Source organism: Lepidochelys kempii, chromosome 1, assembly GCF_965140265.1.
Source record: "Lepidochelys kempii isolate rLepKem1 chromosome 1, rLepKem1.hap2, whole genome shotgun sequence".
Classification (NCBI taxonomy): domain Eukaryota; kingdom Metazoa; phylum Chordata; order Testudines; family Cheloniidae; genus Lepidochelys; species Lepidochelys kempii.
The window spans coordinates 98,882,988-98,998,781 of NC_133256.1; the positions used below are offsets into that span (position 1 = coordinate 98,882,988).

Here is a 115,794-nt window from a genome sequence, read left to right on the forward strand (position 1 = left end):
TCCTGCTGGTGATAGCCCATCCAAAGTGACAACTCTTTACACAATGTGCATGACAATCAAGTTGGGCTATTTCCTGCACAAATCCAGGTTTTCTCACATCCCCCCCACCCCCATACACACACAAATTCACTCTCCTGCTGGTAATAGCTCATCCAAACTGACCACTCTTCAAGTTTAAATCCAAGTTAAACCAGAACATCTGGGGGCGGGGGTAGGAAAAAACAAGAGGAAACAGGCTACCTTGCATAATGACTTAGCCACTCCCAGTCTCTATTTAAGCCTAAATTAATAGTATCCAATTTGCAAATGAATTCCAATTCAGCAGTTTCTCGCTGGAGTCTGGATTTGAAGTTTTTTTGTTTTAAGATAGCGACCTTCATGTCTGTGATTGCGTGACCAGAGAGATTGAAGTGTTCTCCGACTGGTTTATGAATGTTATAATTCTTGACATCTGATTTGTGTCCATTTATTCTTTTACGTAGAGACTGTCCAGTTTGACCAATGTATATGGCAGAGGGGCATTGCTGGCACATGATGGCATATATCACATTGGTGGATGTGCAGGTGAACGAGCCTCTGATAGTGTGGCTGATGTTATTAGGCCCTGTGATGGTGTCCCCTGAATAGATATGTGGGCACAATTGGCAACGGGCTTTGTTGCAAGGATAAGTTCCTGGGTTAGTGGTTCTGTTGTGTGGTATGTGGTTGTTGGTGAGTATTTGCTTCAGGTTGCGGGGCTGTCTGTAGGCAAGGACTGGCCTGTCTCCCAAGATTTGTGAGAGTGTTGGGTCATCCTTTAGGATAGGTTGTAGATCCTTAATAATGCGTTGGAGGGGTTTTAGTTGGGGGCTGAAGGTGACGGCTAGCGGCGTTCTGTTATTTTCTTTGTTAGGCCTGTCCTGTAGTAGGTAACTTCTGGGAACTCTTCTGGCTCTATCAATCTGTTTCTTTACTTCTGCAGGTGGGTATTGTAGTTGTAAGAAAGCTTGACAGAGATCTTGTAGGTGTTTGTCTCTGTCTGAGGGGTTGGAGCAAATGCGGTTGTATCGCAGAGCTTGGCTGTAGACGATGGATCGTGTGGTGTGGTCAGGGTGAAAGCTGGAGGCATGCAGGTAGGAATAGCGGTCAGTAGGTTTCCGGTATAGGGTGGTGTTTATGTGACCATTGTTTATTAGCACTGTAGTGTCCAGGAAGTGGATCTCTTGTGTGGACTGGACCAGGCTGAGGTTGGTGGTGGGATGGAAATTGTTGAAATCATGGTGAAATTCCTCAAGGGCTTTTTTTCCATGGGTCCAGATGATGAAGATGTCATCAATATAGCGCAAGTAGAGTAGGGGCTTTAGGGGACGAGAGCTGAGGAAGCGTTGTTCTAAATCAGCCATAAAAATGTTGGCATACTGTGGGGCCATGCGGGTACCCATATTACCAGCAGGAGAGTGAATTTGTGTGTGTATGGGGGTGGGGGGGATGTGAGAGAACCTGGATTTGTGCAGGAAATAACTCAACTTGATTGTCATGCACATTGTGTAAAGAGTTGTCACTTTGGATGGGCTATCACCAGCAGGAGAGTGAATTTGTGTGGGGGGGTGGAGAGTGAGAAAACCTGGATTTGTGCTGGAAATGGCCCACCTGATGATCACTTTAGATAAGCTATTACCAGCAGGACAGTGGGGTGGGAGTAGGTATTGTTTCATATTCTCTGTGTATATATAAAGCCTGCTGCAGTTTCCACGATATGCATCTGAGGAAGTGAGCTGTAGCTCACGAAAGCTTATGCTCTAATAAATTGGTTAGTCTCTAAGGTGCCACAAGTACTCCTTTTCTTTTTGCGAATACAGACTAACACGGCTGTTACTCTGAAACCAGTATTAAGAGCCTGATTCTAATCTCACACAATATCAACTCAGGACCAGCGGTTTAGAATCTATCCGAGCTCAGGGGAGGGTGGGAGGAGAGAAAGCTGCCCTCTTTCCCCTTCGACTCCAAACCCCCCAGCTGCTGATCCAGTCCTCATGAGCAACTTTGTTAGGCTAAGAGTTGTACAAGTTTATGAGCTACAATGTTCCCAAGGACAACTCCTACAGCTAGGATAGCTGGAGCTCAAGGATGCTCTGTCTGTGGGACAGCTAGGAGGGGTAACACAGGAGCTGCTAGTCTTATACCACCCAGGGATTCCCCTATGGATGCTACGGCTGCCTTATGCCAATACCTTAATGGAGCCCATTGACTTCTGCAGAGTTACTACTGATTTACACTGGTATGAGATCAGGGTAATGAATCTGACACCTGAATATTATTTTTCAGAGCTGTTTAAAATGGGAATAAGTTTGCACTAAAATAAAGCATCAAGACTGCAAAACAAACACTTGTAATGATGCCTTTGATATTTTACCACTGAGTTTTCAAGTGTCTATGGACCAATCCTCCTGGCTTCTTTTAAAATAAGGACTCATTCCTGAAGTCCTTATTCATGTGAGTCATACAAATAGCTCCTCTGACTTCAGTAGGAGGGATTTCCAAGAACAGGCCCTAAATTAACTCTATAAGTTTCAAGGTCCCCCCCCCCCACAGTTATTTTTTTAATTACATCATTTTTTAATGTAAAAATTGTTAAGTGGCACGCTAGCTGGTTCAGATGCCATACATCACTAACAAATCCCTTTCAGATCTGAGAAGCAGCACATTCTAAGGAATTGAGCTCAGATCTAGAGCCAGATATGCCCAAATCCTGGCTTTCTCACTGTTTGCTGTGTGGCCTTAGGCAAGTATAAACAAAGACACTAATGCCTGCTGGCCTATGGGGAGTTGTGAAGTTTTGTTAATGTGTGTAAAGAGCTATCCTGTATTACTTGTATTTATTAAGTAACTGGTTTAAACATGGCCCAGACTGTTGGTGTCTGAGGTTGTGTCCACACTACAGGTGCTATAGTGGTTTAGCTACGGTGTTGTCATTATGCTGCTGTAAACTGACAGCATAGTTGTAGCCTACAGTGCTGAAAGGGTTTTTTTTACCTCAAGTGACGATAGCTAGGTCAACAGAAGCATTCCACACCAGAGGTTAGGTCAACATAGCTACAGTACTCGGGAATGTCACACACACTGCTGAGCACCATAGCTATGTCGACCTACGTTTTAAGTGTAGACCAGACTTGAGGTTAGGTCTACACTATGGAGCTGATGCTGTAGCTATTCTAGCATAACCCCATGGTGTAGATGCCACCTACACTGACAGAAGGGGTTTTCCCGTCGGTGTAGGCATATCATCTACCCAAACAACACAAGTTAAGTCTGCGAGAACATTATTCCATCAACATAGCTATGCCAACCTAACCCCCAGCATAGACACATCTATGTCGGACCGGGATATGGATTTTTCACACCCCGACCAACAAAGAGGGGCCTGAAAGTCACTATTATTTACTGGCAGTGTGGCACTCTCTGAGAAATGAGTTTGGAGTCTAGGGCTTGGTCTACACTTAAAAATTTAGGTCAACATAGCTACAGCAGTCAGGGTGTGAAAAATCCACTACTGTAGCTATGCCGACCTAACTCTAAGTGTAGACGTAGTTTCCATCAAACTAGCTGCTGCCACTTAGGGAGGTGGTATTTCTACACCAACAGAAAAACCACTTCTACCACTGTGTTCTGTATTTATGCTATGGTGTTATGCCAGCATAGCTATGATGCTGTAACTATGACCTTATAATCCCCGTAGTGTAGACATGGCCTATTTCTTTGAGTTTGTCCATAAGGTGCAAAATGGTAGCTTTAATTGACAATGCAGATGAGAAACCTAGTTGAATGCCCATGGAAATCAACCCAAGCTCCTCTTTCAGCTCCTCTTGCATATGTGCATATCTACACTTGGAGCTGGGAATCTCCCAGCTCCAGGAGACAGATTGAGCTAGCTCTCATCTTGCTAGTGTGCTAAAAATAAAGTTAGCCATGAGAACACAAGTGGTGGGATGGGTTAGCCGCTCTGAGTACCTAACCATCCAAGACCCCAGGCATGTACTTGGGGTGGCTAGCCTCTCATGCTGCTGTGGCTACACTCTACTTTTAGTATTCAGAATTGTCAGTCCATCACCTTTCATCAGCAGTAATTATACTTCACAGTTTTTTTAAATACCAGAAAAAAATGGAGCAAAAATACAAGAATGATTTTCACCTACAAAGTTACACCCGGAACAGGCTGTCTAGCCTGAGAAATGTTGCTAACTTGCAAAAATTCTGGAACAGAAAGCCTTCAATTTGTTCTTTCCTTATCTCATTGTACTGTATGACATTTCTTTTCATGTGACAGTAAAACTGGCAAATACGGTTTTCTCTTTCTGGTCTGTTCAGGGTAACTTTTACAGATCTAAACCTTATATGAGAGAGTTTTTAAACCACAAGATTATCCTTTAACACATCTTGAGATTTGCCTGGCTAGTAGGATACAAACAAATTAAAGGATCATGTGAGATACTTTTAAACTACAGCCTCTATTTTCTGCTTCTTCTACCCATCATCATGCATTATATGTAAGCAGAAGCCCCAGATTTACTTTGTTTTTCAAAATCAGAGTTATCTCCATTATAAGAGCCATTATCATGTTGCAATATCCCCTCACCACAACGTTCCCAAAGGTTTTCCATAGGGTTTGCAGCATTTTGTGGTGCGTGCCTCCCTTCCCTGTCTTATTTAAATACCCCACACTCATTCCCCCTCACCCAATTACCCTCCCCCCAACCAATTCTCTCCAAACGGTCAAATTCTGTTTGTTTATAACCTGCACAATCTGATTTTGTGGGGTTACACCTGGTGTAAATCAGCACACAATTTAGTCCTATATATTAAAAGCCTGCAAAGGTTTCCAAGATCACTTTAGTTTGCAATGAATTTCTTTAGTTAAAATGAATAATAATTGCTTTAGTTTTCTAATTACTATTTTATATAAAATCATGACATTCAAATTCTATGGGCTGTTTGGATTAAGAATGAGATCAATCCTACCACATTAATGTTTGGGACAAATTGGCACAAGATTTCTCAAGCCTGTAAAGTAATGGCTGGAACAATGTCTCAGACCAGGTCTTACACACAAAAACCCAAAAATCTGCTTCTGGTGTATTTCTGCCTCCAATTGTCTAACTGGTGCTAATACAGTACTTTGGTGGGGTCAATGTTCACACCCAGCAAAGAGGTTTAGTGGTTTGCAAGAGGGCACACTAACCTGATCTAAACCATTTTCAATAGCATTGTTGGAACAGAATAACCATCAACTGTAAAAGCCAGAGAGTACATCCATTTTAAGAGTACAGTACCTCTTTAATTTAACAATTTGTTTTGTTGCTTAGAGATCTAACTTGTAGATTATTAATACTATCATTAAAGACAGAGAGATCCTCATTATTGATACAGTTTTCTGTTATTCTGCTTGGTTTCCTCACTTGTTTGGGTGAACAAAGAACTTAGTGCAAAGTTTTTCAAACCTTTTCCTTAGTGTAGGCCTGTGATGTTGTATGATTAAAATATGACCACGTAGATTATTGTTGCTACCACTGTTATATAATCACAACAAATCTTATACAAACTGTGCCATGTAAGGTGTCAATGGAAAAGTTATGATTGCTTAATGTGATTCTATTTGTATGCATGTGTCATTTTATATCTAAAATTATGAATATTGACTGTATATCTTTATTTCAACAGTGTTCACTCCTGTGGTCACACCCACAAGGCAGCTTACTTCTCGTCTGGCCAGCACATTGTGAAGGGACTATTCAAGTTCATTGGCCCATCAAAGAACACTTAACTGACAGTGGATCATAGAAGAGGTGCATCCCTACCTGATGGACCTTCTTGTGGACATTCTAGCTAGAATATGGGTTATGGCCTCTGCTGTGACTCATCGAAGCATGCAAAGGCATGTGACTAGATCATGTGACCCAAAACTCCATGTTGTACCTGTACTTTTCCACAAACTGGGCTAAGAACTTTCTTTGGAACAATGAGTTTCCCTCCACATGGTAGAAGCTATAAAAGGACCTGGAAGCATCTCCATTTTGCCTCTTTCCTGCTCTAATCTCTGGACCAATGTTCCCTCTAATTTTTGACAGGCCGTGTGTGCAAAAAATTTCTTCTGTGCAAATTTTTGAAGCAAAGTTCAAATTTGTGCACCATCAGGCAAATGTGCCCAAGCAAGTAAAATGCTTATAAATTTAAAAATTTTAAATTTGCAATTAGTGTCAATTTATATGGGTTTTCAGATAGAGACATCATAAGTAAAAAAAGAAAAACAAGAGTTTGTGTTTTAAATTTAAAATTTTCCGAAAAAATATCAATAAATGATTATCAGACAAGAATAAGGTATGTAATTACAAATGCATTTTAATTTCCATATTGGTCGAAATGTCAAAGGCTGCTAAACTAACCTTACTGTTTTTCCCTGCAATCTTTTTAATTTGCCCATTCAATATAAACTCTGTCCAGATCTGTCAGTCCTCCATCCAGCTGGTAACTCTTAATACACATGAGCATGACCAAATGATCTACTTGTAAACAATTCCGTAGTTTATTTTTTAGAGTGTTCATTAAGCTAAAGCCACGCTCACAGTCTGCACTTGATGCTAGGAATGTTCCTCCAATATCCATCAACTTTGCAAGAGCCTGAAACTGTTTGTTCTGGTGAGCAAATGTCACCATATCCGGGAAACTTAAAACAAATTGGCTTTTGATTCTTTCAGCTACTGCAAACTTGAAGTCATTGTACTGACTGACTATAACAATCTCTTCAGCAAGAAAGTCTTTGTATTTTGAACATAGGGATGAGACCTAATGAATTCCAAAATTGAAGTCACACTTAACTATTGCTGCACAATCAAAAGCTGACCACTCCTGGACTTCATCCTCTGGAAACCTTCCTGCCAAATGTGCACACAAGATGTTTATGAAAGTTATTATGGAACTGGTATCAATTTCATTATTTTCTTGAGAGCTCATACCTAAGAGAGCCTTAACTTTGTCACTCCATAAGACTGAATCTCCAAGGTACTGTCTTCTGATCTTGCTCAGTTTACCTCGGGCAAGGTGAAATGCTTCAAGAGGTGTAAGGCTCTGTTTCCGGAGCAGCGTGGCTACTGAAGCCAGCTCCCACAAAACATCATTCAAAACTTCTAATGTTATTTGGTATTCCATGGTATTCAGCTTTTTGTGGCAGTATTTAGAAACTGGATCAGTATCTTTGTCTTGCTCAAAATATTCCAGAAGACGATTATAGTTGCGAATAATTGCTCGAAGTGCAAAGTGCCTAGATAACCAGCGCACTTCATTGAGTGGCCTGAAAGCCACTGACTCACATTCAGAAGCATCCACTATTTCCTGAAATTTGCATTTTCTCCTGGATGACTGACAGAACACTGTGTAGACAGTTCTCATTAAGGTTTCGATGTCTCTTATCAGCTTGACCTCTTTCCATGCATCGGAAATTTTCAAGTCTTCCTGGTGTGCAATGCAATGTTGCTGGACTAAGTGTGGAATATCACGTTTCAGCTGAGCTGCCACGCCATTGAGTTTGCCCCACAGAGGCATCATCAGATGTGAACATCACCATTTTCATTAGATCAAGTTGGTCTTTTTTATAAAACTCTTTGATTGCAGACACTATTGAAACAGCATCACATTCTTGCAATCATAATAGTCCACCAAAAGAAGTTTTATAGTTTGCAGAATTTATGGATCTATATTTAAAGTAGAGTATCCAGTAACTGTTAATAGATATATCAGTGCTTTCATCATCAGCTAGAGTATGAAACATTGCCAATGCTATTTCATGCATGAGGTCATTTTGAACAATGCAGTTGATAATTTCAAGAAATTCAAAAGCATAATTTTTACTTCTCCAGCTCGCTGGAGTATGCGCACATACTTTTCCATATGGTCTTTACTATCCTGAACAGAAAGCACTGAGCTGTTCATTTTAATAGCCAATAACACACTGTCAATAAGTGCCTTAATTTCTTCTGGGTTTGAGCGCTTGCGTTCAAGATTAATTTGCCTCCTCTTCTTTTCAGCTGGACTTTCAAGAATCATGCTAAGCAATCCGCTCCGTAACGTAAGATTTTTGTTTCTAAGTCTTGTTACACCATCTATATGAGACTTTCTTGAAAGATGACGCTTTAAGAAATCCAACTTCCATACATCGTTCTACATTCTTCCTGTTGAAAATTCTTTCCCGAAATTCTGGCATCTCAACAATATACACAAACCACTCCGTTGTCCTCATCATATGTGAATATTTCACGAAGTTTAACAAGCATTACACTATGTGACTTTGGTGTAACCGTCTCTATAGTCTCATCCAGCCTTCCAGATTTAAATGAAGTCACTTGGGGGGAGGAACAGAGCCACACAGCTCCCCTGCCTTATACCCCCTGAACCCACTATACCCAGAGCCCCCCCAACCCTCCCCCCACATTTTCACCACAAATGCACAGTGCTGTGCACACCACCACCCCTGTCCAGTGCCCCCTGCCCACAGCCCCACCACAGCTGCCCAGCACCCCACACAGAACCCCCCGACTTGCTAGTTTCCCAATACACACAGATTTCTCCTCCCTCCCTCCCTCCCTCCTTCCCAGTGCCCTTCCCCACAGCCCCACCACCACAACTACACAATGCCCCACACAGACCCCCACTGCCCAGTACCCTGACCCACACAGATCTGCCCCACTGACCAGCACCCCAAAACACACAAACCTCTCCCACTGCCCGGCGCCCTCCACACCCTCACAGCCCAGCATCCCACCACAGACTTCCCAGACACTCACTCCATCTCGCCCTGCCCCCTTCCCTGGCCGCACTCACCAGCCCTGCTGGGAGGTCTCTGGCTTCTAGGGTCAGAGCGGCGAGGGTGGGGGTGTGTGTCTCCAGACTCTCCATGTGCTGCGCCCGCCACAAGTGAGAGCTCTGTGGTTCCCATTGGCAGGGAAAAGCGCCAATGAGACCCTAAGAGCCAGCAGGTTCCTCTGTCTCCTAGGGTCAGGTTGGGTTGAGCGGGGGAGGGGGGGCTGAGAGCTCTCTGCCTGCCGCTGGTGCCTGCAAGCCCCTCCCCTGCAGCTCTGATTGGGCAGGAGGGAGCCGGTGCAGCACACTGAGACCCGCTCCGTCTCTGTGCCTAGCGGCCACCCGCACTATAAGCTTCTGCCAGCAGGCGGGCGGGTGCACCGCCGGGAGCTGCCCCAGGAAGCGCCACCATGCCGGCCTTGGGACTTTGGCGGTGATGGTGAGCGGTCCCTGATATCAGGCAAAGGGCGTCCCGACTGATGCGCAGTCAGGACGCAGGACAAATGTGCGAGCGGTGTTTCGCTGTGTGCGTGGGGTTTAGGATCTGTGTGCGCACACACACGTGCACAGCTTAGAGGGAACAGTGCTCTGGACTATGGATTTATACTATTGGGAGCATTCTAACCAAGGGACTGAGGACCTTCCAATCATTGGGAGAAACCAGAGACTTAACTTAAGCCAGCAGTTTATGCCATCACTGCTTTAAACCTGATCCAAGAACTCTTCAATTATTGTATGTATTTGACCCGTTTAACCAATTTTGACTCTCACCCCTTTCTTACTTTTTATAAATAAATCTTTAGATATTAGATACTAAAAGACTGGCAACAGTGTGATTATTGGCTAAGATCTGAGTTATATGGGTATGTGGCTGATCCTTTGTGATCAGAAAAATCCTTTGTTTGACTAAATTGGTTTTAAATAACCACTCATCATTGAGTTTAGTGTCTGTGTGTTGGATCTAGGACTGGAATACCTAAGGAGGCTGCATTTCTGACTTCTTGTTCGCCAGTGTGGTGAGACAGAAGTTTATTTTTGTTGCTGGTTTGGTATATCTTATGGAAGAATAACCACCAGTTTTGGGATGTGTCTTCCCTATTTCTCAGCAGCTAGTCCTGAATTTGGTATTCTCAGTTGTGACCCACTGAGGCCACATCCACATTTAATTGTCTTGCTTCCTTCCCAAACTCCCATTCACAGTCACACAATTGTTATTGTTTCACATAAACATTAGGCAAATATTGCTATATTTATTGTTAACTATGATAAGTGTTTTGCCCTTTTGGGGAAAAAAATCACACTATCTCCTTTTTGCTCTTCGTTTCATCTTCCCTTGCCCATATGTTCTGTTTCTCTCTCCTCATCTGTCCCTTCCACATGCTTGTCTGTTTCCTGGTCTCTTTCTCCACATTATTCCTGCCCATAATTCCCTACCACGTTCCTCTGGTTTTCTCCCCATGCACACGTTGTTCAGCCCCTCAGCTGCCTAGTTCCCTACTACCCACTTCCCTTGACATTGCTCTCTCACTGGTGGCTTTGGTTTCATTGTCAACTCCTACTTCCTCTGGTGTAGATGGCTCCTGATAGTAGCAGGCAGCTCTAGTCTCACTTCTAGTCCTATAGGGTATGTCTTCATTGCAGAGTGTACTTGGGTCTGGGTGCCCAGACATTGGCACCCAGGCTTTCCAGGCCCATCTGTAGAGCCACACATGACTCATTACTCCATAGTGGTGTCCACACTGGTGCTGCAGTTACCTAGGTTTGGTGCTAGGATTTCTGGAGGCATATCCTAGAGTTCTTAACATCACTTACCTGAGCCGTCCTAAGAATTATTTCATAGTGTGTTGTGGAAGAACTTGTCTGTCCTTCCAAGTACCCGTGCAGGAGCGTTCCTAGTTCACAAACATATTCAACTGAGATGCTTCCAGCTCTGCATGTTCCTCACTTCTGTCAATTCCAGCCAGTGTCAAGGCATTGATCCAGCACAGGTTGGTGAGCTGTTCCTCCTTTGGGCTGCACTGTTATCATGGCTAACTTGGAAGATAATTTCCTGACATTCTGAGTGCATGTATCTGCACATGGCAAACTCACCATTTTCCTTGAGGACCTGATTAACCTCTTGAGCTTTTGGTGGTCAGGACTGTGACCCAGATAATAATAGATGTTTAAGACTCACTACCTAGCAAATAAAATCCTCAGCACACAACACATAAGAGTCCTACCAACTTACCCATTTTTGTCAGGTAAGAGCTTTAAGATACTATTTCAAATGTTTAAAAGAAGAATAGCATTTATCTGTTAGATTTTGCTAAACAGAAATCTTCTATACCCAGTTCCTTTAGTGGCTCAAGCCCTAACTTCAGTACAGGCAGTTTTCTCTTAATGTATAAAATTTCAGACAGACCCCAGAGACAGTTAATATACTGAAGCAATAATTCTTTACAAACATTATGAATGGAATTCTCAAAAGTGTTCAGCTTGACCTAACTCTCCCATTTAATTCAATTTACCATTGACATGGCATACATTGAATTCAATGGAAGCAGAGTTAGGCCAACACTGAGTGTGTTTGAAAATTCCACCCTATATCACTCTGATTTCAGGAAGACAAATTTGGTCTTACAATTTGCATTGTACTTAGTAATGCACTGCACGACGATCAATATATGAAAATACCTATAAGATAGTGATGGGCTAAATCCAGTTATTAAAGCCAGTTATTTATCCATTCTGTTCCTCTAACTTTGAAATTTTGAAGGTTTAGATAAAATGGAACCCACATTTAAACCATCCTTGTTGTTGATTTTGATAACTAAAAGTAAACCAATCAAATTTTGCAAAATGAACACCACCCCAATTTTGATTATCTCTGTTCCTTCAGTAGGGACACATAGGTGTAACTTGCCCTTCAGCTGGCATCCAATAGACAATTACTTAAGTAATTGGAGTCAAATATGCAGATGTATCTAATTTGGGGGGTTTTCATTTCTGGATGCCAAACTCTGGGTGACTATCACTGAAGTCAATGGGAACTGTGGATCCTTGACATCTCGGAAAATCACACACATTTTCACAAGTTTGGCACCAAAAAACTGAGGACTTCAAAATTAGTGAATGCTTCTGAAAATGTTGGCTGTAGAAAAATAGTAAAAAGGAATTTCTTATCTGGTAATTCCATCAGAGGCAAAGACATTGTTGTCCCTACTTGGCCGAAAGTGGAGGAAACTGTACTCCCTCTTCTAATTATGATCATGTCTTCATATCTTAATTTTAACATAAAATGCATTTTGGTAGTCCACTGAAACTTAATTCTAGGTGTACAATTCCACCAACGAAAGGGAGATATATGTTTTGGATTAGACATATAACAGGTACTGTATGGGCACTGGATGAGCAACCTTACTGTTTACTGTCCTAACAATGTGCCTCAACAGTAATTTTGTGGCCAACCCCTAGAGTTTATAGGTCAGTTTCCAGGTCACTTTAAAGTGGTGTATTGAAATCTGTATTAAAATTATAAACTATCACTTTAAATGCTCAGGCAGTTTTCCTGGTCTTGCTTGCAGGCTAGGGCACTCTGTAGTGAAACATTTAATCTGGGCATAGCAGAGTGAGTCTGCAGACAGGCAGTTTAGAGCAAGGTGGGGTGAGTTGTGTGTTTTAGGGCGTAGCCTGCTTTATCTGTCTCTGTTTTGGGATTCTTATGCATTATCATTCTGAACTCTAAGAAACAAAGTAGTATTACATTACAACCTTCCAGAAAGAGTATTTTATGAGGTTTTTTTAAATCTAACTTCCCTGTTTGTATGCCATGAAACATAACAATTAGCCTCTTAGATAACAAAAGTGTCCACAAATGCTAATTATGAAAGTGGGTTTTTGGACACTTGTACACTGGGAAATGAACTGAGACTATTACATTCATTTCACATAGACTACTAAAGAGTTAACAAATGGCAATTAATTTTGGATTGTTTTAGTGCCTGGACAAAACAAAGCTTTCCCCTTGTCTCAGCCAAAAAAATACTCCACTTTCCCCTGTAAAAAATGGTTTTTTTATTTCAGTCTCATACTGCTGCTATTAATGCTAATTAAAATATAATTATAATATAATTGACATGCCCTGAGGTAAACTATCTCCAGGGTATGGGAAGAGTCAAGCAGAACAAGCAACATTACAGCCATCTTCCCTCCTTCTTGTTCTATGGTGGCAATGGCAGGTTTAAAATCCCCCCGAGACTCCACAGAAACCCTTCAAGTAGAAGCTGCTTAGATGATGCATTAATTCAGCCCTGGGGTGAATTTAGCCCTAAATATACAGCAATGGCAGTGTAATCTATTTATCACCTTTTTCATCTTCTTGGATGTAATTTAGCATCAGACTTCACCCAACACAGCAGCACCTAGTTTGATTTGTCGGTTTTATTTAGATAGTCATTTCTCTTTTCTTCTCTTCTACATTTGGCATGTCAGATGGTCAGATGTATTACAGAATTCCAGAGGTGCATGAAGTAATATAACATAGGAAATATCCCTCGGCTTTTGTCTACTCGCATCCAAAACTAAATATAAGTAACGAGGTTAAATATTCATTTGAAGTCAGTCATAAACTTACAGAGATTCTGAATCATCCAACTGAACAAGGATTCATAAACCAATGGTGAATGCCATAAAACTACGCTAAGAAAAGTGACATTACCAGTTTGGTATATGTATGCTGCCTGACTCATCCAACTGGGCACAACTAATATTTACCTATTGAGTGAATGCAAAGTGCTTCTATTCAAAAGGACATGCTTCCCCTAAGTGGGTTTGAATACTATAGCAATGACAACAGTACACTTAAAAGCAAAAAAAGACATTTAGCCTTTCAGCTGCCACGATTTTATTTTGTAATATTGCTTTCCACTGCTTGGGGATTCTCTTTTGAGCCTTTGAAACCTTATCCTGTGAGGGTGCTGTGCAACCTCAACTCCAAATGAAATTCTCATAGACTACATGGGAAACTGGAGTTTCATGTTTGTGGAATGTATGAATTGTTGCTCTAATTTTCAATGTTAAAATTTTCCTGCAAAATAAATGCAACATATTTTTGCACTCTGACAGTGTTAAATTCCAGTCCTCCATTAAGGTATAATATTGTATCAGAGACTGATGCCTGGCATCAGTTAGAGCAATATGTAAGGAGAAGGAATACTTACCCTCCATCAAAACCAGCAGAGAGGATGTGGAGTTGCAAAGTGGAGGCTGCAATAGCCTAACACTTGTCCCTTTGATTGTTATCTGTGTGGGTCAAGGACAATAGAATCTGTGTAGCAGCAGATTCTCTGGCACTGCTGCTATCTGCCCTTTGCGTGCTGATATGCAGAAAGCCACCACACTGCTGAGCTCTCCACAAGTTCTATATGCAGCAGAACTACATCAGTTCCACTGCCAAGAGAACTTCAGTGAAACTGGGAAAAGATGTCTCTAAGTGCCTGATTTTGATCAACATTAATGTGCCCTCATTGTGCCATCATTAATGTACCTTTACAGAAAGGCCAGTGGGTCCAGTGAATGGGATGATTTGTAATTAGAATACATCCAGTTTACTTCTGCTGTTTGCCAACAGTATTGTATTTCCAGAAATTTTCACCACAAGCCACCTAATTCTATAGTTACCAAATGCCACCATGCAATAAGCTGTGAGGGTTTGATTCCACAGCCTATTGGCAACTATCCTCATGGACTCTTCTGAGCAGCTGTTGGACATGCCATGAGGAGTGTGTGCCCATAACATCATTTTCTGACCTCAGGCATTCAACTGCCATAATCTGAACTGATCAATGTTCAGGGGTCTCAATCTGATTTTTGTCATGAGTTCATTTCTCATTTAACTGCAAAACTCCTGAATAGACCCAGGAGTAATTTGTCTACACTGAAAAATTACATTATATTAGAATACAGACTTGAGCAGTCATAGTAACTAACATGAAATTAAACACTCAGGGTAGACAGGGACTGTCATGTTTAACATCATGTCACCAGGTCATGTGGTTGACCCTAGAGCTCATGACTGAGAACTACATTCTCTCTAACATTGTGTCAGTTACCACTACTCCTCAAGATTGCATGCTAACATGATATAATTTTCCAATGTAGACAAACCCTATGTGCGAGGAGAGCCTGGCTTTGTATTCCTTTCTCTACCAAACTTGTACAGTATTGTCAGCTCTTGTGATTTTATCAAGAGCCTTGCAATATTTGTTGTTTTTCTGTAAGTCCCAGATCTTGGAATCATAAGTATCTCAGCTTCCATTTAAAAGAAAGTTTCTGGCCCTCCTGGTTGCAGAGAAAAGCTGAAAACCATGAACCATGGGTATTCTGAAGGCTCAAAAACAAGAAGGCAAATAAAAAGAACCCAATATTTATTGTTTTTAAAATATCATAGGTATGGAACCAATCTGATGATTTTCTGAGGTTTTGACTCATAACGATTTTGGAATGCTTGGGGCTGGTAGTACTGTTTACTTTTCAAAGGTTACAAGTTCACATTAATTGAATCTCTTATATTCTTCTGCTCTCCTCATTTTCTTTCTGTTGGAGTTTAGGGATTATCATTCTCTTTCCATCCTGTGTATGGTATAGTCATATATAGATATGTGGTACCTTTGCAGTATTTGCTGAGAATAAGAGGGATGGTTGGAGTACTCTCTGCCAAAGTTAAATCAGCTGGGAGCGGTTTTATTTTATGCCAACTGTTAAGACACTTTTCTACCATCATGCACTACCTCTAATTACTCCATTTTCATTCCCACCACTTACACGCTACCTGTTATATGGGCGTATCCCGCTCTTATCCCAGTTATGTCAGTTCTGACTCCTGTTTTTATACCTTGGCCCCTCCTACATGAACATATGCCAGAAGGTGCACTCAACTGCACTAGCTCTCAATGTGGCCCTATGTTTGTATGATAAGAAGTTCCAGGGACTTTACACCTAACCTAATCTTACCACCACCTAATTAAGAGCCTGTTCCAAAGCCTAGTGAAGTCAATAGGAGTCTTGCTGTTGACTTCATGGGCTTTGGATATATCCCTAAATCAAGTATATATGTTAGTGTACATATTCCTGCAGGTGCAAACTGATGAAGCCCTAAAATCCATCTAACCTGACAACTCAAAATACAACCAGACAACTGTAGATTTTTACACAGATGTTTGACTCCTGAAATAATAACCAAAGGGGATAAACCTGTTATGGGCCCTTCTGAAACAGCTGCGATGAAGGGGTATTTAGAAGATGACCTAATGCATAAAATTGGGTAATCCCCATCTGTGGTAGATAGGGATTCTCAACTATTTAAAGGAAAAACAAGAACTGAATATGAAGATAAACCCAATGCTCTGTCTAGAAGATCTCAAAAACCTCTCAAGCTTGCAAGATACTGTAGCCAGATACTCTGCAGTATGTTAAGTCAGTTGTTCAATGAGCTGCTAATGGAACAGAAGGTTTGGCTGTGCTCCTTTTTTAGGGAATGGTGAATTTGCTTGATAGAATACATAAGTTTGGCAGGAATTCTCTTCTAAAACCATCAGGACAGTCAAAGATTTCAAGCTATTATGCAGCAAAATGGTAGCACAGCCCATGAACTAAATGGAAGACATGAGGAAACGTTATAGTTTGTGTAAGCAGTGTCAGGATGAGCTCCACCCTGACACCTGGTGGTGAGGTGTGGCAAGTTGTGGAAAAGAACTTCAGGGGCCGATCTCATTTGCATAGGCACACCCACCACGCCTAGAATGAGACCATAGCGGCCCAAATGGTCACTTTGGCTGCTGTGGGATCCCCAATGTCTCTGTTATTGGGGCAGGAAGAATAAATTGTTATTACCCTGATTATGGGAACTGTGCTTGGAACTGTACGTGGCCTTTTGTTATGATGGAGGGATTCACCATCAACTAAGTAGCACTCGCTAGGCAAGGGTCATGGGTTCCAAAACTGTGTGAATGGAGAGAGGCTGGGGACAAGTAGTAATACTTGGTGGCATGGGCCCCTTGGTGAGGGCCTTACATGCTAATTGCACTTTCTTCTCTCTCCACTGTGGAATATCAGAGCTAATTTTGATTTCATTAGAAGTCTAGTTATAGGCTGCTGAGCTCACTTTGGGCTGACAGTGCACCAGCACTGGGGCTCCCCTACTACAAGCTGAATTCACCTAAGAGCTGAAATCACTGAGTGTTGTGTTAAGTAGTGGGGGAGCCTGAAGATATATTGTGGAGCAGTTCGACGCGGAGCAGTGTGTGGATGGCAGGAGCTGCTTGTGGGCCATGGAGCTGAGCGAAGAAGTTCGTGGGGCGGCTGGCGGAGCGGAGTGCAGCTGAGCGAAGGAGTTTGTGGGGCGGCTGGCGGAGCGGAGCGCTGCTATGGAGCTATGGGGCGGTCAGCTTCAGATCATGTAAGGTGCCTCTTACCCCCGTCCCATTTCCACCCAGGTTGAGAGGTAAAGCTCTGCAGATAAACTTTCGAACTCTGGGGCTGCCCTGACCAGGGACAGAGACTTTGGGGGCATTGGACTTTTGGGACTTTGGGTGATTTGGGGTTGCTGGACTCAAGAACCAAAGGGAAAAGGGCATGCCCCAATTTGCCTGGGGTGGGTTTGTTTTTTTTTGCTCATGGGTTGTGTTATGAATCCTGTTGGTGGTGTTTCCCCAACATAATGCCACATTGTTTCTCTCTGTTATTAAAAGGCTTTTGCTACACTCAGACTATGTGCTTGCGAGAGGGGAAGTATTGCCTCTTGGAGGCGCCCAGCGGGGGTGGTATATATTTGTCCCAGGTCACTGGGTGGGGGCTCGAGCCGGTTTGCATTGTGTTATTGCAATGGAACCCCTAGATACTGAACCCGGCCCTTGTTGCTGCCAACTCTGACGGGCAGAAGGGTTACATTTGTAAAAGTACTTTGACTCTGAGCTTTATTTTGCATTGTTTTCTTTATTGTTCTCCATATACTTATATAAACTTCATTCTTAGAGACTGAACCTGTAGTGTTTGTACTGCAGCTAGACAGCTGACATCTTTTGTAAGCAGCAAATAAAATCAGTAGGTCATAAAAAAAAAATCTTATGACTTGCCCATTACTAATGGGGTACAACTTCTAATATTGTTGAGGTTTTTTAGTTCTTTATATGTCCTTTATTGCCATATTAACTAGATTAAAATTTGTTTCCCCATGGAGAGACTGGAGATAAGCCCAGTGATTCCCAAGGTAGGTATAAACCAATAAATCAGGAGGTAATTGAAATGGCTTACAAAAAAGGAATAGTAAAAGTCAATCAGAAGAGTTTATAATAATAAAAAGGTAAATATTAAAACATTTTCAATTAGCTGAATTCTTCAGGTTTTTTTGGCCACTGTATGTTCTTGTTTTATGTATTTTATTACAAGGTTCTCTCATGAATAAATCTCAGGTCGTTCTTTTGCATTAGTTTCTGCTGATTTCTTCCATTTTGGAACAGTAACATTTTCTGTGTTTTTATTTCATGTTGTTTTGTATAACCTTAAAGTCTCTCCTGATAAAGCCTGTGAGGCTTGTTCTGTTTGTTCTATAAAAACTCCTACAGACTTAGGACTACATCATAACCTCTGCTGTGAAACCCACAACTGGGGACTCTGAGGGAAAAATCATCAAGAGGATTCTCTGTGCAGTTCCTCACTAATTGTTCCATGCAGGAAGACCGGTTTGACCCTTAACAGAACAAGCTGTAGACAGAGCCACCCAGGCAACCTGCGGATTCTGAAGACCATGGTCATCTATTGGAGTTGCAATATTAGGGATTCCCATGGTGTGGCTTCCCAGGGGAGAGTGGCTGTATTGAAAAATATAATATAACCCATGAATTCTGCCTCAATTTCACAGAACCAGAGGAGGTGAGTTATGATGTTCAGCATAACGTTCATGGAAAACATGACACCTTTTTACTGGGTCTCCAAATCCTGACCCTTCTTTCACAGCAGAAATTTACAGGTTCTTCTTGGGTCAGGGCCTTTTGTGGTTGTAGAGGAAGGGGTAGGATTTGGCCCTACTTAAATCACAAAACACACCACAGTAGCCATTAATAGGCACACCTGTTGGCAGTGTCAGTGGAGAGGCCAAGGACTAAATGGGCATAGAGTTTGAAATATCCTTTCATACAGAGAAATAGCAAGATTCATTAGTGGGATAATGTGTGGAGGCTTCCATGGCTGTTGTTGGTAAATTTATTTGATTGGAAAAAGAAGTCTTTAATCACCAGGGTTGTCAAGCCAGTTCCTTTCAAAAGCACTAAATTCACATAAAGAAAGCTTCTGTGAAAATATCATACAAGTATGATTTTTCCTGTACATTTTTCTTGGAATATTTTTCTGTAGGTGCTCATAAGACTTATGTATGACACTGTGTCATAGCATCTCAGGCTTTAGGATCTTCTGTAGTGGCACAAAGTTATCCTTCTGTTTACATCACATTGCAGCCATTTCACCAAGATAACAGGCTGATTAGCTTTATGAAGTAGGAGAAAGAGCTCAAGGAAGGGAACAGAAGAGGTTCTGAGCGTAAACCAGCCAGAAAAAAAATTTGGGCAATGGCCTGCGTTGCCCCGTTTGTACATATGGTTCTCCCTTAGAGTGGTTACTTTTTTTATTTCTAAAGCTACAAAATATAAGGAAAGCCCAGAAAATAGATGAGTTTTCAATAAGAATCTTTCTGGATGTACTGTGTGGGAACCACACCCATTCAGAAAGCCACATTATATTGAACAGGAAGTCAATAAAATCCTCTCTCCTCCTTTACAGCTTCCTGTTAAGTGATCTTTATCAAAATACTGCAATCATTTTGTGAAATTGTAAACTTTATTCCTCGCAGTAATATCCTTGGGATTCCAGGTCTTTGACCAGATAATGTATAATACAGAAACTATTCTTTTACGATAAAGTAATAGACAGCAACTAGAAATGAGTCGTCCTGGTTGCTCTGAATATGAAGTATTAAATAGACATCCACTGCTAGACTGGGTATTTAACTACCTAGCCTACTATTGGCTTAGTTTAATTTGTGACCATCATAAATGGCTCTTGACTGGTATTCAGTTTCTAAACAACCCTAACTGTTGTCCTTAGCAAAAACCTTAGAGGGGAGAAATCAGAGAGAGAGAATAATTATTAAGCAGAGGCAGCCTTGTCTGGTTAGAAGTCAGGAAACCTGGATTCTACTCCCAACTCGGCAACTAGTTTGCCATGTGACCTTCAGCAGATGCTGTACATCTGTCTTCGAAAGGCAAAGCAGCTGAAGCATATAGGTGAATTTTGAATGTAAAGAGCTCCATTCACTACAAGTGTACCTTCTTGTGGTGAGGTCTGGGAATTAACTTTCATCCCATATGGTACCCCCTCTTGTTGGTTGCTCATGCTGTGGTCCCTCTCTCTCTTGATGACTCAGCTGTCCAGCCAGGTCACTGATACTCGGGATGAGGGAACTGTATAAAGTTCCACCAGAGAAGCTGTCCAGATGCCACCTCAGACAATCTTGCAGTCTGCCTCTAGCGCTTGTGCCACTTCCCAGTGGCTGGTAGGGAAACCCAGGCCCACTCACAATTCTGGGTTCCAGCCCAGGGGCCCTATGACTAGCAATCTAGCTCAGCTCATTCTCTGTTGTTGTTTCCCTGGACTCCTTCCTACCCAACCTCTCTACCTCTCCATTTAGCCCTGGAGCTTCCTTTGCTCCCCATGCCTATTTTAGCCCCTCTCAGTCTCTTGCCAGACTCCTTAATATAGGGCCAGATCCCAGGGCTTACTCTTCCCCTGAACTTCCTCCTTGTCCCTCACCACCTCCCTTTCTCTCTAGAGAGTGATTGCAGACCCCTTCTCTGTAGCTTCCTCTTTTTTCTTTTTTTCGCACAACAGCCTCATCATACGAGGCTACGACCAGCACTTTCTTCATTCATTTTAGCCAAGATGATGATTTATTATTATTATTATTTTTTTAATATCCTTTCACTTTGTCTAGTATCCTGAAGGAAATTAGCAAGGATCTTTTTGCACTATTCCATTTCCTGACATTCTCACAAGTCCTTTTAGGGAAAAATCTTTGATTCCAAGCCAACTCAATTTTTCAAAAATAAACTTTCTTTTCCATAGCATATTGCCCACAACGCCATGGAACATGATCAATTCTTTGTTGGAGGACAAATGGAGGAGTTAAGAAGACTGCTAGCTCAGCAGCAGCACAGCTCTGCTGAAACCTAGAGGGTACTAGCAGAAAGGCAACAAGAGGCTCAGCTGACTTCCCAACAACAGCAGGAGGTTCTTCCGCTGCAGCAGCAACAGCTCCAGAAACACCCACCTCAGGCCTGGCAGGGAGCCCAGCAACCACTACAGCACCCAACTAAACATGACCGTCATAGACATCAAAAGGGAAGGGTGGGACGGTCCCGCCAAGGGGTTGCAGCTTGCTGGTGAGGCTGGAACTGCAACTGTGGCTTGCCAGGCTAGAGGAACAGCAGCAGTGCCTGTTACAGATCCTGCAGGAAAGAAGCAGCAGCAATGATTACAGGTAATGAATAGATAAGTGAGTTTCAGTGGGCTGAAGGACTGAGGCCCAGCCAAAGAGATGTTATGATTGTGGACAGATGGGACACTTAAGTAGGGCTTGCCTCCTGGGTGAACCAGGGGGAAAAAAGAGAGTTGCTGGGGCAAACTACAGGAAGAGCCGCAGAAACTCCTCCAGGGCCGAAGAGGTAGGAGGCCCAGTTGATGATATGCTATGCTTGTGGGCAATTTGGACATATTAGAAGGACCTGTCCTTATGTAAACCATGATAAGAGTGACACATGGCACGAGAGGTATTACATAGGCCCTGAGGGATACTCTCCCTATTGTCAAAGCAACAGCAGCACTGTTGTTTTTTTCTTGTGGCGTGACAGGGCATTTAAAACAATATTGCCCACTTAGAGAAATCAGTGGCAACAAGAGGGAGACCACAGGATCAGGCAAACCTAGGATAGACAAAGGAGGGACAGTGGAGATGTGCAGGGCCAAAGAGCATGACTGCATGTTGGGATGGTCAAGGGCCTGCTTTTGCCCATAGTTCTGGGGAGAGACTGAGTGAGTTTCTCAGCCCTCATGCAGGAGGGACTAGGACAGCAGCCCAGGACCAATTGGGAAGGATGTAAGGATGCCAGAGTAAGGATGGAAAAGGGGGACCAAGAGGGAGAATATGATTTTCCCCAAGGCTTGAGGGACCAGCTTAGGAAATGCCAACAGGAGTTGGACAATGTAAGAACCTCACTGCGGAAAATCATCAGCCAACTTGTCTAGGTGGAACAAGAATTGGCCAAGGTCCAGAGAGGGAAAACTCAGCAGGGACCCAGACAGAACCCCAGGCTACTGTGGGAACCCAAGTTGGACTAGCCATTGAACAAGCTAGCAGACAAGACCTCTCCAATAGAGAGAGGCCCAAGAAGGGGGCTGAGGCAGGCAACAGGACCCCAGGATGGGGAAAGAGGTAGTGCAGGCTTATTTTTATGGCCCCCCTCCTAGGGGTTGACGAGCAGACAGAGTCACTGGAGTTAGCAGAAAGTGAATTGAAGTTACAGAAAGGATAGTTGGCCACAGATTTCTAGTTCACTGAGCAGGAAAAACAATGCTTACTCCTCATAGTTCATGAACTAGAGACTGAAGTAGAGGCTCTGTATGCAGGGGCGGACAAACCTAGGCATGCAGAGACCTCAAAGTCCAGGAGACTGAGATGAGGTGAAGAGATTGTTAAAAGCTCTCCAGGCAAGAGAGGCCTGAGCGAGAAGACCCTGGTCAAACCAGGACAGAAACTCGAAAAGGTCTCCAGGCAAGAGGGGCCTAGGAGAGAGACCTTGACTAACCAGGATAGAGTCTGAATAGCTCACCAGGCAGAGGGGCCTGGGAGAGAAGACCCTAACTAAGAAGGGCAAAAGACTTGATAAAAGGAGATATAATCCTCAACAGAACCCTGTAGTGTGGCATTAGCCCTGCTCCTGAAAAAGGTAGGCTGATTGGCAAAGTGGGTATGGTTGCAGCTGTGGCCAATCAGGCCACAGGGGGCCCTGGTAAAAGGGCTGCGGGTGGAGCTGGGTCAAGCCTCTCTCTATCCTTGGAGGAAGGAGGACTTGGCTGCCTGGGAGCTCAGGGTACAGGGAACAGAGTAGTGCTGGGGAAAGGCAAGAGGAGCTGGGGAGCTCCAGCCTGGTAAACCCCCAGGCTGCAGGACTTGAGAGAGGCCAAAGCAGGTACTGGGGTTGCAGAGGTGCAGCCTGGGGTGAGGCAGAGGCAGCTGGTCCAAACCCCCCTTGCCAATGATGAGTAGCCATTACATTGCAGTCCCCCCCAGGGGAATGGGGGGGCTAGATGACTGGCAGTAGCCACTGAGGCAAGGTGGGTGTAGAGGGTTGGGGGTTCCCTTGGAGGGGAAACCCAGAGAAAAGGGATACTGCTGGGGGCAGAACCCTGAGGTAAAGGGGCACCGGGGTCTGGGAGGGACATGGGGCCTTAGGCAGGCGAGACACTGGCCAGCAGAGGGTGCTCTGAGGCTGGAAAAGGGCTAAGTCCCAGATGACCATCAGGAGGTGCTGCACCAGTGAGTTGCGCTTCGCTGCAAACCCCCACCCCCAATCCTTTCTGCAATTTAGTTGGGGGGTGTTTGAGTGACCACAGCATCTGCTTCTTTACTGCTTGTCACTAGCATGGCATTGTAAGACACAGCTCAGGGAGGAGTGTTAAAGGGGCACAGGAGTCCCACAGTTCCATGCTGTACCCCAGGGATCCATCACAATCACCTGGATTCTAATGGCTGTAGCAAGAGATACCACTGCATAATGTGTGGGCTAAGATCCTTCATTGAGTTCAGCCAGGAGAGAGGTGCATGGTCAGTTATTAGGCAGAAGAGCTGCCCACACAAGTAATATTTTAGGTTAGAATCATAGAATATCAGGGTTGGAAGGGATCTCAGGAGGTCATCTAGTCCAACCCCCCGCTCAAAGCAGGACCAATCCCCAACTAAATCATCCCAGACAGGGCTTTGTCAAGCCTGACCTTAAAAATTCCTGAGGAAGGAGATTCCACCACCTCCCTAGGTAACGCATTCCAGTGTTTCACCACCCTCTTAGTGAAGAAGTTTTTCCTAATATCCAACCTAAACCTCCCCCACTGCAACTTGAGACCATTACTCCTTGTTCTGTCATCAGCTATCACTGAGAACAGTCTAGATCCATCCTCTTTGGAACCGCCTTTCAGGTAGTTGAAAGCAGCTATCAAATCCCCCCTCATTCTTCTCTTCGGCAGACTAAACAATCCCAGTTCCCTCAGCCTCTCCTCATAAGTCATGTGTTCCAGTCCCCTAATTATTTTTGTTGCCCTCCGCCGGACTCTTTTCCACATCCTTCTTGTAGTGTGGGGCCCAAAACTGTACACAGTACTCCAGATGAGGCCTCACCAATGTCCAATAGAGGGGAACGATCACGTCCCCCGATCTGCTGGCAATGCCCCTATGTATACATCCCAAAATGCCATTGGCCTTCTTGGCAACAAGGGCACACTGTTGACTCATCCAGCTTCTCGTCCACTGTAACCTCTAGGTCCTTTTCTGCAGAACTGCTGCCGAGCCATTCGGTCCCTAGTCTGTAGCGGTGCATGGGATTCTTCCGTCCTAAGTGCAGGACAGCCCATTTTACTGCCAGGGCCTCCTTCTCAATGACCAAGTAGGCTACCTCCTGTGGGAACAACTTCCTGCTAAGATGGAGAGCAGCATATTCTTCACTGAATTCCTGAGATAACACTGCCCTGAGTCTGACATCAGAGGCATCTGTTTGGAGAATAAAGGACTTCAAGAAGTCCGGCTAGGATAGAACTGGTTCCTGGGTCAACTGGTCTTGAAGTGTCCTAAATGCCTCATCACAGCTATTGGTCCACCAGACACTTTTGGGGCCATCAAAGGGGCAGTGATGGTGGTAAAGTTTGGGATGAATAACCGATAGTACCCCACTAATTCTCAAAACTGCCAGTCTTGCCTCTTGGTGGAAGGGATGGGGCAGCCCACCAGGGCATGGACTTTGTCCACCAAAGGTTATAGCTGTCCCCATCCCCGAGCATGCCCTACACAGATGATGTGATGTTATCTGGTTAAAATATGACCATATAGATCATTGTTGCAACCACTATTATATATTTGCAGCAAATCTTGTACAAAGGTTGTCAAGTGAGGGGTCTATGAAAAGGTTATGATTTGCTGGTTATGGTTATTCTATGTGTAAGTAGAGTCAGAATGAGCTCTACCCTGACAGCTGGTGGTGAGCTGGGAACCTACTTCAGGGCTGATCTCGTTTGCATGGGCACACCTACCCTGCCTAACATGATGAACTGCCTGTCCAAATGGTCACTTTGGCTGCTGTGGAATTCCCAATCTCTTTGTTATTGGGACAGGAGTAATAAAGGGTTGTTATGTGAATCAAGGACAGTAGAACTGTACTTTAGCATTTTATGATGGAGGGACTCTCCCTCAACTAAGCAGCACTCGCTAGGCAAGGGACATGGGTTCCAAATCCCAGTGACTTGAGAGAGGCTGGGGACAGGTAGGAGGGGTGTGTGTGCGTGTGCGCACGCACGCACACCTAGTAGTGTGGACCTGCTTTTGAGGGCCCTAAACACTACTTTGACCTCTTCACTGTGTAATAGAGCTAATTTTGGCTCTATTAGGAGTCTTGTTACATGCTGCAGAGCTGAAATCACTGATACCTTGGTCTAAGCATTAGTACCTACCAGCACTGAGGCTCCCCTACTACCAGCTTAAAATCATTGAGAGCTGTGTTAAGGGGGGCCATGAAGACAAGTTGGTGAGAGGACAGCAGGGCAGCTGGCGGGGTGGAGCAGAAAGCACGGTGGCTGGCAGAGAGGTGCAGCTGATAGTGAAGACTGCAGCAGAACCTGGAGAGGCGTGGCACTTGGACATTGACCCAAGCAGCAGAGCATATAAGATGCCTCCCTCACATACCTCCCTCCGCTTCCACCCAGGCTGGGAGGTAAACTCTGCAAATGAACTTCTGAACTCTGGGGGGCTGCACTGACCAAGGACAGAAATTGGGGTGGGGGGGTGACTTTTGGGTTGCTGGACTTAAGACCTTGAGGGGAAAAGGACACTGCCAAACTTACTTGGGGGTGGGTCTTTTGCTCATGCTTGGTGTTATGAATCCTGTTTCTGGTGTTTCCCCAACATAATTCCGCATTGTTTCCCTCCTTTATTAAAAGACTTTTGCTACACTCAGACTCTGCTCTTGCAAGAGGGGAAATATTGCCTCTTAGAGGTGCCCAGGAGGATGGTTTGTAATTGTCCCAGGTCACTGGGTGGGGACTTGAGCCGGTTTTGCATTGCGTTATGGAAACGGAACCCCTAGATACTGAACCCAGCCCTTGTTGCTGCCAACTCTGACGGGCAGAAGGGTTACATATGCATGTATCATTTTTATATTTGAAGTTATAAGTATTGGCTCTATAACTGGATTTCAAATGTTTGCTTCTGGGGTAATGCCCACAAGGTAGCTAGCCAGTACATCTTGGAGGGACTATTCAAATTGAGTGGCCCATCGAAAGAACATTTAAGTGACAATGGACCATGGGAGATGTCTATCTACACTTAATAGAATTTCCTGCTGTGACTAGGCAAAATGCATGGACATGGGACTTGCCAATGTGACTCCAAACTCCACTGTGTTTCTGTAATTTTCCACAGTAAGAACAATGGGAAGCCCTCCACATGGCAAAAGCTATAAAAGGCCCTGGAAACACCTCCATTTTGTCTTCAATCCTGCTTCTTACCTCTGGAGGAACTTTGCTACAAACTGAAGTTCTGAATAAAGGACTGAATGACCCATCCAAGTTGTGGAAATATTCCAAAGACTTGACTTAAGACAGCAGTTTATTCTATCATTGCTACAAGCCTGAACCAAGAACTTTGCAATTACTGTATATAATTCTTTTAACTAATTTTAACTGACTTTTCTCTTTATAAATAAACATTTTAGATACTAAAGAATTGGCATCAGCATGATTTTTGGGTAAGATCAAAGTTATATATTGACCTGGGTTTGTGGCTGGTCCTTTGGGATTGGAAGAACCTATTTGATCAGACTGGTTCTAAACAACCACTCATCTCTAAATCCAGTGTTTTTTGGTGGTGACATAAGAACTGGAATGCCAAAGGAAACTGCTTTTATGACTTGTTAGCCAGTGTGGTGAAACAGGAGTTCACTTGTGTTGCTGAGAGCCATCGTCTATGGGGGATTAGCCACCAGTCTTGGGGTGTGTCTGCCCTATTTCTCAGCAGTTTGTCCTGAATTTGGCATCCTGAGTTGTGACCCACTGAGGCACGGTTACAGATGACTTCTTGGGTGGCCAGTCAACACTTGCTTGAGTTGTCCATCAAACCTGCCTCTCTGAAAACCTGCAACATTGCAGCCATGTGCTTCATATATTTTTTGGTCCAGCTCTTGCTGTAGATGATATCATTGTAGGTGGCTGTGTATATGCCATGTGGCCACAGCACTCAGTCCATCTGATGCTGGAAAGTGGTGGAAGCTCCATAAAGTCTAAAGGGCATGGTTTCAAACTGGTATAACCCCCACAGTGGGGGGAAGGCAGTTTTTTCTTTAGATTTAGGTGTCAAGGGGATTTGCCGGTATCTCCATCAAATCGAGGGTGGATATATACTTAGCAGCCCACAGTTTTTTCCAGTAGTTGGTCAAATGGCATTCATTTTCCAGAAGTCAATATAGAACAGTATTAATGCATCTGTGGATGTGCAGAATTCATTTGCTTCTCTTATGAACAACCCATGTATTCTCTCTCAATGCCTCCGGAGTATATTATATCCTGGTATATTGAACACAGTTTACTTATCCCACACCTCTTGCACACACTACATCAGGCTTTATCTCCATTTCAAAGATGGCTTTCTTAAATTTCTTGTCCATGCATTATTAAACTTATATGCATTCCAGTAAAGGATCATTAAGACCATGTTATTTAAGATGTATTATAGCTTTCATTTAAAATGGTGTGAATGTGGTCTATCTTCAGATATATTTCTGCTGCTTTTGCTACAATTTTAATCATTTCATTTTTCCCCATCTGTAAGGTGCAGTTACTTTTGTAATGACCACTATGAGTTTCTCTTCAAGTAACACAGCATTTCCCATTCTACTCAGTCTCCTTCGTGACCAGAAATGTTTTCTGCTGGCCAGAACATCATTTCTCTTATTGCGTATTTTTTTCTTCTATTTTCTGCAGTGGATATCTTACGGTAGCCTCCACATAGGATACCTTTTTGAATGCTATTTTTTTAAATTTCTGTAGCTTCTGCTATTGCACATTCTTTATAAGCTGCACTGTGCTTTCCCCCCGCAATTGCTACATTTAGGTTCTGTTCCTTCTCTGCACAGTTCTCATAAAAATGATTTATTTTCCCCCCCTCCACAGTTACTGCCCCCACTGTTCCCTTACAAATGACTGCTGCATGTCCAAACCTTTGACAATTATAGCACTTCACAGGAGGAGAATATATGGTTTCTACCAGAAAGACTAGTACCTCATTTGGACCCTATCCAGCAGTGTCCCACCTTTAAGTATTATCATACAGCCATAGATGTCTGGTTTTCTCCTCTCTCCTACTAAGTAGAGGGTTTAACAAACAATACTTTATCTTCCCTTGTATTCTTTTTTGATCTCCTCCTCAGACAATCCTAGTAGCACTCCCTACATAGCCCTTCTTGCTTCTGTCTGGAATTTAGGCAGTTGACAAGCAAGTTTCTTTTTCCCGAAAAGATACAAAAAGTTAAAAGAATGCAGGATGAAGATCTAGTGATTGAATGTACACATAAGGAGCAAGCTGGAAAAAAACTTGATAAAATTGTATGTCCCCAACACTGCTTTAATCCGGTCTGTCATTTTCAGGGGGTTAACATCTCCTATTTTCACATCTTTTGTCACTGATTTGACAACTTATAAAATGTTGACTTATCTTTTTTTATTATTTTCAATGTATTCCCTCAAATCATCACATATCAAGTCTTCCCCTTCCCCCCCATCCAATCTGAGATCATGCCTCAGTCCCTGCTTCTTCTCTTTCATTGTCCAAGGCAACTTTCTCTTTCCCCCCACTATGTCAACTGGCAGTTTGCATTCAGTCTTGTTTCAACTGGGGGCAGTTGCAGCCAGCCCAGCCGCCAACAGCTACGTCTCTGACCAGCCACCCCACTGGCTTCCAGCTCAGTCAGGTCAATTCAGCCTCCGCTCCAACTCAGCTGGTCCTCTCAGCCCAAACAACCCAAGTGCCAGTCAGTATTCTTTTCAGCCAGCCTCAGACCAGTTTAGCTCCTACTGCTCTCACTTCCTAGTTTTTATAATCTGTGTCAAGCTGTCTAGAGTGGCTCAGGAGTATGAGTACCAACCTCAGGACAGACTGTTTAAAAAATCATGGCACACCTCAAATTGATTGTGCATTCTATACTTAGATTTTACCAACCAAGAATCAAGTGTGAATTCTTCAGGCACTACAACAGCCTTAACATGAAGTCAGACAGTCCCTGTGGGTAAGCTTGCCTTTGTGATAGATGGTCCCTTATCCCAAAAATCACAATATTCAAGTCACTCCCCCTACCAAAGGACCAGTCATTTACTCAATCAGTTGCACCTTAGATCTAACACCAAAGATGATGCTTGTAGCCAATTGGATAATAAATTAGTTAAGAAATTACCTGCTATAACCTAGTAAATAGCTTAACATACACACACAAATGAGTTACAGCCTTAGGTTTCAAAAGGTGATAGTAGCTCCTGGGCCCTGCAAGCTGTGTGGGTCCTTTAGGGCTAGCATAGGTTACACAGCTGGGGCTCCTTTGCTTATACTTAGAAATCTTTACCACTCAGACTCCAAGCAACATAAAGAGATACAGTTCCTTCTTGTCAAGGATTTTTATTCCCTTTCCTCAGAGGTCAAGCTGATGGCATCAACCTGTACATCTCCCCTTCCTGGGCATAGGGGAAGCAATCAAGAAAATCTTTTGTCCTCTGATGCACCACAATGTCTTGTGGTGTCTATGGGCCTCCTTTTGTTGGGCAGATGACACCATATGGAAAACCATATTTCACTCTTGGTAATGCTTCTCTCCTGGCTGTAGAGCTTTACAGTTTCAGAGAAAACACTTATATCTCTATTCCCATGGGAAGAAGTAGTATTTAAGTGAGATTAATGCATGCAGCAATTTACAAGCATTTCATAAAGTCTAAATGCATTTTTTATAAATCCAGTACCTATTTTAACAATACTAACACAAAGGTGAACCAGACTGGTTTCCAGCTATACCTTTGTCACTATTCAGTGAGCTGGCCTGAGCTGGTACCTAATCTGCCAGTGTCACAATTCTATCCTAGCTCCTGGGATTCTTCTAATATTGGGCATCATCAATTCCTGGCTCCTCTCCAGGTGCAGCATGTAAGGTTAGTTGCCCCTTTTGCACCCCGTAACACTATGGCAATATGTTAGGTAGTGTCCTGCAAAATCTTTGGAAGATCTGATTTATGTATGATTGTAGGCCAGGGATTGTGTGTAATTCCTACAGGGAGAGTGCCCACAGCTCCTCCAGGAAGTAAGAAGTGGGGAGCGATCAGGCAAATTCTTTCGGGCTGTAACACCTTCAGAGAGGTACCACCACTTGCAGAAACTCTGCTTCAAACTAGATTCCCCAGAGACCCACAAAGAAAGGACTTTTAGATTAAAAAAAAAACACCCTGACTTTAAACTGACTCAGGGTCTTCTTTCTAATCCAGCAAATGCACAGGACCTTTTGCCCATGGGGGCAATCCTTATGGAAGGCTTAGAAGGACTGACCCCTGGCAGAGCTCAAGGTTGGAGCTGGGGTGATCTCAGACAAAATTACTCTTCAGAAGACAACAGGTTTCCTGATTTGAAATCCCAAACGGGCCTGGGATGACGAATATTAAAACGGGCTCCGTGGAAGTGCCCCCCCTTTATTTATGCTAAACTGGCTTTAGGGACCGGCTGCCCCATGACATCCCAGTATTAGGGGCTTTCTTATGTATGCAACTGTACCCCTGCAACCGTACCCCTGCCCCTGAAAAGCGTCCGGGTCGGTCACGCTTGCTTTCTGGTCACCCCCTCTTGTTAACTGGCACTGGGCGTGACGCAGAGACCGGGAACGACAAACAGTTCAGTTCCCTCCTCCTTCTCCCCCCCACCCCGGGGAGACACCGGCACGCCCAGGCAGCCGCTCCGCTCCCGCGCGTCATAACGGACAAGCCGAGCAGGGTGACAAGCGAGCACCAGTAAACGTCAGCGGCCGCCCGGCTGCCCCGCCCCCCCAGGGTGTGAGCGGCGCGCGGGATGAGCCTGTTACTATAGTAACTGGCCGGGGACTGGGTGTGACCCGGAAGTAGTCTCTCAGCCCCCTCCCCCTCCGAGGGAGGGGCGGGGAGGTCAGCGCAGGGTGACGTGTCTGAGCCGGAAAACCGGAAGTCGCGGCTGCTGCGGGAACTGAGCCGTGATGCCGCTGCGAGGCCCACTACAGGCCGCCCGGCGCCCCCGCCCCGCCCGGCCACCGCCGCTGCGTGTCCCCGGGGCCATGGGTCTCCCGCGGCGGCGGCTGCTGCTGCTGCCTGTGGCGCTGCTGGCGGTGTGCGCGCCCCGCGGCGGAGCCTTCTACCTGCCGGGCCTGGCGCCCGTCAACTTCTGCGAGGAGGGCAAGGCGACTGCCGAGTGCAAGGTGAGCGGCGGGGCCGGTGGGAAGCCCGGGCCGGCCTCGTCTGCGCCCCGCGGTAGGGCTGAACGTGGTTCGCCGGCTGTGGGGCTGGGGCTGGCGCTGGGGATCGGGGATCGCTTCCCTGGCCTTGCCTCCTGCTAAGCGGGGCGAGGCGAGGCTCCCGCAGGAAACCTGCCTGGCCCCCGCCAGTGTTTGGGGTGGGGCTAGGGTTGCCAATCCTCCAGGATTGTCCAGGAGCCTCCAGGATTAAAGATTAATCTTTAATTAAAGATTGTCATGTGATGAAACCTCCAGGAATATGGACAACCAGAATTGGTAACCCTAGGTCTGGCTGAGGTGGCCCCTTGCTAGGTACTACTTCTCCTTAAGAAGAAAAGGAGGACTTGTGGCACCTTAGAGACTAACCAATTTGTTTGAGCATGAGCTTTCGTGAGCTACATCTCACTTCATCAATGAAGTGAGCTGTAGCTCACGAAAGCTCATGCTCAGATATATTGGTTAGTCTCTAAGGTGCCACAAGTACTCCTTTTCTTTTTGTGAATACAGACTAACACGGCTGGTACTCTGAAACTTCTCCTTGAGGAGGGTCTTAATGAAGTGTCAGGCTGGTGACCGCCTATGTGCTGGGGGGCTCCTGCCAGGGCCCTTGGGTGCCTCTGTGTCAGCCACATATAGGGTGGCATCTAATTTAGAGCTAGACTCCTTGATAATTGCCCCTTCTTGGTAAGGGTTAATTATTACTTGCAGTTAAACTAAACAGTACAGCCTTTGAGATCTCCCCTCATTTCACTGCAGTGCCAGTGGAATTGGTGGTGCACTGTGAGCTCTCTGGATGATTGATCCTGGCGACCTAATGCTTCCTGCTGTCACAGCTCTGCTGGGGTGTGAGATTTTCCCCCCAGAAGTTCCTGTGATCCATGTCTTTTGTAGATTTTTTTTCTCTCCTTAACATGCTGTCTCTACTTCATTAGTATTTCTTCAACAGTAATGTTGTGCTAGGTGTGCTGCAAGACTGCTTTTAGGGTTGCCAATCCTCCAGGATTGTCCTGGAGGTTGCAGGACTACATCCAACCAAAACAGGCAACCCTACTACCTAACCAGCTTACAATCAGGTGTAATGGGAGACAGCATTTTTACTGGCATAGATTAATGTTTGGGCTTTGCAGTATTTGTGAAATAATAAGCAGACATACAATGCAGAAGATGTGGCTGTCCCTTGATCACTTTGATTGCATGGAATGAGCTGCAGAATTTTTTTTTTTTAATGAAGCCATTTTATAGCTGCTAGGAGTTCAGGCAAGGATGATTATGATGGGGGGAATATGTGAACAGCTTATTTTTCCTGTTTAGCTGTATGAATGTCAATGTTGTATTTAATATGTATATACACACACACACACACACACACACATATATATATGAAAGATTTTTATCTGTCAAATATCAACACCACAGTGGGGCTGTGATGGAAATGGTGGTACTATGATAAGAGTGAACAGATGGACTACTACTTCAGTGTATTATTCAGGAATATATTTTCAGTTCTGCCTGGTAGTTACTAATTTATAAGGGAATTGTGAAACTTTCTTTTTTTTTTTAACCATTTTGTTTTTCTTGATTTGTTTTCTCCAGCTGTCCTACAGACTTGCAACAAAAATTAATAGCATTCTGTATTATCCATTGAATTCTTTTATGCATTCCCTTCTAAACTAAATCTTAACAGAAGTTAATAAGTTAGTGACTTTTTTTTTAAACTGGAACTTTCTAAAATACATATACCTGCTTTGTCTCTTGAGTTCTAACTTCAAACTAACTTCTATTATCAGTGATCCTCTTTTTGTAAAATTTTTGTTTAACCTGTGTCCAATTGTAGGGAAAAGATTTATCTTTATTACAAGTTTATGGTGATATCATGAGTTGAAATTACACTGGTCTGTGTTTTGAGACTAGAATAAGCAGACTGAGGAACCAGTATAGGCCTAACATAGTTTTAAGGTCTTGTGTCTTACAAAGTCTCAGGGTTGGAAACTATTGTTACTTACTTGCTCGGGTCTCTGCTTTCTTATAGTATAAAGCACTAGACCATGGCCCTGTAAGGAAGCAGGCCTGTTATTTACAACTGCAATTCTGATTAGCATCTTTTACATCAAAAAAATGTACATTTATTTGATCCAGTAGCTGCTGAGTCAGTGGATCAGGGAACAAACACATCCCTAGTTGAAGTAACTTTGACGTACCAAAATAGAATATAAAATTAAATTCATATGGACTGAGTAATTATCACAGAGGTGTAGTAATTTTATATTGTTGATATGCTGTAAAATACAAGCCATTAATAACCAGTTCATAAGGTCTAACAGGTACTTCAGTATTTATCTTTTGTAGCATATCTTAGTTGTCAAAATATGGTAGGTCCTCTAAATATGTTGCAAAGCAGGACTGTGCCTTGAAGAGTTTACCATCTAAGACCCCAAGCTTCTAAATAACTCTCTAGGCAGACCCCTTTATCATAATGTGGACATACCCAGACACCCCTGCCGAGCCTCACCCAGTACATCCTGAACCCCCTTAGCCCTCCTTACCTGAACCCCTACCCCACTGAACCTCAGCCCTGCCTCTGGACCCACCCTGCACCCAGGCGCCCTGCCTCCGGACCCCCATCCCTGCACCCAGACCACCCCCCGTTGAGCTCCCTGCACTCAAACCACCACCCGTTGCCCCATCCTGAGCTTGTACACCCAGACCCCCACGCCACTGCCCCCAGCTAGCTGCTTCCAGATCTCCACCCCACCAAGCTCCACACCCAGACCCCTCCGCTGAGCCCCAGCTACTTTCACCTGGAAGCCCCTGCTGATCCCAGTGCCCCTGCACCTGGAACCCCACAATGAGCCTCTGTGCATCCGGATCCCTCCACACCAAGCCCCCAACTGAGCTGCCTGCACTTGGATTGTCCCACACAGAATCTTCTCACCCCACATCTGGATCCCCCTACACTTGGATCCTGCCTACCCCACACCTGGTGTGCCTGGCGCAGAGGGGCAGGGCCCCAGGGTGTTTCTGGGGCAGGCCCAGGCCTTGTGCTATGTCAAAGTCAGGTGCATCCTCGCAGCTGAGTCGGTGTCCGGGGGTGGAGGGGCTGCAGGGTGATCTCCCACCTTCATGCAGCCAGTGGCCTGTGCTAACCACTGCCATGCTGGAGCCTCTGCATTTATTTATTGACAAATAAAACTTTCAGAATTTTAAAATATTCGCAGAATTTTTAATTTTTTGGCGCAGAATGCCTTCAAAGTAATTCTCCAGATATGGTGCATTTGCAACACTATACTTGAAATTGCTAATAATTGTACCCTACAGTAACATTATAATATTCTTTCATTTAGTTTTATATCTGTTTACCACACACTGCCCATTTGTTTATTCCTTTCATTCCATATTACATAAAAAAAACCCTACCCTGAAAGCATGTTAAGGTTGCAAAGTCAGGTACTCAGCAACTAGCAAGTGCCAGAATTAAGGCTGTTTCCAACTTCCATTCAGCTCCCTCTATGTTTGCTTTCTGATGCAGTCTATAGTTACAGAATTGTTGCTATTTTTCCCCCCACAGGATTCCTGCTTCATTTAGTGAATGGGCAGCTATTCAATATTTCTTTAGTCTCCTCATTCAGTGCATGGTTCTAAGCCTAGTTTAATGCAAACCCTGTACTGAATACAGAACTATGAATTTCCTCTAGGATGTTTCTCAGGTGCTGTTACCCACTGTGCTTCACAAACATTAGTACGTTTATCTTTCCTGTGAGATTCGATTGGCGTATTCCCGTTTTACAGGTGGGTACTGAGGCTCAGCGAAATTAAGGTCAATATTGTCAAAAGTGTCTACTAATTTTGGGTGCCCCCGGTGAGACACCTTGGGGCATGGTTTTTCAGAGTACTTAACATTTTTATTGCACTGCGTGTGTTTAGGCATAGCTACGATTGACTTCAGTTGCAGTTATGAGTGCTCAGCACTTGTGGGTATCTAATGCTTGGGTATATCAAGGTGGGTATGCAGAAAATGAAGACCATGGAGTTAGTGGCCAGCTGTGAACATTTTGGTTTGTGAGTGTCCCAACATCACATAGGAACTCTGCTTGTTGCAGGAATAGAATCCAGTTCCCCAAAGTGGCATTCAGCTTCCTTAACCAGGAGGCCATCCTTTCACTTACTGTATTCCCCTGTCTCATTCACTACACATCTTCCACCTTCTGCAACAAATGGGGCTGATGTCCTACAAACAGCCTAATTCACTATCCAGCTATTCATTTCCAGAGTGTCATCTAATCTGTACGCTGAATGAGGCAGGGATACAGGCCGGATGGGTATGTGGTTATGTAATAAGACTGTATCATTCATACAAGGGAGTGGAATTAAGGGTGCACAGGCAACCTTAATTTTGGCACTTCCTACCTTTTTTGAGTTCTTGACTTTGCAACCTCAACGTTCTTTTAACATAGTCTGTCTACGTTGCCCCTCAGTTCAGACTACAGGGTGTGAATAGCAGTGTGCACCTAAGTGCTGCGCTATAACTCTCCCATGCGGACACTGCGAGTGCAAACGTAAGGTGCCTTGTTCACGCTAATGTAGTTGTGTTTGAAGAGGCGAAGTTCACATGAGGGGTTTACATCTCAGCACTTCGGTATGTGCCCTGTAATCTGAACTGCAGAACAGTGTAGACATACCCATCGTTTCTTGTTTTTGTGAATTTCTGAATTCAAAACAAAACTGAAAAACAGAAATTCTGTCTTGTGAATACCCAGCTTGGGTCATCAGCAGGTTTCAGGTGTTCAGATCCACAGCATAGATCCCTAACTGGTACCATTAGTAGGCTGCTATCATCTATGTGGATGAGCACTAGAGAGGAGATGTGACACACTTTGCCTGTGAACGTCACAGCTATTTGCTGACCGCAAAGAAATATTGAGACTCTCTCCTGGGTTCAATTCCAGATTCTGTATGGGGGAGTGTGCTCTAGTAGCCACCCACCTTTCTGCTTCTACCCTGTCTCCCCTCTTAACTATTTATCTCTCCAGCTTCTGCCCATGCTTTCCCTCTATCTTGCTTCCCAGGCTTAAATTCTTGCCGCTTTGCATTCCAGTGTGGTTGCTTTCTCCTCATCTTCAATGCCTGGGTGCCAGCTGGGAGAGCATTCAGAATATAGGGCAGAGCAGGGGCGGGCAAACTATGGCCTGTGGGCCGGATGCAGCCCACCAGCCATTTTATTCTGGCCCTCGAGTGCCTGCTGGGGAGTGGGGTCTGGGGCTTACCCCACTCCGATTCTTGGGTTGGGGGCTGCTCAGCATGTGATGTAGGGGCAGCCAGGGGTCTCTGTTCCGCATGCTGCCCCGCCCCAAGTGCCGCCCCTGCATCTCCCATTGACTGGGAACCGCAGCCAATGGGAGCTGCAGGGATGCCTGTGGATGGGGCGGCTTGCAGGCAGAGCTGCCTGGCTGCATCTTCACGTAGGACCCGAAGGGGGGACATATCGCTGCTTCCAGGAGCCAATTGAGGTAAGCGCTGCCTGGAGCCCTGCCCCACCCCCAACCCTCTGCCCCAGCCTGATTCCCCTCCGACCCCCTTGGTCCCAGCCTGGAATGCCCTCCTTCACCCCAAACCCCTCATCCTCAGCTGGAGCCCTCACGTGCTCTCCCCTCCCCCTACCCCTCCCCCCGCTGCAGCCTGGAGCCCCCTCTTGCACCCTGAACTCCTCATTTCTGGACCCATCCCAGAGCCCATACCCCCAGCCAGAGCCCTCACCCCCTCCCGCACCCCAACCCCAATTTTGTGAACATTCATGGCCTGCCATGTAATTTCTATACCCAGATGTGGCCATCAAGCCAAAAAATTTGCCCAACCCTGGGGTAGAGTCTCTTTGGCACATGTGAAGTCTGCTTAGTGTGTAGGAGCTGTGAGGGGATGGAGCATGGTCAGTACAGATGGAATCTTCAGAGAATTTAGCTGCCATGTTCTAACAAACCTTTACTGTGTGTGAGATCTGTGATTCTCACACCCCATCCTCCAGGGGCGTCTAGCTTGGCCAAACTTGGGGGAGTGTTCATGGGAATGGCAAAAAGTGCAACCCTCCTAATAAATTTGATATTCCTGCTGCAAAGCAGCTTTTCAGTGAAACTTTTGTAAGAATTTCTTTAACGTGGGCAAAACAATGTACTTTTTCTGTGCCACATTCTTTGAAATGTCTGGTGCTAAATTGAAACTTTAAACAAGCAGGAAAAACAAAGCCCCAGTCTCTGCCTCTTGCAGGCTCCTGGAATGGAAAATTTTAGCTCAAGTAGTTAGTTTGGCAAAGTTTTATACAGTAACTCCTCACTTAACATTGTAGTTATGTTCCGGAAAAATGCAGCTTTAAGCGAAACAATGTTAAGCGAATCTAATTTCCCATAAGAATGAATGTAAATGGAGGGGGGGGGGGGTTAGGTTTCAGGGAAAATTTTTTTTGCCATACAGTACTATAGTTGGGAGATGCCCCCCGCCTTACCCCACACAGGCACAGCCCACTGGCACTGGAGGACAGTGAGGCAGGCAAGGAGGCTGAAGGTGCTGTAAGCTAGGAGAACCATGTTGCGCAGCAGCAGCTTCCCCTACTCTGCAAGCACCAGGGGTGGAGGGCTTAACCCTCGGCCTACCACTCCACCCTTTCCCCCAAGCCCGCACCCTTAACCCGCCACCTCTTCTTCCCCTTCTTTACTTTGCATGCTGCTTCCTCGCTCCTGCCCCCTCCTTCCCCCTGCCAGCTGGCTTGTGGCGTTCAGGGGGCAGGAGGAAGGGAGGGAGGAGCGAGGACTTGGCACGCAGCCTCCCCCTTCCCTCCCCAGTCTCTTGCCCGCGGCAGTCAGCTGGTTTGTGGGGTTCAAGAGGGAGGGGGAGCCTGCGTGCTGAGTCCTCGTTCCTCCCCCTCCCTCCTGAACGCCGCAAGCCAGCTGATTGCCAGAGGAGGGGGGTAAGGTGCTAATCCTCGGGGTCTGCCGGCGGGCGGGAGGCGCTGTGTGGGGGGGCTTAGGGGAGTTGATGTGGGGGCTGTCAGCTGTGGACAAAGCAGGCAGCCAGATGACATTATAGGAAAACATTGCACAACTTGAAATGGAGCATGTTCTGTAATTGAGCAGGGACATAAGATCGAAACAACGTTAAGCGAGAGGACGTTAAATGTGGAGTTACTGTAAGTACCTGAAAACAGGGTCTTATAATGGAAAGTATTGGGCAGCCTTAGCTATGGGCAGTGCTTCCAGGTCAGTCTGTAATCATGCATGTTCTTTTAAGGCTTTATTCAGCAAAAGTTGTCTTTATGTTTGCAAATTTTGCTTCTTCCTGTATTTTGAATGTAATTTGTTAGTGAGATAGTAATAGTTTAACTAAGCAGTTAAATCAACATGTATTTGTCATTCTAATTCAGAAATACCACTCCTGAGCATGATTTTCTGCTCCCTTGAACTTTGGGTAGTCACAGCTGTGCAGAGTGGATATGAAATGCTATCTTTCTGTGATATTGGAGAGCTTTACATTCACTTTGGGCAGGTGTAATTAAATACAAAGTGCAAGGCAGCTTTTTTTTGTAACTTTGATAGTGGTCATTAAACTTAACCCCAAGTCATACCTAGTGATATAATTTTAGTGTAATTTTGCTAATTGTGTCTTAACTTTTTCAGTCTGTGATAGAGCTGTTTGTGAACAGACTTGACTCTGTGGAATCTGTTCTTCCCTATGAATATACTGCGTAAGTGTACTAAACTTTGTTTTATGTGTAACTTCATTTGCCAACTCTTGCAAAAGGCAGTCTCTGAATGGTTTTCTTAAAACATTGTGAACAGAGATCCAATTTCTAGCATTTCTCCAGTGCATAGAAACCATTTATTCTGTTGAACAGGTTCCATTTGTGAGTATTTTGTAACCTAAACTATATTTGTGAATACCGTTAGTTAGAAAAGAATTTTTTACTTTCTAGTGCTAGTAGTAGTCATTCTGTAGGTCAAAGCACTGCTGCTGTCTTGATTAGCCTGCAGCCAGATGAATTAAAATTGTAATAACAAATGATATGGGATGGGGGATAGCAACAATTATTTTAACGAAGTATTAACTTTAAACATTTCCGTGCTATGTATCTTAGTAGTACAGGATGGAAAATGTGTGCAAACTGTGTTAATGCCATCACTTCAAAGAATGCTGCAGTGATTATTATCGAAGGGGGTTAAGTGTTAGTTAGTTTTTGCATTTTAATGGGTGCAAGTATGGTGCATTGTGTTTCAGCCATGGCAATTCTGGGAATTTCCCAGTTAAATCCAGGGGTCAATAAAAGCATAATAACCTTGATTTTAATTGGTTCCCATGTGCCAAAGGGGTCCTCCGTATATATATTTTCAAGTAGCAGTCCAGTGTTGTCCTTTTCTTAAAGCAGTTATAGATTTCTAAATGTGTAGATTTAATAAATTCCTGGCTAAAATCCTAATGTGTACACTGATCTTCCAATGCATTTAAGTAAGTGTATTATTAAAGTATCTGTGTTTAATTTAAACTGAATTCTGAAATATTTGAAAGAGGCATTTTTAAAATAGCAGGTGTTGATTTTACACCTAGAGTCGCTCAGATTTTGGTAAGAAATCACTGAACTCTGACCAAAACCAAAAAAAAACAACTGCAGGTGTTTGTCTTAGATTTGGCTGGATGGGAAGATTAGGCTTTGTTTGTACTATGTTTACATTTCAATCCTTGCTACAGCTTGCATATTCTCTAATTTAGGTTCGATTTTTGCCAAGCAGCAGATGAGAAACGTCCATCTGAAAATCTTGGTCAAGTATTGTTTGGAGAGAGAATAGAACCATCACCATATAAGGTTTGTGCTCGGCTAAAGGGTTTTCTGCAATAGAAAACAGAAAATTTGAAAGTCAATAAATTAAACAATTGTTCCTGATTTTAAGATACGTAATAGAAATTTGTAAACATAATATAGAATTAAAATACATGCTTCTCTTTCTGAATGTTTTTTTAAATAACATCATGTGACAGAAGGTATAATGTGTCTAACGGTATAGATAAAATTGAATATGCGGGGATCTCTGTTACACAATTCTGTAGCTGTGGTATTCATTTCTTGTGTTCCTGAATCTATATAATTAATTTTTTCTAGCCCTTATGGTTGTAGAGAGAATCTTGAAAACTTGAATCAAGTGTCAACTGAAGCGATGTTGTCTTCCTATATTTTCAGAGAGCCTGAAACAATAGCTTTGATGGATGTGAACAGTTCTGTTAATCTCTGGCAGGGTCTTGTGGATGCCACTTTTGTTGAGCTGCAGAATTTGGCAAATTCCTGAGACCCCGAGTGCAGGCTTTTTTTTTTTTTAATTTGTCATTTTGTTGAAATGTCTCCTTTTCCTGCTGGGTCCTGCCTGTATCTTACTCTTGCTCTCCAGCTTTCCTCAAAAAGCAGGAGTCCTGCTTGAAGCTGTAGAGTGGAGAAACTATCAGTGTAGGTTCTGACCTACCTGCTCAACATTGCCACTGCTCAGATCCATGGAACATTTAAATAAAAAGTCTAAAATCATTGATGAAAACAGTCAATTAATCTTACATCAATTTATATATTTCAGTATTGAGGGTGTGTGTCTGTGTCTGCGAGGAAGGTAGAAATAAAATATATTATTACAAGGAAGTCCAGGGATTCTTGCTGTAGAGTACACAGAACCTGATTATATTATATTTTTAAAATAATACGGGATAATAAACATAGACATATAAAATACCAGGGTGTTAGGGTTGTCTGCTTGTGGGTTAACCACATAATTATAATTTAAGTTTTTATGGGATATATTTTGTTTAGTTTAATTTTAGTATAGAACAATACAGATTCTGTTGAAAGACTATTCAACTCAAATCCTGTCTCATTTTCTTAGTTTACATTTAAGAAGGAAGAGAAATGTAAATCTGTTTGCACAAAAGTGTATGACACAAAAAAATCAGAGGACAAGCAAAAATTGGACTTTCTGAAAAAAAGCATGTTGTTGAACTATCAGCATCATTGGTAAGTTAACTTTTTTTAAGATTTAAGAGCAAATTGGTTTATTTAGTATATTTGTATTAACTATTGTAAAATGGTGGTGCAAATTCAGCACTTCATGTTAACTGATGGAAATGGGAATTCTTCTGGTCTGTTCTCGTGCAGGGTTGGGGTGAGGAATTAATGTCATGTTACTTCTACATGGTACTTCCTCTGCTTTTATTGAAACATGCCACTCATAAATAGAATAGCTTAGCTGTAAAGCTTATGGTTCTCACATTACTTACTGTCTGAAGTCTTCATGCTAAAACAGCATGATTGTTAGATATGATTGTTGGTTTAAACCTGCAGCACTGTATGCTACTCTATGTAGAGGTCATGTTCCCTTTTTCTTGAGGGAAAACCTTGATTAAAGGACCTCCACGCTCTTTCTATGGCTCCCCTTTTGTCCTGGTTGGGAATACTTGCGCTGGAATCCATGTGTTCTGGAAGGAGTGGGTTTTGTTGAGGGGATGAACAGGCGGAAAATGTAATTTGTAAACTTTAATGCAGAGGTTCTCAAACCAGTGGTCCGTGAGCTCCATTCAGGTGGTCCGCGGATAGTTCCCTCTAAGGTGAGCTCCTGGGCTGCTGCACACAAGACAATGAAGGGCCACCACCTAATTAGTGGAGGCGTGCACATGTAAAGTGAGGTGGTGGCCTCGGGGGGGGGGAATAGGGGGCAAGTGGGAGGGGGGTAGTGGGGTGAGAAGAGGGGGAGGGGGGAATTTGGGGTACACAGGGCTGTGGCGGCCAGAGAAAGAGGTGACTTTCCCCAGCTCCAGAGTTGCGGCTGCTGGGGACGGCCCTCCTTCCCAGCCTCAGCTCTGTGGCTGCTGTTGTGGGGGAGAGACCCTCTTTCCCAGCCCCAGCTCTGGGGCTGCTGCGGTGGTGGAGAGAGGCCACAGCCATCGCATTAGAAAGGTAAGACTACTGATATTAAAATACGAGTTTTGTGCTTTTATTTGTAGAACAAAAAATGTTTATTAATCGTTTCTTTTATATAGCACTTTCCATCCAAAGCGCTTTACAGTAGTTAACTAATGGTACAAACAACATTTGGAAAGATCATTAAGTGGTCTGCTGAGACCCTCAGCAATTTTCGAGTGGTCCATGGAAGAGAAGTTTGAGAACCACTGCTTTAATAACAGGAAACGTACAGCCAGTAAAAGTTAAGTGACAGATGGTCAATGAAAATTACAGATTTATCTTTATATTCTATAGTTTGGAGGAAGAAGGAGGATCTCTGACTTGGGACAATCACATAGTCTATGTAGCCAGTTGTTTCACCCTTCAATTCCCTCTGTTTATCTATTTTTCTCATTGTGTGTATTTCCACAGGATCTTAAATGATAGGCCCATGACCTGAATGAAGGCCTCTTGGTGCAACTGTAATAATAATAAAAAACCCTATGCATTGCAGCTATCAAAACACTTTTAAAAATTTATTTATTTTTACAGTGAATAGGAAAGAGTATGCTATAAAAGTAGTGCATGAACCTAATAATTAAGGCTACGATTTAGTTACAGAGGTTGCGGAAGTCACAGAATCCATGACTTCCAGTGACCTCTGTGACTTCAATGGTTGGGAGGTGCAGGGTCCCCTGCAGGGGCAGGAGCTGTGGCTGCCGAGTTGTGGGGGCTGCCAGAGGTGGTGGGGGAACCCCTGCGCAGCTGCCCCACTTCAGGCGGTGTGGGGATCTGCAGATCCCCATTTTGTCCCAAATATTTTTAGTAAAAATCACAGACAGGTCACAAGCAAAAAAGAAAAATTCACAAAAACCATGACCTTTCTTTTTTGCCTGTGACCTATTTTACTAAAAATATCCGACACAAAATCTTAGCCTTGCTAATGATTACATATTGCTTACCTGGGTTCAACAGTGCCTGCCAGACTCAGAGGTCCTTGTCTTGAGGAACTTACATGGACATATTAACAAAAGGGCAGATAGTGTTAAGAGTAAATGTTACAGGTGTGATAGTAAGCATGTTTCTTGTTCCTTTACTATTGTATTTTTTAATTATTATTTTTAGAAGGCTGAATCCAACTCTTAATGAAGTGAACAAGAGTTTTTCAGCTGTGTTCGTGGGAACTGGGTAGGGCCAGTGGGGTGGAATAGGACTTACAGAAGTTAGCTTTTAGGCAATATTTGAAAAAAGGAGTAGGTCAGAACATGGTGGACCAAGTCAAGGATGGGGTGCCACATGCTAGTGCAAATGAACTAGGAAGCATACATAAACTGTGAAAGACAAATTAATTTTATGAAGACTGAAGTTTTACATTTGTAAAGTAAGAGTACCAAGTAAAATTTGAGAGGGGGTTTAATGTGACTTGGTCCTTCTAAATCTGAGTGTAAACTAAGTTACTAATTTGGTGTATGTTTAATAATATTTGCAGTCTGGATCTTGCTTTCAAAACTTTGTAGGACTGAATTATGTTGGTCTGGCACAATCAAAGATGCAGCCTGAAAAAGTGTGCGTCTTCTGTGTCTAAATGAAAGAATTAATTTTCTGGGGCTGTCATTCTAGCACTTTCTAAAACATTAAATTCACTTGTTGCTAAAACATTTTCAAGTGTTGTCATTTGAGCCATAAGAATGATGAGCTACTAAGTGTAATTGCAGACTTTCCTTTTTGCAACTTCAGAGTTAGTTAGTATAATTAACTACTCATTGTTCATGGAATCTGAAGTAGGATTGTTTAATAAACTATTTTTCCAATTTGAATGCAATGGAGTGCTTCCCCCCTCAAATTAAATATTTGAGTAAATTAACCTGTATTTTTCAACTGTAGTGCTGATATCACCAGTACGTTTGATGGTACAAATAATTTGATAGAATTTTTTTAGCCCAAACAAGATGCAGCTCCACGGTTCAGTAAAATTTTTTGTTTATAACACTATCCTCTCTCTCTTTTTTTTTAAATTGTCAGGTTAGTCTATTTATTGCCTGTTACTAGTTAGTCTGCGGGCCTAGTTCAGCCCTCTGTCACTGTCTTAGAATTGCAGGGAAATTCACCTGGATATCTCTCATGGTAGTGCAAGGTGCCCACAACTACAACTCCACAAAAATGGCTAGTGCAGCTTCAAATGGTGGTGGCACCAGCAATGAACAAGGCATGACCAGGGCATACAACTGATGTGGAAGCTGCACAGGAAATAAACTGGATTAGCATCAGCACTGTTACCTTTATCAAACAAACCTGTAATCTCGTCAGAGAGAGACATTTAAGTTAGTTTGATAGGATCTATTTTCCAGGTTGATTTGCATGAATATTAATAGAGTCCCATTTCAGCCAGGCCATTTTTTTTGCACAGGACTGTTGTCAGGCTGACAGGACTATAATTATCTGGGTCACTATGTTTACCTTTTAAAAATATTGGCACAACATTAGCTGTCTTCTGGAACTTCTCCTGTGTTCCAAGAGTTATTGAAAATCAGTGTTAACAGTCCAGCAAGCACCTCAGCTAGCTCTTCTAAAAACTCTTAGATGCAAGTTATTTGGACCTTCTAATTTAAGTATCTAAGTTTAGTAACTGCTGTTTAACACTCTCCTGAGCTACTGTTGGAATGAAAAAGGATATCATATTATATGACTACATCATCTGTCTTTTCCAAATACAGAGCAGAAATATTTATTGAACCCTTTTTTGCTTTTCCTGCATTACCAACAATTTGGATATCCATTTAATAATGGACCAGTAGCACTGTTGAGTCGTCTTGTTTTTCATACACTTAAGCAACCTGCTTATTGTCATTACCTCTCCTGGTCATAGGTTTCTCCTTGTGTCCTTATGTTTCCCTTATCAATTCTCTACTTAAGCTCCTTCTGAACTCTTGGATGTATACCGTCTGGGCCTACTGGTGTAGTGTTTTTTTTGTTTGCTTGTTTTTTGTTTTTTGAAATAAATTTGTTTCAGTATTGCTACTTCTGATGCATCAATCTTTGATGGTACTTCATCTTTATTACCAGAAGAAAGTTAGACTACATCATCTGCAGGAAAAACTGTTGTTTCACTTATCTTAGCCCTGTCAAGTGAGGGGAAGAACAAACTAAAGCATAATCTGATTTCTAGCATTGAGGGTTGTGAAGATAACCTAACCTGCCAAATGTGAACAAAGTGTAGGAAGATGCAATGTTGTCTTCTGAGGTCTGTAAATAGATCACTTTTAATCATTTGCCACGGATATCTGCCCAGCAGCAACAACATGGTGAAATGAATAGGATTCTGGTCAGTTTCACAGCTGCTCTTCAGAGCCCTGTGGGAATCTGGAAACTGTAAACAATCCTGACAAGTACATGTTGTTGCTGTAGACATTAAAAGTTTACTTGCGGGGAAATAGGACCACCCTAAAAGCACTCCTCTTCCCAGTATCTGGGGCAGAAGAGGGGAAAGCACCTTGTTGCTCTACAACATTGGTGGGTATCCCACCCTTCTTCTGGCCAGAAACTGATAGGAGGAGATAAGGTTTTTCTGGTTTTGGTTTTCCCCGGTCCTGGCTTCCTACCTACTTACTGTTGGAGGTTATTCTCCAAGCTGCTAATGGTCTTTGGGGGGGAGAGAGATGCTGGCTAGTAAGAGTCCTCTTTTGCTTCTGCTCTGTGTCAACATCAACATGGAGCTGCGGGCTAGAGACTTTCCTTTGTACCTGAGATCAGAGAGAGCAGGCTGGGAAGAAGAACCTGCTTGGTCTGCTCTTAGGAATGGAGGACTGTGTAGCAGTGAAGAGGAACCTTCTAAGTGATAGAGGGAGAGAATTAAATTGATTTATTGAGGTGTGGTTTTGGGGAGGGCATGGTGATGCAGGAAATTTTCTCTAGGACTTTTAGATTTAGTCCTTGGGTGAGTAGGTGTTGGTGACCCTTTCTTTTTTTCCTCCCTCATACCCTGATTACCTGACTTCTCAGGTTGGAGCAGCCAGTTTCTGGTGCCTTGGGAGCAGCAAATTGAATCTCTTGATAGCAGTCCATGGGTGAATTAAACCTTAAGTACTTTTTTTTTACCCAAAATGGTTTAATGTCAGTGTAATGCAAAGAAAATATATGGAAGATACTAAAGCAAATACCTATCGTATTGGCTTTACCAGGGCTTCCTGGAGAATTGGTCCATGAAATCTCTCTTCCATAACTTTTGTTTTACTGGGTATCTTGGGACACTGTGTTTGTTAGCATTTCTGGCCCACTAACAATAAGACACTTAATGGTAAAGGTGATTCAATAACTCAGTGCATTTGTACCAATATGTAGCATTAAGACACAACAGGACGTTTTATTTGTCCAGTGATGCAAATAAAGTGACTGCAGTCTTGTGTCTTCAGCCACTTAAGACATATTAATGGACCAGTAAAACGTACCCTGGAGTGTTTTAATGGTGTTCTAATTACAGCTATTGAATTTTTTAAAATTCTTTTAAATGATTTCTTTTTGGACTTATCCTTCCACAATGGAAAAAACTTCATAGTGGAAAGAGGGGTGGTGGTAGACAACTTCTTTTTTTTTAAAATGTATATTTTTGTTGTTGACATTTTTCGTTTCCATTTATGTTAGCTCTCCTGCCATATCCTGCTGTCTTGTCTTCTCCTCCTGCAGCTCCTCACAGGGGGCTGGGCTGCTTTCAAGATTTATCTATTAAGCCTAAATTGGAAACTTACTGTGCTCTTGATTTTTAGCCTTTTTAACAATAAAACAATCTTGTGAAGAGCTGCTGGAGGGAGGTGTGAAAGCAGCTGCTTTTCACCTAACTATAGTAGCTCTCAACTTTTTACCCCATGTAAACTCACTAGTTAAAATAGTTCATACCATCAGGGAAGCACAGTTGAGCATGGTGGTCAGGAATGCACTTCAGTAAGGAAAAACACTGCCTACTCTGAGCTGCCATACTTTTTTCCATTTAACTTTACTAGGACTTCCTCATTTGTGGCAGTTTTTTACTAGAAAAGCTGATGCTGAAGTGGGAATTCATCTGAAACACTCAATTCAGCTTTCTTTAGAAAGTAAAAGTTGAAATGTGCCAAGGAAGCCCTATTGTGGACAGTGAGGAGGGGGAAAAGATCCATGGGGAACAGAGTGACGGTTGTGCATCGTGTACTGTGGTAGTGATAATGGCAAGGTTTGTGTCTGAGGGTATGTCTACACTACGGAATAAGGTCGAATTTATAGAAGTCGTTTTTTTAGAAATCGGTTTTATATATTCGAGTGTGTGTGTCCCCACAGAAAATGCTCCAAGTGCATTAACTCGGCGGAGTGCTTCCACAGTACCGAGGCTAGAATCGACTTCCGGAGCATTGCACTGTGGATAGCTATCCCACAGTTCCCGCAGTCTCCGCTGCCCATTGGAATTCTGGGTTGAGATCCCAATGCCTGATGGGGCTAAAACATTGTCGTGGGTGGTTCTGGATACATATCGTCAGGCCCCCGTTCCCTCCCTCCCTCCCTCCCTCCGTGAAAGCAAGGGCAGACAATCGTTTTGCGCCTTTTTTCCTGAGTTAGCTGTGCAGACGCCATACCACGGCAAGCATGGAGCCCGCTCAGGTAACCGTCACCCTATGTCTCCTGGGTGCTGGCAGACGTGGTATGGCATTGCTACACAGTAGCAGCAACCCGTTGCCTTCTGGCAGCAGACGGTGCAGTACGACTGGTAACCGTTCTCGTCGTGTCCGAGGTGCTCCTGGCCACGTCGGCTCGGAGCGCCTGGACAGACATGGGCACAGGGACTAAATTTGGAGTGACTTGACCAGGTCATTCTCTTTAGTCCTGCAGTCAGTCCTATTGAACCGTCTTATGGTGAGCAGGCAGGCAATACGGATTGCTAGCAGTCGTACTGTACCATCTTCTGCCAGGCAGGCAAGAGATGAGGATGGCTAGCAGTCGTACTGTACCATCTTCTGCCAGGCAGGCAAGAGATGAGGATGGCTAGCAGTCGTACTGTGCCATCTTCTGCCGAGCAGCCATGAGATGTGGATGGCATGCAGTCCTTCTGCACCGTCTGCTGCCAGCTAAAGATGTAAAAGATAGATGGAGTGGATTAAAACAAGAAATAGACCAGATATGTTTTGTATTCATTTGCTTGCCCCCTCCCCCGTCTAGGGGACTCATTCCTCTAGGTCACACTGCAGTCACTCACAAGAGAAGGTGCAGCGAGGTAAATCTAGCCATGTATTAGAGGCCAGGCTAACCTCCTTGTTCCAATAAGAACAATAACTTAGGTGCACCATTTCTTATTGGAACCCTCCGTGAAGTCCTGCCTGAAATACTCCTTGATGTAAAGCCACCCCCTTTGTTGATTTTAGCTCCCTGAAGCCAACCCTGTAAGCCGTGTCCTCAGTCGCCCCTCCCTGCGTCAGAGCAATGGCAAACAATCGTGCATCTGAGTTGAGAGCGCTGTCCAGAGCGGTCACAATGGAGCACTCTGGGATAGCTCCCGGAGGCCAATACCGTCGAATTGTGTCCACAGCACCCCAAATTCGAGCCGGCAAGGCCGATTTAAGCGCTAATCCACTTGTCAGGGGTGGAGTAAGGAAATCGATTTTAAGAGCCCTTTAAGTCGAAATAAAGGGCTTCATCGTGTGGATGGGTGCAGGTTTACATTGATTTAATGCTGCTAAATTCGACCTAAAGTCCTAGTGTAGACCAGGGCTGAGTGGAGAAGAAGGTATGTAGTGTAAGGTGACTTCATTCTTCTTGTGTGTGGGGGGGTGGGTTGTCAGGTGTGTAACTGCTTGACTGCAAAGTTCTTTCGTGTACTACCTTCCGAGTGTGTGTTAATGAGTAAGCACAATTGAGGAGGTCTGGCAAGGTAGAAGTGAAGCTGCTGCTGCTACTTTTGCCCGTAGAAGCCTTCTTTGTGAGATGAAATCTGACCGAAAAATACAGACTTCATTGGAGGAGGTTTTTATCAGATGGAGATGACTTATGTGCATGCAGGAGGCTTCAGGCTTAACTGATATGTTATACACCAACTGTTACGATGAATACTAGCTAAAACTAACACAATTATTTTCCCAGAAACTTACATATTGCACCCGGTCTACTCAGGATACACCTGTCTACCACATTTTGTGAAGAAAGGCAATTAATGTCCTTGGCAATATAGCCTAATTTCATGAAAGTCCAATTTCAAGTGACACATTAATTTTTACAAAGAGAAATAAACTAAATTACACAGAAAAACTAATGCTGTGTGAAATTTCACAGCAGTAGGCTTTCAACTTCTAGAGAAACTGAAAGTTCCCTCTTTTTAGGATCTGCTTTACCTATACAGCTGTCACCAGGCACCTCCATTATCTGGAAATTGAGTTAACTGTCCTTGGTGCAATCCCAGCAGTTAAAGTCTTAAAGGAATGTTATTGCTACTTTCACACTTGTATAATTGCCAGGAGGAACACACAATAGTCATGTTGTTCTTTTTTGTAAAGAATACAAATCCTTCAGAATTCTAGGAATTTAAAGTAGTGTTGAAGATGCAATCTGTGTTCAGTGACTCCCCCTCCCACCCCCCCAAAATGCAAATAATTACTGCAGGTTAAATAGATCTAGGACTTTTATTTTTATGTTACTATGAGCTCTGTCTCTAATTCTATTAGTGTTTTGTTTATAGGATTGTGGACAACATGCCTGTAACTTGGTGCTATGATGTTGACAACAACCAGAAGTTTTGCAATCCTGGATTTCCTATTGGCTGTTTTACTACAGAAAAAGGTCATCCAAAGGATGCCTGTGTCATTAATGTAAGTTTAAAGTATTTTTTACTAATGTGTCAATTTCTGTATTGAGTGATTATCTATATGCACGTTCCATTAATGGTGAATGTGCATCCCACATGCTCGTTTTCTGAATCCTTTGGTCAACAGGGTCCATATGGTATGTATCCACCCTCAGAGTCCTTGTGCTCTGTACAGAGGACATAAAAGGACAGAGCAGCTCAACTGCTGCTCAGTTTTTATCACTGCCTCTTGGCTTTGAGAGAGAGAGAGGCTTGCTGTCTGTGCTTTCACTGCTAGCAATCTCTTGTTCTTACCACTTCTTTTAACTAGTTGACATTTCCTTTAAATTTTCAAACTGTTCTGATTTGCCCAAATTAGACTTCAGGCTCCAGGGTGGCCTCTACTTTTGTCCTCCAGATTTAAATATTGACCCTTGTGTGAGGAAGCTGTGCCTGTGAATGGTCACTTCGAATGACAAGACTGCCTGGGGGAGTCTCACATTTTGGAAAAATGTGACCTCTGCAAGTCTCTCACTTCCAGAACCCAAAAAGACAGTGACTGCAGTTATTCCTCATGAACCAGTCCATGAAATCAGCATCTGACCCAGCTTCTCTGGGTCCCCCTGAACATGGCCCCAAAAGGTGCAAGCACTGGTTCAGTGACTCATAGAGCCTCCTCTTGAATCCTGGCACTGAGATGGACCAAACCCATCAAGAGACCATCATCTGAGAAGGTACAGGGAGTGAGGAATTGCAGTGGTAGATCATCTACCACTAAAAATCTCACCTCCAGCACCACTTTTCCTCTGAGATTTCACAGCCCTATGTAGTTCCTGCCACAGCTCACTACCTCACTTCTGTGCCTCCTCAGTCAGGAACTCGACACCTTCAACTTCCTGCTCTGCAGCCTCTGGTATCACAGGCCGTGGCACTGTCCTCCAGTCTGGTGCTTGAATTGTCACCATTGCTTACTGAGGTTTTGGCACTGTTTTTGCTATCCATTTCACAACGCCAGCTGGGACCGATGACATTCAGGGCACTGATCGACTTAATGGTTTTGCAGGAGCTGGTATCGCCTTTGATAGTCACCTCCATTTCCCTAGCTATAGTGGAACTTTCCTTTAGCATGCATCATATACTTCTGTAACCTTGCTGGTTCCACCGACATCTAATACACCACCTAATGCAAAGTCTAATGCTCCTTTAATTCAGCCTCATCATTAGCATGAAATAGTAGCGGGGATTCAGAGCACCAACATACATACTCCCCAGAACATTTGCACCACCTGCTTCAACCTCATAAGGAGACTGAGCCTCATTCTAAAACAGTTATTGGGATGTTTGCCAGACAGGACACACGCTTCGCTGACTTTATGGCCCTCGGGACCATATTTATCCATACAGATGTGGCCATAATGTGGACCATGGTCCACTCAAAGTAGAGTCAACTACCAGGATAAATCTCACCATCTTAAAGTGCCTTTCCTGATGGCCTCAGCTACCCAGGCTGTCCCCAAACCTCCACAATAGCACAAGGATAAACCAGAAGATGTTTCACCTCTGTGGAGACTTTCTTGGGCCTGTGGCACTCTCATCATCCTCACCTGAGGAGGTAGTTATCCTACTGTCCCCTAGGTGGACAACTTTAGAGGTTTCCAAGAGCTCCTCAAAGAATTGTACAGGCCCTGCAGGTTCGAATGGAAGCGGTCCAGGTGTAGACCCACCAATTTGTGGATCTCTTACAATTCACCTCACCAACTACCAGGCCTTAATGGCCAGTTATGACTTTCAGATCGACAAAAACTCATCTTTCACCAACAGTCTTCCACCTTTTATCTCCAAGGACTGATTAATGGCCTAAACTGGCCTCCAGCCTGCACTGGATGTGGCAGACTGTTTATATTTTGATGGTCACAAGGCGATCTCTGTGGCTACAGAGGTCAGGCTTCCTTCAAAATACATTTGATGGTAGAGGGCGTGCCCTTTGAGGGGTGGTAATTATAGTTCAAAAATGGATGAGACCCATTGCACACTGACGGACTCCAGAGCAACTGTCCAATACCTTGGGATCTACATGATAAATCCTAAAAGGAAATGTATCAGTAGTCATATGACCTACATAGGTCAGATCCATCGCTGTTTCTTTGTGAAAGCCCTGCTGAGCTTCAGGGAAAAAAGAGGCAACACTTCCACAGATGGACACAGTCCACTGCTGTTGCTCACTCTTCTCAATTTTCATCAGTCTAGTAGCACTCTTCTAATGGGACCCTGAGGCAGTTCAGACCGTCTCCTGTGACGCCATACCTAACAATCTGTTCCATTTGGGAACTGACGAGCCTCCATCACCATGGGTCAGTTGGTCATAAACATAATAACTTCAGGATATTGCATCCAGTTTCACACAGTGCCTGCAACCAACTGCCTTTTCCCCTCCTCTTCTGGGATCCTTCTCATGAGAATCAACTATGGCAAGCGATCCTTGTTTCTTTTTCTCCAAGCAATAGAGAGTCCCTCCTCTGTATCATAGTAACAGGTTTTAAAGCAAGTACAGTAGAACTCCATTTGTCTGACTTTCCCTTAACCAGCTCTCCACATTTACCGAACAGCTGGGACTCCAGGGCCAGAAGCAGACGATCTTTCCTGTGGCTGCTAGATAGCGCTGCAGCATCGCATTTTCCCATTCTCCAGTTTATATGGAGGTTTGATTATCTGATCTGGCCCTGGCCCTGGTCCTGATCCTAATTAGACTGGAAAATGGGGCTTTACTGTACTTCCATATTCCTAAAAAGAAATGAGGCTGGTGATCCATCCTGAAACTGAGGAAACGTTCATATGCCGTTGAAGTTCAGGATGGTGTGACAAAGTTCCTGCTCTACCTTTGGTGGGTCTTGTGCTTATTGATGGATTTGCTCGCCTTGGAGCTTCACGGCAGCCATCAGCTTGGCCATTTTTCTGAACCCACAGTCCAGGTTGACTCCTCCTGTGTCTGACCAGGAGTTGGGAGGATTTGGGGGGAACCCGGGCCCCCCTCTACTCCAGGTTCCAGCCCAGGGCCCTGTGGAATGCAGCTGTCTAGAGTGCCTCCTGGAACAGCTGTGTGACAGCTACAACTCCCTGGGCTATTTCCCCATGGCCTCCTCCCAACACCTTCTTTATCCTCACCATAGGACCTTCCTCCTGGTGTCTGATAATGCTTCTACACCTCAGTTCTCCAACAGTCCGCGTTCTCACTCTCAGCTCCTAGTGCCTCTTGCTCCCAGCTCCTCGCATGCACACCACAAACTGAAGTGAGCTCCTTTTTAAAACCCAGGTGCCCTGATTAGCCTACCTTAATTGATTCTAGCACCTTCTTGATTGGCTGCAGGTGTTCTAATCAGCCTATCTTAATTGTCTTCAGAAGGTTCCTGATTGTTCTGGAACCTTCCCTGTTACCTTACCCAGGGAAAAGGGACCTACTTAGCCTGGGGCTAATATATCTGCCTTCTATTACTCTCCTATAAGCCCTCTGGCCCGACCCTGTCACAGTGGTCACCCTCACCTTAATTCCCTTTCTAAATTCAAGGTACTGGATTGCATCTCTCGCCCTGAAGATGCATACTTCAACATATATTGATGATCCCATCCTGCAGGAAGTACCTTAGGCTCATGGTAGGCCTGACCATTACCCTGAAGAGTAGAGCCCAATACACTACTGAGGATATTCATTAACATGCATGTAGTAGTGGTAGAACTCTTAAGGAAATCTTGGTGTGTACCCTGGCATGGAAAGTTAACTGGTACAGAGGAAATATTGTCCGCTCTCAAAATCTGTTCATCACATGCTTGATCTGCTCCCTAAGCCTGAAAGTCACTAGGCAGAAATCCAACTTGACTTCTGTCCATAGACTCAAATTGATTGGAATGGTTCTGCACTCCACCAAGTCTGTGGCTTATCTTCTCTAGGATAGTTTTGAGAGTTCTATAGCTCTTATTATGCAGTTGGAGTCAAGTCTAAGCATCACGGTAAGGACTTTTCTTGCTCTGCAAGGATGTGAGGCTTCATGCACCTTTATCATGCCTTGTGCCAGACTACACCTTCAGTGCATACAAGACTGGCTAAGGCTGGTGTACACCCTGATTTAAGCATCATGTGGACGTGCCCTTCTGGATGCCTCCATTAGTACTGTTACCTCTGAAATGGTGGAAGGACTCTTCAGACATCTAAAGCGATGTGCAAAAGGAACTCCTGCTGTCTAAAACTGTAGTGACAGATGTGTTGTTCTTGGGGTGGGGAGCTCACATGCAAGATCTTCAGGTGAAAAGCCTTTAGACAACATGAGAAGTATGGATGCATATCAATCTCCCAGAATGCAGAGCTGTGTGCAAAGCTTACGAGTCCTTACTGCATTGCCTCAAGGAACAGATGATCCAAATCAGCAATACAATTGCCATGTTCTATATCAACAAACAACGTGGGGTAGAAGTCTTCTCCCTTATGCCAGAGGAGGCATGAGCCTAGGTCTCTCTCAGATAACGTTTTAATCTTGTGGACAAAGGCCTGGTGCATGCCTATGCTGTGGTTCCATTGCTGCCCAGGGTGCTCTCCAAGATCAGGAAGGACTTGGACAAGATGATTTTGGTTGAAATTTAGAGGCAAATCTTAATTTTTTTTTTCCCCTCTCCAGAGGAGAAAATGCTAGTAATCTTTCTCTTCACCATTCTTTCTTCCTTCTGAATCTGTGTTAGGGAACCACTTGCAGTCTCCCATAAAAGAAACACGTTTGTAATTTCACTTAAATTTCACACCGTCAACTTAAATTGCACTTGTCTAAGCGTTGTTTAGGGCAATCTAAAGAGAACTCTTAAGACTACTGTAATTGAATTATAGAAAAGAGCTCTCAATTTGTTTGTATTTTATTTTATAGTGCATTCTACTGTTTTCTCAGTATAGTTAGCCCCTTTTTTGGTATATGGGGGTCTTTTTTAAAAAAGGGGGGGAGAGACATTAGATTTGGAAAATGTGACTGCAAAAATTAGTACCTGGTATGACTTCTAACTCTCTGTAACTGACTAATTTTCAAGTTGATGTGTGTCCCTTCAGCAGTAATAGTCACTGGGGTTACATTCAATATTTTTTTGAGTGCTGGCTGCGATGCATCCTTTGGCATCAGTGGATTTGCATATCTGAGCATGTTCCTGTCAACAGATGACAGTTAACTACATCCTCTATTTTGGAAAAATGTTTTGGGGCTTCTAGTGTTTATTCCACCACATTTGTGCTCTCACAAACTGACCATTTTGGGGTGCAGTTTTTCAGACTGTTGAGAGATTGTCACTGCCTGCCCTGTAACACTGGGTGCTTTAAATGCTCTGCTGCTGTTGCTGACAGCCCAGACACCAACAGCCAGCAGACAAGCATGTGGTTTCCCGAGCGTGTCTGTGCTATTCAGCCCTTGCTCTGCACTCTGACCCCAACAGCCTACCTACAACACAGTAACCCCACGCTAGTCTACTCCAGACTTGGTTACTATTTACAGGGTGACCCAACTCTCTTAGTTCTGAATTTTCCCAAAACCGTCTGCTCTGAAGTGTCCAGGCCTCTCCTGGAACACTCAGATGTAATAAGTTTCATTAGAGTACATTGGGATGTTCAGACCAGCTGAAACTCACAGCTACGTATCAGGGTGTTCCTTGCCATTGGGCACTGGAGTACTCGTAGGGTCTCTTACACTTCCATGGAACTGTAAAGACTCTCTGCTGCCTCCCATCCATCAGTTTAGTGATGTCATACTTAACTAAATATTGAGAGACTTTCAATGTCTGATAAATGACTCCTCTCTATAGCTGGGTATCAGCAAGTCCAAAAGAGAATTTTAAAGACCATCAGTTTCAGCTTTTGCTTCAGTATAATCAATTTATTACATTTTTATTTCACTTCAGTATTAAAGAAATTGTTATGAATAAGGCTTTCTACTTCATAGCCAGCCCACTTCTTGAATGAAATAAAAATATTATTCTTTAAAGCTGCCATAGTGCCTGGATTTTAAAATTCTGCAGTGTAGACCTCTCCTAAGCCCCGGTAACTGGTCTCTGAATGAGTCTGGCCTGACACTGTCTCTCAAAGGGTGAAAAATCTCTGAAAGCTAGGGGAGTCCCAGTCTCTTGCCTGGAGAGTGGAGATCCAAGAGTAGGAATCCAGTCAGAGAAGCAGAACTACAGGAGGATATAAGTATCCCTTTCTGACTTGCGTTCTTTTCCAATAGCACACAAATAGCTATGATATCACCACAGTGGTATTATTGGGTCAGTCAAACAGGAGAAATGGGATGCCTGGATAATAGAGTTAAAACACAAATGTTTTCAAAATATGAGTACTACAGAGAAAATAGAGCTGTTTAAATTTGTATGTATTAACACACCACTTCTTGATGATCTTTGAAATTGACAACTATGAACAGCAGTAAAACCTGATATTAACTAAATAAGTTTTTGATCCTGTTGAAACACCACTAGCAGTTGGAGGCAGCTGTATACTGTCATATGAGCTCTGAGAGCAAACAGCTCTTTGAAAGAGACATTTTGAAACCAACTGAAAATGGTCCATTCAAGGTTTCTCTCTAACAGTTGAACCAGGCATGGCATTCAGTTCTGTCATAATCTGTGGGAGGGATGCGCAATTGATGTTGATTTGAGGTGGTGTTTGTGAAGCATTTGTTTAAAAATATTTTGGTTGTGGGTTCTCAATTGCTGTCACAGGAGTTTATTTAGTTTCTTTGTTCCTGTATATAACCTCTTTGTAAAATTGGTCCACTTGGAAGTCCCCAATAGTCCAATATTTTTCTTCAGTTAAGATTCATTTGGGAATGGTGATCTGGATACTTCGTGTAAAGCTCACGTACTCTTGAAGTGCTCTGTGCAGTTCTTTAAGCTTTACTTCAGTACCTCCATTAAAAAGATAACACAGGAAAAAGTGCTTGCTTATGTATTCCCACAACCCTCAATATATCTTGTAAGAGAATTTGGGGACTTTTAACTTTGGCAGTATATCCCTTTAAAAAATAGTGAATACAATTCTGTATGAAATTCAGTTTTGAGCTTCTGTTTTTTAAATTGTAGAATAGTCATATATCTTTTGTTTCTTGTATTTTGGTCCACAGGCAGAGTTTCGTGAAGAAGATACCTTTTACATATTTAACCATGTAGATATTAAGATATTCTACCATGTTGTAGAAAAGGAGGGGGTAGGAGCAAGACTAGTAGCTGCTAAACTTGAACCGAAAAGGTGAGTGCATTTAAAATGGATTTTAAAAATTACTTGTTAAACAAATGATTTAGGGCTTATAACAAGAACTAAGTCAGTGCTCTAGTCCAGTTTGTGTTTAAAACTGGGCTTGTTAAACTTTGAAATCCATAGCAAATCCTGAGTATCAACCACAGGAAACTTATTCCACATCGTGGACCTGTTATAGGTGCAGGACGTGTGTGTGTGTGTGTGTGTGTATATAATATATATATATATATATATATATATATATATCGTTCAAATTGGCTTTCCTGGTAACCAAGGTGACCTGACCTAATGTGTTTTAACTGATTTAGTGTCATTCTACTGACAAGGAACCTTAATCTGCTATTTCTGTCTCCAGTGTATTGAAGATATCTGATGGTAGTGGTATACTCCCAGTGTGGGATTCTCCATCTGCCAGTTGGGAGGGTGGGGGGAGGAACAAGGTTGCATTTTATTGTATGATTGAACACATTACCCCTGCCCTGGATGCTGGTGAATCAGTATAGTTCAACTTTTGACGTCATAAGTGTTAGATATTCTAATATAGTGGTGCCTCCTCTAAACTAGTTTAAATTTCCTGTTTTCTATGAACAGCAGTATGAAGAAGCATGTATTTCAATTCTGTGACCCTCTGACAACTTAGTGTTCTCTTCTCCTTCTTCCCGTGGTGTATTTTTGTTGCTTTCCTTTTCCCTGTTAATATAATGGAGCTTGCTGCCTTGTAGGTCAAATCCTAAAAATTTTTTTTTTTGTTTTTGTTTTTTGTTCTGGGCCACCTAGCTGTTTTGACAGCAAAGTTAGGAAGTCCTATCTTGTACAACATAACTAAGTGACCTTTCCTTTCTATTTTCTATTCAGAAAAATAAAATGTTTTGTAAACCTTACTCTTTCACAGAGTGTAGGTTAAAGAAATGATAGCTTGTAGTCTTAAAACTTTTGAATCAATTTAACAAAACAGTTTTTAGGTAGTAAAAAGTACCACACTTGTGTATGTATGTACTTGCTCCTTGCATCTTCTGTAACTTACTTTTTTTTAATTTGGTTTAAAATCTGATTCAAAAGAAGAATCCTAAATGAGGTTGATAATTGAATGTCTTTAAAAATACAAAATATGTAACGTTAAATGAATGTTCTTGTAAGACTGTTGCTAATTAGATTAAATTTATAAGAAGTATAAATATCTGTGTATATTTTTCTTCCCACAGCTTCAAACATACACATATAGATAACCCTGACTGCTCAGGACCACCTATGGGTATAAGTAACAAGGCTAATGGGGAGATCAAAATTGCTTACACATACTCAGTTAGCTTTCAGGTGAGTGTTTGTTTTCTGTTTTGGAGACCTCACTCAGATTGCTTACAATGATATTTTAGGAGCTCTAAAAGATGAGTGTCTAAAATTACTGCAAAATATTATCAGGCTCTTTTTAATAGCATGGTTCAAAAATAAAACTCCTTTCAGATTAGGATCTTGTGATCTTTCATTGAGATTTTCGTAGCTGACATGGGGATTTAGCTACCCAACTCCCATTAATTTAAATGGGGATTGAGAACTAAAAGTGTGGCAGATATGTCAGGGCTGATGGTTCTCTTCTCCAGCTAGCTCTTAGGGCAGGTCTATACTACGGGGTTAAGTCGACCTAAGTTACGCAACTCCAGTGACATGAATAATGTAGCTGAAGTCGACGTAGCTTCGGTCAACTTACTGCAGTGTCTATGCTGCGCTGGGTTGACGGGAGAGCGATCGGCGGTCGATTTTTAGCAGTTCTTCACTAGACCCGCTGAATTGACCCCCGGTGGATCGATCGCCGCAGCGTTGATTCACGGTAAGTGTAGACAAGCCCTTAGTTTTCTTTCCTCCCATGCCTTTTCTCACGTGTATAACTACAAAGAATCGGGCAACTATTTTGTGTTACCTCTGCTCTCCTTTTGAGAGCGCAAGTCCAGCCACAGGAATGTCCTTAATGGGGGCAGGGTGATGGCACAAGACATGGCTTTTGATGTAACCTATTGAAGGAAGATTCCTCAAAGTATTGGAATGTAAAGGATTTCTAAGGTCCCTCTCACTGTGGTGTGTAAGAGCTAATAAAATAGAGAGGGGTTGCTGGGAAGACTGGAGATCATCCTTATCTTCACATATTAATCACCTTAAGTAGACACTTGTCAAGTTTCATTTTTCTAGCCTTAAATTCCTCTGTTTGGACTCTTCCCAAATGCATACACCTTTATGTATTCAAATGAGCAACTATCACTGTCATGCTGTGGATATCTATTTTAGAATCTTGGAAAAAATAAGAGGAAAATTTTAATTTTTGTATTTTCCGCTATTAATTTTTTAAAAACTAGCTATACCAAATTTATTCTAAGAGCAGCATAATACCTTGGTATATTACACCATTGCCTGATTGAACAAATGTGCTTGAATAAATTCCTTTAAAATTTACACAGCTTGTTGCAGGGTTTAGTTCCAATATAGTAAAATGAAGCTGTATATGAAAGTGAGTCCTTATTCTTTAAAATTTAGTTAAAACATGTGTTCTGTACCCATTACACACACCATTTTCCACGAACTTCATGGAGATACATATATAATTAATATATATTAATAGTCTAATAATAATGTAGAAATACATGCTCTGTTAAATGGCCACGTTGGAAATAAAACCCACAAGAACTCTGAAGATGAGGATGAACACTTGGCTTGTAAGAGTACAATATAAACAAAAGTATTGGATCACTCTCACCATATATGTAAACATTCTGATGTTCAGTTGGTACAGACTGTAAATGGACATTCAGACTGAACTTGAAGTAAATTTTATGCTTATTGAAAAAAGCTGAAAAACATATTTTTTCCTCTGTTCCTAAGGGTTTTAAACATTTGGCCAGGAATGCTTGATCAGAGCTAAAATTTAACATATAAAATTGTCAATGAGGCATTCTCAGACTTTTGCTGTTAGTATGGCTTCCCTTTTTTTTGTGTGGTTTTTTTTTAAACAAAGGGGTTTTTGTAGTGTCAAGAGGCACATGTTTTGAACTCATTACAAATGGATAGTTTTAAGTTTTGTAGGATTAGTCCATAATACTGTTTCTAAAATGTTCAGTTCATTGTTGAAAAGCTAACTGAGATGCTAATTACTTTTGAAATTTGTAAGTGAGACAGGTAGATGTATCTGGTGTATTTTTAAATACATACCATGGATTAAATAAGATTGGTCCCAAGACCGATCCCTGAGGAACACCACTACTAACCCGCTTCCAGCCTGACAGTTCACCTTTCAGTATGACCAGTTACAGTATAACCAGTTCCTTATCCACTTTTCAGTTCTCCTATTAATCCCCATCTTATCCAGTTAAACTAAAATTTCCCATGTGGAACTGTATCAGATGCCTTACTGAAATCCAGGTAGATTAGATCTACTGCATTTCCTTTGTCTAAAAAAAAAAAAAATGTTATCTTCTCATAGTAGGAGATCAGGTTGGTCTGGCATGATCTATCTTTTGTAAAACCATGTTGTACTTTATTCCAGTTACCATTCATTTCTGTGTCCTGTGATAGGGTCAGGCCAGATGGCTACAGAAGGCAGATACATTAGTCCCAGATTAAGTAGATCCCTGTTCCCAGGATAAGGTAACAGGGGCAGTTCCAGAACAAGGAGGAACTTGCTGGAACCAGTGAAGGCAGGCAGGCTAATTAGGACATCTGGAGCTAATTAAGAAGAAGCTGCTAGAATTGATTAGGACCGGCTGGCTAATCAGGGCACCTGGGTTTAAAAAGGACCTCCCTTCAGTTAGGGAGAGGCGCGTAAGGAGCTGGGAGTCAGAGGATGTGCTGCTGGAGGGCTGAGGAGTACAAGCGTTATCAGACACCAGGAGGAAGGTCCTGTGGTGAGGATAAAAAAGGTGTTGGGAGGAGGAAGGGAAGTAGCTTAGGGAGTTAAAGCTGTTACGTAACTGTTACAAGAGGCACTCTAGACAGCTACAATCCACAGGGCCCTAGGCTGGAACCGGGAATACAGGGCAGGCCCAGGTTCCCCCCAAACCTCCCAGACACAAGAGGAGTTGACCTGGACTTTGGGTTCCACCAGAGGGGAAGGTCTCTGGGCTGTTCCCTGACCCACATGGTGGATCAGCAGAGACTGTGGGGGTTGTTCGTCTCCTTTTCCCCATGCTGGCCAGTGATGAGGTTGTCTGAGCGAACGGCAGATTTAGCCACAAAAGCAGCCAAACTGAGGGCTGCTGTGAATCTCTGAGGCGAGCAAATTCACCAGTAAGCACAGGACCCACCAAGATAGAGGAGGAACTTTGTCACAATCCTTAACAACTTTTTCTTTCAAAATTTGTTCGAAGACTTTGCATGCAATTGAGGTCAAACTAACTGCCCTGTAGTTTCCTGGGTCACTTTTTTCCCTTTCTTAAAAATAGGAACTATATTAGCAATTCTCCATTCATAGGGTATGACCCCCAAGTGTATAGATTCATTAAAAGTCCTTCCTAGGGTTTGCAATTTCATGTGCCAGTTCCTTTAATATTATTAATGGAGATTATCCAAGCCCCCTGAGTTAGTCCCATTAAGATGTTTGAGCTTGACTTCCACCTCAGATGTGATGATTTCTATATCCATATCCTCATTCCCATTAGCCACTCTGTCACTACCTTCAAGATCTTAATTAATCTTACTGAAAACTGAGGCAAAGTATTTGTTTACGTGTTAGGCCATGCCCAGATTATCTTTAATCTCTACCCTGTCTTCAGTGGTTAGCAGTTCCACTTCTTGTTTTCTTTTTATTTATATGCTATGGAACCTTTTACTATTGGTTTTAATTGCCTTTGCAAGGTCCAACTCTGCTTGGCGTTTGATCATCATAATCTTGCCTTCATTCTTCCTCTCTAGGAACAGGCAGAATCCCACTGAAATCACTTGAGCCTCCATTTCCTTAAGTGTTTTCCACAGCTTCCCTTGATACGTTCCAGAGAGAATTTAGCTGTATCATTTGTTCCCACAATGAAGGATAATCAGTGGATTCTTTCCTGCTCCCATTAGGATCCTCTTCAGCCTCAGGTCCACATCCTGTATCTTAGCCCTGGTCTACACTAGGACTTTAGGTCGAATTTAGCAGCCTTAAATCGATGTAAACCTGCACCTGTCCACACAATGAAGCCCTTTATTTAGACTTAAAGGGCTCTTAAAATCGATTTCCTTACTCCACCCCTCACAAGTGGATTAGCGCTTAAATCGACGTTGCCGGCTCGAATTTGGGGTACTGTGGACAAAATTCGATGGTATTGGCCTCCAGGAGCTATCCCAGAGTGCTCCATTGTGACCGCTCTGGACAGCACTCTCAACTCAGATGCACTGGCCAGGTAGACAGGAAAAGAACCACGAACTTTTGAATCTCATTTCCTGTTTGGCCAGCGTGGCAAGCTGCAGGTGACCATGCAGAGCTCATCAGCACAGGTGACCATGATGGAGTCCCAGAATTGCAAAAGAGCTCCAGCATGGACCGAACGGGAGGTACAGGATCTGATCGCTGTTTGGGGAGAGGAATCCGTGCTATCAGAACTCCGTTCCAGTTTTCGAAATGCCAAAACCTTTGTGAAAATCTCCCAGGGCATGAAGGACAGAGGCCATAACAGGGACCCAAAGCAGTGCCGCGTGAAACTGAAGGAGCTGAGGCAAGCCTACCAGAAAACCAGAGAGGCGAACAGCCGCTCTGGGTCAGAGCCCCAAACATGCCGCTTCTATGATGAGCTGCATGCCATTTTAGGGGGTTCAGCCACCACTACCCCAGCCGTGTTGTTTGACTCCTTCAATGGAGATGGAGGCAATACGGAAGCAGGTTTTGGGGACGAAGAAGAGGAGGAGGAGGAGGTTGTAGACAGCTCACAGCAAGCAAGCGGAGAAACCGGTTTTCCCGACAGCCAGGAACTGTTTCTCACCCTAGACCTGGAGCCAGTACCCCCCGAACCCACCCAAGGCTGCCTCCTGGACCCAGCAGGCGGAGAAGGGACCTCTGGTGAGTGTACCTTTTAAAATACTATACATGGTTTAAAAGCAAGCATGTGAAAGGATTACTTTGCCCTGGCATTTGCGGTTCTCCTAGATGTAGTCCTAAAGCCTTTGCAAAAGGTTTCTGGGGAGGGCAGCCTTATTGGTTGAAATAGAGTGCTTTTCTTCAGGGGACACTCAGAGGAGCCCATTCCTGCTGGGCTGTTTGCCTGTGGCTAAACAGAAATGTTCCCTGCTGTTAGCCACAGGGAGGGGGGAAGGTTGAGGGGGTAGTCACGCGGTGGGAGGAGGCAAAATGCGACCTTGTAACGAAAGCACATGTGCTATGTATGTAATGTTAACAGCAAGGTTTACCCTGAAAGAGTGTAGCGACTGTTGTATAAAATGTGTCTTTTTAAATACCGCTGTCCCTTTTTTTTCTCCACCAGCTGCATGTGTTTCAATGATCACAGGATCTTCTCCTTCCCAGAGGCTAGTGAAGCTTAGAAAGAAAAAAAAACGCACTCGCGATGAAATGTTCTCCGAGCTCATGCTGTCCTCCCACACTGACAGAGCACAGACGAATGCGTGGAGGCAAATAATGTCAGAGTGCAGGAAAGCACAAAATGACTGGGAGGAGAGGTGGCGGGCTGAAGAGAGTAAGTGGCGGGCTGAAGACAGGGCTGAAGCTCAAATGTGGCGGCAGCGTGATGAGAGGAGGCAGGATTCAATGCTGAGGCTGCTGCAGGACCAAACCGGTATGCTCCAGTGTATGGTTGAGCTGCAGCAAAGGCAGCTGGAGCACAGACTGCCACTGCTGCCCCTCTGTAACCAACCGCCCTCCTCCCCAAGTTCCATAGCCTCCACACCCAGATGCCCAAGAACGCGGTGGGTGGGGGCCTTTTTTGGGATTGCCCAAAAAAAAGAAGGCTGTCATTAAATAAATTTTAAAGTTGTAAACTTTTAAAGTGCTGTGTGGCATTTTCCTTCCCTCCTCCACCACCCCTCCTGGGCTACCTTGGTAGTCATCCCCCTATTTGTGTGATGAATGAATAAAGAATGCATGAATGTGAAGCAACAATGACTTTATTGCCTCTGCAAGTGGTGATTGAAGGGAGGAGGGGCGGGTGGTTAGCTTACAGGGAAGTAGAGTGAACCAAGGGGCGGGGGGTTTCATCAAGGAGAAACAAACAGAACTTTCGCACCGTAGCCTGGCCAGTCATGAAACTGGTTTTCAAAGCTTCTCTGATGCGTACCACGCCCTCCTGTGCTGTTCTAACCGCCCTGGTGTCTGGCTGCGCGTAACCAGCAGCCAGGCGATTTGCCTCAACCTCCCACCCCGCCATAAACGTCTCCCCCTTACTCTCACAGATATTGTGGAGCACACAGCAAGCAGTAATAACAGTGGGAATATTGGTTTCACTGAGGTCTAAGCGAGTCAGTAAACTGCGCCAGCGCGCCTTTAAACGTCCAAATGCACATTCTACCACCATTCTGCACTTGCTCAGCCTGTAGTTGAACAGTTCCTGACTACTGTCCAGGCTGCCTGTGTACGGCTTCATGAGCCATGGCATTAAGGGGTAGGCTGGGTCCCCAAGGATACATATAGGCATTTCAACATCCCCAACAGTTATTTTCTGGTCTGGGAATAAAGTCCCTTCCTGCAGCTTTTGAAACAGACCAGAGTTCCTGAAGATGCGAGCATCATGCACCTTTCCCAGCCATCCCACGTTGATGTTGGTGAAACGTCCCTTGTGATCCACCAGAGCTTGCAGCACTTTTGAAAAGTACCCCTTGCGGTTTATGTACTCGGCGGCTTGGTGCTCCGGTGCCAAGATAGAGATATGGGTTCCGTCTATAGCCCCACCACAGTTAGGGAATCCCATTGCAGCAAAGCCATCCACTATGACCTGCACATTTCCCAGGGTCACTACCCTTGATATCAGCAGATCTTTGATTGCGTGGGCTACTTGCATCACAGCAGCCCCCACAGTAGATTTGCCCACTCCAAATTGATTCCCAGCTGACGGGTAGCTGTCTGGCGTTGCAAGCTTCCACAGGGCTATCGCCACTCGCTTCTCAACTGTGAGGGCTGCTCTCATCTTGGTATTCATGCGCTTCAGGGCAGGGGAAAGCAAGTCACAAAGTTCCATGAAAGTGCCCTTACGCATGCGAAAGTTTCGCAGCCACTGGGAATCGTCCCAGACCTGCAACAGTATGCGGTCCCACCAGTCTGTGCTTGTTTCCCGAGCCCAGAATCGGCGTTCCACAGCATGAACCTGCCCCATTAGCACCACGATGCATGCATTGGCAGGGCCCATGCTTTCAGAGAAATCTGTGTCCATGTCCTGATCACTCACGTGACCGCGCTGACGTCGCCTCCTCGCCCAGTATCGCTTTGCCAGGTTCTGGTGCTGCATATACTGCTGGATAATGCGTGTTGTGTTTAATGTGCTCCTAATTGCCAAAGTGAGCTGAGCGGCCTCCATGCTTGCCTTGGTATGGCGTCCGCACAGAAAAAAGGCGCGGAACGATTGTCTGCTGTTGCTCTGACGGAGGGAGGGGCGACTGACGACACGGCTTACAGGGTTGGCTTCAGGGAGCTAAAATCAACAAAGGGGGTGCCTGTACATCAAGGAGTATTTCAGGCAGGACTTCACGGAGGGTTCCAATAAGAAATGGTGCACCTAAGTTATTGTCCTTATTGGAACAAGAAGGTTAGCCTGGCCTCTGATTGATACATGGCTAGATTTACCTCGCTGCACCTTCTCTGTGAGTGACTGCAGTGTGATCTAGAAGAATGAGTCCCCTAGACGGGGGGGGGGGAAGCAAATGAGTACAAAACAAATCTGGTCTATTTCTTCTTTTGATCCACTTCATCTATCTTTTACATCTTTGGCTGGCAGCAGATGGTGCAGAAGGACTGCATGCCATCCACATCTCATGGCTGCTCGGCAGAAGATGGTACAGTACGACTGCTAGCAGTCCGTATCGCCTGTCCGCTCACCATAAGACGGTTCAATAGGACTGACTGCAGGACTAAAGAGAATGACCTGGTCAAGTCGCTCCAAATTTAGTCCCTGCGCCCATGTCTGCCCAGGCGCTCCTGATCGACCTCTCAGAGGCGACCAGGAGCACCTCGGACATGACGATGACGGCTACCAGTCGTACTGTACCGTCTGCTGCCACAAGGCAAGGGGTTGCTGCTACTGTGTAGCAATGCCGTACCGCGTCTGCCAGCACCCAGGAGACATAGGGTGACGGTTACCTGAGCGGGCTCCATGCTTGCAGTGGTATGGCGTCTGCACAGGTAACTCAGGGAAAAAAGGCGCGAAATGATTGTCTGCCCTTGCTTTCACGGAGGGAGGGAGGGAATGGGGGCCTGACGATATGTACCCAGAACCACCCGTGACAATGTTTTAGCCCCATCAGGCATTGGGATCTCAACCCAGAATTCCAATGGGCAGGGGAGACTGCGGGAACTGTGGGATAGCTACCCACAGTGCAACGCTCCGGAAGTCGACTCTAGCCTCGGTACTGTGGAAGCGCTCTGCCGAGTTAATGTACTTAATGCACTTAGAGCATTTTCTGTGGGGACACACACACTCGAATATATAAAACCGATTTCTAAAAAACCGACTTCTATAAATTCGACCTTATTCCGTAGTGTAGACATACCCTTAGCTCCTAGCAGATAGCACACCCTTCTGTTCTCCGGATCAGCTCTGGTGACAGGCCTGTCTGTTCTTAGGGAGTCTGCAATCACGTAGACCTGCCTTTTCCTGGTGATGGTGTGATTCTCCGGCCTTCCTCCTGTTCTTTCTGGCTGCAAGTTCTCTTGTCTTTTATTCTTCCCTTGCAATCTTCTGCGAGTCTTCCTGTATCATGCTAGGGCCCTGAACTCTGGGTATCTCCATTGGCTCTTCTTATAGAAATAGCTACTTGTGACGGTTTCCACCCAGCTCCAGGGTGCCACCTGGGGCTGCGGTACCATTGAGCTCGCTTGACCCACCAGCCTGGGCTCCTTTTCACCCTGTAATGCTGTGGCAAGCTGCAGACACGCTCCTGGTCTCGCCTTTCACCAGCATACAGGTAGGGAGACACCCAGCTGCAGAAACACAGAGACTGAAATCAGCTCTACATGGGAAGGCTCAGCTAAGGATTTGCCTAGTACTCAAGTGCACACACCCCTCTAGAGAATAAACCCAAAATTATACCGTCTTGCACTGCACAGAGAACTTTACAGTGCAAGCTCATGAAATTCACCACCTCCCAAAGCGTGGAGGGGAATATACACAGCTTTCTGCCCTAAGTTAGAATTTCCACACCCTAGTTTAACACCAAACAAAAGCAAGTTTATTAACGACAAAAGAGAGATTTTTAAGTGATTATAAGGGATAGCAAACCACTCAAAGATTACACAGCAAATAAAACAAAACAATCTAAAATTAATATACTAAAGAAATTGGTAACAAGTAGCAAATTCACACCCTAAATGATGTTTTAGGCAGATTGCAGAGACTTGCTTGCAGCTTAAAACTCCAGATATTCCTTTCACAGACCAGACACCTTCTAGCCTGGGCTCAGCTCTTTCCCCTCCCACCCCCAGCTCAATCTCTTTGTTCCTCAGATGTTTCCAGAAACCTTGTCTCTTGGGGAGGGAGGTAGTGATGAATGAACCACGATGATGTCACTCCCCTGCCTTAAATAGTTCTTCCATATAGCAGGTATCCTTTGTTTCCCAGTTTGATCCTCACCATTGGTCAGTGGAAAAATACTAGTATTATCATGGAGTCCAGGACCAGGTGACTTGGTCACATGACCCTGCATCCATAAGTCAGAGACTGTTTATAGCATCCCCAGGAAGACTTCTCAGTGGGTGATTAGTATCTTCAAAGGCCTATTGTTTTCACGAATGGCTCTTCCTAGTGAGACATCTAGACTGATTGCGTTCTGCCTAGTGGGCTTTCCCCAGTTGTAAACAAATTTGCAATAGATGCCTAGACAATATTACTAACTTCGGATACCAAAATGATATGTGCATACAAATAGGATAATCATATTCAGTAAATCATAACCTTTCCAGTGATATATCAGATGCCTTATTTAGTATAAAATACATCATAATTATGCCATAATCATAACAATATCTTTATACAAATATGGGGACATAATACCACATCACTTCTCTTCTTTGTCCTCCCACCTTCTGTTACTGCCTGCTGTGCCCCTTCTTCATTCTCCAACTCAGTAAACCTGTTCCTGAGCTCTGTTTCTCCTTCACTTTGCTTGGTTCTCATAGTTACATGCTTTCACTAGCAACTTTCCTTACCCAGCAGTCTCCCCTCAGAGTTCTTCAGTCCAGCTTGCATCTGCAAGTCTTGACTTTTTTTTTTCTCTTCAGCCTTCTCCCTCACCTGCTCGAATCCCCTTCAAAACTCAATCACCGGCATCTCTAAAACTCAGGTCTTCTCTTCCATCAGCTCTGTCAGGTGGCACTTCATACAAACAAAGCTTTTTTCAGGTACCTGCTCCAGGATCATGTTCATCCCGCAGCTTCCACGTCTGGTCATCTTCATTTTCTCTTCCATTGCTTGGGTCACTACCACTGCTGCCTCTGTGTCTGTCCTAGCCTTCCCACTTAATGCCCTCTCAAGGGGGAAACAAAGGAAAAAAACCAAACAAAACCCAAGCAACAAAACCTTGAATAGAAAAACAGGTGACTTTGTACTCGGAGCTATAAATTGAAGGTTGTATTGGTTATGGCTTGTTAGATAATTTATATAGCAACCTATGTTTTATATAGTTCTTTTCAAAAAGTGAAACTCTTTGATCCCCTGCGGACCTTATGGTGCTAAACATTCAATCAAAATGTTCAGATGAAGTTTATTAGGAAACACATTTGTTTTCTGTGTACAAACTTACATAATGTTTCATTTTCAGGAAGAAGAAAAGATAAAATGGGCATCCAGATGGGATTACATTTTGGAATCTATGCCACACACCCATATTCAATGGTTTAGGTGAGTAGAAAGTTTTAGCCTTCAAATGCTATATACTGGACCGTTTTTTAGGAGCACTAGATGTTGGGTTTTGACAGAGGATTTTTTTTTCTTTTATGTAGCATCATGAATTCCCTGGTGATTGTCCTTTTCCTATCTGGGATGGTAGCTATGATCATGTTAAGGACACTGCATAAAGACATTGCAAGATATAATCAAATGGATTCCACTGTAAGTCTGGCCTTTCTAAAAATCACTATTCTATGGTGGGGGTAGGATGTAAATTTTTAGAGCTTGACTTTCTTCTATTGAGTGTGTAACTGCTGTGTTAATACCTGTCATTCTTGAATTCATGTGTTAGCTAGTGTTCTTCTAGGATTCTTATGTGTGTATAAGACTTTAAATAACATAGGCTCAGTCTTGAGGAATCATTTGCTGTTATAGCATTTGAGATTGGGGTTGGAACTTCCACTGCTCCAAGATACAATCTTGTAGATGAGAGTTAGGCCCTTCTCTGAGAGACTGCAGCTTGTTTGAGTCATGTTGCCTTCCTTGTAAATCTTATTTCTTCTTCTAGTGCTATTCCCTATGTATATTTCACACATGGGTATGCCTGCATGACGTGCTGAGTCTGGAAGTTTTTCCAAGTAGTATCTGTTGACCCACACATGCACAGTATCTTTCCTCATGTTTCCAACCGAAAGTATAAGGGACCATGGTGACACCAATCCAGTTACTTCTTACTGCCATGTGACCTGAGTTGGAACCCTGTCCTCATTCACTCTTCTTATCTGTATCCCCTATACAGTGGTGTCAGCAGTGCACCTTTAAGTATGAGCCATGGAGCAGAGCCATCAGCACTGAAGCCCTAGGACTCGGGTTACAGGGCACCCCATGAGAGCAAGGGAGACCCTTGTAGGCATAAGGGCAGATCCCTACAGTGCCAGATTGGGTGAGATGTCGCATATGGATTCCACAGAACTGGTGTCAAAGGTCCCCCGGCTGGAGAGTAAGGCAAAGGAGAAAAGGGATCTCATGATACCAGGGCACAAACAGGTTAATTCCATCCACTAACATGGGCCTGGATGTACCATCAGTACTACCTCAAATATATGGAGACTGGTCAGCTTCAATGGTCACACCGTGTCCCTCCAGTGTCTTGATGGGAACCCTGCAGACTGTGGCCATATGGAGACTTTTCTGGCATCAGAAGAGGTCTTCCTCCCTTTCCCGCAGTCTCCGCTTCTGTAGGGCCCAGTGGTTCTCAGGAAGGTTCCTACCCTGAAAGATGAACCACTGTTGCAGGAGAGGCCCCTTGCCTATCCATCGGGCACGGGCCTCTTGGTACTGACAGTACCACTGTTTCCAAAGACATAATCATCATACTCAGAGGAGTCAGAGGAAATAGCCCCACTGATGTCTACGGTACAGTACAGGGTTGCTGCAGCTGTCTGTCTGGGCTCCCATCTGCCTGGCTGTGACACCACCCCCTCCCCCGTAGTGATGCCTGGTATTGCTTCCTGTGGGGACCACTGTATCCAATGGATCCCTCTTTTGGACATACTGGGCCCCTGGGACCATTATAGCAGGTGCCTGGCATCATTGCAAGAGTCCTACTGCGCTTCCTCTTCTTGCCAGCCAGTTCCATTGGTGTACGAGGAGGAAGCTGTTGAGCTGGTAATGCTGGTTCCAGCTGGAGCTGCCTCATCACTGGATAATGCTGTCATTCTCTTGCCATCCCGCCAGCCAAACGAGCACTGGCGCTATCAAGATCTACTCCAGTGGGTGGCTGGTTACCTGCAAATTTCATTGGAGAAGGTACGGGACCCTCAACACCATCTCCAGGACATCTTACAGCCACAGGGATCATACAGGGTGGCCCTTCCCATAAATGAGGCCATACTGGAACTGACCAGAGCAGTTTGGCACACACCCGCATTGTATGTCCCAACCCTGAAGCAAGACGAGGGACTCTATATTTTGTGCTGGCCAAAGGGTCCAGTTTCATCTTCACTCACCCTGTCCCTAATACACTGGTGGTGCAAGCAGCTGTAGAGAGGGCTCAGCAATACCCACAGAAGTTCCAACCAGATAAAGGGTTGGAGAGGCTGGATCTCCTGGACAGGAAGGTCTTCTCCTCCACAGGCCTTTATATAGCAAACTACCAGGTATTTAACTTTAATACCTACACCTGGCTGGTGGAGTTTCAGACAAACTTCCTGGGGAAGATCAGGTCCAGTTCCAGTCCCAGTCCTTGGTGGACGAGAGGAGGCTGGTGGCAAAGGTGGCTCTCCAGGTTGCAGTGGATACTGCGGTGATACTGTATCCCAGTCGTTGGCCACAAAGCTAGTCCTGCTCAGAGATTCTTGGTTCCTCTCTTGGGAAACCCAATGACTGGTCCAAACTACTATTCAGGATCTCTCTTTCAACAAGGCCAATCTGGTCAGTGACCGAATGGATCAGTCTCTGAATTCCCTAAGGACTCGAGATCCACCCTGTGGTTCTTGGGGATCTACACTCCAGCCCAGGGCCGTCCTCAGGATTTATGAGGCCCTATGCAGTATTAAACTGGTATCCCTATGCCCGATGGCAGCCCAGCCTCGCATGTGTGTGTTAGATAAGGGTGGTCTTTTGAAGGATTTATTTAAAAAAATCCTTGCACAGATTTTTAGATGCACAATCTGAGTATTGATCTTTAGCCTTAAATGCTTGGATCTTCAGACAGTTTTTTAGAGATGTACTTTTATAATCTTCAGTAACCTACTAATGACATATTTTTAAAGCAAATTTTAAACTAAGGTCCTGTAGACTAGCATGTTCTGAGTAAATATTACAATAATGCACAACTATTTTTGTCAGTAAAGTCAGAAACTGACAGTATATACTTGGGGGTTAGCAAATGACTGTTAAATGGTTTCATTACCACTTGAATGGCTCTTCAACAGTTTGTGTTGTGCTAATAGGTCTGGTAGGCTGGAAGGCTTTTTCACTTTTAAGTTCTAAATCCCCTCAGAGGAAGGCTCACCAGACTGCAGCAGACAGCTGTGGTGGGAGCCTGCAGGAAGGGTCAGAACAGGGATAGGAAGAGGCAAGAGGGTGGACACTAAGACCCAAGGGTGCCCCAAATTTTTGGGTGCCCTACACAGTCGTGTATGCGTAAGGATGGCCCTGCTCTGGCCCCCCCAGAGAAAACAACATAAAAAACCAGCTGTTCAGACCGTGGTCATCTTCCTCCTTATCCCTCCTACTACCAAAGTCCACTGGAACCTCCTTGCAGGTGACCAGGATCCCAGAGAGCCTGTTTCCCAGCTCCAACCGCAACCATATCTTCCATGCACTCACAGCCACTGGCCGAAAGCCACTTTTCACATATAGTCAGAGACCCAGGCACCATCACCAATGCCATCTACTTTGCCACACATTATCTTTGGCGACCGCTTCACCACCTTTGCTCACAGTTGGAGCAGGATCACCATGGACAGTTGGATTCTGGAGATTATCTATCACAGATGCTCCATAGAGTTCCTTTCCTCCTCACAATCCTTCCTCCCTTCCCCAGGAACCCTTCCAACCCATTGATTCTTCAACAGAAGCAGACTCCCTACTCCTCGGAGGTGTGATAGACTCCTGCCTCAATAACAGGGAGGAGGGTTCTACTCCCCATATTTCCTCATCTTAGGGGAGAGGCCTATCTTGGACCTTTGACAGCTCAATATTTTCATCAGGAAGCTGAAATTCAGGATAATTTACAGTGGCATCCATATTCCCCTTCCTTCAGAAGGGAGTGTGGTATGCATCTTTCATGTCTAGAACTGCAAATTTTCCATGTAGACATTCAGCCATCACGAGGAAGTTCCTATGGTTCAGAATTGGACAGCAGCACTACCAGTTTCGTGTCCTCCCCTTTGGTATTGCAACAGCACTAAGGACTGTCATAAATCTGTTTGTGGTAATAGTGACCCAGATGCGATGTAAGGGACATACAGTGTTCCCATACTGGATGACTGGCTTCTGGTAGGACAATCCCAACAAGAAGTTGTCTTCACAATAGTCTCTTCAGTGCCTCCTTTGGCTACTCAGGTGTTTGCATAAATGAAGAAAAGTCCATTTTGTTGTCCATACAGACAACTACATTTCATGGGAGTAAGGCTTGACTCTGTGGACAGATTTTATACTATGGGCATCCTGATCGCTTTCATTACCTGTAAGCCCCGCACTGTGGTGTGTCAATTCCTTTCCCTCTGGGGCCATATGGCCGCATGCACCTATGTGTCACCTTTCTCCAAGCTTCAGCTGCGATGCCTACAGTTCAGGCTCCATTTGACTTACGGGCCAACCAGTGACTTCGATTCCAGAATCACCATTCTCTTAAGAATTCTCACTTCTCTTGCTTGGTAGTCCAACTTGACCCAGGTCATGGTGAGGACCCCATTCAGCCCTTCCATACCGAGGGCCACTTCAGTGACAGATGCCCCCCTTACAGTATGTGGTGCCCACTTGGACCGCCACAGAGCCCAAGATACATGGATCACACGGGAAGCCAGGCTGCACATAAATGTCCTGGAGCTCAGAGCAGTCCACCTAGCCCTCAAGGCTTTCCTTCCTTCTCGTATGTTCCCTCCACGTGCAAATCCTATTGGACACTATCACTATGGTGGTGTGTGTGTGTGTGTGTGTGTGTGTGTGTATATATATATATATATATAAACAAGGTAGAGCGATATTTCATCCTCTCTGCTTGAAGTCTGTCAGATTGTGGAACTGGTGTGTTAGAAATCTGGTTACCATACAGCCCTCATACCTCCCAGGTACTCAGAACAGACTGTGCAGAAGTCTGCATAGACAACAAATGGGAAATACACAACACAACATCTTTGTGCAGTGGTGTACTGTCCTATGAGATCTTTGTGTCCCAGACAGTTTCCCATGTGCTGCTCCAGGGGGCCATAGGCAGCGACTTCCAGGGCATATTATCCTGCTTCCCTGGATGGCCAAGCTCTGTTATGCCTTTCTCCCCCATTCCCCTCATACCTCTAATTCTCAGGAAGATTTGCCAAGACAGAGCCTCCATCATCCTTCTAGCACCCTGTTGGCCCTGACAGTGTTGGTTCTCTGATCTCCTATGGCTGTCTGCATGCCTACCCATCAGCATCCGCCCATTCCCCAATTTTCTAACACAAGACCACAGGAGGCTCAGGCAGGCCAACCTGACCTCACTCTGCCTCATGGTCTGGTATTTGGATGGGTGTTGGACATAGAAAACTTCTGCTCTGTCTAGGTCCAGGAGATCCTTAACCAAAGCAGGAAGGAGTCAACTGGAACACGGTACCAGGCTAAATGGTGCCACTTCTCAGCTTGGGTGCACTGCCACCATCATTCCCTTGCCATGGTTCCAATTATTCTCTAATATCTTCTTGCCTTAAAAACATTGGGTTTAGCCCTGAGCTCTCTTTGTGTACCCCCAGCAGCACCTTCCCCTGGCAGAGGAACACTCATTTTTATGCACCCAGTAACAGTTTGCTTTATAAAGGGCTTGATCAGGACCTTCCCAACAGTCATAAAACCCATGCCCCACTGGGATCTTCACCTCGTCATGTCAACTTTCACAGACCCGCCCTTTGAACCTATGGCACCATGTGCCATGACCTACCTCTGTGGTGTTCTTAGTAGATATCACTTTGTCCAGAAGGGTCAGTGAGTTTGCAGCCATGATGGCAGGCCCTCCTTACACAGTATTCCACAAGGAGAAGGTCTCCCTCCAGCTACCTCCCAAATTCCTCCCCAAAATTAGCTGATATGGAACTCAGACAATCAATTCACTTGCCTGTATTTTTTCCCAAAACCTCATGCCTCTCCTGGGTACAAGAAATTGCACTCCCTTGACATCAGACATGCCCTGGCGTTCTACCTGTAGCAAACCAAACCCATTAGAAAGTCTCCAAGAGTCTTTGTCACCATAGCTGAAAGATCGAGGGGCCAAGCCATATTCTCATAGAGAATTGCTAAGTGGGTCTCAGGATGCATTCTAGAATGCTATAAGAGAGCAAACCTTCGCCCTCCTGGGAGTGTTACAGTTCATTCCATGCAAGCACAAGCAGCCTCCATGGTATCCTTATTTGACGTCCCGCTTCAAAACATTTGTAAAGCTGCAACTTGGCAATCTGTGTATACACTTTCGGCACATTACACTGTGACTCAAGTGAGAGCTGTGAATGCAACAGTAGGAATGGCTGTATTACAAATAGCTCTGCTGCCAGCCTCCGCACCTAACTCCACACTGATCACTGCTTGCAAGTCACCCATGTGTGGAATACACATAGGAACTAGCACTTGAAGAGGCGGTTACTTACTGTAACTGGAGGCTCTTTAAGATGTGTGGTCCCTGTCTGTATTCCACTACCCACCATACTTTCCATCTGCTTTGGTTACAATGCTCTAAGAAGAGGAATTGGAGTGGTGTCAACTTGCACGGCCTCTTATTCCCTTTGTTGGGAACACAAGGGAAGATAATGTGCATGGGCGGGTCAACGGCCGCTTCTTGAAAAAACTTTTGGATTCATGCGCATAATCCCCATGTGTGCCCACCCAGATAAGAACTACACCTGTTGCAGGACCTTCAGTTACAATAAGTAACCTCCTCTTTTATGTAGGTGTCAGAGGACTCTTACCTTTGGACTCTTCCCTTTTGAATTATACGTTTTTCTTTTCATGTTGCTGTGCACAACTTTTTTAACCAAATAGCATATTTCCAGTCCAAATAATTCAATAACTCTATGGAAAACCATTAATTGGTAAAAACATTACTATAAAGAGTGTATATACTACCAAAAAAGTACAGAAATTAAATTTATTTTGAGATGCTTATATTTAAGATTAATTTACATAATTTGCTCTTGTTTTTAGGAATTTGCCTATTAAAAATTTTAGATTAATTTTTAATCAAGGAGACATTTTCTCAACTTTGAAAGAAAATATAAGATGCAACTCTTAAGCTAGACGACAGCGATATTTAAAACTTTTAATTCTCCAGTCATCAAGGGCCAGAGTCTAATATTAAATATGACACTAGTCATGATGGCACTTTAGCAGATTGAAATCTAAATGATATACCAGTTTGCTGCCTTGGCTATGTAATTTTTTTAACAGACTAATAACCTTTTTGTGATTTCAGATACGATAGCCAGCTCACTGAACTCATTTCAGTTGAGATGGATCAACCTCGACTCCATTAATGAGGGTGGAAGAACAAAATAACTGAACTATTTTAAAAAGAAAAGAGAGGTCCTAGGAAAATAGACTTCAGTAAAGCATAAATATTTAGAAAATCTTGCCCTGTTGTGTCCTTGTCTGTTTTTGCTGTAGCTGAAGTTTCTTGGTTTTACATGCTTTTGCCAGATCCCTAACATTTTTTTTTCCAATATTGCTGCTGAAAATCTGGCTCAAAGACATTCCACTGTTGTAAATTATGTAAAATGTTGTCTCTTTTTGGGGTTTAACACACTTGAAGTTTATTTGCAGAATTGCTGCCTCTTATTACAATATTGCAATTCTAGGGGAACTGCATTTCAAAGCCTCTCATGATTTGGACCAAACTTGTAAAATTTGCCTTTTTCAAAATGGCTGCTCATTTCCATTACTTATAAGGGCTGGCGTAGCAATGGGTCTTCAGTCACAATGAACATCACTTGCACGTTGCAGAAAGGATACTTGTGGTAACGATGACTGCTGTCTACTATTATTTCCAATGGAACTGAAGCTAGACTGCCTTCAGCAAAGATGGCTGCTTTTCTGCTCTATTTTGGAACTTGGTATTGGGGAATGTAGAGGAAGACAGTGTAAAGATTGTAGGTAGGGGAAGGAAGTGGCAAGAATGGGGGCAAGTGAATGCAGAGTGAAGAATAAAAGCTGTGTGCTGAAGCCTGCAGGGAGAATGTGAATGGGGATGGAGACTAGGGTCCTAATCCTGCAGTTTGGCTACAATAAGTCTGTTCATGTGAATGCAGCTGTGAGATTGGGGCCTCAGTGGGGCAGGAAGGAAACACAATATTGATGTGTGCGGTTGGAGATAGGGTAGAATGTCATCTGTCCCCAACCCAGTGGTAAGAAAAGTTTCCTCCCAGGTAACTAAGGGGAAGGAGTGCATTTTTTAAGGTTGAATTTTGAACCTGAAATGATGCATACAATTTAGTTAGGGGTGAATGACTTCCCCCTAAATAGTCAAATCAAAGGGCAGATGGAAAAACTATATAATCTTTTTTTAATCTTTCTCTTTTAGGTTGCACGTGACTTTTTGAAGGGGGTCTGACCTATGACTTTTTTCACACTGTATTTGTTTTTTGTGTTAGCACTAACTAGTACAAATTTACTATGTATTAATAGCTTATGTTTCTTAGGTATCAAATACAATTTAGACAATTAAATATTTTTTTAACCAAATAGCATTTTTGAAAGGGGATTTAATGCATTAAACTGGCTATATTTCCTTTTCAGGAAGATGCCCAGGAGGAATTTGGCTGGAAACTGGTTCATGGAGACATATTCCGGCCCCCAAGAAAAGGAATGCTACTCTCTGTTTTTCTAGGCTCTGGGACACAGATCTTAATTATGACTTTCGTTACTCTGTGTAAGTGGTGGGGAGTGGGGGGAAGAGTAAATTCCCCCCCCCCCAAAAAAACAAACCCTTAACTTCTAATTGCATAAAACTAATTAAGTGGAGATGAAAGAAACATTTCTAGATAACATTTAAAAAACTGGAATTGGAAAACCATCTGTATTTCCTGGTTGGTGTATACAGTCAATATGGACGCTAAGCTGTATAAAGTTACAGGAGATAAATTATACATTAGCTGTAGAAAACTCAGATATAATTTTAAGAACCTTCTAAAATTGTGCATCTGTGCTTGTAGTTTTTGCTTGCCTGGGATTTTTGTCACCTGCTAACCGAGGAGCATTGATGACCTGTGCTGTGGTCTTGTGGGTGCTGCTTGGAACTCCAGCAGGTTACGTTGCTGCAAGATTCTACAAATGTAAGTAAAAGTTACTTAAGGTGACAGGTCTTAAGTTCATTAGTTTAAATTATCATCACAGTAGTGGCTCTCCCCACCCCATATTGTTCGGTATCTTTCCCCTCAGGACAAAACAAAAAACGGAACATGAACATGGTTAGATTGTTCAGTGTTCTGAGAGTAAGCTGCTTAAAAATATTCTCAAAGCAGGTATCCTGTGAGTCTTTTCATAATGTGAATTAATTTCACTTCTATACATTTACAGGAAGGAACACATTACATTTCTGTTAATACTCAGGTAGTGATTTCTGACAGTTTTATAATTTCATTATTTTCCATCATTACAAAATTACTGTAGTTGCTTTAATTTTTGGGGGGGAGGTGGTGATATGCATTTGAAAATAGAGTTTAGCTTATTCCCCTTTTCAGTTAATACCTGCCTTCTTCATCAGGGTGTGGCTTTAGTCAGGGAAATAAATGTCATAGGGTCTTTGCTGATTCTGGAGGTCCTCCCTCTGGTATTTTGGTGCCTTATGGTGGTGAGCTGGCCCTGTATCTCTCAACTGTCCTTGACTGGCCCATTCAAGTGCTGAAGGAAAGTAAATTAGTTCTTCCTCTGCCTCAGGGGAGACTTGCTGCAGGGCCAAGAATGCCATTCAGTCCAAAGCTTTTCCTTACCTGCTTTATTTAGTTTAAGATACGACCTGCTTATGGCTGATTGGTGCTGAGTCTCTCCAGGCATGCTTTGGCTATTACTTCTGGTTTTAGGAAGGAATTTTCCCCCTGTTGCAGACTGGCCTTGGACTTCTGGGGCCTTTCATCTTCCCCAAACTGTTTTGGAGTTTGTACTGTGGAAATAGGGTTTCTCTTGTCTCATTTTGTTAGTTTGTAGGGTGGGTGTTCACTAGTGGCGGTGGTAAAATAATCATTTGCTAAACCCATTTCTGACTACAGGCTTGCAAGTTGGTTTGAAAGGGACTTGCAGAGTTGATTAGACTGTGGGGCTGATGCTTCATAGTTGAGAACAAATTGAGGGATCTTTTGTCCAAGTCCTGATTCCCCCTTCAAGAGAAGTGATTTGAGGGGTTATGGCATCAAACCTAATACCATGTCATTGGGGATGGAGACCGCTAATGGTAGTATCTCCTAATGGGTTTACTGGTGATGAGAATAACTTGTCAGCCACTGTTTGGATACTGTACTGGACTAGCAAACTGTTAGGTGACTATTTGTTAATTCCAATTTATTCTGTCTGCGATTCTCATCAAATGATTCAATCAGCCATGTATCATATGAACTAAAAACTGTACATTTTTATTACAGTATTTGTGTGTGCATATATATTAGTGTAAATATGCAGAAATGTAGAGCTATATACAGTTTAAAAATATGAACTAGACATTGTTTAAATTAATTTAATTAGAAGACTTGAGCCCAAGCTGAGACTAGTTAGTGTTAATAGACACTACCAGTTCCTACCAAGATACTAAATAAGGATGGAAACTTAATTAGGACAATCTAATTGTAATAGTACCTGACTCGTGAAATAAAAAAACATTTATGATGATGATGATGACGACAAAGCTCAGATGAAATTGCCATCTTCGCTGAATTCAAACAAGAAGTTTGGCGCGTATAACTATAATTCTTATAAATTTGGCACACCTTTAAGTCCGTCTAAACCAAGCTGATTTAGTATTTGGATATCACTCTTTTCTTATTATTTCTAGGATTCATAAGGAGCACTAATGTTGGCTCTTTAATCATTATTGGTAAACTCTCTATCCAAAATTTTAAACTCATCGTTTTTTAAAAGATTCCTATCTATGTTTTGTTTGCATCAGTATGGTTGCAAATATGTAAAAATACCTTGAATCTGAATTTATATTGCTAGTTTATTTTAATCAAACTTTCATCTGAATGTTAAATAAGCTAGTGTAAACCTTGGGTGATCAAAAAGTTTAATTCTCTAAGATGACTTGAGTATGCTGCAAATCAAGCTCCCTTTTTAACATAGTAAATACACTATGGATGACTAAGCACCTAATTCTGCTTACCTTACTTATGTGAGCGTTTCTACTTCACATCGAGTTTGGCATTTAGCTTTGTAGGGCGGAGGGGAAAAAATGTGTATATATAATATAATAAATTTGACCCCTACTTTATTTTCATTTTCAAGATGTAGTCTTAAATATTTCTTTTGATAGGAAGGTCTGTAATTGAGGAGCAAAGCAATAAAGCAAAATCAGTTTTCCATAACTAAATATTTTTAGTTTAATGCTTTAATCTTAATTTAGTAGAGTTGAAATAATGATCTGCTGGCCTGCTTAAGTATAACTGTTAAATAATGTACTATTAAAATAAACTGTAATCTGTGCACTTAATGCATATTTTGATAGTTATCAAATATTTTAATACAGCTTTTGGTGGTGAGAAATGGAAAACAAATGTCCTGCTGACATCATTCCTTTGTCCTGGGTAAGTTAAATCTCTAAATGACTATTCATACTTGAATTAAATTTCTGACATAACTAATTTTTAAAGCTTCAGTTATACCTATAAACCTACTACATCTTCTTTTCATGGCAGAAGATGCCACGTGAACAGCAAGGTGCATTTGACAAAGACAAATGTGCTAATTGCGCACACTATCTTTTTCTGTACATTTTGTTTTCTCTCACCATGTGAAAAGGTTGATTATGTAGTAGTAGCATGACAGTAGTAAGTTTTTGAACAGGCACACTTTTTTTCATGTATTTGTTTTTACTCTAGGCTGTTTCTCAGACCACACTGTAGTTGGTCTTATATGGTGTCATATATTGTACAACCCTTGTGTAAATTTTTTCTACTTAATCACAGCAAGCAGTCTTCCCTGAAGTGCAATTACGACAGGCATATATTTGAAACTGGTTAGTTGGAACGTCAGCTCCTGCTGGAGTTGAATCCCACTAGGCTACGGAAGAAAGACTAGCTTGATCTCTTCATTTGATATTTTCTGTGTCAATTGATTTTAATGTATATTAACACTAAGATATTAATACAGTAATATGGTTTCAGTAATGTTAATACAAATATTATTGAGCACTTCTGTTTCTTTTTTAAGCATGTTGTATATTTTTCAGAATTGTGTTTGCGGATTTCTTTATCATGAACCTCATTCTTTGGGGAGAAGGATCTTCAGCAGCTATTCCCTTTGGAACTTTGGTTGCTATTTTGGCACTTTGGTTTTGCATATCTGTGCCATTGACATTTATTGGTGCCTACTTTGGTTTTAAGAAAAATGTAAGTGATTATGTGGGTGTAAACTGCATGTATTGTGGCTGTTGAGGTAACAGGATCCAAAAGTTCCATCGGGATATAAAACATGATCTACCTCCAGCCCTGTTCAGTTTCTTTAGCATGATCTTGAGATTCCACTGACAATTTCTCAAGTCCCTTTAGACATTTGATAATGAATAGGTCTCTCTTAGTTTCATGTTTAGTGTTAATTACTCTGATCAGTGCATTTGACTCCCGAGGCTTCTTTAGATTTAAGCAGTGATTTGGGGCATTCTGGGTGTTGATGGACCTCTCTATAATTCCTAGTGAGTTTTGTTGATTGAATCAGATATGAGGGTAACCACTTACTGGATTTCCTTAATTATTCCTTCCTTGCCTTCCTCAGATTCTGAAATGGAATTAAGAACCATGGGAAGAAAGCATGAGGCCTGTGATGGAATCTTTTTGTATTCCACTTCCCTAAGTGAGACACTATGGAAGGCCATTTCTCATGTGGCAAAGATAGATATCTTAAAAAGGAAGACTTCATGGGCTATAGAGCATAATCATTTGTGTTGCCTTTATTTTTATGTGGATTTATGCAAAAATAAAAAAGAACTCCTATCCAAAACTGTTGGTGCCCTTGATGAGTTAGTTACAAGAACAAAAATTAAACTAAATACCACTCAACCACCCTGCAAAACTGTCCTCACCCTATGCAGACCTAATTCCTACAGGCCTTATTCTCAACAGCTCCTACTACCAAAGTCTCCTTGCAGCATGCCCTGAAAGTTGACCGAACAGGGCTATTTTAGATTGGGAAGAGCAGTTTATTCCAGAGCTGAGAGTTCCTCTCTCAAATCAAGCGGGTTCTCTTTCAGTGCCTGAGCTGATAAAAACTGTGGCAGTATGAGACTAGGAGAGTAGCAAGTTGCTACATCTTCATTAACAGTAATCTTTCAAGAAGTCTATTACCTATTTTTTTAGGGCTGTCAATCGCAATTAACTCACTTGATTAACTCAAAATTAATCACAAAAAATTAATTGCAATTAATCACTGTTAAACAGTAGAATAATGCCTATATGTAGAATACCAGTAGAATACCAGTTGAAATTTATTAAATATTTTTGGATGTTTTCTACATTTTCAAATATGTCTGTTTCAGTTACAACACAGAATACAAAGTATACAGTGCTCACTTTAAATTTTTTATTACAAATATTTGCACTATAAAAATATTTCTTTTGGCTTTTTATAGTGCAAATATTTGTAATAAATATAAAGTGAGCACTGTACACTTTCTATTCTGTGTTGTAAATAAAATCAATATGTTGGAAAATGTAGACAACATCCAAAAATATTTAAATAAATGGTATTCTGTTGTTTAACAGCATGATTAATAGCTATTAATTTTTTAATCGCTTGACAACCCTATTGTTTTCATTTGCTCTGAGGCTGTTGGGCTGCTAGAAACAATGACCGCATGGTACTAAGCAGCCACCAGTTTGTTAAATACAAATTTATGTAGATTTTTTTTCTACTGCTAGTGTCAAATGTATTTAATTATTACCTATTTAGGAATCTATCTTTCTTTTCTTTAAAGGCTATTGAACACCCAGTTCGTACCAATCAGATTCCTCGTCAGATTCCTGAACAATCATTCTACACAAAACCATTACCTGGCATTGTCATGGGAGGGATTCTGCCCTTTGGGTGCATCTTCATACAACTCTTCTTCATTCTAAATAGTATTTGGTAAGTTAACTTATTTGAACTCCCACAACATATAAGCTGTAATTTTTCTCTTTGAACCTTTTCTTCTCTAGAGAGCTTGACCCTGCCCGTAGTGTTTTCTAAAGTATTGATCATTTCACAAGAAATGAAAATGTTCGTCATTTAATATTCTGCTACTCAGAAAGCACTCCATGCTTTTATTTTTGCCCGTGTGTGTAGAGAAATAACTCATTCTTACCAGCATGCAGCTGACCTGCACTAAGTTTTATGCACTACACCTTTGACTTCATAAAAGTGCCTCTGAAACTGACATTATGGTAGATATTTGAAAGAAGTGAACAGTATATTACATTGGATTTATTAATTTAGCCTTTATAGAACAGTATTCTTGCTTCAGGAAAACAGATTTTTTCCTTTTCCCAAATCTTCATATAGGCATTAGGAAGTAATTCCTTTAACCATTCAAAATAACCCACTAAATACTCGTCCAGCATCAGTGAATTCAGATGTGTACTCTGAGTATGCTAACGAACTGCTCTACTATGAAAAATCTGCCATCCTTCTGGCACAATCTAGTTATCCAATCTCTCTAAGCTGTTTCTAAAGTATTGACACTTTTTTACCACTCTGCCACTTTCTGACTGAAATGTTGAGTAAAATCCTCGCTCTACTGAAGTCAGGGGGAGCTTTGCCATTCAGTGGACTTCAGTGGAGCTAGGATTTCGCTGGTGATGTGTTCGGTCGTCCTAAACCTCCAAATCTGAGAGAAATTTTAGGTTTTGAGCTTCTTTGCTTGCCATTTTAGAGTAGAGCTGCTGAATCATGCATTCCTGTTTGAAAAGCAAAGGACAAGTTAACTTCCATTTGTGTCTGCACCAATAACACTCTACCCTTGTGAGAAGGAGAAAATGTTGTTTAAGCTTCAGACTATACTAAAAATGAACATCTTGTGCTAGTGCTGCTTTTTCATATTGAGAAATTTATTTTGGAGGAAAGTGGCATTTTATCTTATTTTAATCCTCTGGTTTGATTGTAGGTCCCATCAGATGTATTATATGTTTGGCTTCCTATTTCTTGTGTTCATTATTTTGGTCATTACATGTTCTGAGGCCACTATACTGCTTTGCTATTTCCATCTGTGTGCGGAGGTAAGAAATATTCTTCAGTATTCACACTTTATACAATATCCAGGACATTTTCACAAAATCCAACTTCTATATCTGGAAATATTATCATTCCAGAATTTATCCAGAACTACTAGGATAACTAAGATCTTATTAAGACGAACTTTAAAATGTCATTGCTCCTTTCTGATAAGGGTTCTCATTACAAATATTATTTTGAATGCGTTCGTACCCAAATTCAGTACCAGTAAGATATAGCTCATCTTCAGTTATCCATCTCACTATTTTCAGTAGAAGTCAGTTGATTAGACAGACGCTTTTGCTTTGTCAAAAGTATTTTCTTTTTGATGCATGTGCTTCACCTACACAAGTTCATATTTGCATGTACCCTTAAAAATGTGGCTCTTGTTACTTGGGCTTGTAGATTTTTGCCTTTGTGGTGTAGATCTTTGACTTTCTGATTCATGGTATGAACTGTGATTAAGTGATCCAAAGTAATAAAATTTTATCTTTAGCTGTTTAATGTTAAATACCCAATAGGAAAAGTTCACTTGTAATTTTGCATCTAGTAATTAGCCAAGTTCAGGTTTCAGGAAATATTACTTAAGTTTTTCTTTTCTTCTAGGATTATCACTGGCAGTGGCGTTCATTCCTTACCAGTGGTTTTACTGCAGTTTATTTTCTGATATATGCAATACACTATTTCTTTTCTAAACTGCAAATCACAGGAACAGCAAGCACCATTTTGTACTTTGGTTACACCATGATAATGGTTTTGATCTTCTTTCTTTTCACGGGTAAGTGTATTGAATCGTTGGTTCTTGATATTGCTAGCTCTAATTTTAGTTGCATCTGCAGTGGAACGCTAAAAATATCATAAATAGAAATATCTGAATCTTTCTGTGAAACCATAACTGAACGTTAAATCCTTGATTTCAGGTCAGCTATTATGCTAATGTATTTTGCTATAAACTCTGTGTTGGAAATCTTAGCCTCTGACTTCAAAGGATTAAAATAGTATCTGAAGACTCATAGGTTAGTTGTACCTAGTACAATACACTAACAAATTATTTGTATTTACCTAATATTGCTATTGGTAACTCCTGCTGTTGAAACTAGGCTGCATTTAAGCACGTGCCTGAAATTGTCTTCCAAACATTTAAGGTTAGCTATAGTTGCGCAAATTGTTTAATGTGATATTACATCCCACTCACAGAATGATACATACATATTTAACAGAGTTTAAACTGAAGGACATAAGCTGGAAGCTATGAAAGGGTCCATGATCACATGAGTTCTAAAACATGCTTTTATGCAGAGGATAATTGAGACATGGAACTACCAAATGTAGTCAAAAATTGAGAGTGTAGGCTTAAATTGCAGCAAGGGTGGTTTAGGTTGGACATTAGAAGAAACTTCCTAACTGTCAGGTTAGTTAAGCACTGGAATAAATTGTCTACGGATGTTGTGGAATCTCTGTCGTTGGAGATTTTTAAGAACGGGTGAGGCAAACACCTGTCAGAGATGATCTAGATAATACTTAGTCCTGCCTTGAGTGCAGGGGAGTGGACTAGAAGACCTCTTGAGGTCCCTTCCAGTCCTATGATTCTATGATATAAGCATATTTTAAAATGTTAAACAGGGAGGGGGTGCGTTGCAAGGTATAAATGTTATATGGGTCAACAGGTGGTCCTAGATTGAGCTGCAGAGCAGAATTTTAATCCAGAAATATTACTGGACTACAGGTGATGATGGTATGTTCTAGAAATAAAGATGGTAATATGGTGTAGTGGGTTTTGGTTTTTGAAGTGTGATGTTCTTGCAAAATTTGAAGCTTAAAGTATTGAATATCCTGCAGATAGTTCTGTTGCCTGAGTGTTATCTTGTTTCTTGGAGATGTGGGCTTTTCAGAGCAGTGTTACGATGAAGTCATATTAATAACTCCCTTGTAAGACTACTTCCATTATAAGCTTTACAAAATTGACCTTTTTACCTATTAGGCTTCAGTAAGAACTGAAAACAAGGGTTTAGGTGTCTTTTACAAAGATGGAGTTTAATCTTTGTGTTAACTTCCATGAGGTCTGATGCTCATTTACATACACCGATGGGAGAAGCTCTTCCATTGTTGTAGGTAAAAAGAAAAGGAGTACTTGTGGCACCTTAAAGACTAATCAATTTATTTGAGCATAAGCTTTCATGAGCTACAGCTCACTTCATCGGATGCATACTGTGGAAAATGCAGAAGATGTTTTTATACACACTAACCATGAAAAAATGGGTGTTTATCACTACAAAAGGTTTTCTCTCCCCCCCACCCTACTCTCATACTGGTAATAGCTTATCTAAAGTGATCACTCTCCTTACAATGTGTATGATAATCAAGGTGGGCCATTTCTAGCACAAACCCAGGGTTTAACAAGAACGTCTGAGGGACAGTGCGGGGGGGAGGAATAAACATGGGGAAATAGGTTATTTTTTATGATGACTCAAACATTCCCGGTCTCTATTCAAGCCTAAGTTAATTGTATCCAATTTGCAAATTAATTCCAATTCAGCAGTCTCTCGTTGGAGTCTGTTTTTGAAGTTTTTTTGTTGAAGGATAGTCACTTTGAGATCAGAAATCGAGTGACGGGAGAGATTGAAGTGTTCTCCGACTGGTTTTTGAATGTTATAATTCTTGACATCTGATTTGTATCCATTGATTCTTTTACGTAGAGACTGTCCAGTTTGCCCAATGTACATGGCAAAGGGGCATTGCTGGCACATGATGGCATATATCACATTGGTGGATGTGCAGGTGAGCGAGGCTTTGATAGTGTGGCTGATGTCATTAGGCCCTGTGATGGTATCCCCTGAATAGATATGTGGGCACAGTTGGCAACGGGCTTTGTTGCAAGGATAGGTTCCTGGGTTAGTGGTTCTGTTGTGTGGTGTGTGGTTGCTGGTGAGTATTCGCTTCAGGTTGGGGGGCTGTCTGTAGGCAAGGACTGGCCTGTCTCCCAAGATTTGTGAGAGTGTTGGGTCATCCTTCAGGATAGATTGTACATCCTCGATAATGCGTTGGAGGGGTTTTAATTGGGGGCTGAAGGTGACAGCTAGTGGTGTTCTGTTATTTTCTTTGTTGGGCCTATCCTGTAGTAGGTGACTTCTGGGAACTCTTCTGGCTCTATCAGTCCGTTTCTTCACTTCTGCAGGTGGGTACTGTAGTTGTAAGAATGCTTGATAGAGATCTTGTAGGTGTTTGTCTCTGTCTGAGGGGTTTGATTATCATACACATTGTAAGGAGAATGATCACTTTAGATAAGCTATTACCAGCAGGAGAGTAGGGTGGGGGGAGAGAAAACCTTTTGTAGTGATAAACACCCATTTTTTCATGGTTTGTGTGTATAAAAACATCTTCTGTATTTTCCAGAGTATGCATCCGATGAAGTGAGCTGTAGCTCACGAAAGCTTATGCTCAAATAAATTGGTTAGTCTCTAAGGTGCCACAAGTACTCCTTTTCTTTTTGCAAATACAGACTAACACGGCTGGTACTCTGAAATTGTTGTAGGTAGTGTCTTCACGAAGTGGTACAGCAGTGTAAGTGTAGACGTACCCTAAAAAAGGTTTGAAATGTGGAGGGCTTTCCAAGCTTATAAGCACCAGAAGTTGTGTTGGAGGGAGAGGCTTAATACTTCCCTGTGGCCTGTGATATGGATCTGCTTTTGGCGGATACAAGTTTACAGGCCCAAGGGCTTCAGAGAAATTAAACTCCCCACCATCAAAATTTTTAACTAAAGTTGTGAGCAAAGTCATTTCAGCTGTATTTGACTTAAATGAGCATGGCTGGTGGGGGGAAATCTTTTTTGCATTTTAAAAAGAAAACTAGGGAAAACAAGAACCTAAGTTTCAGAATATTGTCCTTTTAAAATCGTAACAATATTAGTTACAAAAAAAAATTAAAAACCTTCATCTCTTAACTGCACATTTTCTGCATTTGTAACTTGCTATTCCCTGCCACCTGGAAGTTAAATACCTTCACCTAATCAATATGTATTTCTGTAAATCACAATTTACTACTTCAGTATTCATATTCTATATACTAATAGGTTAATCACTCCCAACATACAAGCTACAAGTTCTGCTCTCCTTTATTCTGCCATCCTGCTTCTAGACCATGCATGAGGGGTAGAGACAGTCAGCATCTCAGACTGAGATAGAGAACTCTAAGCTTGGTTATATTAGAAAAATTGCATTGCTCTAACTAGATGTAATTACATTGATTTAAACTCCTAATATAGATGCATTTACACCTGCTTAAGCCTTCCTTAGATACACTGATTTTTAAATTAACTCTTTTTTTAGTACAAACCAGACCTCTGTCTGTCTTAATGATATTGTAATATTGGCCAGAAACCAAAGGATATGAGCTTCTCTGATGGTCTAGAGAAGTCTTTTAACCAGTCCATTCTAGTCATGCTGTTTGTAGACCCCAGAATACGGCATACAGTCAGGTAGGGACTTTACTTCAGCTCTCTTCTCCATGGAGGGAAGAGGATTTAGTGTAGTAGGCCCAGCATAACAGCCTCTTTGCACCTCAGGCAACATGCATCTGCCAGATTCCACTTGCCCTCCTTCCCTCAGGTCAGTTAACATGTCATAAAATGTAATCTGAGGGCATTAAAATATATCCAGTGCATCTCCTGTTCCTTGGCCCACTCAGCCTGGGTCATGAATGTTGCACCAGCAGCTGACTATCAGCAATCGGCTGTGCAGTGTCTGATGACAATTATGGGCTCAGGACAGAAGATACAAGTATCTTACCCTTTATCTGCCATGACACTGTCGCCACTAGCCCTTCGTACCTGATACTGGGCTCAAGGGTATGTGAGTTATATTAGACAACTAAAATATACTTCTGAAGTTCATGTGCTTAGTTTTATGTGGTACTTGGTCAGTGTCTCTAACTTGAAGTTCAGTGAGGATACAGGCAGAGTTAAAATTGGTATTGAAACTTTAACTGAACATTTCCTGTTTATAGTGTTTAGATTTTCTGAAACTATATAATCCTTGAATGTTGTAAAAGGACATCAAACAACTCAACCATATTTCTAAATTCACTCTTTGGTCTCAGAATAACATCCATACTATAACAGATTTCAGTTTGCTGTTTCTTCCAATAATTAGACGCACTTTAAAGTCTATGGAGTTACTGAAATATTTTAGGGATAAGTGTTTATATAAAGAGGGAGAGTTAAGGGATATGTTCCTCTCAGAACTCTTAAATGAAACAGCTCTTTACCAAAATCTGCTCCTAAAGGCAAGTAGCTTCCTGTGCCAAGATGATATAGAAGCTAAAAAGAAAAAATTGTAATTGTTGTATCAAAACTGTTCTGCTACTGCTTACTCATCCGTTAAAAATTGTCACTATCAGGAAGGGTTTTGACGGTGCCCTGCTGCTATGTCAGTGTAACACATGCTTCAGGCACTTGCTTCCATGCTGCATTCCAGGTCACTGATCAAACTCAGTAGGCAGGATACTGGGAGCCACATGACAAATCTTTGTGATTCACAGCTGGGCCCACAACTACGTATCATAGTAAATGAGTCAGTTAAACATCACTAGTTTAGCAAGCGTGAAAAAAATTACCATGATATCATTCATGATTCTTCACAGGATTTTACAGCATATGAGTTATTTGCTGAATTTCGATAATGTTCCTTATCAAAACATGTTGTCTTAAATAATTAGTTATTGGCCCTTACACAAGTTAAAGCTACAATAATACTAGGTATACTAAGGCAAAATCAGCTATCTGCATGGCTTTTGTGCTGGCCTAATTTTTCTGGGAAACAAAGGTTCTCATAACAGATGCTATGAAAGCCATCTATATGAACCATTTTTCTGATTTTTAGCTGTAGTTTGAAGGAATAATGTTAACGTGGTCAGTGTAGCTTCATCAGCATAGCTTTTGTGCCCATCAGTATATTTTTGGTATATCTCTCACACCTCACCAGAAAAGGATGGACAGAACTATTCTCAATTTCAAATGAAAGAGCTGTCTCCAAGAAATCAAGGAAGCAATCTTTGTCTTTAAACTTCAGTTCAATTGTGTCTTGATAATTAAACCTCTTTGACTGTATGATTAAACTATCTTTAAAAATATATATTTGTTAAAGCATGTGGCATGAAAATATTTCTACCATCGCAACTTTGGCAAAGACTGAAATTATATAAACTTGTAACTTGCTTAAACAGGACTATACCTGTGACTTTTGGGTGCCTTTTTAGTCTTCAGTGTCTCTGAACATTTTTAACATTATAACCTTAACAGAACAGCAGTTAAACTTAAATTCTGAACTACAGTGTTGAAAAATCCAAGCCACGTTTTTGAACTACAGATGTTAAACAATGAGCTATGAAATCCTTAAGTGCACTCAGGAAGTAGGGTGTCAATTAAGAGTTTTGTAAATAATCCTTATTTATATTAGATCAGTAGTGTAAAAATCCACCCTGCTTGATGTTCGTGTCCTGTATAGCATACTTAAATTCTGCAGAATCTAAGCTGCTTCTTCAAGTGGAGTGCCCAGAGGGATACTACTTCAGGCACACATGCACTCTGTGTCTTGACTGGAGATTTTTGGTAGCAGTACCCGTTCGGACCATGCATTTTTCCTACGCTTCCTCGTACCCCCTACAGAGGTGCTATAGGGCTCTTTGGGTGAACCACCCTCAATTTCTTTTCAACAGCCTTCAGCCAGACAAGGAATTTCATGTGTGCCTGTTTTCTCTTTAGAGTTAAAATAGTATATAGGGTTAGTTCTTTTGTACTTTATAGTTGTTGGAATGGAACAGTTCCTGTTTTCTCCCCCCTTCCCCACCCCCCCCCGCATATTTAGGGGTCTAAATTTGTTTCTTGGATCTGGGATGCCAGGCTCCCTGGGTGTTAAAAGGTGTCTCCAATGTCAAGAAGCAGTTCCCATCAGCAATGGGCATTCTTCACAGATATGTTGCTTGGGAGACTCACATATTCCCAACAAGTGCAAGATTTGCACTTCGTTTAAGGGAAGATCCCCTAAAAACAGAGGAATTAAGTATGCACTATTGATGACGGAGGAAGCCTTGTGACCAGCTTTGGGTCTGGGTACAGAGAACCCCCTGTCCAAGTGACCCTCTTCTTCTGTTAGTGCCCCTTCTACAATGAGATCACAGTCACAGAGAGCTTCCAAGGTGAAAGCAGTGTCAAGATCCCCAATGCTCTCCATGGGTGAAGTACCTATAACGCTGCCAGTGGTACTTAGAGCTTCCCACTCAAAGATGGAGGGGGATAAGAGGGCCAGAGCAGAGTTCCTCAAAGAAGATTCAGTACAGGAGACCTCAGGCCCGAAGAGGACTGCTATTGAGTCTCCGAATACTTTGGGTATCATGAAACAATCTAAGACTTCATCTGAGTCCCATATCTTGGTGGTAAAGGTAACGAAGACCACTACTGCCACCATCAAAGGAGCGGCCTCATTGGAGTTTGTGGTACCCTTGGTACTGGCACCACTGCCTCAAACAGCAGCATCAGGAGCAACCTTGAGGCCCATGCCAAGTTTTGTTGTGCTCCCAGTACTGCAGGAGGTCCAGAATCTTAAAGACCTCATGATACTGAAGGAGCCTCCTTGCAACCTCCAGACACCTCTCCATACCAAGATCTGCTGGATCACTGACTACTCATGTTGTAGTGAGATCCACCACTTCTCCAGCTCTTACCATTCAGGAAGATGGGTTGTCATCTTCTGTACAATACCTAAAGGAGTATTTGGACTCAGAGCTTTCAGTTCAAGGCTCTCCAGTTTACTCCAAGGAGACATGCATTTCCTCTGCAAATGCAAGAAAGGCAAGATTACAAGACCTCTGCCTCTTAAAAATTGGGATGACCAACAATTGCTACCTCTCTCCCAATGCTTATGGTCCTCTTCCTTTGCCTTATTGTGATCCATGGGCAGTGTATTGCCAGCTGTTTTGAGGGTACCCAGTGGAATTTCATAAAGAACATAAGACCTTGTTCCCTGGTACCATCCATTCCTCCTCTCCGCTCTGAATTGGCAGCGGCAAGGAGGAGGCAGTAATGCCGCCGCCACCACCACCATTGTTAGCTGATGACTTTTGGCAGTTCCAGGACCTGATGAGGCAAGTCGCGGACACACTTCAAATTCCTCTGGAAGAAGTCCAGGATTCCTACCACAAATCCCTTGACGTATTCATAGAATCATAGGACTGGAAGGGATCTTGAGAGGTCTTCTAGTCTAGTCCTCTGCACTCAAGGCCAGACTAAATATTATCTAGATCATCCCTGACAGGTATTTGTCTAATCTGTTCTTTATATTGCATACCTCCATTTCAGCATGGGTGGTATTGCTGATTAAAGATGTTCTTCTTGAGCTAGCTAAGACCAGCTGGCAAACTCCAACAGCAATCCGTACATGAAAGCATGCTGATTAAAAAAACAAAACAACAAAAAAAACCCTACGTTCTGGCCAGGGATTCGAAAACTTTGTTTTCACATCCGGCACCAAATTCTCTGGTTGTGGACACAGTTAATGAAAGGGGGAGCGAGCATATTAAGAAAGCTACCCCACATAATAAGGACCAGAAGTGTCTGGGATCTTTTCAGTCATAAAAACTAGTCTTCATGGATATTACGTTTCAGGATAGCTAATCACCTGGTGCTGGTATCAAAACCTGAACTATGAGAACTTTAATGCTTTTATTGATCCTTTATCCCAGAAATATCAGTTTAGTGCCATAATAAAGGAGGGTCAGCTCTTGATGAAGACTTCTTTGCAGGCTTCACGTAATGTCGCCAATGTTGCAATAAAACAGAAGTTAGCAAGTCTTGGCCAGTGCAAAGATTCTGTCCTGCTCAATTTTCCACCTTCTATAGGCCATCTGAACTACTGGCTAATAAGTCAAATATTTTTAAAAAGAAACCAATGACTACCTCAGCTGCGTCATCCCAGCCATCAACATCTTCCAAATGCCAGTTCAAGTCATGTCCTTGGAGCACCCATAGGGGGACACATCTTGAAGAACCACAGTTACTGTACAGGGTGCGTAACCTTTTTTTTTTAGTGGTTTGGTCGAGAGTCTAAACCACCTGATAGTCAGGGTTTCTCAGTTGCACTATACTACCCCTCTTCCTCAATTTGTACACCGCCTCTCTCTATTCCAATAGGCATGGGAGGCTATAACATTGGACAAATGGTATTGGAGGCCATTACTTCTGGTTATGTGATACAGTTTACCTCTCTCCTGCCCACCCCACCCCTTCCTTGTCCCACTTCAGGGAGCACCATCATGATCAATTCCTGAGACAAGAGATCACATCACTCTTAAGTCTAGGTGCCATAGAACTAGTTTCACTTCAACACAGAGGAAAAGTGTTTTATTCATGGTATTTTCTGATACCCAAGGAAAAGGGAGTAGGAGGCCAATTCTAGATCTCTGACAGCTGAACAGCACGTCAGATATCTGAAATTCCAGGTGGCATTCCTAGCAGGTGTCATTTCCCTCCCTGGAGTCCAGGGACTGATTTGCAATTCTTGACCTCAGAGGTGCTGCTTCCATGTAGCAATTCATCGCGCTCTCAAAGATTTTTTTCACATTTGATCACAATCAAGACCAGTATTGGGTTCTACCTTTTGGCCTTTCTTCCACCCCAAGGATTTACTCAAAAATCATAGCAGTTGTAACTACCCACCTCTGTCATCTAGAAATAAATCTTTCCATATTTCAGTGACTGACTCCTCAAGGATCGAGTCTTATTGGGAGGTGCTGTCAGCAGTTCAGACAACTTATTCCATAGTATAGTCCTACAAATAAATATCAAGAAATTGGCTTTGACCCCTACACAGTGAATAATTTTTATAGGAGTTTTTTCTGGATGCAATGACTGGCAGGGCTTATCTCCCTCCTGTCAGGTTCCTCGCTCTAAAGAACCTTATCCAGAGAATGCACCTCAGTCCTCAAATTCCAGCAAGGATGTATCTGCAGCTTCTGGGACATAGGGTAGCTTGTGTTTTTTGTAACACAAAATGTCAAGTTACATATTTGATATCAACAATTTACATACCCAACACAGTCTGAATAAGCGGGTGTCTGTATCCAGCCGGGTCTGACAGTCACTCACATGGTAGAAGGTTTTGAAGGAATCCCATTCATTAAGAATCCTCCTAAGATCATAACATTGAATACTTCCCTCTTGAGATGGGGAGCACAACTAGGTCCTCATGCAGCCTGGTGCAAATGGGAATACTTGCATATCAGTCTGCTGGAGTTAAAAGTTACCAGAAATGCTTGTCTCCACATTCTTCCCCTAATCAAAAACAAGTCGATCAAGATCATGATAGACAACATACCTTGTATATATTATATCAGTGGTCAGGGAGGAGCCCATTCCCCCTCACTCTGCATCAGTGATAGAGCTCTGGAATTAGTGCATCGGTCATTTTGGCTTCTTACCTCCTGGGTGTAAAACACCATGGCAGACATTTTTCGCTAAATTACAAATGGGAGTTGGACTCTTGAACCCACGCAAAAATTTTTTTGCTTGGGGATTTTCTGAGGTCTGTCCTTTCACCACTGCAACCAGGAAGATGTGCACAAAATCTTCATCCAGAGGAGGACTCGATCCCCAATCTCTAGGAGATGCCTTTTTCATTACGTGGACAAAGGGTCTTTTTATGTATATCCACCAACTCCATTGCTTTCAAAGGTTTTAAACAATATCAAGCAAGACCAAGCCAGGGTCATTTTGACTGCAACTTGGCCAAGACAAGTTTGGTTTCCTTACATCATCAGACTCACTTCTCTCCCTCTGTCGCAGCTCCCAGTCAGTTTTCAACTGTTGTCTCAGAATGTGGATTGAACACTTCACCCCAATCTGAATGTTCTGCAACTCCAATCATGGCTCCTCAGTGGTTCTTGGGACTAGAAGCATCCTGTTCATTTGGGAGTAAAACATGTGGTGTTAAATATCAGGAATTTACAAGACACACCATCAGAAAGGGAAAAGACTTCATCTTTGATGTCATCACCATAATCTTTCACCTGTCCAGTTATCTCTTTCCATAACCTTGGATTACCTGTTGGAATTGAAAACATCCAGTCTCTCTCTGAGTTCCATCAAGTTTCATTCAGTGTCAATAACAGCTTTCTACTTGCCAGTACACAGTTTCTCCATTTTCGCACATCTGAGCATGATGAGTTTCCTGAATGGTCTTACGAAACTTCTTCCGCAATTTAGAGCTCCTATTCCACTTAGGGTCTCAACCTTATTTTTAACAGTCTCCTGAGAAAGCCTTTTGAGCCACTAGCTGTGTGTTGTCTGTTACATTTTTCTATGAAGATGGTCTTCTTGGTGGCTTTCACTTCTGCACAAAGGGTTGGGGAGATTGGGGCTCTGATGGCATGCTCTGTATTCACTGTGTGCTCCAAGGAGAATGTATCATTATAATCCTATCCAAAAATTTTACCTAAAGTTTCTTCTGAGTTTCATGTTAACCAGACTATTTACCTTCCAGTTTTCTTTTCTTAGCTGCATCAGTCTACAGAAGAAGAGACCTTCCATAAACTAAATGTTAAGAGGGCATTGGCCTTTTACTTGGACAGAGCCAGAGCATTCATGAAGTCCCCTAGACTTTGTCCCTATTTTGGATAGGTCTAGGGCAGGAGTGGGCAAACTTTTTGGCCTAAGGGCCACGTCTTGGAATAGAAGTTGTATGGTGGGCTATGAATACTCTCAAAAATGGGGTTGGGGGGGGGTGAGGGCTCTGGTTGGGGGTGTGGGATCCAGGGTAGGGCCAGAAATGAGGAGTTCAGGGTGCAGGAGGGGGCTCCGTGCTGAGGTGGGATGCAGGGCAGGAGGCTGGTGATGAGGAGTTTGGGATGTAGGAGGGTGCTCCGGGCTGGGACTGAGGGGTTTGGAGAGCGAGCAGGGCTGGGGTTAGGGGGTTGGGGTGCAGGCTCTGGCTGGGGTTGCGGGCTCTGGGGATGAGGAGTTTGGAGTGTAGGAGGGTGCTCCGGGCTGGGACCAAGGGGTTTGGAGGGCGGGAGGGTGATCAGAGTTGTGGCAGGGGGTTGAGGCATGGGGGGTGAGGACTCCGTATGGGGGTGCAGGCTGGGGATGAGAGGTTTGGGGTGCAGGAGGGTCCTCTGGCCTGGCATCAAAGGGTTTGGAGGGCGGGAGGGGATTAGGGCTGGGGCAGAGGGTTGGGGCATGAGGAGAGGCTCAGGGGTGCAGGCTGTGGGTGGCACTTACCTTAAGGGGCTCCCAGCAGCAGCACTATGTCCCTTCTCCAGCTCCTACAGAGGCATGGCCAGGCAGTTCTGTGCGCTGTCCGGTCCGCAGGCACTGCCCCTGCAGCTCCCATTGGCCGCAGTTCCCAGGAGAATGGGGGCGATGCTTGGCACAGGGGCAGCATGCAGAGCGGAGCCCCCTGGCTGTCCATATGTGTAGGAGCCGGAGGGGGGCCATGCCGCTGCTTCCGGGAGCCACGTGGAGCGGCCCCCGACCCTGCTCCCCGGCTGGAGTGGGACAAGCCCCAGACCCTGCTCCCCAGCGGGAGCTCGAGGGCTGGATTAAAACAAGCTGGCAGGCCGGATTCGGCCTATGGGCCATAGTTTGCCCACCCCAGTCTAGGGGATCATGAAAAGACACTCTCTCTATCGATCTGTGTATATATTACCTGTTACGGTTTGGCTTATGCTCAGCCTCCCATGTGAGTGACTGCACATTCTATCTACTAGATCAGTCCACATCTGTAGCCCTACTCAGGGATGTTCCAGTTGCTGAGATCTGCAAAGCTGCAATGTGGATTTCAGTGCATACTTTCTCCAGGCATTGATTATGCTTTGGTTCACTCTGCTAGATTGGAGGCTGCAAGAAGGCAATACCATTCTCTCTTCAGTGCTGGACTCTGTTCCAAACCTCCCACCTCCTTAAGGGGGTCACTGTTGGGGAGTCACCTGAAGTGGAGCACCCACAGGGACGCTAATCAGAGAAGGAGAGGTTACTCTGTTACCCACACAATTTAGGGTTCTCTCACACACCCCTTTGGGTACTCAGGAAATAAGGGAAGCAACTCTATCCTTCCGTGGGCCAACACCCATTCCCAGTGGACTCAGGGCTGTAAAGGTCTGTAGGGCCTTTTACCAGTGAAAGAGCCTTACACAGTAATATCCTTAACCTCTATTAACAGTTACCAAAACAGAATACGCATGCTAAGCATACAATGCTCACCACTCCCAGTAAGGCAGATGAACTTTTCTTGATGGCCGGTCAAGATTAGGTCATTCGGAGCTCCAGCTTCTGCACGGTATTATCAGCAGGGTGTTGAGGTCTGGCAGCTCTGATCCTGGGCTGTGTCCTGGTGTTAGGGTCCAAAGAACTTCCCTTTGAACCCCAGTTCATATAGTTAAAATTTGGGTCCTGCTTAGTTTTCCCTAACTAATCATTTTAAACTAAAGTGCTACAATACTGTTTTTCACCAATCCTAGCCGATTACAAAACTATAATCAGGCCCCACCACCTTCATTGATTTAAACTTTGAAAATTTAAATATGCAACAGACAAACAATAAAGAATCAGACAGAGACCACACAGATAGAGAAGTAGGGACCATAAAGGCAAAACAATATAGATTTCACAATCACAACTGTTAAGTGGTTTCTTGCGAGACAGAATATTAGCAAAGTTTTCTTTAAACATATTAGGATCTGTTGCTTTATCTGGTGATGGTAGATTCTGTTAGAACAGGCTCACCTTCTTAACAGCCTGATAGGACATTGCTTTGGTGCAATAGATGGAATGTGAGGATGTGACTCTGCAACTTAGTACATGGTTGCTGTTTCTCACTCTGGCTGCTGCTTTTACTGCAGAAAGAGGCCTCAGACCTTACAACTCACCTTGTGTAGTAACAAGTTCTTTGAGATGTGTCCCTCTGTAGGTGCTCTGCTACCTGCCCTCCTTCCCCTCTGCTTAGGAGTTTCCTACTATGGTAGGGAAGAAACTGAGGCCGATTCGCCCAGGCAGCCCTATGAAGCCAGAGTGTGGGGCACAAGGATGTGTGGGCTGAACGACCAATGCTACCAAAAATCGGTGATCAAAGGCTTGGGTGCATGTGCACTTGAAGTGGAGCACCCATAGGGGGACACCTTTCAAACTCCATTTATTGCACAAAGTGAATAACCTCTCCTTTCATTTAAAAAAAAATCTTTCTACCGCTTGATTGCCGAATTTGGAAAGGGTTTTTAATGTGTATGTAAATCAGTGCAGTACTATCTTCCTAAGTTTACCCACAGTAATTGAGGTGTCAACTGAACAGTGTAATGACACTATTAATGTCATACATAGCTGATCACTTGAGCAGATGCAGTTGGGAAAGGTGTGGTTGTGAACCTGATAGGGAAATGCTTAAAGGAGGGAAATGAAAGACTTGGGGTGGAGATGGCAGGGGGAGAGAAAAGAGAAACAAAGAACAGAAATAGCTCTGGTCTTAAAGGTGAGTGATTTCTTCCACTGAGTGATGCTGAATGTAATGAAGCATTAATAAAAATTTGATTAAAGTTCAGTTACTATATAAATACCGTATTCTATCTTTATGTAAACTTTCCATTGACACTAGGTGATCAGCTGTGGAGGGTAATATGTAGTCCTAAACTTATATCCTGGTGTACAGAAAAATGTAATTTGGTCCTACACACAGAGTGAGTTTCTAATTTCTGTGTTAGACCCTATACTAGTTGTGCTAATGTGTAACTCTTTGTTTTGAGAGAAGAATTCTGTCTACGTGTACATTTCCATATTTGTGAATCTTTTTGAAAACAAATTTATTTTTTTTTTGTAGGGACAATTGGATTCTTTGCATGCTTTTGGTTTGTGACCAAAATTTACAGCGTGGTGAAAGTTGACTGACTAAAGAAAACCCCAGTGTGTGAAACTTGGCACAGAAGAGATTTAATCTTCATTAACATAATTTAAAGACCTGTTCTTGGTGGTGAACTTAAGCTTTATCAGAAGTTATGACATCTTGTTCCTTGGGAATGATACTGAATATACACCCTCCTCAAAACACTTTTTGTATTGTGATTTAACAATCTGTTTTCATTCAAATCTTCTTAATGAAGACCAGAGTTAAATATTGTAAGCATTTGTAAATATAACTATACTGAAATAGAAACATTAAATTTTAATGGCAGAATAGAAGTGGCTGTATTACACAATTTGATACTGCTGAATAAAGTACAATTGTAAATAGGATTTTCTAGGCTTGGTAGGAGGGATGAATTATTTTTCTTTTGAAGGAAATGAGAACTTTTTATCATGCTAACTTTAAAGGATGTCTCCAAGGTGGGTTGCTGTTTTGGATGTGGTTTTTATTTCGTACTAGTGATATGTCCATAAATATTCCAATTTCTGTGACTTCATTGGTTTCAGTGTTGTTGGCCTTTTAAACTATGTGCCTCTGAGTCTTTGAATTTATAAATTCATAATCTTGTTGTAAAAATGTCTTCAGTGGGTCATTACATATTAGACGTTTATGAAGTTATGTAAATACAAATATATTGACAAGGGAGGTTTTAAAATTATGTGGAGTCTTTTATTGCGTTTTACTGTATTTGGTTAATGTATATTGACACTCCTTTTGATCTGGGAAAAAATCAGTTTTGTCCTAAATGACTAATGCTTAAAATGTGATAGTGGTGCATGAGAATGAAATTAGACATTACACGTATGCACTGCAGGATTAATCAAGCCCTTAACCAAGCTACTTTTTCTGAGACTAAATCATATGTGGAGAAGATCTTAATATATGTGCAGCATTCACTGCTGATCTTTTTTTAACTGATCTTAATGATGCATATTCCATAAAGCAACTGTGGCTAGATCTATTTAAGCAAAAAAAAAGAACCACTGTTTTTGCCTCATGTTCAGAGAAACTATCAGTTCCAGGTGACTAACTGACTAGAATTAATTATTCCACAGTACCTGTGAACAAAATTGAAATGTTACCTTGTTCAATAATTTAGATTCATAACTGTTCATCTGTCAACAAGGGCAGCATGTTTCCCACAGTCTGATAAAATTTTATTAAACTGCATGTACTAGTTGTCAGTCATAAATTAAATTTCTTTTGTCTGATTTTTCTAATGGTATGCTTTTCTAAAAGACCTTAATCTAATGATGCTCGAATACTGAATCAATAAAAATATTGTTGGTTAAGGTAACTTGTCATTATTAAGATCTCCAAGCTATGTAAAGTACTTACTTACATCTCCATGCATCTGAAGAAGTGAGATTTTTACCCACGAAAGCTTATGCTCAAATAAATCTGTTAGTTTTTAAGGTGCCACCAGATTCCTTGTTACTTAAGATAAAGCAGTTTTCCAAGTTTTATGTTCAAAAACAGAAAAACACAAGTTTGGATAACTTTTGTATTCTTGGTTTATCTGGTTAGAGCTTAATTCTGAACTCTTAACTATTCAGACCCCCCAAAATCTTCATTTATGAAACTGGATATATTTGCAAAGTGACAAGTGTGCATACCTATCACATCTACAAAACTCAAACATTTTGATTCAGTGAAATTGGACTCTGCCCACAACAATAATCAGTATTTACTTAAAAGTATAAATACTTGGCTTGTCACAACATAATCCTAACTCTGATCCCTGGATTGTTTATGTATTTTGTTACTTTGATTTAGGTATATTTTAAATGGATAATTTAAAAGCATTAATGGAAAGATTTTTTTCTAAAATATTTAAAAGTAGAGCCCATCAGAAATTTGCCAGTGAAACCAGTTTTCCATCAAAAATACCAGTTCATCAAAAGTAGTATGCTTCTGTGGAACCCAGGTCAGTTTCACCGTGCTGTGTGCACCATACAGGGGCAAATCTGTCAAATCTTGTCAATTTCAGTCTGGACTAATTTACACTACGGTGCTACATCAGCGCAGCTATGCTGCTGTAGTGTGTCTGCTGAAGACACGCTATGCCTGTGGCAGAGCGTCTCCCACCAACATAGTGCAATGCAGACACCATTTTAAGTTGATGTGACTTTTATGTCACTTGGGGGATGGCTTTTTCACACTCCTGTTGACTTAAGTGGTAGTGTAGATGAGCCCTGAGTAGCTGCAGGGGATCCTACAGAGCATACCTTACTTTGGAAACAATGCCATGTTTGGTTGTTTTTTAAAATGAAAATCTCATGGAATTTTGAGTTCAGGGGAAATATCAGAAATATTGTTTGGTCTGAATTAAAACAAAACAAACTGAAATGTTAAAATTTGCTACAAAATGGAAACTCCCAAGTTTTGATCAGTACTGCTTATGATTGGTTTTTCTTGAGAATTTCAGTTTAATGGAAGTGTGATGTTACAGTGAAGTAATCTTGACAGTATGTATGCAGACACTGTATTTGCGGCTGATCACTATAATTTTTTTCAGAATAGTATAGTTTCCAAATAACCTCTTAAACCTTTTACTACTCCTGCTCTTAAAAGTCCATTGTATGACCTAATGCCTCTGTGTGTTTGATGCTACAATCAATGCCTTACAATGTGCAATATGTGTTTTAAAATGGAGACTGCCTGTAAAATCAGTTTCAGACTTTGAAAACTTGATTTCAGTGGACTAATAAGTCCCTCCCAAAAAAAGTTAAATGCATCACAAGTTTCAAAAAAAGCCATTTTAGAGCTGTATAACCTCAAGACTTAACTTATTCCAAAGTTCAAAACAAATTCTACATCTCAATGTGATTTTTAAGTCTAAATAACTGAAAGCCGACGCTATGTTTTGGAGTTACAGGGCATCAAAATCGCTCTACTCTAGTGAATATACCATGTCTCCCTAATAACATACTTGGAAGAACTGGGACTAGAACCCTTGTCCACTGCTCCAAAATATTTGGTTCTGCATGTGAGACAACGGGAGATTAGTTCACGGTTATGGAAGTGTCTCTGTTGGGGTAGCTGATCACAGGTTAGAAAAAACAATGTGCTCATACACCTGTACCTACTGAAGTAAACAGCAAAAAAACCTTACTCTTTATGGCACTTGGAGTAGCATTCGTGCCGTAACTGCCATTGAAATTAGGGGGAACAGTATGTGGTCCTCACTTATCTACAACAACAAAAATTCAAATTTGCTTAATGTCAGGCTGTTTTGAAATGTAGCCAATGCATGGGTTCCCGGGCAACTTAACTGAATGGAAAGGTTGAAGGAGTAGGAACAAGCTAGTGAGCTATCACAAAACAAAGCAATGTTGGACAAAACTCAGTTTCAAATCTTTGTCAAATTGTAGTGAGGTGCACAAACTGATTCTGTGAAGCTTGAAGGAAATACAAAATTCTCCTTTGAACTCTGAAAGCAATCTTCAAGCCAAACCCATTTTACAAGCCGGTATAGGGATGGTTAAAATAGAGTTCCATAATGGAAACTTGTTCTGCTCTGAATTAGAGAGAGGCTACTTCTATATCGAGGTAGTTTCTCTGTACAGTTTTCAGGTGTATGTTTTGCTTGGTATTTTGATACTATATGTCCAGCTACATATAAGCAGCCACAGGTATCTTAATCTGCAACCCACCATCTCCCACAGTTCTGAACATCTGGGCTGCTTTCCTTTCTGTGCAGCTTTACAGAGAGAGATCAGTTGTTTGGATCTGCGTGTTCTGGCCACCCCCACTCTGCTCCTACTTATCTCCAGATTCCCAGCCTGCATGACAGCAAACAGTGGTGGGATCCACAGAAAGAGTCCTTACCCTGCCATGTGAACTGTTTCAGCCCAGCTTTTGGGCAGGTATGAGCAGACTTCTCCCTCTCCAATGTTTCTCCTCCCTTGGTCAGTTAACCCCTCAGGTGTATAACCCTCCCTCTGACTCCACTTCAGCATCTCCCTGTGGGCCCCTCTGTTCCTTGCAGACATAGAGCAGCCAAGAAGGCACAGGATTAAATCCTCCCTATGTGGAAGGCAGCCTCCTAGGCTTTCCAGAGGGTGAGTTGTGCCCAGCCTGCACCCACCTTCCTTACCTGATTCTGGTATGGTACGGTAGCTGTGAGAGAGACAGGCAGCTGGGGTCCCCACCCCACCAAAGCAGCTGTCACTCCAACGGGGGGGAAATGGGTTAGGAACCCCAGTACTCTACTCGTTTCTGCCCTTTCTACTACTGAGGTATGTGGACCAGAAAATAAGATGAGACCAGGCAACAGTAATTCTTATAATTCCTCAGTGGCCAAGGAGACCGTGGATCTTGGACCTGTTGGAGCAGAAACTGGAATTCCCCGCTCCAGCTTCCATGGCGACTGGACATCCTCTCACAAGGTCCTCTTCTTAATCCAGCTGCAAAATGGCTTCAACTAACGTGTATTATTCATTCACACTATACCCTTTGGATGCTTGCAGAAAAGGGTGTAAAAGAGGTATTGCTACACAGATACCTCTCCCCTGGTAAATCTCACTTAAACACTACCCTTCCCTACAATCCATCTCCCATTTCCTTTCTTTTCTTTCAACATTCTGCTGTCTTCCTTATACCATACCCTGTGTGACTGTCTATTCCCTGCTTGTCGTCTGCTTACCACCACCTCCGGAATTCATTGTCACCATCATCACCTCACTTGGTCTCTTATACAAGGCTTTTATGGGGAGTTCACAAGAAACGTTTCCTGTGGACAGATTGTTCTATAGTTGTCCACTATAGGCTTCCTTTCATTTTTATCAGAAGCACTGGGAACTAACCCCTGTTGCAGAGAGAATGTGGTAGTCTCAAATCATGTGGAAGTCAGACATGCCACAAAATACTAGAATACTATAAATTAAACTTGTAGGGTTGAATTTCAGTTCATCCTTCCAGCCCTACGGTATTCCAGCACTTGTTAAAAATGTGCAGCTTAGATTCTGTCTTATCCTTAACCAAGTGCTCTTGCATCACCTGTGGGCAAAAGCGCTTACAAGTTAGTATAAACCATCGGAGCAGAGTTAACTGTTTCCTAACTTACCAGAACTTTCTGTTAATGTAGATTTTTACCTTCAACATATTTACTTTATACACTGAATTACTACTTACTATAGACACTAAATTTCTGAAAATATTTTTAACCAAAAATCTCTAACTACCAAAGCTAGCAACTAATTTTTAACATCATGGCTGAACTATCACTTGTGCTGGGTCTGGGGATACAGCTACACAAGAGCCCGTTTGTATGAAATATAACTTTCACTCTTACGGTGTAGCTTTAGTACAGATTAAGTGTTCTGCTAACCTGGTCTACGTGCCATTGTCCATGTTTTCAGTTCACAAATGAAAGGGTGGGTTCAGAAGTGGACCTGCACGGAGTTCTGAAGTGTTTGCAGCCCTGGCTGGGTGACTGGCTGAATGCAGCACATTCACTGCTGCCGGGCTTCTGGCTCTTAGAAGTGTCAAGGCCTCACTCTGTAATAGGAAATCAGTTACCTGAGATTTACTACAAGTTTGCTGCTTTTTTTTTTTTTTTTTTTTTTTTTTACCTCAAGAAAGAAGGGCCCATAAGTTTACTCTGAATTTTCTACTTGCAGGGTATTTTTAGGCAGTCCTGTTATCTTTTTCATTATTAAATTAATTGAAATATTACTTGTGATGCTTTTCTATTTTTATTTCTCTCTGCAGTCTGTCCTATCATATTTATTGTGATTTGTCAAAAACCACCTGTTTAAATTCTGGGCACTTACATAGTGTCTATAAGAATATGTAAGTCACCATAAATGTGATTGTCAGGGTGGAGTGAGGAAGTGACCTTCGTGAGTTCCCACTTTCCCCTTCCTTAATTACCAGTGTGTGTGTTTGTGTTTGCTTCTTGACTGAAGTATGTAGTGCAGTCTGTCTGTATGGGGGACCATGTGCTGAGCCTAGCAGTCTGCTCCGCAAGACTGAGAGTGTCTTAATGAGGCTTTGATCCCTAAGCCCTTTAGCACCCTTAACCACGGGGTGGGGCTACTAAGGGAGAACAGGGGTTTAAAAATGTTATATGGGGACTTCAGAAGTTTAAAGTATCATGAAAAGTATGATACAGTGTGGGTATGCCACAGTTACTCCTCTAAGGCTTCTTCAAATGTCTCTTTCATTTATCCTTATGTTACATCAAAGCAAGTATTTTACAGAGTGTAATGATTTGAAGCTAGCAGTGGCTGTACTCAAAATGCTAGCAGCGTAGGACTAAATTAAAAGGGTTTAAAAATGAAGAAAAGTTAAAAACTAAGTTTTACAAGCTTTTAGTTTAGGATTAAGTAAAAACAGGAGTATTTCTTGAAAATCCATCTTAGAAAGCTGTGTGGGGATAAGTACTAGTCAAAGTTCACAAGCTTTATTCCAAAATTTTCGTTCAAGTTTCAGAGACCTGATTGAGTCTTCGAATACAACATCCTTCAGAGCTTAACTTCAAGACTTTCAAATAGCTTTCCACAATCCCTACAGACCTACAACTTAAGTTTAAAAATATTAATGCTTCCATTTTTAAAACCACTATCTGGCAGCTGAGTTTGCTGTAGAAGTGGTCATAATTTGCAGGCAGAACAAACATTTCAGAATGTAACTCATCTCTGTATTTGGAGTATTGCTTCACAGACACATGGTGTCACAACTTCTACAAGTTGTGCCCATCTGCATCATGATTTCATAAGCTTCTTTAACAGGGCCTCCAGGATGGCAGGGAAGGCGCAGTTTGCCCCGGGTCCCCCATTTGCGAGGGCGCCTTAAATTGAGTGGCATTGTGACCTGGAATGCAGGGTTGCAGCATTACTCAGGTTTGGCCTGGCCATCCCTGCATCCTAGTGGGAGGGGCAGCTGGGCTAAATTTGAGTGAGTGGTGGTGTGACCTGGCATGTGGGGTGATAATGCCTGGCACACTCACGAGACAGGAGTCACTGCTGCGGGGGTTAATGCGGGTGGGTTGTCTTTCCAACCCCTCTCCCCCTTCTCAGCCTCCCCTCAGTAGTAATATTTTTTGAAAGGGTAGAGACCTCAGTTTCCCATTTTGTGTCGGGCCCTCAAAAGCATCTGTGCAGCCCTGTTCTTTAGAAATCACATCATCAGATGTACAGGCGTTAAAAAGATGTGGGAAGTAGATCTTCAAACTTGCATACGTCAGGACCTAATGAGATGAGGTATCGTCCAACAGGAGAGAAATTTCTAATATTTTAGCTTTCACAGACTTAATTTTATTTACTTTACATAGAACTATCTAGACCGCAGTTAGCCTTTCCAGTATAAAAGTATGTCATGTGTGTAATGGGAAAGTGAACCAGGGTGGACAATGGTTTTCAACAGTAAGTGCGCATGGAACGGGAGTTGAAAACAGCTTAAGTGTTAGTGTAAGACAGAATACAACTGATTTCAATGTCATTTATAGCATGGCTGAACTTTGGTTCTGACAAGTTCCTTCTTGAAAAAAATGACTTGATTATATCAAATCTCTATCAAGCATTCTAAAATGTTATTGCAAATGACTGTGTTCTCTTCACACTAGCACTTAAACTGTTTTTATTAATGGTTGAGCAAGAGTTCAATTTCCAGATAGAGACAGGGCTTTAGAAACAATTATCGGTGGCAGTCTTGTAAACAAAACCAAGTGACACATCTATACCTTTTATATGAATGTCGTTCCCCGCCCCCCACCCTCTTCCATCTCATAAACAGCTTCTGGCTGCAGATTTGGTCCTTCATAGAAGAGATTTTGAAGATCCCAGCTGACATGTACAGCAGCCTGGTAATCCTCTAATAATCTGTTCTCTGAACTAGTCTGGAGATGTCACTGAAAAGGCTTGTTGACAACCTTCTGTCTATAGCATTAAAGATAATTCTGGCAAAACTGTGACTATCTTAGTCAGCTGGACTTTAACACATGGCTGACATGTCGTGGTGACAAATTCAAAAAGACCGTTGACAGAAAAAAAATTGCATGGAAAAATACTTCTGTTTTCCAGTTCGCTCTGGGTTAAATTGACTAAATCAGGTTACTGAATAAAACTTTGTAACCTCTTTTTAATCTGTTTCCAAATTTTTTTGTGTTTTTTAAAACAATGTCTTATTGTAAAGAGTTATATACACACAATTGTACTTTCCATACCGACTGCTATGCTCTATGCTATTTTCGTATATGTGTTGAAATATTATTTCTTGCATAAGTGTATATTCATAAATACTGTAAGAAATAATACAGATTTAATCAGTTTAACTTTTCGCAGACACAGTTATAGGCTTTGATTTGACAGGAAACGAAATGGAAATGCAATGATCAAATACATTAGTAAGTGTCTTATAAGTTGTTATATCAGTTTCAAGCAGTCCTTGCTAGAATAGTTAAAATGTTTTTTGTATTGTAAAATGAATACTAAGCCCAACTACACTGTTTTGTTACATATGGAACATAATCTGATCCTGAAAAGCTGCTTAATCCACTATTTTAATAATAGTAGATTAAGAGATCTATACTCCACAGTGACACAATATATTGAGTTAAAGATCTGCAGAGGAACATTTATATGATCCATTGTAATAGCAAAAGGAAACATAATGTTGCAGTGTCAACAGTCTGAAGATTGCCTGCACTGTTTCAATGCATGCGACAATGAATCAAACCTTAATGAGCACCCTTAAATTTAAAAGCATTGTAAAATTTACTGAAAGAGAGGTATCTGGAATAAAAGGGGAGGGTACATAAATACAAATTAACATTTCAACAAAATGTAATGTTAAAGACCTAGAATGAATTATGTTTAAAGGTGTTAAAATAATGTTTGTGACACAAGCTAAAAAAGCCAAAGTATTCCAAATTAAGACCCCCTCACCCAAAATGGTATTTGCAGTTTTGCAAGCTAACATTATTATAAAAAGACCCTCAGACTTCAGAACATGGGAGTCTCAAGCTTTTTCCCTGCAACTCCCTCTCCCTCCAACCAACCCTCTCTTGTCCTCCTCAACTACTAAGCACCCACGTTTTTTATCTTGTGTGACCAATTCTCACTGTCACAGTTGCCACAAGTACTCCAAATAGTTTAAAAAGTAATCAGTATGGATTGTATAAATCAAGATGGATTGCTTCAACGAGGTTTTAATCTGTTTAGCAGAAAATAAATTTTAAAAAATCAGCGGAATACAGGATGACTTCACTGACACAGAAAATTCTAAACCAAACCAAGAAACATCAATTTCTCTGACTGCCATAAAGCAGATCTCTGCTCTTCTTGGCTGGTGAGAGACCAACCAGACCCACCACTAACAATCAATCAACATTTCTTTTATGTGAACCTGCCAGTGTCAGGTCCTGAAAATAGCTAGCCAACCCTGAAAACAATTCTTGATGCAGGAAATCTCTACAACTACTGCCCAGTCCCAAACCCTCTCTCGTTAGGTAGATGACTTAGAAAGTAGTGACAAAGGATCTAAAGCAACAAATAACATATTCTGACATATTGTGTCATTTGCTATTAAAAACTGGATCATGGTACAGGGACATCCAGAGTAGCATTAATGGACAACTTCCTCATGGAAACAGGTAGTGTTCAAATCTCAGTGATCATAACAGGACTGACTGCAGCTTTCAACATAAATGAAATTCCTGGGGTCAGAAGAAAAGTACTGTCATATATTACAAATTGGCTAAGAGACAATTGTATTCCTATTTTTATTTAATTTCTTTAAATGTATGTGAAAGTACAAAAGGGAGCCATCCCAGGTTCTAGGTGCCCCTGCTATAAATAATAAAAACAAAGTATTAAATTAAATGGGGAACAGAACACAAATTCCCATTCCCACATTTATCTAGCCCCATTAAAACCAATCCAACCATGCAGATAGATGCACCTTACAGCATTCCATGAAGGTAAGCAAAACAGGGCTATTTTGGGCCCATGGGAGATGGGTGTGTGGGGGGAGTTTGTTCCTGAATTGACAAGCCCTTATCGAGAATGAATACTCCACTGCCAGCCCCCTTTCCCTTAAATCAAAGGGATCCAGGTCAAGCACATCCACTGATTACAACTACAGCAGAATGGCACGAGTAGGAAACTCACTCAAATAGGTTCTGAGCCATTTAGCATTTAAACTAAAACCTTAAATTCAGTCTGGAAACTGATAGGCAGCCAGTACAAATCATGGAGCAGACCTGTGACTTTCTGCCACTGAGCATTGCTTGATAGGCAAAGAAGTAGACCTGAATGATAAATTTTCAACATGGCAAAAGGTTAACACTGGGGTGTCCCAGGGACCTGTATTAGGGAATGTGCTATTTATTATATTCATCTGTGATATGTGAAAGGGTTGGACAAGGACAGTTCAAAATTGCAGGTGACATATTATTTAGAATAATCAAGATCAGAGCTAAATGAGGTGGATGGACACCACAATTCATTTTATTTGTTTTCTTTAAACGTTTAATATATGATGGGTGTCTCCTCAGTGCCCTGGGTGCCTACCCTATACATTACAAACCACAACATAAACATAAATGAAGGGCTGCCCAAATATATAGATAGCCACATTAGCACCCTCCTCAACAGCCTTAAAGCAAAGGAAAAGATGGGTTTTGTAGCATGCCTGGATTTTGTAGCTGTATCCCCACACTTGTGCTGGGTGTGGGGATACAGCTACACAAGAACAAAAATATCTTTAATTTAATATTTAATTTAATTTAATAATTTAATATCCGGTGTCAAGTGGAGTGCCCCAGGGGTCGGTTCTGGGACCGGTTTTGTTCAATATCTTCATAAATGATCTGGAGGATGGTGCGGATTGCACTCTCAGCAAATTTGCGGATGATACTAAACTGGGAGGAGTGGTAGATACGCTGGAGGGCAGGGATAGGATACAGAGGGACCTAGACAAATTGGAGGATTGGGCCAAAAGAAATCTGATGAGGTTCAATAAGGATAAGTGCAGGATCCTGCACTTAGGACGGAAGAACCCAATGCACAGCTACAGACTAGGGACCGAATGGCTAGGCAGCAGTTCTGCGGAAAAGGACCTAGGGGTGACAGTGGACGAGAAGCTGGATATGAGTCAGCAGTGTACCCTCGTTGCCAAGAAGGCCAATGACATTTTGGGATGTATAAGTAGGGACATAGCGAGCAGATTGAGGGACGTGATCGTTCCCCTCTATTCAACATTGGTGAGGCCTCATCTGGAGTACTGTGTCCAGTTTTGGGCCCCACACTACAAGAAGGATGTGGATAAATTGGAGAGAGTCCAGCAAAGGGCAACAAAAATGATTAGGGGTCTGGAACACATGACTTATGAGGAGAGGCTGAGGGAACTGGGATTGTTTAGTCTGCAGAAGAGAAGAATGAGAGGGGATTTGATAGCTGCTTTCAACTACCTGAGAGGTGGTTCCAGAGAGGATGGTTCTAGACTATTCTCAGTGGTAGAAGAGGACAGGACAAGGAGTAATGGTCTCAAGTTGCAGTGGGGGAGGTTTAGGTTGGATATTAGGAAAAACTTCTTCACTAGGAGGGTGGTGAAACACTGGAATGCGTTACCTAGGGAGATGGTAGAATCTCCTTCCTTAGAAGTTTTTAAGGTCAGGCTTGACAAAGCCCTGGCTGAGATGATTTAATTGGGGATTGGTCCTGCTTTGAGCAGGGGGTTGGACTAGATGACCTCCTGAGGTCCCTTCCAACCCTGATACTCTATGACTCTATGATTCTATCTGGGCGCTGACAGACTAAGGTGGGGGAGTGCATTCCAAAATCAACCCCTGAAGAACAGTTTACACTACTCATCTGTATTGCTGGGTGTTAAATGAAGAGTTCGCACTCATGAAAAAGATCTGTGCCTCACAGTGTAAAATTCAATGAAAACATCTGCACAGTGTACAGTAGAAGTCCAAAAGCAAACAAAATGTGAGTATGTATAAAGAATGAGGTAGAAAATAATACAGAAAATATTAGGATGCCACTAGCTAAATCAGAGGTATACTCTCGTCTGGAATACTGTAGTCAGTTCTGGTCATCAGACCTCAAAACAATATAACAGAAGTAGAAGTGGCCCAGGGATGGCTGATAAAAATAATTAGAGGCATGGTAACATTTCTGTATGCGGAGAAATCAAAAAGATTGAGATTATTTAGTTTAGAGAGGAGGTGAATAAAAGGAAACATGATATAAAATAATGAATAGTCTATAAAAAGATAAGTTTACCCCTATTTAACCCTTCTCATAACACAAAAACCAGTTTAATAAAAAAACCATTTCAATTATATTGAAAGGCAACATTTAAAATTCATAAAAGGAAATATTTTTATACAACATAAAATTAACCTGTGGGACACATGGCCATTGGACATTACTGAAGCCAAGAACTTATTAGGATATTTTAAAAAAAGGATTATTCATGTAAGGGTGGGATTTTCAAAAGTGCCCTGAAGTCAATTCACTGAAGTCAATTGGAGCAGTTAGGCCAATGCTAAGCACTTTTGAAAACCTCACCTTTATATAGATAATGAAAACACCCACAATTACATCATTATAACTATAACGAGGGAATAGAAATCGTCCAGATCCAGGACATAAGCCTGACTTGTAGCTGTTTGCTACAGGGTTTCTTGCACCTTCCTCTGAACCAGCTGGTGTTACTAGGGTCCTACATTATTTTATTCAATGTTTTATGTGTAAAATATGTACTGTATAACCTGTCATTGTAAAAAGGGACACTGTTTAGGTGAAAAGAGCATTGTCATAGGCAAGTGTGGTGAAGTTGTAAATGCATCCCCCCGTTCCCCTCTTATTCCATTATTTCTTACGGGGAAAAAATTCCCCAGGATATATTGTTTTGGTATCCATTGTCCTTTTCAAGAACACAACCCCAGTGTATACAGGGGAACCCCTGTAAGAGGTAACAGAATTATTATTTGTCTTACAATAGTAATGAGAGACCACTCAAGCAAACTCAGAGTGACACTGTGCTAAGCCCTGTACAAACACATGGTAATAGATAGTGCTTGCCCTAAAGAACCTACAATCTAAATAGACAAGACAGGCAAAGAAAGCATGATTATTCTCTCTTTACAGGTAGGCAACTCTAGCTAGAAGGAGCAGAAGAAACCAAAGCCCCAGGAACTGCTGTACGAGAGTGAGGGGGCAAAATGGGGGCCAGTCAGAGCCATCTTTTCACTCAACTCCCCATGGAGTAGGGAGACCACTTGTCCAGCTTGGAACAGGATAGAGCTCTTTTTGGCCCCCGTCTGGTACAAGGAGAAGTGAGAAAAATTGTTCTCCTTAACCTCTGAGATTAGGACAAGAAGAAATGGGTTTAAATTGCAGCAAGGGCAGTTAAGGTTGAACATTAGGAGAAACTTCCTGTCAGGTTAGTTAAGCACTGAAATAAATTGCCTAGGGAGGTTGTGGAATCTCCATCATTGGAGATTTTTAAGAGAAGGTTAGAAAAACTCCTGTCAGGGATGGTCTAGATGATAATTAGTCCTGTCTTGAGTGCAGGGGACTGGACTAGATGACCTCTCAAGGTCTCTTCCGGTCCTACAGTTCTACGATTCTTTGTCTGTAGTTCATGATTCTCCGCCACACAAGTACTTATACTGCTGCCCAGGCAGAGTGGAGAGCCGCAGTTGCTGGCCAGGTGCCCAGCTCCGAAGGCAGTGCCATATCAGCAGCAGTGCAGAAATAAGGTTGGGGTGGTAATTTGAAATATGATATTTGTCAATATCACTTTTCACAGCAGACTTAGCACCCCATTGCTACCTTTACTTCTGCACTGCTGCTGTCTCCCTGAGGCTGACAGCTGGAGCCCTGATGCTGCCTCCAGGTGAGGGCTTGAGGTGGGGGCGGGGGAGAGGATGGCCCAGCTCAGGCTGCCTCCTGGTGAGAGACTGAGATGCAGGGAGGGAAGGAGAGCCCAAGCCTGGACAGTGGGGTTGGACTGCCAGACCCTGGTGGCAGGGCTCCGGGGTGTGCGCGGCCCTTCTGCATGAGCCCAGCTGCCCGGGACTGACAACTGGAGCTCTTTAAAAAAAAAAAAAGCACACAGCTCACACCTCCCTTGACACATTCCCACTCCTCCCCTGGGAGGCCCGCCCCGCTGGTTTAGATCAGTTGTCTGGAGAGAAGAGTAAGTTGTGCATATTCTAGGGAGTGGGGGAGAGAGTGCCTCACTGCCTGTTCCTTCTTCTTCTACCATCATTTAGTTTTTATTAGAAGTTCCCAGCAGTGTTATGAAGTCACATTTGTCTAAAACTGCAGGGATATTCCAGTCCAGTAAGATGGTGGTAGAGGGGGCGCCTTTTCCTACAAGTGGAGAAGAATGCATTCTGCTATTGCAGGCACCAAGTTGCAGGGGCTTGAGGCTCAGGGAGATGGCAGTAGTGGTAAGAGAGGGTTCCTTGTTTTATAAAATGACTGATAATATGCATCCTTCAGAAGGCTTCATTTTAATTTTCCTCCTGTTTTCTACAAGCAACCTAATTTAAGCTGATCATGCTGTATTCCTTTGCAGTTAATCACTCATGGGGCTCTGGCTTGGGGCAGAGGATGGGAGGAAAAGATCATTACAATAAAAGACATGTATTGTTAGCAGCCAGAATCTGTAAAAAAAGAATAAGAATGCAGCTTAATTTTCATAATCATTGCTGACCTAGAACTGAAAAGTATGGGAAAATATTAGCATTTGTAAACTGAGCAAATCATGTAAGTCAGTCAATGAACTTGAAATCTTCCATGTGAAGAGGTCATTCTTAAAAGGGCCCAATCCTGCAAGGTGCTGAGCACCCTCAACCCCCACTGAAGTCAATGGGAGTTGAATGTGCTCAGAAGTTCATGGAAACACTCTGCCCCTTACAGGATCAGGCCCAAAGTTACATTTTCACCAGAGGAAACTTTAATGCCATTGGCCATCAAAAGTGATTTCCCATCTCAGGGAGACACACAAATATTTCCAGGATTGATGTAGACAGATATCTATTTCCCAATTTCACACAATAAACCAAGGACAGCATCCACTTGTATCCAGAAAATCAAAATCAAAATCATCATTCTTTGACTGCTAAGAAATCAAAGTAAATGAACATCAAGAGGTCACCGATAGAAGTAGCCTGAAGTCATCCTAAGGCAGCAAGAGGTCATTTCTTTTTATATTCAAAGCATGGATTCCTATAAAAAACAATTTACTTTTACCTCCAATGGTCATTAACAGTTCTGTATTATCTCAATAGTTTTCGGTCAGTCCCCATAACCCTTCTTTACAGTTGTACAAATACCTTATTCCTAGTGATATAGCATTAATATAATGTTATGAGACCTGAGAAGTGCAAAACTGCTCTCTATCCTTTATTTTGCATTATTGCTCGCACTGTTTCAGCTGAACTAGTGTTATCAACATTAGGAGCTCAGGTCTACATTAGCGACGTTTGCCAATAATGGCGGTTAAGGGAATGATTTTGTTCATGACATTGCTATACTGGCAAGGGAGTGGAATCCCCGTCATTGGCGGGTTTTAAGAACAGGTTGATCAAACACCTGTTAGGGATGGACTACGTATACTTGGACCTGCCCCAGCAAGGTGGGCTCGACTAAATGGCCTCTCAAGATCCCTTCAGTCCTGTATTTCTATGGCCACGTCTACACTACCCACCTGATCCGCAGGTAGTGATCGATCTATCGGGGATCGCTTTATCGTGACTAATGTAGACGCAATAAATTGATCCCCGATCTCTCTGCTGTCGACTCTGGAACTCCACCAGGGCGAGAGGCAGAAGCGGAGCCAACAGGGGAGCGGCGGCCGTCGATCCCGCGCCACGAGGATGCGAAGTAAGTGATTCTAAGTCAATCTAAGATACGTCAACCTCAGCTACGCTATTCTCATAGCTGAAGTTGCGTATCTTAGCTCGATCCCCCCCACCAGTGTAGACCAGGCCTATGACTCTAAGCCTTAGCCTGGATGCAGCTAAACTGGCATAAATCTGCCAGTATAGCTTATTTTAATCAGGAACAGGT

General features: G+C 42.7%; 1 protein-coding gene across 2 annotated transcripts; it reads left to right on the top strand.

The window, feature by feature from the left end:
- The first annotated feature begins 31,352 nt into the window (after positions 1 to 31,352).
- TM9SF2 (transmembrane 9 superfamily member 2) lies at positions 31,353 to 101,046 on the top strand. Of its 2 annotated transcripts, XM_073348582.1 has the most exons (17): positions 31,353 to 31,640; positions 39,335 to 39,402; positions 40,422 to 40,515; positions 41,573 to 41,700; positions 50,312 to 50,441; positions 57,553 to 57,677; positions 58,889 to 59,000; positions 69,618 to 69,697; positions 69,799 to 69,907; positions 78,167 to 78,299; positions 78,583 to 78,702; positions 81,102 to 81,159; positions 81,804 to 81,963; positions 83,544 to 83,695; positions 84,711 to 84,822; positions 85,424 to 85,595; positions 99,671 to 101,046. In XM_073348582.1, exons 1-17 carry the CDS (start codon positions 31,422 to 31,424, stop codon positions 99,736 to 99,738), a joined length of 2,040 nt encoding a protein of 679 aa, XP_073204683.1. In that variant the 5' UTR covers positions 31,353 to 31,421; the 3' UTR covers positions 99,739 to 101,046. The 2 variants fall into 2 exon arrangements, with proteins under 2 accessions (XP_073204683.1, XP_073204692.1); XM_073348591.1 differs by lacking the exons at positions 84,711 to 84,822; positions 99,671 to 101,046 and having other exon boundaries at positions 85,424 to 85,572.
- Positions 101,047 to 115,794: the final 14,748 nt, after the last annotated feature.

Bases quoted from the DNA above. Each gene is read 5' to 3' on its own strand.
- TM9SF2 (XM_073348582.1), top strand. From the start codon at position 31,422: ATGCCGCTGCGAGGCCCACTACAGGCCGCCCGGCGCCCCCGCCCCGCC. The intron at 50,442-57,552 runs GTAAGTTTAAAG...TTTGGTCCACAG, and splicing joins AGGATGCCTGTGTCATTAAT to GCAGAGTTTCGTGAAGAAGA. The intron at 84,823-85,423 runs GTAAGAAATATT...CTTTTCTTCTAG, and splicing joins ATTTCCATCTGTGTGCGGAG to GATTATCACTGGCAGTGGCG.